The sequence below is a fragment of the Sinohyriopsis cumingii genome, chromosome 9, assembly GCF_028554795.1.
Source record: "Sinohyriopsis cumingii isolate HCF-2022 chromosome 9, ASM2855479v2, whole genome shotgun sequence".
Lineage (NCBI taxonomy): Eukaryota > Metazoa > Mollusca > Bivalvia > Unionida > Unionidae > Sinohyriopsis > Sinohyriopsis cumingii.
Genome location: NC_142969.1, coordinates 86,221,560 through 86,365,444, shown reverse-complemented (window position 1 = coordinate 86,365,444; position 143,885 = coordinate 86,221,560). Strand labels below are relative to the sequence as shown.

Genomic DNA, 143,885 nt, shown 5'->3' with positions numbered 1-143,885 from the left:
GGACTTTTTATAGTCGCTGATGACGCTGTCGAATTTCACCGGGTGATATTCCAACAGTGACATTATAATTATAGCCGTTATTTAATTAAATATTAAAATGATATCAGATAGTATGGGGTTTGGATCGCGTCATGTTCCTCATGACGGGATAAATTGGATTGATCGCAGCAATAATGATTTACCGCCTTATATTCCACCACGGCAATTTCGATATGATAAAACCCGAAAAACAACACCCGATGGTGTCGTTATGGGCTGGCAAATAAATACTATCTGTTTGAATATTTCAAAGAAAATAATTATCGAGTTTGATTCGGCGCCAGAAACCGCTAGGTATTTCAATATTTATCAGGTCCACAATGATGACCTTCCCTATTATCTCGTTGATGACATCGGAGACATTTGGATCATACTCCGCGGGAATATTCCTGATGAAAAATGCGCTTGGTTCGATAACCTCGAAACGTTATTCGATAACGCCGTTGATGATCTTCCGTTGCGTTGTCGCGACGAGGTAGCGCGAATGCTTCGACGGACCATCTCGGTGGGGCGCCTGTGTCACATGTAACTCTACCATTCATCCATCGATGGGGAATCTGTCAGAATTACTATAAATAATTATTATGACACTTTCCCCATTCATCCATTAACCGACTGTACATGAAATCGCAACATTGTTGTGTGTTTATCCATCGCGGTAATACCACCGAGGAGATAGTCTCCGACGTGATGGAAAATCTAACATCCGACCAGAAAAACGCGATGGGGAAACTGTCAGAATTACTATAAATAATTATTATGACACTTTCCCCATTCATCCATTAACCGCCCACACATGGAATCGCAACATCGCGGTGTGTTTACTATCGGTCCGATATGTATCACCGAGGAGGTAATTTCCGACGCGATAAATTTAACACCCAACCAGAGGAACCCCATTGCTCTGACCAGTCTCCATCGATGGTGACACGTTCCCCATTGATGGGGAAACTGTCATGGTTCTTATAAATAATTATTATGACACTTTCCCCATTATCGGGAAAACCATCCATTAACCGCCCACACATGGAATCGTAACGCGCTGGTATGTTCGTCCGTCGCGGTAACATCCCCCCCGGCGAATCCAACATCATCGATGGTTTCGTTGATCCACGCTGGATTATTTACAAAATCAGATTTGGGCCACTCAGGATAATACAGCACGTAGTCGGATCGATCAGCGTGTTTAGTATCATCCGATTGTAATCGACCGCCGAACCCCTTGTAGACCGATTTGATTTTTTCAACGATATTTTTTAGCGTCAATTTACCCCTTCTAAACCTCATGTCCGGAAATATATCGCCGAAATGTTTCAACAGCGCGTTGTACTTGTCAAGTTGATCCGGTTGCGCCAACATCGCTGAGATGCTATTGATTAACCCGGCGCGGCTCACAGGAACGCTTTTCACATCAAGTCGATCCGGAACCACATCGGGGAGGTTCAACGCGCTAAGAACATTTCTAACGATGTTAAGTTGTTGCCGGGGACTGATTTTATCGGACCGACACGGCGTCGTTGCCACAGCGTTACCGTTATTATGCTCGTCAACGAGAACACGCTGATATCGCTGCAGCCGCGAAACGTTTTTATTCAGATGTTCTATTCGGTAGTTATCTAGTTTTCTTACATCGGTCTGGAACACGTAATTGAGATACGTCAACGCCTTTTCATATGGCTCCAGCCGCTGTTCGGGGTCGTATTGGTAGTATTTATCACCAGTGATTTCATCACTGATTTCATCACTGATTTCACTATTAACCGCAGCAATTCTCTCTCCGATGGAGGATTTTAAAAAATCGTCTACACGTGGATCGCTATTGAGTACCGCGTCGCTGACTCGTTTCTGCTTTTGTTGTTTTTTTTCCTTCCATATTTCGTATTCATCTGGTAATTCCCATTCAACTGAATAACCGGTTCGTTTCATCATTTCAACGAGTCTGCACGTGAAATAACGTTTTGAATTGTTCTCGTCAATAATCGTGCTAATAAACATGTATCCGTAACCGGTATGTACGTCACAGCGGTTGGGCGTTCTGAACAGCAACTCCGTCGACGATAAATTCCTTTCATGTGATTCGATTGCGGAAATAATATCATCGCGGGTCAGTGGAAGCTCTGTGCGGTCTCGTTTTGTTGCTGAATAACGTACTTCCGAAATATTTCGGAAACGATGGATAGCTTGTTTGGTTGCCTCCACAGAACCTAATTCCTCGGAAAACACCGTCATGTACTTGAATCGCGGGTCCACAATGGATATCCCGGCCTCGACGGTACAATTATAGATCACCACGTCGATGTTTTCAAACGCCGCAGTGGTATCAGCGAAATCCTGCTGTTTTTCGGCCGGGTCAGTGTACGCATGATAGTACTTCACTCGGTATCCTAGATGCTGTAACAATCTGGTGAGCTTTTCCACAGAATAATTTCCGCGTCGATTGTGCGTGAATACAACTACACGATTTCCTCGTCGTAACATGTCCAACAGTTTACTATAGTTATCCCTGTGAGATTGTTCCACAATAAATTTTTTACCATGATCGGGCCGATATTCGTTGATGATGAATTTCATGTCCGGGCGATTCAAGTATTTCCTGAATAATTCCAAGTCGTCATTGTTAGCGTCCGCGTCAAGTACAATTACCCGTCTCGCGGATGAAATCAGCCATGTCAGTGTTTTCCAAATCTGTTTACCGCGTCTTGATGAGACTAGCTGTCGAAGGATTCCGTGCCACTCATCCAGCAATAGAACATCGGGAATTCCCCCGACCCGTACAATTGATTCTATTTGTGAAATGACTCTACGAGGCGTTTTAACGTTGAATATAATTTCTCCATGTATCGTTTCGTACGATTCGAGATTGTAGTCGATGGCGGTCTTTCTAGTAAAGGTCTTTCTGTACGAGACGCACAACACAGACTGATCATCTCGTATTGATTTCCACGCCGACTCTGACTTGCCGAGTCCACAGTGGGATCCATCCATGTAGTCGTCGTTGAGAATGATTTTGCATCCGCGTCCACCTTCATGAACGGGTGACTCGTGATAAGTATAATCGGGAGTCCTCTTGGGAAACTCGCCACTGTAGTCCTTGCGGCGATAATTAAAACTCCTTACATACCTTTCGTAAAGGGTTTTATCGTCGTCATCACCGGTGATTTTATCACTATCACGCGGTATTATTATTTTTTGCGTGCTTCTGTAACAACCGATCACAAACTGATCAGAGTAAACACGCACAAATGCGTCAATGGCCTTTCCCTCGATGAATCCACCGATCTCATTGTATCCGTGACGTCGCTGACATATGCTGCAAAATGAGCCTGCAACTCTCCCCAGCGATATTATGTTGCCGAGTCGATTTGTAGTCCCGGTGATTTGATCGGGTTGTCCGGACAACAACGTGGAAAATTGTCGAATTTGTTCAGCGGTGATTTTATCACCGGTAATTTCATCACCAGTGATTTCAGGTTCCGGTTCGGGCTCAAGTTGTTCGTAACACGGCTGAATAGAGACCGGACAAGATAGCAGCGTGCTGGTGAATCCAACAGGATAAATTAATCGCTTATCAACGCTATTTGGTCTTGCCGACCTGGTTCCGGACAATTTGATGCTATACAGCCCAGCTTGCGTATCAACATTCCATGTTGGTCTATCCGCGGCGACTTTCTTCAACAGCGATTGATGTTCCTCGAAATCCACCGGGATCGTTCTTAACATAATGTGATAACCGCCGCTGGTTTCAAAAACCAAAACATCGTTGATAGAATCAACTAACTCATGGAAATACGACAACAACTCGGCCAGCGATGGCGTCTTGGAATCCACGTCGATGGTAGGATATCTGCACCGGTGTTTCGGAATAATTTCATTAACAGCGGAATGTCCCTGAAATTCCCTTATATCCGGATCATCTACGAACACGTAAAATCGCCCCATTTGTTGGATGATTACTCCACGAATTTGATAGTCTGCAACGGTGAGAAGGTCAATTGCGGACTTTTTACTGGAAACACTCCAAGATGGACCCAAATGCCTTCGGTAGTATTCTCGCACGTCGTGATACGTTTCCGGGGACGTAAAAAAGTCATCCGGGGACTCCTCATAGTAAGATGTTCCGCGCCCCAATGCGTCGATGAAGGTGTTATTGGAATAATGATTATCCATTATACTGTATGCTTTTTAATATTTAATTGAATGTTTAATAATGGTTAATAATAATGGTTAATCCGGCGCTTGCTGTCAATAAATGCAAATGGCTTCCCCAGGGATCAGGGGTCCCATGCGGAAAAAACTGCTACGGCGAGTTTTGCGGGGTGCATAATAGTAGATCGAAACAAGGGAGCAAGAACGGTCCTCAGCCCTGTCTCAGATGTGGCACGGGTGTCCGAGGAAAGATTAGAATTTGTATCGGCTGTGGAAGCCCCCAGTATCGGTCCGCGGTAGAATACTGCCAACGAAAGAATAAACCGATACCATCCCCGGAAGAATTCTTAAAATCACGAAAGGAAGCAGGGCGGGGTTGAACGGGATTTTTAATACCTATTACAATTGTGGAATGACCCGCCACATGGGGAAAGTGTCATAATTATTATTTATAGGAACCATGACAGTTTCCCCATCAATACTGGTCAAAAGTAAAACCGACCTGCCGCTATATGGGGAAAGTGTCATAATTATTATTTATAGGAACCATGACAGTTTCCCCATCAATACTGGTCAAAAGTAAAACCGACCTGCCGCTATATGGGGAAAGTGTCATAATTATTATTTATAGGAACCATGACAGTTTCCCCATCAATGAAGAAAATGTCAATAGGAATTCATCGATGGAGACTGGTCAGAGTAAAAAAAAAATTATCGTTTTTGTTAATTTTGACCGTTTTTGGCTATTTTTTGACCGTTTTTGGCTATTTTTTGACCGTTTTTGAGGGTAAAAACCCAAGGAAATCATTTAGAGAAAATCGATGTTTTTCTGAAAAATCGAGAAAAAAACGACTATAGGCAACAAAAAACGACCAAAAATGACTAGAAATCAAGAAAAAACCAGAAAAAAACCGGATTTTTATCGAGGGTAAAAACCCAAGGAAATTTTGATAAAATTTATTCCGGTTTTTAACAGGAGAAAATGTCAATAGTTCTCCCATGGCCAGAGTATGTCTGACCCAACCCCCCGCGATGACAGTAACCGTGGAGGACTTATTACGTCGTGAAAATGGCTCTATCATCGATGAATTACTATTGACATTTCCTTCATGGTGGTGACTTGTAAACGCCAGGGTGCGTTCGTAATACCGTCGGCGTTGACGGCACAAAAATAGCGCAGGCATTGCGATGTAGCGTGTTAATGGGAGGTAATGATTCACAAGTAAATTACCTATCGCGGCAATAATTACAATTAATTTTTTTCTCCGCGGTAAAAATATATCAGTTGTTTTTTATTGTTGTTGTTATTGACCCCTAAGCAGTTACTACTAGTAGTGACCTTGCAATAACAACAACAATAAAAAACAACTGATATATTTTTACCGCGGAGAAAAAAATTAATTGTAATTATTGCCGCGATAGGTAATTTACTTGTGAATCATTACCTCCCATTAACACGCTACATCGCAATGCCTCCGCTATTTTTGTGCCGTCAACGCCGACGGTATTACGAACGCACCCTGGCGTTTACAAGTCACCACCATGAAGGAAATGTCAATAGTAATTCATCGATGATAGAGCCATTTTCACGACGTAATAAGTCCTCCACGGTTACTGTCATCGCGGGGGGTTGGGTCAGACATACTCTGGCCATGGGAGAACTATTGACATTTTCTCCTGTTAAAAACCGGAATAAATTTTATCAAAATTTCCTTGGGTTTTTACCCTCGATAAAAATCCGGTTCTTTTTCTGGTTTTTTCTTGATTTCTAGTCATTTTTGGTCGTTTTTTGTTGCCTATAGTCGTTTTTTTCTCGATTTTTCAGAAAAACATCGATTTTCTCTAAATGATTTCCTTGGGTTTTTACCCTCAAAAACGGTCAAAAAATAGCCAAAAACGGTCAAAAAATAGCCAAAAACGGTCAAAATTAACAAAAACGATAATTTTTTTTTTACTCTGACCAGTCTCCATCGATGAATTCCTATTGACATTTTCTTCATTGATGGGGAAACTGTCATGGTTCCTATAAATAATAATTATGACACTTTCCCCATATAGCGGCAGGTCGGTTTTACTTTTGACCAGTATTGATGGGGAAACTGTCATGGTTCCTATAAATAATAATTATGACACTTTCCCCATATAGCGGCAGGTCGGTTTTACTTTTGACCAGTATTGATGGGGAAACTGTCATGGTTCCTATAAATAATAATTATGACACTTTCCCCATGTGGCGGGTCATTCCACAATTGTAATAGGTATTAAAAATCCCGTTCAACCCCGCCCTGCTTCCTTTCGTGATTTTAAGAATTCTTCCGGGGATGGTATCGGTTTATTCTTTCGTTGGCAGTATTCTACCGCGGACCGATACTGGGGGCTTCCACAGCCGATACAAATTCTAATCTTTCCTCGGACACCCGTGCCACATCTGAGACAGGGCTGAGGACCGTTCTTGCTCCCTTGTTTCGATCTACTATTATGCATCCCGCAAAACTCGCCGTAGCAGTTTTTTCCGCATGGGACCCCTGATCCCTGGGGAAGCCATTTGCATTTATTGACAGCAAGCGCCGGATTAACCATTATTATTAACCATTATTAAACATTCAATTAAATATTAAAAAGCATACAGTATAATGGATAATCATTATTCCAATAACACCTTCATCGACGCATTGGGGCGCGGAACATCTTACTATGAGGAGTCCCCGGATGACTTTTTTACGTCCCCGGAAACGTATCACGACGTGCGAGAATACTACCGAAGGCATTTGGGTCCATCTTGGAGTGTTTCCAGTAAAAAGTCCGCAATTGACCTTCTCACCGTTGCAGACTATCAAATTCGTGGAGTAATCATCCAACAAATGGGGCGATTTTACGTGTTCGTAGATGATCCGGATATAAGGGAATTTCAGGGACATTCCGCTGTTAATGAAATTATTCCGAAACACCGGTGCAGATATCCTACCATCGACGTGGATTCCAAGACGCCATCGCTGGCCGAGTTGTTGTCGTATTTCCATGAGTTAGTTGATTCTATCAACGATGTTTTGGTTTTTGAAACCAGCGGCGGTTATCACATTATGTTAAGAACGATCCCGGTGGATTTCGAGGAACATCAATCGCTGTTGAAGAAAGTCGCCGCGGATAGACCAACATGGAATGTTGATACGCAAGCTGGGCTGTATAGCATCAAATTGTCCGGAACCAGGTCGGCAAGACCAAATAGCGTTGATAAGCGATTAATTTATCCTGTTGGATTCACCAGCACGCTGCTATCTTGTCCGGTCTCTATTCAGCCGTGTTACGAACAACTTGAGCCCGAACCGGAACCTGAAATCACTGGTGATGAAATTACCGGTGATAAAATCACCGCTGAACAAATTCGACAATTTTCCACGTTGTTGTCCGGACAACCCGATCAAATCACCGGGACTACAAATCGACTCGGCAACATAATATCGCTGGGGAGAGTTGCAGGCTCATTTTGCAGCATATGTCAGCGACGTCACGGATACAATGAGATCGGTGGATTCATCGAGGGAAAGGCCATTGACGCATTTGTGCGTGTTTACTCTGATCAGTTTGTGATCGGTTGTTACAGAAGCACGCAAAAAATAATAATACCGCGTGATAGTGATAAAATCACCGGTGATGACGACGATAAAACCCTTTACGAAAGGTATGTAAGGAGTTTTAATTATCGCCGCAAGGACTACAGTGGCGAGTTTCCCAAGAGGACTCCCGATTATACTTATCACGAGTCACCCGTTCATGAAGGTGGACGCGGATGCAAAATCATTCTCAACGACGACTACATGGATGGATCCCACTGTGGACTCGGCAAGTCAGAGTCGGCGTGGAAATCAATACGAGATGATCAGTCTGTGTTGTGCGTCTCGTACAGAAAGACCTTTACTAGAAAGACCGCCATCGACTACAATCTCGAATCGTACGAAACGATACATGGAGAAATTATATTCAACGTTAAAACGCCTCGTAGAGTCATTTCACAAATAGAATCAATTGTACGGGTCGGGGGAATTCCCGATGTTCTATTGCTGGATGAGTGGCACGGAATCCTTCGACAGCTAGTCTCATCAAGACGCGGTAAACAGATTTGGGAAACACTGACATGGCTGATTTCATCCGCGAGACGGGTAATTGTACTTGACGCGGACGCTAACAATGACGACTTGGAATTATTCAGGAAATACTTGAATCGCCCGGACATGAAATTCATCATCAACGAATATCGGCCCGATCATGGTAAAAAATTTATTGTGGAACAATCTCACAGGGATAACTATAGTAAACTGTTGGACATGTTACGACGAGGAAATCGTGTAGTTGTATTCACGCACAATCGACGCGGAAATTATTCTGTGGAAAAGCTCACCAGATTGTTACAGCATCTAGGATACCGAGTGAAGTACTATCATGCGTACACTGACCCGGCCGAAAAACAGCAGGATTTCGCTGATACCACTGCGGCGTTTGAAAACATCGACGTGGTGATCTATAATTGTACCGTCGAGGCCGGGATATCCATTGTGGACCCGCGATTCAAGTACATGACGGTGTTTTCCGAGGAATTAGGTTCTGTGGAGGCAACCAAACAAGCTATCCATCGTTTCCGAAATATTTCGGAAGTACGTTATTCAGCAACAAAACGAGACCGCACAGAGCTTCCACTGACCCGCGATGATATTATTTCCGCAATCGAATCACATGAAAGGAATTTATCGTCGACGGAGTTGCTGTTCAGAACGCCCAACCGCTGTGACGTACATACCGGTTACGGATACATGTTTATTAGCACGATTATTGACGAGAACAATTCAAAACGTTATTTCACGTGCAGACTCGTTGAAATGATGAAACGAACCGGTTATTCAGTTGAATGGGAATTACCAGATGAATACGAAATATGGAAGGAAAAAAAACAACAAAAGCAGAAACGAGTCAGCGACGCGGTACTCAATAGCGATCCACGTGTAGACGATTTTTTAAAATCCTCCATCGGAGAGAGAATTGCTGCGGTTAATAGTGAAATCAGTGATGAAATCAGTGATGAAATCACTGGTGATAAATACTACCAATACGACCCCGAACAGCGGCTGGAGCCATATGAAAAGGCGTTGACGTATCTCAATTACGTGTTCCAGACCGATGTAAGAAAACTAGATAACTACCGAATAGAACATCTGAATAAAAACGTTTCGCGGCTGCAGCGATATCAGCGTGTTCTCGTTGACGAGCATAATAACGGTAACGCTGTGGCAACGACGCCGTGTCGGTCCGATAAAATCAGTCCCCGGCAACAACTTAACATCGTTAGAAATGTTCTTAGCGCGTTGAACCTCCCCGATGTGGTTCCGGATCGACTTGATGTGAAAAGCGTTCCTGTGAGCCGCGCCGGGTTAATCAATGGCATCTCAGCGATGTTGGCGCAACCGGATCAACTTGACAAGTACAACGCGCTGTTGAAACATTTCGGCGATATATTTCCGGACATGAGGTTTAGAAGGGGTAAATTGACGCTAAAAAATATCGTTGAAAAATCAAATCGGTCTACAAGGGGTTCGGCGGTCGATTACAATCGGATGATACTAAACACGCTGATCGATCCGACTACGTGCTGTATTATCCTGAGTGGCCCAAATCTGATTTTGTAAATAATCCAGCGTAGATCAACGAAACCATCGATGATGTTGGATTCGCCGGGGGGGGATGTTACCGCGACGGACGAACATACCAGCGCGTTACGATTCCATGTGTGGGCGGTTAATGGATGGTTTTCCCGATAATGGGGAAAGTGTCATAATAATTATTTATAAGAACCATGACAGTTTCCCCATCAATGGGGAACGTGTCACCATCGATGGAGACTGGTCAGAGTAATGGGGTTCCTCTGGTTGGGTGTTAAATTTATCGCGTCGGAAATTACCTCCTCGGTGATACATATCGGACCGATAGTAAACACACCGCGATGTTGCGATTCCATGTGTGGGCGGTTAATGGATGAATGGGGAAAGTGTCATAATAATTATTTATAGTAATTCTGACAGTTTCCCCATCGCGTTTTTCTGGTCGGATGTTAGATTTTCCATCACGTCGGAGACTATCTCCTCGGTGGTATTACCGCGATGGATGACCACACAACAATGTTGCGATTTCATGTACAGTCGGTTAATGGATGAATGGGGAAAGTGTCATAATAATTATTTATAGTAATTCTGACAGTTTCCCCATCGATGGATGAATGGTAGAGTTACATGTGACACAGGCGCCCCACCGAGATGGTCCGTCGAAGCATTCGCGCTACCTCGTCGCGACAACGCAACGGAAGATCATCAACGGCGTTATCGAATAACGTTTCGAGGTTATCGAACCAAGCGCATTTTTCATCAGGAATATTCCCACGGAGTATGATCCAAATGTCTCCGATGTCATCAACGAGATAATAGGGAAGGTCATCATTGTGGACCTGATAAATATTGAAATACCTAGCGGTTTCTGGCGCCGAATCAAACTCGATAATTATTTTCTTTGAAATATTCAAACAGATAGTATTTATTTGCCAGCCCATAACGACACCATCGGGTGTTGTTTTTCGGGTTTTATCATATCGAAATTGCCGTGGTGGAATATAAGGCGGTAAATCATTATTGCTGCGATCAATCCAATTTATCCCGTCATGAGGAACATGACGCGATCCAAACCCCATACTATCTGATATCATTTTAATATTTAATTAAATAACGGCTATAATTATAATGTCATTGTTGGAATATCACCCGGTGAAATTCGACAGCGTCATCAGCGACTATAAAAAGTCCGGCCCGATGATGCCAATCAGCGTGAAATTCAAAAACGGAAAATTTCATGCGGTTCAGAAATTTCCCAGCGGGGATAAATACGATTGTATGGTATTCGAAAGTCGTTCAGCGAAAGCTCGGTTATGTCTCCGCGACAAATATTACCAAAGAACATATGAAAAAATGTTCCCAGACCATGATGTCAAACGATTTGGCACAGTATGGGTAATTACCGAACGAAAGGTCTAGTCGCCATCTTGAAGCACCTTGTCCATGCGGTTCACAAACCTAATATCGCTGCGAGATACCACACCGGGGATTTCGTCGATTACAAATTTATCCTCACGAGGTTTATCCTCACGAGGTTTATTCTTTTTTCTGATTATTTCCGGCTCGCTGGGGGCGGCGGTCATTTCGGTGATTCGCTGAATCAGTAGCGCATTATCGTGTTGTGCTTCATTCAATTCCTTCCGGACATTTTCGAGTTCATACTGAAGCCCACTAATGGTGCGTCGCATGTCATCGTGACGCCGTTGCGCATCATCGTTACGCCGTTGAGTATCATCGTGATGCCGTTGCATATCATCATGTCGCTGTTGTAAATCGTCATAACGCTGTTGTAAATAATCATAACGCCGTTGTATACGATTATAATCGGCTGTGCTTGACACGTGTTTTAACCGTTGTTGCAATGATTTATTCTCGTTGGTCAAATTATTTAACCGCCATTGCAAGTCCTGAATTGTTTGTTTATCCACGATGGCGTCCATGGATGAATTCGCATCACTGGGTGCATCAACAATTTGTTTTATTTCATCGTCGATGCTGAGATCTATCATTCTGATATCATTGTCAGGCTCATTTTTCCAGATTTTATAGATACGCTGGTAACTGATTTTGTATCGATCTGCTATTTCCGATATTGGTGTTTTCCCACGGAGTCTTATTATTTCATTGGTATCCTCGTCGGTTAAAATCCGCCGATGGGGCATTATTTAATAAAAAAAAATTTTATTTTGTAAAACAATGACAATAACAACAACAATGTCCATTGCAAATTATGGAATGACCCATCACACATGGGGAAAGTGTCATAATAATTATTTATAGGAACCATGACAGTTTCCCCAACGATGCTACGAGGTGTTAAAAGATTTTAACGAGAATGCATCAGCGATCGCTGAAAAAAATGTTATTGAGTTTATTACAGATATCAATGATGCACCGGGTATTGATGATATTGATGGCGACGTTAACAATCTAGTCGTGTACGATGATGTTATGTTAGACAATCAAAAAAACCCAGCTAGGATATTTTCCAGAGGCAGGCATAAAAACACTGACGTGATATATGTCACTCAACGATACACTCAGATTCCAAAAGTAATCAGAGACAACTGTAATATTCTTGCCGTATTCAACGGCGTTGATACACACACGCTACGAAATATCTGGCAGACATGGTGCGGCGGTGACATGGACTTTAATGTTTTTCGAAACTTTTTTAGTCATGCTCAGTCGACCCCACATGGATTCGTAACGATAAATTTACATGACCCTCGGACACGATATCGTATCGGACTTGACCAAATATTCGGTTAGTTGTAAGTAGCCACTTAGCAGCAGGGGGGGGGGGCGATGACATCGACGCGGTCGTCGATGTGCTTACCGGACGCTGACGACGCTGGGGATCGGCGCGCAGAAGGTGTTAATTAAACCAAATGACGATTGGACGATCCCTCAACGACGACGTCGTTTTTTTTTTTACCAGGCGCTGACGACACTAGATCGTTGAGTGCAGAAAGTAATAATTAAGCAAAATAACGATTGGACAAAATGTCGGATTCGCCCCCCCCCCCCTGCTGCTTTTCACTTTCACTTTGTGTATGTATTTCAATTCGCCGTTTATCATATATATGTCAAATCAAGTAAAGAATAAATAATTCATATAAATTTAAATTATTTTGCATTTTATTATTATTCAAACATGTATGACTATTCCCCGTTCACCTATTTCCAAGAAGAATACTTTCTTAACATCCTTGCAAACTGTCATATCATCATAACCAGAATATATATGCCAAATATTTGGAAACCTTTTAAACAAAAAATAAATTAAATGTTATTTATTTGTCAAAAACTATATCATTGAAAGTTATAGTAAATATATGATATAATGTCGGCAAATACTTTTGATACTTCGATACTTTTCCCTTTCACTCTGTGTATGTATTACTACGATTCGCCATGTATCAGGTCTGTCGAATCAAGTACAACCGAGTGACATCGTTACATGCTATAAATAGGAAAAAAGTAAATAGTACGTATCAAAATCACATAAATCATATTTTATTTTGCATTATATTATTATTCATACAAAACCAATTAATAATTTGTGTGTGGAAACCGATATATACACAGAGAACATTTAAATACATGTGTATTTCGGTGTGTATTTCTGTGTATTTCGGTTTTTCAGTGTATTTCGGTGTTTCTAGTAACCGGAGTAAAAGTGTTACCTGCGAGAGTTAGTTACCTTGTGTTAATTGGGGAGGGATTTATCATTAGCTTTCTCCTGAATCAAGAGCCAGTGGTATAATCACGTAATGGAACTTCCTGGCGAAAAGCCTTTTAAGTGTGAAATATGCTATGAAAGGTTTAGTCTCTTCGGAACATTGAACGAGCACATGAATACACATGCAGGAGAACGACCATTCAAGTGTGGATTATGTGATAAAATGTTTAGTAATACTACAACTATGACATTGCACATGAGGACACATACTGTTAAATTGTGTGAAATATGTGATAGAAGGTTTAGTCACAGTGAAGACCTGGATAGGCACATGAGGGTACATACAGGTGAAAAGCCATATAAGTGTGAAATATGTAATAAAAGGTTTAGCCAGAGAGGAAACTTGAATACGCACATGAGGATACATACTGGAGACAAACCATTCAAATGTGAAGTATGTGGTAAAAACTTTTGTCGCAGTGACAGTCTAATGCTTCACAATAGAATTCATACTGGAGATAAACCATTCAAGTGTGAAGTATGTCACAAAATGTTTTCTCGCAAAATAGGCATGAAGCAGCACTTGAGGACACATAGTAAAGAAAAACCATTTAAATGTGAAGTATGTAATAAAACGTTTAAGTGGCAAGGAGATTTGAATCAGCACAAGAGGACACATACTGATGAGAAAACATGTAATTGTTAAGTGTGTGATAAAGGTTTAGCCACAGTGCAGTTCTGAACAGCACCTGAGGATACATGCTGGGGAGGAACCAGTTAAGTGTAAAGTAAATGATTGAAGGTTTAGTCACATTTTTTTCTAATAAAGTATATCAGGATTCATAATGGAGAGAAGATTTAAACCTGAAGTATGTGACAAAAAGGTTTAGTTGCAGTGAATGTCTAATGACGCTACATTATACATACTGGAAAAATCATTTAAGTGTGATTTATGTCAAGATGTTCACAGTGGAAGTCTGAATCGGCATTCGAGCCACATAATACAGAAAAACTATTTAAATGTGAATCATATGATACAATCTTTAGGTTGAGTGAGACATCTGAGGATACATACTAATAAAAGCCCATGTACTTGCAAAATATATCATGAAAGGTTCAGTGTCAAAGTAACATTCAGTGAGCACACAAGGACACGTACTGGAGAAAACTATTTAAGTATGAAGAATGTGATAAAAATATTGAGCCTTTGTGGAGTTCAGAATCAGTAAATGAGGACACATCATGGTGAAAGAACAAATAAGTGTGAAGTTTATGGAAAAAAACAGTTAGCCACAGTAGAGGTGTGACTCATGAATGAGCATATGAGGACCCATAGTGGAGAAAAAACATTTAAGTATTAAGTATATGATAAACTATTTAGTCAGAGTTGAAGCCTGAATCAGCGCACGAGAGCACGTGTACTAGAGATAAATCGTTTATGTGTCAAGCATATAATAAATTGTTTCATCTGAATGGACATTTAGTGATTCACATGAAGACACAGGGATGGTCCTGGCTTTTAAAAAGTTGTCGCCATAAAAGTTGCCAACCTCAATATCTTTATAGCCAATTTTCAAAATTTGTCATCAGAACAAGTAGTGAATATTTTTCAAAGTATATTAATGTAATAGGCAATGAAAACTGAAGAAAAAAATGGGATATTTATTACTTTATTGATAACAAGCAATCATCATATTACCAAAAAAATCATGACATTACTACTTCCATGCTCTTTGCATCCTGCATCACCATTAGCGCATCAATATGACTGTTGTCACCTGCAATAAATGCTAATGATTATCAAATATAAAATATCTACTTTCCTGACATCTACGGTGTCTGTGGTTTTTTAAAATAGAAACATCAGGTATTAAGCAAATCTATATTATTTGTCTTATTTTCCAAAAAGGTTGTCACCAAAAAATCACCAGAAGATATATTTTGTCATTGTAAAGGGTCTCGTAGACTACCTTAGGCTGGGGTGGGGTGCTCACAATATTATCATTAATTATTACAGAAGACCCACCCTGGCTCGTTTTTGTTAGAAATTGAAGTAGTGATAGAGATGCAAAGCTCAGAGCCCCCAGTCAGTGATGCCGACAGTTAAATTACTGAATACACAAAAGGTGAAATTCAAATAAACAACAAATTTAATGCCATTCAATTACAGATAGTCCTTCCTCAAATGAAATTCAATATTAAAAACCCTATCACTCATCTTTCACTCGACCAAGTGACGGCCTATTTCATCATCTGACTTAGTGTGATAGATTTTCCTCCTGTCCTGTGTTTCTACTCATCTCTTGATCTGTAGTATTCTTGACTGGTACCCAGTACACCTTCAGTCCAACAACTACATCCTTCAACCTTCCACTTCCTTCACTTCCATTCTCACCTTTTCTTGTCTCCCAGAGACTTGGGACCAACTGTACCAGGGTATTTCCCTTCTCTGTCTCCTACAGCTTCTCCGGTCCTTAAAAGCTTCCTTTCTGAAGCTCCTTTGTAATTCCCAGAATAACAATGTTTCCCACCAATTTCAAATGACATCGGAATAGCTTATAACTTCCTTCTGTAATTCCCGCAAGATGGTTTAGAGACTACTGACGTTCAGTTTCAAAACACTGGATTTAAACTTGCGATTCCAATGGTGACCATGCCTTGCTTAATTCCGAGTGGATGTCGATTCACCCATGGTCTACATAATTAGCAGACATTGCCCCCTCCCCGGCAGTCTGTCAAGGGTGGATTTACAACTCCCACTTGATAGTCCTTTGAGCCAACACCGGCAATTCCTGCCACTTACCTGTGAATCACACTCAGCAGAATAAGGCGCCAGTAACAAGTTCGTATGGCCATGTTATATACAACTGGCTTCCCACCCGTATTTTTGATGTCGTCTTACACTCGCAACATTTATGAAGCGAATAATTAGCCTCAGGGTCTAGCATATACATGTTGCAATCTGGCTATTGTTCCTTACTTATAACGTGACAACCACCCCTCCCCCGCACGCTTGAGAATAAAATCGGGATTTTATTCCCCCAAATTTGCTCCAAATGCAAATGTGCGTTACACACGCAATAAAAGAAAAAATCATAGCGACGCTACACGCTGACTACGAACACGAATATATACACAACATACGGTTATTAACAGAGCGATCTGGGGCCCCGAGTGGTCTAAAGCCCTCACCGTTACGGATCACTGCCATCTCACCTCTGTCTGCGTGGGTTCGAGTCGCGGGTTCGGCTTATGTTGGTATGTGAGAAAGCTTGCCAGTAGTTTCTTGTGGGTCGGTGGTTCTTTCTGGGGGTTTCCCGGGTTCTCCCTCCACCATTAATACTGGCCGCCATGTATAGCCAAATGGCGTTAAACCCTACAACAACAGCGACAGATCGATATATGCCATTTCAGCGCTCCTACTCATGAAATCAGCGCCTACGTTCTCTGTTCGTTTCACGTATCTGATCTGCATCTGGTACTGCTGTAAGAACAGCGACCATCGCATCAAGGGTCCACTAGACAATTTCGCCTGCGTGAGATAGGAGAGGGGTTGGTGGTCAGTTTCCAATATGAACTTGCGTCCATACAAGTACCGTTCAAACCGTGATATTCCGAGGCATTCCCTCTCCGATACGGAGTAGTTGTTCTCGGCAGCAGGCAATTTCCGACAGCCGTACGCGACATGGAAAAGCGTCCCCTCGTGCTCTTGTAACAGTACTGCTCCCAGTCCCGTGTCGCATGCGTCAGTGCGAAGCACGAAGTCTTTGGACAGATCTGGTAGGCGGACAACTGTGTCGGATGTAAGCCTATCCTTTAGCGTTTGGAAAGAGGACTCGCACGCATCCGTCCAAATAACTTTACCCGGGGCCCGTTTCTTGGTCAGGTCAGACAACGGCTTCGCGATCGCACTGAAACTGGCCACATACCTCCGGTAATACCCGGCCAATCCCAGGAATGATCTCACCTCAGTTTTCGTGGTGGGCCGTGCGGTGTTTCCCAGCTGCTCCACCTTTGACTTTTCGGGGGAGAGCTTGCCTTGACTAAGGGTGTGTCCCAAATAGTCCAAGGTTCGGAACTCCAGGTGACATTTGGAATGGTGAGCCGTCAATCCCTCCTGACGCAGCCGCTCAAAAACTTCGGTTAGCAGAGTGAGGTGTTCACCCCATGAAGTCGTTGACAGCCCTATCGCGCAAGGGCTGCAACAACTTCCGCATCATTCTAGTGAAGATGTTGGGCGCATTCTGGACTCCGAATGGCATGACCAACCATTGGTATGTCACATTGGGAGTAGCAAAAGCGAGCTTTGCCCTATCATCCTTTCTCACAGGGATTTGGCAATATCCCTTGGACAAATCCAACTTTGGGAAAAATGTCGCCTTCGAGACAGAAGAGAAAATATGTTCTGGGTCAGGTAGCGTTTCCACTTGAAATGCATCATCTGATTCAGCTTTCGGTAGTCGACACAAAACCGATGTGTGCCATCCTTCTTCTACACTAGGACTACCGGAGAGCTGTACGGAGAGTCGGCGGGATCGATTACTCACTGAGCAATCATCTGCTCGATCTCCTCCCTTACGACGTGTCCTTTTTCGTGGGGCAAGAGTTAGGGTTTCCACTGGACTGGCTGGTCGTCCACCAGTTTTAGCCCGAATTCGACAAGTGACGTTCTCCCGGGTATTTCCGTAAGCACATCGGAATACCCGGCCAGCAACGTCTCTATCTCTTTCCGCTGTACCGTAGTCAACATGGGGTCGCAATCCACGTCCGAGGGGGTCTCAGCCCTCGTTAACGGACAGCTCGGGACAGTATTCGCCCCTTCCGTGTCTCCTTCGGCGTCCTCGGTGACGATCGTAGCGACGACAAAATCACTGGCCGTCTCCCCTTCCCGGTATCGCTTAAAGAGATTGGCATGGTATAGCTTCTCCTTAGTCGGTAGTCGTATCCGATAGGTTTGACCTCCGACTTTCCCGGTTACGACGTACGGTCCCCTCCAAGAAACTTGCAACTTGTTGCGTTCTTGGGGCATCAGCAACAACACCTTGTTGCCAACGTCATACTGGCGTGGTTTCGCACGCATGTTGTAATACTTCGCTTGACGCGCCTTCGCTCGCTTGGGGCTCTCCTGTGCGAGTGAACAAACTTCCTCTAGTTTTTTTTCGCAAATCCGCGACGTACTGATAGGTAGTACGTACCTCTTCGACAGCGTGATCGTCCGTCCACAGCTGTTTCAGGACGGTGATTGGGCCACTTACGGTCCTCCCGTACAAGAGTTCAAAGGGAGAAAATCCTAAACTCGCTTGAGGTACTTCCCGATATGCGAAAAGCATTGCAGGAATGTACCGATCCCAATCCTTCGGGAGGCCTTCGTACAGCTTGTTGAGCGTGTTCTTCAATGTCCATTTAAACCGTTCGACCAGTCCGTTACATTGGAGGTGATACGGTGTAGTCGTGAGGTGTTTAATAGACATCAGTCGCTTTACGTCTGCCATCACGCGACGCATGAATTGTGTCCCTTGATCGGTCAGGATCTCGTCGGGCACTCCGACTCTTGACCAAATCCCAAACAGTGCTTCCACGACGGTTTCCGAATCAATATTACGCAACGCGACGGCCTCCGGATAGCGTGTAGCGTAATCTACGACCGTTAGAATATACCGATTTCCGTGCGACGAAGCGGGTTTTATCGGTCCGATTAAGTCCATCGCGAGGCGTCGAAATGGTTCATTGAAAAGGGAGGTACTCCCCAAGGGGACGGGTAGATCATCAGTTTTCGGTGCCATTCTTTGACACATGTCACAGGAGAGACAGAACCGCTTGACATTTCCCTGGACCCCCAGCCACTAAAATTCTTTGATGAGACGGTCACGCGTCTTGGCATTTCCCATGTGTCCTCCCATGAGACTTTCGTGCGTGAGTTTTAACACTTCCCCTCGCTTCTCTTTCGGCACGACGACTTGCTTAAAGTGTTCGCTGCCTTTCCGGACGTGGCGATACAAGAGCCCCTTCTTGTACGAGAACTTTACCGCGTCATTCGGAGTTTCCTTCTCCGTTATTCTGCAGCGTATTTGTGCAACTGCGCCAGAGTTGCGTCCTACTGTTGAAGCTGCCTCAATTCGGCCGGAAGTACTTTACTGACCGGTGTCGACGTAACTTCCATCGGAGTCGGTTTCGTCTGTCGACTCTTGGACCTGGTTTCCACAGCACTCACTGGCGTCGGTGTGAAGGTTTCGGGGTTCGGTTGTGGCAACACATAACGACATCCCAGTATGACTTTATGTGACAGTCCAGCCAAGCACGCAGCTTCAATTTCCCCTTCACGTACGGTGAATCGAGGTCAATGACAGCCACTGGTAACGAGTCACACGTGCTGTTCGCGTACTGGACTTCAATTACCTCCCCTGTGTAGTTCGCAGGCTTCACGTATTTCTTGTCGACAAGGGCTGGAACGCTACACCCAGTGTCGTACAAGATGGTGACACTTTCTCCGTTGACAGTTGCGGACGCAAGGTGTGCTGGTTTACAGCTTACCTCCGGCTCGCACTCCTTTCTAGCAACGGTATTCACCTGGGTCTTCCTGCCCTTGGTACAACTCCTGGTAAAATTCCCCGGGCGATTGCAGTTGAAGCATGTCGGCGGCCCTCGCCGACCTGCAAGTCCGGTTTTCGTGGGTGAGGCCTGTCCAGGTCTCTGGGTGGCATCCTTACCTGAGGCTCCCTCTCCGACCTTCCAGTCGCCCTGACGGTTACAGACAGCCGGCTCTCCCTCCACCACACGGCGCTACTCAGTGGGTCGGGGTCGGTCCCCGCCCCCGGAACCTCCACTCTTCGAGTGTACCTGCTCGTACCTCTCCGTCATGCTAGAGATTTCTTCGAGCGTCCGGTGTTCTCTCTCTGCTAGAAAGACTGTCAACTCGCTACGGTATGTACTCGGGACATGCTCCTTGAGTATGACCTCGCGTAGCCCGTCGTAAGATCGTTCGATGTCGGCCATCTTCATCCACTTCTCAAATAACCCTCTAACGCGGATGTGGAATTGACAGTTGGACTCCGTTGTCTTTTTCGACGAGTCCCGAAAAAGTTTACGGTATGTTTCGGTAGTCAGCCGATAATGGCAAAAAAGGGTCTTCTTGAGCGAGGGCCGCCGACATGCTTTAGACTTGCAGCCCAGCTACTGCATTGTGTTGTTTTAGTGTACTATTAAAATGCCAATATGCTCATCAAGGGGTTTATCAGCTACCTAATTTTTTCATTGTAAATATCGGCACACTTACCACTGGTCTACAATTTTGTAGAAGTCATCTGCTTCAAAATCCGTAGTAAATAGCACATTTTATCTTTGAAGCAAGTTCAAAGACTTTGACTGGCTCCTCGGTGGGAAATGTGCTGAAAGGTACTGTGTTTGAATTTAGCGGCAGATAAATCCCAGATATCTACATATGGTTATTTATAAGAGTAAATCAAATGAACAACTTTAGCTTTCATTATTTATGTTCATTTCCAAGTGTAGCTGAATAAGTAGTGCATGTGACATCCAAATCACGACATGCTGAGGCTTAGATAAAATGTAATTTGCAAATTTGGATATGTATTTTGGGGGTAAACAGCAAATTGATGAAGATTATAATGATCTGCCACTAAATTCAAACATTGTAAATAACAGCACATTTCCCACCCAGGAGCCAGTCAAAGTCTTTGATGCCTGGATTAGTGTTTGGATGCCTGGATTAGTGTTTGGAATAAGAACTTTTCTTGGATAGACAAATCTGACAAAATTCAGTCACACTCTGTAACAGTGAATTGTCACACATTGGAAAATCTACATTAACTTCTGATTGGAGGGCAATGTGTACCCTGGACTGGAAAAAACAATACCTGCCAAATAGATCCTAATGTAGCTTATTTGCTGTGTGACAAGCGGGAAGCACTGGCAAAGCAACAAAGAAACTAAATGCAAAAGTGGTTAATAATTGATATGTAAAGTATTTAAACAGAGATGCTGCTAGGTGCGTGATTGCATGAATTGAACATACAAGTTTCTTACCAATTTGTGCATTTCGAGACAAGTGACTTGTTAGAACTACTACATATTAGTTTACAGTCACACCTCAGAATAGGCTCGGCGTAGTATAAAAGTTTGATTTCATTGTTCTTTTTTAAAGTACTTGTAGCGACATAAGTCACACGAGTAAAGTCATCATTGCACTTGTCGCGACATCTGTTTTTCAAGTGGGTAACTGTTTATAGTCTTCAGATTGACATGAATGTTGTTAAACTAAATTTGATTTGCACACTGTGCTTTGGAACAAACATATTGTAGTTTGTACCAGAACTAAGGAAGTTTTACATATTCGATTAAAACAATCAAAGATCCGAGGTCACACATTAACGGCAATCAGTGCAATTAAAGGTGACCACTCAGGTGTCCTAACTGGTTAGAACGTCTGCATCGGGTCGCGGGTTCCAACGGAGTCGTACCAAAGACTTATTAAAATGGTACTAGCAGATGCCTCGCTTAGTACTCAACATTAAGATGTCGGCCTGTTGCACATATCAAAATATACTCGGCCTAGTATAGCAGTTTGGTTTAACTGTTCTCCTTTAAAGTACTTGTCGCAACATAAGTCACACGAGTAAATTCATCATAGCACTTGTTGTGACATCGGTTTTTTCAATTAGGCAACTGGCTTTTAGATTGGGACGAATGGTTGTTAAACTAAATTTGATTTGCCCATAGTGCCCTGGAACAACCATTATGTCGTAGTTTGTACCGGAACTAAGGCAGTTTTACAGATTCGATTTGAAACAATCAAAGATCTGAAGCCAAATATTAACAGCTATGAGTGCAGTTAGAGGTGACCGCTAAGGTGGCATAAGTGGTTAAAGCGTCTACCTCGGATACGGAGGAGGTCACGGGCATGAACCGAGTCATATCAAAGAGTCATACCAAAGGTTTATTAAAATGGTACTAGCAGGTGCCTCACTCGGACTCAGCATTAAGAGGTCAGTGTTAGGACTGGTCGGCCCGTTGCCAGGATAAAGTGTTTTGGTGTGATATAATGATACATGTCTGCGGCATGACGTCCCAGTGCTGGACATCATTATACACTGCCACACTGTAGACATCATAGCAACATGACTGCAAATTGTTAAAGCTACATTAGAAAACCAGATCACAACCACACACACACACACACATTCGTGTATACAATGCGGGTTTCCTATTAAAAAAAAAAACTCGAAATGGATGAGTCCCAGCATTGTTCGTCTTCAGATGACGATTTTCCTTAGCAAATACTTGCCGATATTAGTGATAATAATAAGCTTCAAAGGTATGAAGTATATCAAATTAATGGAGCTGGGCAATTGTTAATGGCGATACCAGTTAGTGATTTTGAGCTCGAAGATGGTGTTAAATACAGGTCTAATGTATATGCTGGAAGGGCAAGAATTGACGCATGCCGGTCAATCCACATTTCAGCAATATTTCAAAGTTACATGCAGGAAAGGCAGAATACCTTGATCAATTAGGATATGGACAATTGATAAGTTGCGGCAATTTTCATTTCCTTTTTCAAACAATTTTGTTCAGCGTGATCATGTGCCACAAACCATACATCTCTAGAAGCGTTAACAAAAGCGGAATCAGTCCGAATGAAAAAATGAAATTAAGAAGTAAAGATACTTTTTCAACAAAATACTGAACCAGCAGACTATGGTATTGATGTACTTAAGACCGTACAACAACATCATGGAACGGGTAAGAAATCCGGAATACTAGTGCGTAAACAACTGATTCAAGAAAGTGAAACACTGGCAGAGCTTACTTTAGGGAATAATATTATTTCGAAGCATAAGTAGATTTAAGTTTCTGGGGCAAATACGGATGAAATTCTTCACGGATGCACCGTTGCTCCAAGTGATGCATCCCAGTTAAGCGCATCATATTCCCTTAGGATGTGCCCACTTTTCATATTCTGGCCAGCCATGGCCAATCTGAAGTGTAGAAGAAGGCTAGACTTTCATAACCAGGCATGAAGCCAGTATAAAGAGATAATGAATTAGTGACCGAAGAAGTCAACAGGATAAGTAACATTAGCACAGAATCGGTTATATGGCAGATTTCAAACCGCACGTGTTGTTCCCCTTCCGAAAATTTTAATACTTTTTATATATTGGGAGTGGGTGTTGTAAAGTTTTCCTTCACCAACACAAAAGTACCCGTGGCCATGTCATTTCTTTTTTAGGATGTACAATGTGTAAGATTTTACAAGTATTGATTCCCAATGTGGGGATGTGAGAAAGCTTGCCAGTAGCTTCTCGTGGGTCGGTAGTTATTCCCGGGTTCTTCCTCCACCATTAATACTGGCCGCCATGCATAGCCTATCGTGTGCTGAAAATGGCGTTAAACCCCACAACAAAAACAACAACAACAAGTATTGATTCCTCTCCCAAGCTCGGACTTGCCCAGATTTTCATTGCACGAAGAAATTATATTAATTCTTCTGTATTGAAGATACAACCGAAATGTCTTCAAAGTTAAAGTGAGACATGACATTGTTAATAAGATATTTTCAAAGCATTCATGCAGTGCACAACAAACGGCATTGTGGCAAAAGTGGCTCTTGCATCTGATGAAATAGAGCCTGCCTTAAATGGCGTATAACATTGACAGAAATTGGTGGAGTCCCATCCTAAACTCAAATAATTTAAACTGCATCATGATTTACATGCTGTACCGCAATCCTTATTAGATTGCCTAGAGTGAAACTAAAGCTGTAAGGTTTGAAGCTAGTCCAGACTAGTGAATGAAATAGTTAAGCTCAGATTATGATGTGTAGGTGTGTATGTATATAGGTAGGTAGGTAGGTAGGCATGCAGGCATGTATGTATTCATATATGTATGTATGTATGTATGTATGGATGGATGGATGGAAAGACGGACGGACGGATGTGTGTTTGTGTGTGAGTAACCCATTTTAGCTCCAGACTGATACTCTGTCTACTTTCATACTCCAAAATTAATCTGTATGGGTTACCATTTGCCATATATTAAAAGTATTAGTTGCCCAAATGGGACTCAGACACTGTGGATTGCAGACCTTTAATTCACTAGCATTTAACAGCAAAATGGAATAGCAAACATTTCCACGGATCACGCAGGGTTTCGCCATTGTCACAAATTGCGATTTTGTTTCCTTATTTGCGACAGACTATACCATTGGCGATTTTTTTTCGACCACATTTTTTGGCTGTTTAAACTTTAATATATAATCTTGGGTTTGAAGTGGAGAACTTCTTAGGCCTCAATAAAGGTAGCTGCAGGCTGGGATATAAAATGCACTTTAATCTATTGTTACATAAACATATCCTTTGTTCATATCAAGAAACCATCTTATCAGTGCATTGTCATAGCTTAATCCGCGTATGCTGTCATCTGGCTTGGATGCTGTATGCGGTGATACGCTCATATTGCATTGTTACCAGAACAGCTGCAATCTAGCAACATCTAAAGTCAGGAACAGTAACGAATACAATTGACAAAATGAAGGCTAATTCTCGGTGGTTATGGTTATGGAGTGGTAAACAATAATGACAGCATAACAATGCTCACCTGATGATATGACACGTCTACGAAGAGGATATAGGTTATACAACATGCAGATTTTCAGGCAAATAATAAATATTGAAAAGTTGAAGGAATTCTATACATTTTTGTAGTTTTACACTTCAAAGTTTGTTTTGCTTATTACTTGGGTTGACTGAGCTGAATGTGATGCAAATATTTAGCAGGAGTCCATACAATTGACTGATGCTTTAGGAAAGGGATTTTCAGAAATCCAAGAAAAGACTGATTCTCATTTTTAATGACTGAATGTTGAAACCGTTTATGACACATCTTGGTAATAAAAAGATTTCATTTGGAACCCAATGGGTGTTTGGTTGAATGTGAATGTAAAGTGTCATGGCAATCTTCCAAGCAGTCTAGTGGACGCGATTACAAACAAGTGTTAATGGATGAACAGATGCATGTCTACAAACAATCCCGTAAGTACCTATGATCTAGGAACAGTAGATCGAAATCTAAGAGCTCCCTCTGACAACTATGCCAATTTGCTTTCAGTATGTTACTGTGATCGTCTATATGTGATTGTGAACATTGCGAAAACGAGCCTGTTGTTGTTGTAGTAGTAGGGTTTAACGCCATTTTCAGCACACGATATGCTATATCTGGCAGCCAGTATTAATAGTGGAGGAAGAACCCGGGAAAACCCCGGAAAGAACCACCGACCCACGAGAAGCTACAGGAAGCTTTCTCACATACCCAAATTGGCTGAATCTGAGACTCGAACCACGCAGACAGAGGTGAGATGGCAGTGATCCGTAACGGAGCGCGTTCGACCACTCGGCCACTCGGGGCCCCGAAAACGAGCTTAAACTGCAGTGTATGTGAATGTGGCGGGAAAGGGATGATAAACTAGGTTAACTTTGTAATGCTCAGCATTTTGGTGGCTAAAGTCTGTTCATCAAGTTTTCTATATGAAATAATTCAGCATTCGGAAAGTAAATATCAACTTTTGAGACATAAATGAAGTGCGATTTGCGATAAGGGTAATCGATCTTATAGTGTAACTAACAGAACACGCGTCAAAGTGCACATGACGCTCTTCCCCGATACTTACGAGTTAACATCGCATCCAGGATATTATAAAAGTTGTATCTTAGACCAATTTACACAAATCTACAAAACCACTCTTACGCATTGCATGTTAGTAGATCACGTTTCCTCTAAGAATATTTGCTTAACTATTCAGATATAATTTTAGAAGAAGTGTTTATTTAAATTATCCATTTGAATTACAAAGTGTGTAAGTATCGTTTAGGCTAAATCATTAATTCAGGATTATTGTGATTTCGTTCAAGTACATTCTGGATTATGTCATTGTGTTATATCAAGACTATTAGTACATTAGTACATTTAAGACCATTGGTACATCAACAAATTAATAGTTGAATTCATTCTAAACAATCGGACCTGTGATTAAATATGTATGATGGTCTGTGATTTTCTTCACAGTAATGTAAGTTCAGTTTATATTTTCACTTTGTAACTTAAAGAATTACATTATGTATTAGTTTATTAAATATATTAGCTTCGATCTTTTCTGTTACTTAGTTTTGGTTTACGGATTCGTAATGAATGTAGAATACTCTGATATTATTATTAATTCTTGTAGCGCGGTTTCACCACCGTGATTCTCAATGGCCCTAAGCAAACAAACGCGTCTTATTTCGAACTACATATTTAAACTCACTTAGCCAGGAACCTATCGTACAAAATGTTTTACTTACGGATCTTTGTCTTCTGAACAGGGTTAGCTCGCTTATCATTGATACATTGTTTCACCCGACTAATAATCAATTATTGGTGCTATAGGATATTATCAATTTATAGAGTTACATTACATTCTGTATTTGTATCAAGCACATGTACGCCTCCACATCATTTATTCAGATAAAATGATTTAGAAAGGAATAAACTGTTATCATTGAAGGACAGTTATCAATATAAAAACGAGCTAGAAAAAGATAAACGATATCCAATGCATGCACTCAACCATTACCATACTTTGGTGAAATCTTCTGTCTAACATACGTTCCCTTCGATTTTCCGATGCAATGCTTTCTAAACCATATAAATTGAATTTTACGAGCCAGAGGGATTTGTGTTAAAATGTCATAGTCTTCGCCAATCACATTCCTAAAATGTTCATTGAACGTTCCTTTTAATTTGTCCCGTGTTTCAAAACCTATTGAACAGTCTACGCAAAGGGACAATAATTTGCGATATTTTGTGCAATTTAAACGTACACATGTTTACCTTACTTACAGAATCACCTCATATAATATTATATAACGGTTTAAAAAATAATACGATATTGATAAAGATGATGTAATCAAGCAAACATACGGTATCATTCAAATTGTGTATTTTTTAATTAGCTGTACCATTTTTACTAGTTTCTGCTAATATGGTAATTTTGTCATTGTTGAGATATAAGACATGGTTGTTTCACCTACTGTATAATATGTTCATCAGTTGTCGAGAAGCTGAAGAGAATGTACGAAACAAAGACATAATCAATAATACTAATACATTTAATAATACTAATTTTAATAACATCAGCATTATAATAATCCGTTACCTGTTTTATTCCAGGATGATACAATATTTGTTTAAAATCACATCAAATATCTGCAAGATTTTTATATGAAGCTTAGTTAGTAAACACGCTACAACACAGCATATATGTTCGAAATTACATATCACAGTAATGTAACTGCATAGACCACATCCACATAATGCACTAAGACGTAATTACCAATTTAAGTCCGATCGGCACACTACATGACAAAATTCGGAATACAGACATGTATACTGAGTCAAATCTATTTCTTTACATAACAGAACTGACAATGATACACTATGACGTATAACAGGAATGAGTGCTGCTAATTCCGAACGAATATATTGGACTACAACCCCTCTTGAGGAACAACTTTCTTCCGCTTTCAGGAGGAAAACAATCACAAATAATCTATGACAGATTCAAACGGCTATCATGGTATCATAGTTCATTAACACCAATGCGTGCACGTACTCTTAAATCTTCTTTTCTTGTCGACATTTTCTTATTTGATTATTGCAATGAAGCATGAAACAGATACATTTGAAATTAAAAGATTATCACCAAACTTCGTTTACGATTTGCATTCTTGCTGGCATATAAGATACATACAAATAATTTCTTGCCTCCACGGTTTGAACTCGTTAATTCGTGATTGAAATTTAGTATCAAGAGAAATGTGACCACAATTTGAATAATTGTTTGCGCTACAGACACAGAGAGCATACTGATGTACTGGTGGCATCAAGTAGCGCGAGCAAATGAATTTACCACTTTTTGCTGATAATAGAGGTTTGAGAAACAAATGAATTGGTTTGTAATTATTTTTAGTAATGGGATAAAGCAAGAATGTCAGTGTTTTGTTTAGAAAGATATAGTAATTATGCCAGTCACTGCGGATCATGGATTATCTTAAAGTTTGTAAAAAAAATGTTCACCTCAAATGTTTGAATATTCCCATTTTTCTTCTCCTGCGGATGGAAAATTATTTGTTATTTTCTCTTTAAGACATTAAAAATACTTTTATTATCTTTAGTCTTATCTCTCTCTCTCTCTCTCTCTCTCTCTCTCTCCGACCTAGTATCCAGATCTATAAAAAAAACGCTTTGAGCATGATACCACTGAGAGTATACATTTTGAAGGGCAATACTGAGACATGCTAATGTACAAATAATCCATCGAAACTAACGGTTTGCTCAGTGAATTACTAAAAAGCACAGTTGTAATACTTGTAAAAATATTTTTGAAGTATAAAAACATACTTTATTGAATTTATATTAGGTTCATTTAATGATATGAAATATTAATGAATAGTCCTTGCTTTGTGTGTTTACCCTGTTCAAGAGAGATTAAAACATTAGTTTTCATGCAACATTTCCAGTTAGGTCCTCTGTACAAGTCGATAATTCTTCGAGGACTTGTTTTTGAGGTTCTTTTGATATAGCAAATAGGTCTTGGAACAATACTATTAACTTGCAAGTCATTTAAATTCAAGAGATAGTAGAAATGATCCAATATAGAGATCGAAATGTTTTGTAGGTACATTAAATACTAAATTCAGCGACAGTTATCTCCTTGCTAACCTGAAAGAGAACGAAATAAAAGACGTAAAAGAAGCATTCAAGAAAAATATTATGAAGGAGAAACCGTCATTTTTTTAAAAACAAGATCTATAATTTTCTGAAGTATAGCATACTATTCTTTAAGATGGTTAATAAAGTAAAATGCAATTCACCTTAAGCATCTTGAATAAATTGATGCAACAAATTATCAGTATTTATCTATTCATGTCATAAACTATATAATTTGATAATATAAGGCAAATTAGAACGATTGATTTTAAATCAATAGGAGATGTATATTCGTATGGGTAAGTAGTAGTCCAATCCTGTGGGAGGTTGTAAAATAGAACACATTAACCTGGAAAATATAATTAAAGAATGCATAGTGTTTCTTGTCTCGAAAGTGATAGTTGCAATGTTAAAGGTGGTATTAATTTGTACATAATTATGAATATATAAAGGTAAAAAGTATATAAAACATTTGTGGACAGAATTATCCTTTAAAGGAGACCAGAAACCAATGGAAATATTGGATAATAATAAAGGTACTATATCAGTAAACCTTATTCTGAAGTATCATCTGCGATCGAAATGCCAATATTAAAAGATTGGCCTATCTTCTAGGAGCTGAATTTCCGTGACCTCGTATGCAAAATTTCCGCGCCTATTCGGTTACTTTCGGGATGTGACGTCATAGTAGCGACTCCAGCAGCCCAAGTGGGAGTTGCCAGAGTAAAAGACAATACCGTTTTGCGTTGCATACGGGTGTAATAAAACATTAAGAAAAGCCAGTGGACAACATTTTTTTTTCTTTTCCGAAAGATAAAGGCATACTGAAAGAATGGATACATTATTACAGACGAGTCGATTTCAAAGCAACACCATACAGCCCTATGTGCTCGTTACATTTCTCAAAGAACTGTTACGAGAGGGATTCTGAAAAAATGGTAGCTCAAGGATACGCAAATGCTAGGCTTAGACAAAAAGTTGGCTCTGTTCCAGACATAACGTTGAATATTTTAAATCCTGGGAAAAGTGTTGAACGTGCGAGTTACGAAAATAGGCAGAAGGCCGAGTAAGTGACCACAAAATGCAACAATCAATTCACGGATCTTTTATCTACACCAGCAGTGCTAAAAATAAGTCGGATAGCCCGACACCCTGGGTCCCTCTAGTTTTAGTTCCGGCACATCCTGTACTCAAAATGAGGTGCCCGTCAGGCTTGTCGAAACAAAAATTGTTTGCCTGAGGAAACTTTGATCGCGCTGGTGAAATTAGTAAATGTATTTTCAAGATGTTGACATGCATGCCTTAACACGGCACAATCTAAATCAAATCACTACTGTCCAAGGTGAAATTTAGATTTGATTTTAATCAAATGGAGGCTTTGCCAAAAATAATATTCTAAACCTGTCGTGTTTCGAGAAAACACAATTTTCAGTAATCTTATAAAAATTACAAATTTAAAAAAAAATATCATTGTATACATGTATTATGTATAAACGGTAATCTGTAATGATTGGAACTGATATAAAATTATTCCTTGGGCAGCTTAAATAACAGCGATTAAAAGAAAAGAGGTCAAAGTTTCACATTAAATGGCTGACAATAGAAACTGGGGGGGGGGGGAACTACTGACCCAACCCCTTGCCCCAATGTGCGAGCGCCCATGGGAGGTACCTTTTCTCCATGTGATACGCCTTATTATTCCCCCAGCACAAGCCCATTTTGCATATTCTGGTCAGCTCTGGCTAAATTGCAAAATAGCCAAAGTTTTGATTTAAGTACGCAAACAATAAAGTCGATGTGACCGTTCCGGTGGCCTAGTGGTTAGAGCGTCCGCCTCGGATGCGGGAGGTCGTGGGTTCGATCCCCGGCCGAGTCATACGAAAGACTTTAAAAATGGTACTAACAGCTGCCTCGCTTGGCTCTCAGCATTAAGAGGTTAGTGTTAGGACTGGTCGGCCTGGTGTCAGGATAATGTGACTGGGTGGGACATCATGCTACATGTCTGCATGATGCCCCAGTGCAAGACATCACTATAAACTGCCACATTGCAGACATCGTAGCGATATGACTGAAAAATTGTTAAAGCTACGTTAAAAATCAAAATCACATCACATCACAATAAAGCCGATGTGACTGATGAACATACTCCATCCTTGCATTGATCTTGTGAAAAGGACTGCCCTTCGGACATACTTCAAAGAAACCCTGTTCGACAGTGTGTGTGTGTGTGTGTGTGTGTGTGTGTGTGTGTGTAAGCACCAGCAATTGATTGCCAAAATAAACGATGCCTATTTTGTTGTTACTTACGATGCCATGGACTTCAGGTTTAAGTCTTAATGCATGTAACACTGTTTGCTGAACAAAATATTTATTCAGAATTAGTTCTTTAGGGCCACATATACTGCATGGTATATTTTGTTTTATTCCTTTTAATTTAATTATGGTAATTAAACTTTACATATACGGTCGAGGAATGTCAGGTGTTAACTGGCCGAGTTTATTTGGCGGAAATGGAGATGCGATTTTTGTTTGCAGAGAAAATTTCACAGTGATCATTCATTTAAGCTAATTGGTGACAATTGTATTCTTTTAATTTTGTTTTACTATAGTACTGTTGTAGTTGTTTAAAAACATCTGAAATTTACTTGAATAATGTTTAATTTTCACGTTCTATTTACTGAAGAAGAAAAAAAAAAAGAAAAAAAATGTTGTGTGATATTAATTATTTCGTCCAGTGCCGGATTTAGACGTGTGTGCGTGTGATTTGAATTTTTAACGTAGCTTTAACAATTTTTCAGTCATATCACTACGATGTCTGCAGTGTGGCAGCTTAGACTGTGGATTGCATACGTTACATCTATTTATAAACGGTTTGGGGTTGTTTTTTTCTTCTTCTGACAAATGAAAATTGACAGACATAATGTAATTATCGGGACTTCGCTGCGAAAAATTTAGAGATATTACGAGATCGGGATGTAGATGAGGAAATACCCCCAAAATCAGGAGGTTTTTCTCCCGGCTTGAGAGTTGACAGGTATGAACTGTCCGGGCTTGTGGAATTTCAGTCAGGGCTTGAGTTTATTTAAGTCACCTGCCCGGGGCCTGTGCCTAAAAAAATTCTTTTAACACTGACCAGTACAGTACATAAAGTATTATATCAGACTGCAGATTCAAGTTTTGAATGTGCAACCCAAATGTGGTCTCCTTCCGCCTGCCTCGCTCGCCAATGTTTATGTTCGAGGATTGGCTAGTATTGCGTCACGGTACCACGTGATCTGTCGTCTCATTAAAACTCGGAAAAACTCGGCAATTTACGGAATCGTGGTATCTTCCATGCAATAAATTCACTACCCGCTTACGATATTTAATTTATAAACATGTCAGTCGAATTAAAATCTGTAGAGAATTACATACGTAGAAGGAAAATTTTGATTTCTAGTCTCCTTTAAATAAAATTGTACACAAATATGAGATTTGTTTCATCAACTGTCATCATTTTCTTGTCACTTAGGAGTCAATGTTAGGTTTAAGTTCAGCTTGGTAGCTATGAACAACATAAGAAAATTTATGACAAAACTCTTCGCACCATTTATAATCAATAGCTATTCTTAGGGTTTGTTGATGCAGCACCTTGAACACGTCACTGTTTTTAATATATCTGGGAACAAGAAATAAGGAACGTAACTGGTGTATCTTATGTCTTATGTCTTATGTCTTTCCCCGGAGCAGTGCTATTTATAGACCTGATTTCATACTTGTAGCTACATAATGTAGGAGTATTTTCATATATTGGTGCTCACAAGAAAACAAAACAGGTTAATAAATGGAGAACTGTTTTGTTTCTGTGTTTCTCTTTATATGTAACAAGAGTCATTATACATCCAGTCCGCTTCCTGGAAATAGCATATGTATATCCTTTAAGATTCCTATACGAAACACCTGCACGCTGTTACATAAAAAATATTACACCCTAGACAATATTTGTATTAGTGTAAACATATTCCTTCTTTTTCTATCAGCTAAATATAATCCTTTAGGTATTCTTTGCTACTCTTTAGTTTGTTTAACTTCTTCCATTAAGATATTTTTCATCATATTCCAGTTACGTTAAGTAATTCGTTTTATTTCCTTTGAATCCATTCACGCGATAAAATTTATTAACAGTAGTTACCGTAACATCATTGCGAGTCATACTTAAATACGTAACACTGGAGTTCAGTACCATGAAGATGTAAATAATTGGCAGATGTGATTACGATATATACAAAAGACGCCGACGTTTTGGCCATATACAACAGCTGGCAACTATCCATGGTTACAACTTAACTATCTTCCTGCCAGATCGAACATACTTTTCAACTGATTTACTCTGTTTGAAACGCCTTGCAATTCTGCGAAATATATAAAAGTTACATTCGGCATTTCCAAATCTCAACTCTCATTTACTAAACTGCATAGCAGAAAACACAATTCTCAAATAGTGGTACAAACGATTTATACGCGTGAATAATGTATAGGTGTCATCAAAAATACCATTCGTGAATAGATGGAATTATGAACAAAAACTTGTTATCAACCCTTGTACAACCACTGTTTTTTTTTTTTTTTTCTTTGAGTAATTGCAAAACCAAGTCAACGATATCCAACGAACAAATGGCTACATTCTGCAACATAAGTGAGTACTTGCATTAACTTACTAAATACTCGAAAGGTTAAAATTAACAATTTCATACAACCTATACAAAAGGTAAAATGGAAGCTGTGTATTTTGGAAATAACACAACTGATCCAGGATGACATGTTTATCGTCTTTTATGAAAATAGTGATTAGATATATCAGAAAGAAATTATGCACGTTATATTAATGATCGTACACGCTCTTTCTCAGAAAAGCTGAACAGTGGTGAAATAAATGAACCAAATAATAAATTCTCTATCATACCAATTAACAAAGTGACTAACTTACTAGCCACACACACACACACACACACACACACACACATATATATAATATGACGTGTAAGCATTTGTGAGTTTCATTTTACATGATAAAAATTTAAAGACAATGAGAGACTTTCGCAAAGTAATTTTTAATCTGTACATATGTTTGCAAATTTTTAAACTGACATATATATACCGTTACCCACAACGTATATCCTTTAACAATCTGCAAGCATTGTTCAAGTGTATGCCACAAGAGCAGATGGCCATGCATTTTAATATTCATTCTTCATTTAGTTACTATTATTTAGCAACCAAATTTCAATTATGAAGCATATCAAGCTCATATTATTGCTTGTTTCCATTAGGAAAAAAAACATTTCGATCAGAACCAATATATTTATTAACTATGAAATAGAATAATTTACATTGAAAATAATTACGTTAAATATTCAAAAGATCTTAGAAACAAAAATATGTGTGCTAGCAACAAAACATAATCATCAGTATTTAGAATTAGTGTTGTATCCTGCTTAAATTACTGCCGACCACCTATTGAAAACGGAGGTAAGTCGAGCGAGTGAGAGAAGGGTACTTTTTATTCAAAGGGGTATCGAATAGAGGGATTTTAGAAAGGTCATAGTATTTCTGATATGGGAACAGAAGTGTTAATATTATGAGAAACTAAATTACAAATTCAATTATGTTCATTATGACGAAAAAATAATGTAATATGTAAAAATATTATGTTCATTTAAAACAAAAGAAAACTTAATTTGGAAGGGCTGACAAATATTTAATATCCCGATTAAAAGTAGCACTGATTTCATATAGCAATCAGAACGTTTTTCTTGGGGTATCTTAATTTTTCGTATCAGCTGAAGCTTGTTCTGACCGTTTCCTTTCAATTTCCATTCCTTTTTGTGCTGCTATCATTACCTCTTTGTCTGGGTGTTGTGTCTTCTTCTTTTTCCGTTTGTTCTCTGGAATTTTTGAAAACGATCTTGGGCCTTTTAAGTAAGAGCTAAATACATGCGACCCAAATGCATACAACTAGACAGCAGTAAGAAATACTCAAAACAAAGCAATATTTTACTCTTGCCAGACAATGCAGTTACTGATCCCTTTTACAAAAGAATGATAAGTATGGGTGGGAAATGTAGATTATGTTCAGATACATTTGTTACACAAATATCAGCACAAAGAGGTGATTTACGGTTATCTATTTAGTTCTAAAGAACCCATTCACGTTGGAGGTATTAATTTAACACACATTATCATTATATCAGTCTCACTCAGCATAATCTCCTAATGTGCGGAAGACATCTTCAAATGTTAAAGATATGAAACATTATGATTTCTACCTTCTTTATCCATGTTGGACATGGATGATCCACTTTCTACTCCCTGAGTTGACTGTGCTATTAAAAAGGAATATATATATATATATATATATATATATATATATATATATATATATATATATATATATATATATATATATATATATATGGATTGTTCCTGCTAGTAGTACGTAACCTACTGAAACAGTTTATAATTAGGTCTTTCTTGCACCTAATAATTATATATTAGCACCATTGGCATCGTGTAGCCAGAACAAATAAGCTATTATAAGTGAAAGATCAATGTTTCTTTCCTATTCCGATTCTTCTGTATCTCTTGTGTTCGACCTGATTCTTGAAAATATTTAATTCAAATAAATAACACTGTTTAACCGTTAATATGGATCTTTTTTAAGATTTACACAGGATATCAGCCATGTTTATTTTCATCAATTATGTCTTCAAACGCTTTCACATGATCATCATCTTGCTTCTTACGTGGATATATTCTACTTCCAACGTATTTTCTTGTTTGTGAATAACTAATTTGATGTTATTGTTATGCCAAAGAAATCGTTGTCAATTGTTAATTGTCAACTTCGTAGCACCCTTGTAACACGGAAGAAATAATTAAAAATGCTTCTGATGTTGAAAATATCATAATATCGTGTACGCAAAAATACTTGTGTGCGTGTGCGTGTGCGTGTGTGTGTTAGTGTGTGTGTCCGGTAAAAATCGTACCAAAAGTTTCATGCAGCAGTGTTCAACAGTATGCATTTCCAACAATTATTACATGTTTGCTTGATTGTATACTGAATACAATAGTGTATATTTCCCTTTACAAAACTGAAATACATCTTTGTCACAAAATCCAACATTGTCCAATAGTGATTTGGTTACAAGTTTCTTTCATAAGATTTTAAACCTAAGTTCTTAATTTTTGGTATCTTGACATTCCTTAGCTGATTTCTTATACATTAAGCAATAGTTATTAGGATCGTATCCAAATGAATACAAATACAAACCCTATACCTCAAAACAAATAAAAGATTCTATAAATGAGAGTAGCTAGAACATTAATACTGACAGCGCGCAGAAAACCCGAAATACAAATCAATAACGTCTAGATTTGGATAGAATTACACAATCATGTGTGATCTGTGTTGTCCTCTCCTGCCTTGAACAAGATGATTAAACTACCAGTATCCTAGTATATTTAGTCAAATGTTGAAGACATGCACGCAATAGAAGACTGACATTTCTATAAGAGTCATATAATATATGAATTAAATTTACTTATGTACATAGTAAAGATACTACTTACCGTCTGATCTTCGTTTTATCACCAGATCGTCCTTGTACTTTTCCCTGTCAGTGTTGATAAAAATAGGAAAACATGTAAAGCAGTAGTTTGCTACCTTGCACTGCATTATTGTATATAGCTGATAAACGTCCGTAGGTAACATTAACTGCGCACTTTCAACTCTATTGACATTAAACACCCTGTACATGTTTATATGTAAGGGTTTATCTGGAACTATTCATCCTTATTTGTTTCGATTCAGATTATACGGCACATCCACACTAAGCTTCTAGAAAATTGAACATGTCTGGTAATTAAAGAAAAAATTATAAGACAGACAGAGAGAAAGACAGATATATGGATATATTGTTTGATTGAATGATGATTACTTGATGAATTGATTACTATATTGATTAGTCGCTTTCTTGGTTGAAATTGTGATTGCTGAATTTAGTTGATGGATTGCTTGCTTGTTTTATTGGTTGTTTTATTGATCGGTTAATTAATAGATTCACGTCTGGTTTAAACTATTCTAATGACACATAATTAATTTGATACAAACTCAAATGATTCCAAGACTGAGTTCAGCTCATTTTTCAGATCAGTTTTCTTGTTGTCACTGAACGTATTCTCACTGAACGTTTCGTAAACACGGACATAATGTTCTTGGAAAACATTTGGCAGAACGAAGGACACCTGAAACATAAAAAATGTAACATGTGGATTGAATCTGTGTTCAAATGTGTTCACCATCAACAAGATTGCTCCATAAGTAATGTTGTACATAAATCGGCAAATGAGATCTAATCAATTTTTGTAATATTGTTGAAACATAATACAAAAATAAATGTGCATTAAAAACAAATATTTCCACTGAAGACTGTATATTCGCTTTGCAGTTTGTTAATGATAAAGCTCTGTCTCAGAGATATGAATGTAGATAGTGACGCAATAATAACGAATTCATGAATGTTAGCATTTGCGGCATTCCATTACTTTGTATATATTTTTTCTTTACAAGATGCATGTTTCTTCGAATACATGAAAATAGTCTCCAAACTAATTAATTCATGTCATGAGTTTCCATGACAGTGAACTTTGGGTGAATATATATATATATATATATATATATATATATATATATATATATATATATATATATATATATATATTAAATAAAGGACTTAAAACCTATTTGAAGACCTTAAACCGAATATTATTATAAAATTGTTTTAGCTATTAACAATGATATTATATGAGCATTTATGAGAGCTGGAAGATCAACCGCATGCAACCCAAGGCTTGGAGCAGAGGCTGTGGGAGGTCATTACACATGGGCAGTATGCACAACATAGGACCGGGTTGATATTTGTGGGGAAGTTTTATGGAAGGTGTGAAAGAATAATTCAAGGCTGAGACACCGAAGTAGCACTGCAAGCAAATATTATATGTGACGTAAAACAAAACAGTCATTTTCAGCTATAGCACGTAGTCATATGCTAGACATACGTCAGTTGTCATACGTTTACATTTGTAACAGTTTCATATTAAAGATACAGTCAAATATTTTTCTTGCCCACCACGAGCCGAATAGGAAGAGTGAACAAATTAATGCTCTTAAACTTTAACATACTCATAAAGACATAAGAACACTCATTCCTTTGTATATTTGTAAATGCTTGTTTACAGAACAAGTGCAAAACAGTTGGTAGCTTTCGAAAGGATAATTAGAAGTTATGTGTAAATTTGAGAAGAAGGTTGGATTAACCAAAACATTAATGTGAGCTCACAATGCATTATGCTATTGTTCAATGTTCCGTGAATAAACAGTACGCGATAATAGACTGCTGTTTAGGTGTTACATCTGCTCATAACAGACACGTTTAAGTTATGGACACGTATGGTAAATTTACAATGTTTCTACACGGCGTTCTAATGTTTCATTGCAATGATTACAAGTGAATAATTTAGTGTTGATGTCTTTCCGTACAAATACAAATAATACAGCTTTATTCACACAGATGTCTAATTGGCAGAACATTATACTCTTTTGTAAATAAATCAATTTTGAATATGCTTGTTCTTGTTGAAATGAATCCAAAGGAAATTAAGGCATCATCATTTCAGCATACATATAAAAAAAGAGAGATTCATTTAGAAAAAATATAATTGAGTATAGATTTACAACGGTTTTTTTGACATTAGGTCGATAAAATGAAATTAAGAAGCGTTTACAGAAAATTATTGTTCGAAAACTTCAATAATATAGTTGTGCTAACCAGAACCTGATCAGACTTATGACAACACCAAGCGACCAACCAAGAAACAAAATATATATGTCTACATATTGTGCATTTGAAACATATGAAGGTAATGAACTGATAAACTGATATTGTTAAAGAAAGTTTTATTAATTTTACAAATCACGTATAGGTAGAAACTAAGCGGATGATCAAACTACATAATGAACAAGACTGAATAGTCGATATCACACATAGGTAAATACCAGCCGTTCAGAATAAATTCTTATATAGATTGGCCTGCATGGGATAATAAAGGAAGAAAACCTTATTTCGGTAGCAAATAAAACGATGATAGAAATTTGTTAAATACCTCACTGAGCACGTAGAGATACCATTAAAATGTAGCTTGAAAATATAAAGTTTGTGGTTTAGTATCTATCCAGTGAAAACAGAAAATATCCCGAATTCAATATCTATATAAATATATGTGCAATAATGCAAGGTTGAGACGTAGTCGCTAATTGTCAAGGCGTACTTCCAAAGGATGTGATTGCAAACTTCTAAGTGTAGTCACTCCGTCATAAAGATAATGCCATTGCAGTTGATTGACATCGCAAAGAATCACTCTTTAGCGATCATGGTCACTAATGAACTTGTAAACCAGATATAAATCAATGAAATAATAATCATACCGAATAACAAAGAAAAATAATCAGTTCACCATACCGTATTTTTCAAGCTCAAGAAGTATACATAAACTACAAAAGAAACGTTTACACTTAAAAACGTTTCGTTATACGCTACCAAGATGCCGACTCGTGAATGGCTTTAGGTTTATGTTAAAATGTTCCCATTTTAACGGTTGACTCAAGAACAACTACTTCCTGTGCTGTGTCGCTTATAGTTAGCTTTAAAATAAATTATAACTTTGATTTTTCGAAGCACTGATTGCTAATTCCAATTATTTTAACGAATGCATGTCATAATTTGGTACTAAGAACCTTTCCTTTATTTTTAACTCATATATATATATATATATATATATATATATATATATATATATATATATATATATATATATATATATATATATATATATCTGAAACTGTTGGATCTATAATTTGTATCCATCTATATACTAAACAATGATTCATTGTAGGGTAATTTTTTCAGTGCAATGTAGCGCATTTCGTTTTTTATTAAATACGAGTGGACCAGTACTGTCAGAGACATGTTGAGTAATGATGAAAATATGTTACGAACATGACTGTTATATGTACATTAAAATTACACTTAGGTAAGGTAAAGTTTAGAAAATACTCAACGTGCTTCAAATATAAGATCGTAATAGTTACATTTGTGTCTAATAATGCAGTGTAAAAGTATTAAAGCCAAATTATAACTTCACGAAAGCAGTATGTGATTTATGTATTTAAAATGTACAACACATTTCAACAGAGAAAATATTTAATTACTTTAATAATGTTTGATTACATACCCCACACATTTCAACAGTTCTTTATCATGTAATAAGCTTCAGTTGCAACGTACTAGCATATGGAAGTTTTCCCCATGCATTTCAGCAAGCAAACATACGCGCATACTCACAACACTGTTAGTTTTAAAATGTATTCATGTCAAACAGATTGGAACCTAAGACATAAGAGGGTTTACAAGCAAAAAGTAATGGCATGCTTACCTTTTGATCAATATTCAAAATTTGGACGGCAAAAATATAGAAAGTGATGTGCAGCACTGATTTGCATAGATCTAGAATTCAGAATTAGACCCGTATAATTATTTTCTATCTTCCTGGAGTGGAATTTAGAAAACGATTCTATGCTAAATTAACTCACTCCAAATAGCATGAATTCAATAATAGCTACCACGACCAGTGCGTAATTAATTCTTTTTTACAGCATGTTTGTTTGAACTAAATGTACAACATATAATCTAGGCTACATGTGAAAGGAGGCTACCGGAACTCAAAGGGCACCTTAATATGCGAGTATGCAGAAGGAATTATCTTTTGGAAATTATCATCAGAACTAGACTATTTGATATAGGTGTCCTGTTGAAAATATAAAACCAGGATAAACAACAACAGCGTCTCCTTCTTGGTTATTTTCAACCCGATGCCCCAAACTTACTTCAGGTCATTCGTACGTAGACCTAAATATATCAAGAACCATCTGGCATGTTTCAAGATAACTTCAAACGATACCACAAGCTCAGGCACATACTACTGCATAGCAATTTGAAAACGTATCGTTCAGAAGTTCTACGTCAGCAGTTAGCTTCACTATCACTCAGAAGATACGATGTAGACCCAGAAGTATTATCTATCGTCGACCATGCTAGATACGTAACACTAAATATGTTGGCAAAACCCTTTTTTCATAAAATGGGTGAGTAACCAACCATCATCGCATAAATAGAACTAATTCAGTGTAACATTCCCCAAGAACTACAACTCTTAAAAGGCATTTAGTCATGTCCTTCAATATGCTACCAATTGAATTTAACCTGGGATGTTGGGTGGACCGGCATATTTATTATTGTGTTGGTGGAGGGGGAACTGGTTACGAAAGTGATTGTTTTTCTTAAAATTGAACCAATGTTGCCAACTTGGAATAAGCAGTTAGCAATGCAATTTCAGCATGTTATATTTCAAGTTCTGATATATATGTTTCATAACAATGCCTCATAGTTTCGACTTTCATGTTTGTATTATGTGCGGAAAACTTAGCAATGTTCTGAAAAATGATAATATAAAATGTATACATATAGACAATACAGCCTATTTATTATCACATATTGCAGTTAATATCTGGAGGTTATCTACATAGTCTGAGTAGGTATAAGACAGTGTCATACTAATATTTTTGTATTACCCCAAGGAAACGTAAATTGTCTTTTTGCATATTAGTATGTATTCACACACACGCACGCACGCATATATAAATATATATATATATATATATATATATATATATATATATATATATATATAGAGAGAGAGAGAGAGAGAGAGAGAGAGAGAGAGAGATGGCGGCGAAAATACAAAACAGTTTCTCAACGTTTCGGGCTAAGCAGGTTCTTCGTCGTTGGTGGAAAATATATATACAAAACAAACACTTAACACAAGCTCTACGATACTTTATTGACTCATACACATATTATAATCACTACGGGCAATTTACAACAAGAGATATAACAATATAAATTTGTATAGGAATAATATCCCAGCAGATTCTTGTGTCAAACACATAACGAACCAAGCATTTTATATTCACCTAATTCAAGTTAAGAACAAAGGACGAGACAAAGCGTGGTAAGAGATCGATGCCAGAAATTATATCTCGATAAAGTTATGCTAAAGGGATTTGAAGAAAAGATGTTAAAATTATGTTGTGTCGGGATAATTGACAATAATAATAATAATAATAATAATGATAATAATTGTCACGGAATTGTATAAATCCCTTTAGTTATTAAATACATATAATCGGGCTTCGTTTTTATGTGTACAAGGATATCGAGGGTGATTTATGTATATTGTAAAATATTTCGAAACAGTGCGTTCGATTCATCCTATGCCGTAAGTGCGAAGTGCTTTCGATGGAAATAACCGAATACGTCCAGCGCACATACGATGCATGTTATATTTTAGCCGTGGTTCTAATTTTGGGGTTTGTAGTAGCCAGTATTTGGGGATTGGAAAGAAATTTTGCATGATATATGTCCCTTTGTTTTCACCATTTTACTATTTGAGTAAAATACTTGTTACTATATGAGTCAAGTACCACATTTTTTACTACTTGAGTAAAACACATCATTCTTTTCATAGTACGAAATTACTGTGAATCATTCACATTTGTCCTTGTACTATATAAGGTCATTTAATTGTATTTACATTTGTTGCATTATTAGATTCGTGCAGATTATGTTAATTTGTTCAATATTTTCATCTTCTACACGCACGCATTAATCATAATTATTTTCTCATTCTAACCTTTCATTATTAAACATTGTATTTGTTTCACCATCAAAAGTGTTCTGATATAAATCCGAAATCCAATCCAGTTATCTTGTTACAATAATAATATCATAGAAAATGTAATTACATTTGTAGATAGTAGCATTAATTTGGTTAACTGTGATCAGTTAATGGCTGGCTATAATTTTGACAAGGCTGCAACGTAACCGTTATCTGGCTCTGTCCTGCTGAATGGTATGTGGATTCGAATGCGAAAGGAATGCAGAGTTAGAGATGGGTGTTTAAGCGTTGATAACAGTAAGTATATATATATATATATATATATATATATATATATATATATATATATATATATATATATATATATATATAATTTATGACTAAATAGAGATAAACAGTTTTATCAATATTTGTATTATGTATAATGCACACTTATTAAAGATATAGAAAATAAATAAATGTGAAAAACATATATCTTGATACATTCTTGACAAATGTTAAATAGTTTATCAGAACTCAATTTATATAATAAAACATTATTGTGTGCATGATGCTTACTATCAAGTATTTTATAAATAATTAATCATATTATATTGAGAATTAATTTACAAATGTACTTTCATTTTTAAAGAATTAGTAAACTTATTTGTATGATATTAGATTATACTTTGACCAATTAAGTTTTCCCGCAAAGTAGAATACTAAGAAAATATTCTTATCTAATTGTAAACAGGGGACATAATTCATAAAATAAATAATTAAAAAAATAAAAAAATTAATGAATGTCATATAGTGTTTTTGAATTTAGACCATTTGAATATACCGTATTAAAACGGTGAATCAAATAGGTTTCCTTTAGCAGACGTTCCATTTCAGAATCAGCTTTAACAATAGGTTGGAAGGAGAAATCTTGCAAGGCATGGGAACTTTTGTTAAAATGTGCGGCAACATGAGATGAAAATGATTGTTCGATATAATTTTTTATATCTGATCTATGTTGGTTCATACGTTTAGCTATTTGTTGACTGGTTTGTCCAATATATTGAATGCCACATTTTTTGCATGTTATCAAATAAATAACAATTGATGTTGCACAATTAGTATCACAACGCATACTAAAAGGTTCTTTCGTATTATTAATATTGAAAGAAGTATTTTCATTAATACATGAACAGTGTGAACATCTAGGTCTATTGCATTTAGTTGATGATCCTATTTTATATGATTTTTTTTTCTAATTTAGAATTAGTTAGGAAATCTTTAAGATTTTTAGTCCTATTATAAGCAAGTGTGGGTTTGCTTTCGTGTAGCGATTTAACACGTGCTTTACATGATAAGTTTAATAAATCCCAATATTTATTGATAATCTTACCTATATTAGGCAAACTTGGATTATATTCAATAACAAAAGAAATTATATCTTCATTTCTACTTTTGATTTTACATTGTAAAAATTCAAGTTGTGTAAGAGAAGATACTTTTTGGAAAGCAGTATTAATGATGTCAATAGTGTAATTTCTATTTAAAAAATGCTGACATAACTCTGTCAAAGATGATTTAAAGACAGCGTCATCAGAAATAATTTTTCTATATCGTTTTGCTTGACTATATGGTATCCCAGTTTTACATGATTTAGGATGGCATGAAGAATATTCAACATATTGATGAATATTCGTGTTTTTAACATGAACCATGTTATATATCCGTATTTTAAGTATCAGAGTACAAATACTCTTTTGACTTTGTGAAAAAATACTCGTTTCAGGTATTTTTATTTGTAGCGCATCATTTGCAAATAAGTTGAATTTCTGGTATTATTTATATTTTGCTTGAGGAAAGTTTTTACATTTAGATTCTGAAGTGTTGAAGTAAAGTCTCCACAGACACGGCGTAATAACAGTATGTCGGACTGTTTCTGATTACTTCAAATGTTGGTAATTGCAGATTATTTGAAAAAACTGTTTAATGTGTTCCCTAGAAGCTGGCCATATTCAGTTAAGCAGAGTTTACGTTTCTAGAATGTAAAATGGTGTAATTTGTTATATTTATAGTGGTGTATTGTCATCATACACAAATTTGAGCCCTGCGATATGGTGGTTTAAACAAAGTCTGGTGATATTGTGCTGAGCAGTAATTAGTTTATAAAATTAAATCTCCTCTGTGCCAGAAGTGGTTTCAGTTGAAAGTGATCCATTACTTCTGAACAGCCTTTGTGACTGACACCGTGAAAGTCTTTTCTGTTTTTAGTAATGCGACTCATATATCATACACATCAGCATTAAATGTACAATTTATGAAATACCTCTACGCTATTCTGCCGCGTTAGCTAGTTTATCATGATTGGACAACGTGATTATACGAGAAATCGTGCCAGCAGCTTCTCATTTCCCATGCGTCGGTGGTTTCCCGGGTTCTACCTCCATGTATATCGCATTGTGCGGTGAGAAATGGCGTTAAAGGCAAAACCCAAAGAATATAATTGATTGTTTTCAAAGAGTCGTTTATATTTTAGTATACTTTAATTGAAGGTGTCAATACATAATGGCAGTTTTGCACATTTTTTGTAATCATGAATGGTCACCATAGCACGTTGGTTTCTCTCAAATTTAATCAATGTGTTCAATGTTTTTTTTGTAGAACAAATCGATTTCAGTTTATTTTCTTTTAACATGGCTGCCATATTTGTCTGTTAATCAGCGAATGCTAAACACAGCTCAAAGTTTCGTACCAGCATGGTTTGTGTCCATTATTCTCAATGTCTCTTCAGCGGTTTCGAAGAATAGTTTGGTTGAATTTTTTTTTTTTTAATAATAATTTGATGATGGGTCAATTGTACATGCGGTAGTTTGAAATATCTTATATTAATCTGAAACGTCTTCAACCCCGCATACTTTCAATGGAATTTGGTTAAAGTCTAGTGCGCAGTATTTTAGATAAAGCATCTTAAAGTCATTTACCAACTCAGATCATATTCATGCTGAAGTACGATACATTATACTAAATTGAAAAAGCCAAATGCTAAATTTCAGACAAAGTTTGTCGCATTTTGTTCAGCGGGCTTTCTGGAGAACTATTCAAAATGTTCTCAATTGTTGGTAACCATTTGCACAAACCTGAAAAACCTTTCTTTCAGGGTGTTTTCTTAAGAACCCAGACAACGCATACTCAGCGGTTATGGGGATTTTCATTTATTTGTATTTCGTCATCGCAAACACAGTAACATTTGAAGGTAGATTGATATTAATCTTGCTTTCTTTGATAACGTTTTCATTTTAATGTGATCAAATTTATTTCAGCGATATTATTTGAGCAAATGTGTAGGTCTCTATGGGAAATGATACTATTTGCCAGATGTAATTTTGTTTAATAATAGATCTTAAAAAATAATTGCTGACGGAGGCTTGACGATCGAGAAACAACGGTTGCAGAACCATCCATAGGCTCATACATCCTCAACGTGTGATGAGCTAAGTATGCCTCTTATCGCTTCAGTATTAACACTTAACAGATAAAGATACCTTCAAAAATGGAATCCTGTTTAAATAGTTTTCAGATAAAAACGATTAATTCATGTATTAGCATCCTTGCAATAACTCTGTGTTTCCTTTTTATATTTTCCCTTAATATGTTTCTTAAAAAGAGAAACAGGCTGCAAATTACGGACGAATATTTAAACAACCTAAAATTATTCCTCAAGCAAAATACGCACATATACATTACTACAAAAGGTTTCCACATACCTTCTTAATAAAGACATATGAAATATAGGATCAATATATTTACTTGATGCCTTTGAAGAGTCTCTGGATTATTTGTGTTTCCTTTTCTGTAAAAATACATTTTTTCTACTGGGTCATGTTGCTTCATCCCATAGTCGAATCTCTCCTCCTAAAAAGATTGGGATGCCACCTAATTATTATTCAACTAAGTGAATTCAATGTAATACCTTCGCTGAGATACATAATATACACATTAAATCAAGACATACATTAGTTTGTTTGCTTCATGTTGTTCAGTTTACGTAAATTAGTTCCAAGACAGACATAATTTTTGCAAGATTGACATCATCGATAATGGAATTATTTGTGATCTCATCCATAAGTGTCATAACTACAAGATTTAAATGCTCTGAATTGAGTGAAATAATGTTTTTTATAGGCTGAGGTTTCTGTATAGAATTTGCTGAGTTTCGATTTAAACACTTGTTATGAAATGAAGTCAAAATAATGTGAAATGCTAAGAACAAAGCAATATTGCCGTTGTTGCTACAATCCAGGAAACATATTTAAAGTGGACGATTCTAAATACTTGCAGGTATATAAGCGAACATAAATGGTTTTCTTGCCATCATTAAACTGACTGAATTTATTGCCCACACAGCCACAACATATGAATCCTAGTCGAATAAAATACCAATAAGGACACAACGTTTGCTAAGTTATTAGAGTGACGACTTACTCATATTACAAAAGAGTTTGCAAAAAACGTATTATAATTATCTGGTTTTTATATCAATATTTGCTTCTACTGTGCAGTAAGATAATAAAAACGTACCTTGATTTTAGCATGATCTTTAAGCCCTTTTTTTTCCAACTCGCTGTTTAAGTCTTCTTGTATCTGTAAAGTTTATTATCATTAATTATGAAACCTAGTTAAATTAAAAGCAAGCATATCTCACCAAACTGCTATTTGTACATATGTATATTTTTATCTTGTCAAGATATTTAATCTCTTGATACGCAAAAGAAGTACCTTGTTCATCAACACATGTATACGAATGAGATACGATAAATAATCTGATTTGGATGCAAAAAGTTTTATTTTCCCTTTAATGAAATCAGGTTTTATACCCTTCACTGGTTATATCGCTCACGATTTTAAATTCACAAATGTCAATGTCCTAATTTGTTTTGTGATATATCGAATTTTATCACGTACAAGTTTAGGGATGCAATTTAACCAAAGCATATGTTTAATGATTAGAAGTTTGTGAAATATCTATTGTCTGTTTAGGCTTAGCAGCAGAGAGGGCGAATCCCAGAAACTATTTCGCTTAACAGAGCCTTCTATCGAGAACATTTTAGATAGAGCGGTTCTTTTCACAAAATAAACCCTCCAGTCAGTAAACATGACAAAATAGGCTTTCTCTGCTGACTTGAAGGGTTATCTCACGAAAATATATACCTATACGACTATTTCTGCTAATACAAGTGTCTGTCTTGCGAAAACACTCGGGTTTGTTCAGCCCTCTTTGCTGCTCTGAATTAAAAATTGTCAGTTATTTTGTCGTCGTAATAGTGAGTTTTGTAAAGATAATTGTCGCCGTTGTCGTCGCCCTCTCTGCTGCTCTCTAGTTAAAAATTGTATCTAACCCAACTCGAGGATATAAATTAAAAATTACTTATACCAAATAATGGCACACTCAGAATCTTACACAGCCAGGTTGTCTAGGGAGCGAGCAGAAGCACTTAAAAAATATATACCGGTGAAGGAAAAGTTTAAAAAGGATGTGCAATTACAACAACAAGCACAAGCTGAGTATGCAACTGAAGCAAAGGAATTATTTAAGCCTGTTACTGCAATCACTGAAAAGGTTTTAACTGCTATTGGAGGGTCAGAAGAAGGAAAAAGTCTTATTCAAGTATTGCGAGAAGAATCCGCGCTGCAACCTGCTAGACGAAAAATAATTGATCTGAAATCGAGATTTACCCCTGAGGGTATAAAGCGAATTGAGGAATTTTCCTTGACAGATGCCCATAGTAGTTATGATTTTGGTAGGTTTGCTGCCAAAAATCTTCCGCGACGAGATCAATATTTAAAACCCGAGTATGTTAAAAGTGCAAAAAAGATACTTGGGGTGATTGGTTGTATAAAATAGCTACAAACGACTACACCATAGACAGAACAGACGTTGGTTATCCATTTTTTGATAATGGAATAAGTGACTACAATAAAGAACAGCAAGAACAGCAAAAACAGCAAAAAATAACGCGTCAACATCAACTGGTGTAAAAACGAGAACAGCAAAAAATAATACGAGAGCAAAAACAACAAGAAAAAAAATTAACACAAGCGCAAAAGCAACAAGCAAAACGACGTCAACCTTCCCTTGTGCGACAGCCTGAAATAGACCTTCCACTTCCTGCGCCATTGCAACAGACAGAGAAAAAAAACGAGGAAGACCCAAGAAACAATCACGGTCGATAACAGTGCCACATGCAGATGTGCCCGATCCATCTCCGTCGTCAACATCTGATGTTTCGGGAGTAGCTTTTGCTAATCCTGTACTGGATGAAACTATTGAACAATTACTTGAAGAGCTTGGTAAACAGGAGGAGGAGAGAATTAAAAAATCTCAGCCACCACCCACTAGCAGTGGTTATGGAATTCCTTGCCCTGATAATATCTTCAATGATGTGTCCCGGCTAGAAGTTCTCATCGGGGGAAGACGTGCCGGAAACAACTCACCGGAAATAATTAATGTGGCCTCTGATATTTGCCGGAGATTATTTCAAGGTGGCATCATGGATGCTCATGTGTATCAAGAACTCGTTGATGAGCTTGTTGATAGTGACTAGGGTCACCGTGACTAGGGTTACCGAGATTAGACACATGGCAATAGCATAACATGGTCATATATAACAGTCACACAACCGCGCAAATCCGCGCAGTAAACTCACGATTACCAATCTATAGAGCAACTTACGGAGACATACTTGGCGATACAGCTCAGCGATTATTTGCAGGATTGGCACCAAAGCTGGGTCCTCTTGCAAAACAATTATCTATGAAAGCCATTAATGTTGTTGGTGAAAAAGCTCCTGGTACAATTGTTGGTGCTACTGGCACGGCACTCAAAGAAAGACTAGCGCGACTGATGAGACGCAAACCGGTAAAATTACCAACCACCGAAACCATGCCCGCGAATGTTAGTAAAATAATAAATCAAGCTGCAAATCAAAAATTATCGGCGATGGAATCCGACATGCAGCGAAATATTACAGCAAATTTAATAGCGGGGTCGTCCATTTGAAATCACATGCAGTAGTATAAAATGTTCAAACTGATATCCGATCCAGCATTCAATATAGATGAGCCGGTCGAGCGAGACAAATCGGTGCGTGATCATCAATTTTATTCCTATGATGCACGAGATCCAAATCAAAAGGGGCATATTGAACTTCAAGTTCACGACACAAGCAGATATTTCCTGCCATCTGAGGCGTTTATTGAAGTAGAAGGTAAACTTACAAAGGCGGATGGTACTAACTACGACCCCAATGACCGAGTTGGTTTTGTCAACAATGGAATCATGGCACTGTTTGATAGCGCCGCGTACATGATCGATGAGAAAAATATTGAAATAATTCAAAGCGACCTCGATGTTGCCACAGCAATAATTGGTCTGGCGAGATATTCTGACGACTTTACAAGGTCATCTGGTCCATCAATGATGTTTGCCAAGGATGTCACCGATAACCCCAATCATATTCAGTATATTAAGTTACTTACGCCAGCAGCTACTGGAAATGTTGATCAGGTAGAAGCTGACAACCCCGACCGCGAGAATAGACCAGGTGCTGCCTTTGAAGTTATAAAAAATATCAGCGCGACTTACAATTTGGGATTTGCAACACGCCGAGCAACGCTGTCAGGAGATACCAGAAATTTCTCATGCGCGATTCCACTCAATCACATCTTTGGATTTTGCAGAGATTACCGAAAGGTTATCTTTGGAGCTAAACACACAGTTATGCTTCACAGAAAAGGCCACGATAATGATGCGATCTGGCGAGGAGCTGGTGCTGCTGATGCTGGTATGGTAACGCTAACAAAACTTTCACTGTGGATGCCAGTGCTAACTCCATCGGTTACAGAAGAGCCGCGACTGCTTTCTTTTATGAATCAAGGTGGTAAATCATTGATGTCATGGCTTACAGTAACCACAGACACCGTCTCAAGTAGAGTCAGGGATGTGTTTACTTGGCATATAGCATCACAACAGGGGGTTTCTGCTCCGCGACATATCTTTATTGCGTTTCAGGATGTTTCCCGGACAAATAATCAACTAAAGTCACATATGATATTTGACAAACTTAATGTTACTGAGGTTTTACTGAGAATAAACGGCCAGCAAGAACCATCTGAAGATATATCACTGAGTTACAGAGATAACCATGTGGCGCGCACATATCATCGCTGGTTGACATTTCTGGTGCGTAACCTAAATATAGATGCTGGCACACAAATATCACAGCTTGACTTTACAAGCTTGTATCCGATTTATTACTTTTCGCTGGAGCATCTTGACTTGTCCAAGCAGTCTGTTGTTGATATTCACTTCCGAGCGCGTGTCGGCGAGTTACCAGTTCCTGATCCTGTTGGTGCGGTAGGTGTTCACGGGGATTACAGAGCAATCGCTGTTATACTTTCTGATAAAGCAATGTTGCTTGAAGGTATTAGTGGTCGAATGAGAGTCGTTGATGCATTAGTGGAAAATATGTAATATTTTCCGAAAATATGTCACAATTAGATCAATCTTGTATTAAATAAAATGTCATACAGTCACGTTAATGTCACTCTGACTCCTGGTCAGGCTAAGAAATTACAATCGAAGAACGCGAGCACATGTGGGACAAAAATAACACTAAAACACGATCAAATCGCTAATGGTGGTCCAAACAAGTTATCGTTGACTAAAACCCAACTAAAACATTTCAGTAAAGCAAAGCAGGCGAAAACTGGAACTCAACTTGATTTATCTCCTGCAGCTGTCAAAGATATGGTTAAAACCGGTGACATATTTCCACTTCTCGCAGCAATACCAGCACTGATAGCTGCTGCTGATCGCGCAGTCGCCAAGGCCGCCGCGTTAGGAGCTGTTGGAACCGCACTAAATGGCACTAAAGAAAGACACAGGAAAAGGATACAGAAAAAAGGGACGCGGGTTAAGACTTCCAGGAACTCCACCATCATGGTACCCAAAAAGGTTTTAAAAAATGCTAGCATTTTCACACCGATATCAAATTTTGATTTGCTCGATGCTGTTAAACAACTAAATATAAAAAATTTCAGAAGCGTCTTTATGCGAGATCAATTACCACGACAACCAAATAATCCAGAAACCGGAATTATTAATCTTGATAACAGCGATTATCCAGGAACTCACTGGGTTGCTTAAGCGATCGATCCACGCGGAATTATCTATTTTGATTCGTATGGGTTAGCACCGCCAGTTGAATTTCTCCGATATACAAAAGACGTCCCCGCGTCCCTGACAACGACGAAAGTTTGGTACTCAACTCTACCAACACAAACATTAACCGATCCTCCGATATGTGGCCAGCAATTATTGAATGTTCTTGATGCGATATCAGCGTCAACCAAACCACCTCACAAAATCGTGCACGAGTATACCACGGGTCGATTTAAACAGTTTCCTATCAAATAATGGTTGATATTTCGGAAGATCTCTTATCGAAACAAAGACAAATAACGCGCTGACGTGGATTTATCAAAATATGTGACCAAAGATGAAATCGATAATCTTTTAGGTCTGACCAGGGTAGATCCAGATGAGGTTGTTATTTTTCAGGACCGGCACGGAAAACTAGAAACCAGCGATATCAAATGGCATGAAATAATTCGTAGGGTTATTGAAGCTACTCCAGGTAACCTTCCTGTGTTCACTGATAGCGGAAAAGTCAGAGATTCACTGATATCAATTGCGTCGCTGCGAGATGATATGCAAAAAGCTGCAGGGGAACGTGTAAAAAAGACCGGTGATACAATGACAGGTGAACTCAGCATGAACGGTAACAAAATAGTGGTTTTAAGAGATCGAACATCCCCGGAAGATGCCGCAAACAAACAATATGTTGTCGCAGGCGCTAGCGCCATTGACGGTAAACTAACAACGTTGCGAGCCGAGTATGATTACGCGTTTACAAGACTTCGAAGAAACTTTCAAAAAACCGATGATGCCACGGATAAGTTCTTTGGAACTCCTCCCGTCATCGAAATAAAACTCATTATATCAAGACCAACATTGACACGATCAAACAAACACAGCAAAACATCGTAGCGAGTATTCCTGAGATCGTTAACAAAACCAGTTTGATTAAAATCCCATCTGGAGTTACTCCCGGACATATCACCAACATAGTGTACACGGTATCATTTGGATTTGCAACATGGTCTAAACAAAATAATACGTTCAAATACATCTCAACAGCCGCTGGTGTGTACAGGTTTTCTGTGTTCAGTGCTGCAAAATTTGAGATTTTTACAACAAAATATCCCTGGCGACATTCCACCGATAAGTTTTCCGGGGTTGTGACTATCATATTAAACAAGGGAGTCGAAGAGGAGTTTATGTTGGTAGCAGCTGATGAGACATTAGACGCAACATCTTACTGGTGGTGTTTGGAATTTGTAGCTGAAACTCCTCAATTGGTTACTGCGTAAAATAATAAAATGGCCTCAACGACGAAGTCAACGACGAAGTCGACAGCGCAACAATACAGATATGATCAAGTACGCGAATGGCAGTCAGAGTTAAAAAATACCATCAACAAATACACAGCAAAGGTAAAAAAAATACAAGCGGCGTGTAACCGTGTTCGACACAATAGTATATTCAATGTCAGCGGTAGTTGCATCCACGGGTGTATTATTATCTGCGTTAACACCAGTGACAACTACAATCGCGGTCACAACTACAGTTTCAACATCAAAGATAATTGCAGGAGTTGCTAATATTATCGCGAAAGAAATATCCTCGTGTGCGCTAACAAAATTGCACGAATATGAAAAGTTAAACAGCGAGGCCACAAGCGCCTACTCGAAATTGTCATGGCTGATATCATCCAGTCTTGACGATACAACACTATCAGATTCTGAATTCGCGCAAATGGCAAAGATATACAACGATTATACTCAGAGTACAAAGTACTTCGATTTGAAACGAGAGCAGATAAATAATGTCAACGGAATTACTTCAGCAGATAGTCGCAAATACAAGCCCGGCGCGAACATCTTTGTTAACAGTAACCTCAACTAAGCCAGAATTCAATATTAATTTTCCAACTGCGATTCCAGTAAGCGAGATCGAGTTAGCACAATTACGAGTATATCACAGTTGGCCCAATATCAGATCAAAATCCTTTGGTGGATTACCAGCAAATACTTCGTTTGTTTTTGCATATAAAAATAAACCCGATGGTACACCAGACTGGAACGTCATTGGGTTACCAACCGGGTCTGATCAAATCGAAGAAATCAATGAGGAATTACAACGTCGAATAAAAAACATCACCGGGAAGGAATCCAAAATAGCAATAACTACTCATGAGCCAACGCTGTCTTCCGCGATCGAAATAAACACCCCAGACTACGCCGTGGATATATACAATAGTTCGATCAGAACAGTGTTAGGATGGCCTGAAGTCGCTCCACCGACGCCACCAATACCACCAACGCCTAAAAGATCTAACTATATCACTGACAAGCAATCATATCATGAAATCTCACCGCCATATAAACGGAAACTGGATGTTATAAAAAGTGCAACTGGGAGCAGTTGGTTTGAATTTGGCAGCAAGGACAATATGAAGTGGTCGTTTGCTAATGAACTAAAAGAAAGAGCAGGTGTGTTTACTACCAGTGCTGAGGTTGATTATAATTTTAAAATCATTAAACAAGAACATAAAACACAACTAACGCAGCTACGGCGGCTCTTCCAAGAACATCTTTTTGATGTAACAAGTTCACGCAGCGAAATTATTACGCGGATTGAAATATTAAATCAGCTTGCCGCCGACATGGAATATATAAACCAGCGAATTGTTCAGGCAATAATTTTTTCATCACACTGATACCGACGAATAGCCCTATAAACGAAATTTTCTAACTGCATATTCACTGACAGAAGCCACATTGCCGGATTTTAAACTTCCTGGGTAAAATGTTCCCGAGTTAAGAAGATCCGTCACCGACCTCATCAATGAGTCCTTCGACGACATACTTGCACAATACAAAAAATCACTACCGGAGCCAACTGTCCTCAGACACAACAATAACCCCGAAGAGCAAGGCCGGCATGTATCCCCGGGCATCGTAAACATAAATGAAGTGGTCGCGGTCAATCTTGTGTGTGATGTAATTGATGGCAGTTACAGCACGGACACGACAGTATCAAATCAAGCCCAGCAAGGATTTATTCTTTATTCATTTACTCCGAAATAACCACCTGGATTTCTGATTGTGCAAGAGCCGTTCAATCCAGTCTATCTACGATGTCATAATCCGTGGCTGACCAGAATAAATTTCGCGTTGACAGACCAGCGTGGGAATCCTATTGATTTACGGAATGAAACACTGCATATTAGTCACCTGATAAAATCAGGGTGAAATCCTAAAAATCTTCGATTTTCGGGATTTCCAATTCTAAAAATCTTCGATTTTCGGGATTTTCCAGTAAAAATATTTTATTTTATATATATTTTGTGCAACAGTGACAAATTCACTGAAATTTATAGGGTGTTTACTAGTAAAAATCACAGAAAGCGTCCAATTTGCTAATTTGGAAAGGTAATTTACTAGTAAAAATCATGCGAATTTAGTAAGAGGAAAAAAAACCCACGAAAAATCGCAGAAGATTTCCACAATTAATCAAGCAAGTATTATATAATGTATCATCGCGTGAAATGTTTCATACATGATAAAGAACTTCTTGATAAAGCTGTCAACGGAGGAAAAGTTACCCCGGAAAAAATAATGGTTGATATATACGGTAATGACGATTTTATACTGACTGATGCGCAACTGCAAGTATTGATAAAAGATCATGTTGTGATCGCGCATTGCAGTATACATCAAATCCTCGAATATATACGCGTATTTAGATCTTAGGTTAGATTTATATAAATCTATAAGTCTCAAATATGTACCACCACACAGATGTTTTCGTGTATGACAAACAAACGCTCGAGCAAGCAGTTAGGGCTGCATTTGCACAAGAAGAAATTAACGTTAAATTCATTATTGACGAATACGGAGACGAAGATTTCCTACTAACACAGCAACAGTTAGATAATCTCAGACGCGAGCATATTATTTCAATTGTATGTGACAGAGATCAAATTCTCAATTATGCACATTCCTGCATTAAACCCAACCGACTAAGGAAACTACTATCTTCTTGATTTCATCAAGGACTTTATCACCTTGATTTTATCAAGGAAGTAAAAAAAGTGATATATTTTTTTACTTTCGATTTCACTTCCAAGTAAATCAAGGTGAGATATTTACTTCCTCGCCGTCCTTGATGAAATCAGCGCTGACTTCGTCATTGACTTTGTCAGCGGACATGCAATTTTTTAATTTTCTAACCCGAGTATTTATTATCTTTTTCATTTCATACTCTTGAGCCAATGCCAACCTAATATTTTCAATTGCACGAGACAATGAAACAAATTCATTTATTTGTGCTTCTTCTACTGTAGCCAGCGATTTATACAAATTATTTTGAATTCTTTTTATGCATCGATATTGAGCAGGAAGAATATAACGCCCTGCGCATTTAACTTCATGTAATGATTCAAAATCAGACATAATTGTTTCAGAATTTAGTGATATATTAAATCCACGCTCTTCTAAGTTTTTAATAGCAACAATCGCATTATTGACATTTTCGTAAATCATATATATATATATATATATATATATATATATATATATATATATATATATATATATATATATATATTATATATTTAAAAGAAAAAATGGACACCACATCTCCTTGAGTCTCTAGCTTATCAAATGATAGGCTACCAAACTCAGGAGTGGGAACACGACCCCCATGTGAGCCCCTAACCTGTCCAATAACAGTTTAGAGAGCCCAGAGGGTGTGTTTGCGAGCGACGAGACATTCCCCATGTGAACCCCTAGCTTATCAAATGATAAGCTAACGGGTTTATACAGGGGCAACACAACAGATAGTATTTACATCTGTAAAGCTCCTAAATTGCCACCGCATTTTAGCAAGCTTACAGGACAGCACAACATATAGTATTTACATTTGTAAAGCTCCTAAATTGCCACCGCATTTTAGCAAGCTTACTATAGGACAGCACAACATATAGTATTTATAGTAAGGACAGTACAACATATAGTATTTACAATCCCATGTTCTAACTTATCCTAGGACGGTACAGACACATAGTATTTACACTATTATACATAATATTTACATTTGTAAAGCTCCTAAATTGCCACCGCATTTTAGAAGCTTACAATAGGAAGCACAACATATAGTATTTACACTATTTACAGTAGTAACTAAGGACAGCACAACATATAGTATTTACATTATTTACAGTAGGACGACTTATCCTAGCGGAGTCATTTTCTACATTCAACCATCCCCCCAAAATCAGCGCCTGGATGACGCAAAAAGCATCCGCCATGAGCGGATATGTCGAGATGGTATTGATTACTGTTGAACTTCGAAGACTCCGTCTTCTAATTAGATCGTATCATATATAAACCGACTGATACTTGGAAATTCAAAAATAGCTCACTCGATGGGCGTGACTTGTTTCAAATGTTTTATTTGTTTTTTTCTTAAATTTGATCGTGTGGAAAATACAGATGAACCATAGCCCCGAACAAGTGTAATAAAATAAATATTTTACCTGTGAAAAAGATATTATACATCCGAGGGCGTTGACAAAGTCATCTTGGCGAAGTCACTTTGACGAAGTCACTTTGATTTCATCAAAGGGGAAGTAATTGGAGATCGTGTTACCTGTATACGGAGAACCGTTTACCCACCTGTAGTCGTTACTTTAAATTCTAAGCTGAATTTAAATTCTAAGCCGAATTTGAAAAATACCTGTAAACGCGGAAGTGTTATAGACCAGCTGTAAAAACAAATATACTGCTAAGTCGCGCTGGATAAATTTACTTGTAATGATATCACAAGGAGTATTGCACATTGATAAAGGGGAGATAATTGTATCATTGACTTTTACACAGTCGCTGTAGAGTTATCTACATAAGAAAATATAATCCATTTATTAAACTTATATGAAAAAGACGATTTTATTTTATTTTCTGCAACACGTTGAACCAAATGTGAGTTAATACGGAAATACTTGCCAGCCGCGGTCATCGACTGAAATATTTTCTCTTCACGGGTACTTATATTGAAAGATCTGACAGCTCTTGGAATTTTTACAAATTGACCAGTACCTCCTCATGCAGAATTTTCGCTCTGTGTGATGGCCTGTAAATTTTGAAGAGAGTTATTAAGTTTTTGTCCATCAAGGTGATCAATTACAAGATTATCTTTGATCTTTCCAAAGAAAGACTCGAACACGAACCTGTGATTATAATATTATATTTTCTTCCCAGCAGTAAATCTAAGATAACCAGAATTGCTAACAGCGCCAGCTGGTTTTTTCAACCTGCAATTTCTGACTATTCCCTCGCGATCCGCTTCATAATTTGTAATGGTTGGATGTGGGACAATTTCTTGGCTCATTTATATAATAATATATTTGTCTAATTTATAATTTGTCTGAAAACTTATTTAAATAATCACGCTCGGATTTCAACGCAACGTCGTTATTTTTTTATTGTAATATCGCTTGAGTTCACGGTATCGTTTTCCTTGCACATAACTGTGTTTTACTTCTGACCCCAACACCACATCGCAGACAAGGTATTGGCCCTAAACTTCCTCTTCGGACGCTTTGGGAATGTGTCCCGCAGAATTCACCTCTGCAGGATTTATTAAAATGAGTTGATGATTTTGTACCAAGCCACTTGCATTTATTCATTCATTTAAATATTTGTCTTAAATATAATATGGAGGAATTTGAAAGATTATCTACCATTGGCACCAGGAGATTCGATCTTGACAGACTAACCCCTGACTCGCGGCGACGAGACCTGACTGATCTGTTTGATATTATCAGGAATGCCAAAAAAGAATTCGGCGACGACGGTGCATCTCACGTATGTCGTCATTTAAAATTATCCGCGACGGCTCTGTCAATGTTGACTCTGTCAAGGATGCTACAATGAATGATGCACGGGCGAAAACAATTATAGATTATCTTGATAATCGGAAATATTTTTTCAGAATAAAATTTATTGTGCAAGCAGATTCCGATACGTGGATTATCCGTGACAAACTCGACCCTGTCCTTGCTAGCGGAAAGACTGTTCTGTTAAGTAAAGATTCCAAACCAGGAGCGCTGACCGGGATTGATAAAGCATATTACGCTCGAGCATATCCTGTGACCGCGGTCATTTATGGAATCAATCCGATAAAAAAAACCCAAAAATTGATAAACTCACCCCGATGAGGACTACTTCGTCATTGACAACTTCGTCATTGACGACTTCGTCGTTGGGGCTGAATTCTGTAGCCGAGCGAGTAATGGAACATTTTAAAAATGCGATACGGGGAAAAGGTCTGAGTGCGCAAGACAGTCCAAGATAACAGCGTGGGCTGAGCGGGTCAAACACACAGAAGCATCAATAAACGATGTTGCAGAGCTAGAAAAAGCATCAAGATTTCCCATTACCGTAACAACGATAACAGAGGAAGTGTTATACAAATCGAAATATAATCGATACGGAGCTCCAATAAATATCATTGATCATAACGCTCACGGTTGGACTAACGCAGTTAGTTACGATATTTCCGCGGAATCGTGTTGTAAAATATTATCGCGGAAATATATTTGATTTTATTAAACAGATAAGCAAAAACGACCCTGTGTCGATGCGGTTGTTTAAAAGTTCCGAAGATGGCGAATCTGATCAAATTTGTAAATCCTAACGGCGAATTATACCGGACGGAATCCCTGCAACAACAAATGAAAAAAACTCTCAGAGAAATATGCGAAAATCGAAGAAAACACCGAGCAGTTATTAACTAATTGTTTTACAGTTCCGAGTGTTGTCGCCCACGCTGCAAGAGAAAGAAATTCGTGGAAACCAACCCGAAGTGAATTTCTCTCGCATATACAATTAAGTTGAGTCGAGTATGGACACGGCGGGCTGTGGAATACCTGGTATGACTACCGCGAGATGATTTCCGTGGATATGACTGCGTGTTATCCGGGAAGCTTTCTCGGGATGGGCGAGTGCCGCGAATATTTTAAGCGATTTGGACATCCCACGAACTCGATGACACGAGTTGCTATAAAGGGTCCTTTACCCGATTTTCCCCTGATTGGATTTGCTCGTTTGAATTCGTTTGAATTTGCCGAAAAACTTCATCCGTGCTGTTATGTTTGGTTTGGCAGACACTTTAGTGAAAAGCGTTGGGCGCCAATAGTGTTTTTGCGATATATGCTTGACAGCCGAATACTAGTATTGTTGACGGTCAGTGAAGCAATCATATCATATCGACCGCAGACTTTAGTTTGGTTGCCAACACCGGAGCGTATCAGTCTCGATGATGTCATTGGCGAGTATGCACGAGAGAGTCCAAATACTCCCATGGATGTCATTATTAAAGAAGCTCCTAAAGTTCTCGAGATCAAACTCAGCAATAGTGAAAAAACAGCAAAAGATCTCGGACGAAGAATAATCGGTAAATTTACTCAAGGTGGTGCATATGATCATAAACTACATCACTCGCGGCTGATTATCGATGATGCTGAATTGGATTTTATAATTGCTGATGCCACTGCGAAAAATATATTTTGTAATCGGGAGGACGCGCGCTTGTCCGACGGGGAAAGGTTGGGCACAATTGTAAGTTATATCGACGGAGAATCGCCTCAATACACACATTTAAGATCTTCGATGCTGGCTTATGTTTCTATAAATTTGTTATCAATGATAAATCGATTTCCTGACACCGCAGTTAGAGTTGCAACGGATTCATTTTATATCAGTAGCAGATATTCAGAATCACTAGCTCGTTTTACAAGCACTGATGAATCTTGGAGTTCGTGGAGAATAAAAAAGGAAATGTTACATGGATATTGTGAGTCCGCTGATGTTACGATTAAGAATGATTATTGTAAATCAGAATTATCAGAAATGTCTTCTGCACCATCTGTGTATGATCCAATCACTAGACACAAAACCGTTTATTTAAACGGACCCGGGTCTGGTAAGACAACTAGAGCGATTGAATTATTTCGAAATTCGGAGATGATTGTGCTAACACCTACACACAGACTCGCCAGGGAGATGAAACAACGAGGAGTCAATTATTGCACTTATCAAGGCTTTTTCAAATACAGCGGTGGTGTATGTACTCCAGATCGAATGGGAACAAAATATATTCCCGGGAAAATAATTTGGGATAAGATATGTGCAGTACCGTTAGATACATTAAAAATTGTTCCTGGATTGGCTGCTAACAGCGAATACTGCAGTGATAATGTGCAGCGATCACGGTCAGCCACCTCCATTTGTTGGTCCATCTCCACATGATTTGTTAAAAGATTTTGTTGATTATTATGAAGAAGTGTCTGATGATCATAGAGCACTTGATGCAACGTTGAAGGAATTTAAAACGTTAATCAGATTACAACCGAATAAAATTCAATGTGAAATCATGCGCGAGATGATTCCTGAAACTTCAATGAGCGACTTTTGGAAAACATGGAAATCAAACGATTTGATAGTGGCAAGTAGAAAGATAGTTACAGACACACTTCAACAGCAGTTATTTCAATTACAACGGGAGAACTTTCCAATGTTGCCAGTGCCGTTATGTTATAGACCAGCTGATACGCGGTTACAGAATATAGATGTTGATATTCCTGGGAAAACAGAGAAACAGAATTTAGTATTGAATGATATTGTGCTAGTTGACATTGATGCTGTCAAAGACGCAATAAAAATGAACAAATCCCTGTGGACGCTAGGATACGCAATGACAATTAATTCATCTCAGGGACTAACTATCAGTGATACAACTGTCTGGATCGTTGATGATCGAATCGAATGGTCAAACTTAGTTTACTTAGCTGTGTCCAGAGTTAGAAGAATACCTCAACTGCGAAGAATTGTCTTGGAACAGTCAAACGCGGACAATGAAAACAACAGCGACATAATAAAAAGAAAACTAGCCAGTTACAAACAGAGTGACAAAAACAATAATTGCGATTTCGACCTCGACAATGACTTCGTCATTGCGCTGAAACAACAACAGAATAATCACTGTGCGAGTTGTAATTGCATAATGCTGTGGCAGTATTCGAGTAATAATCCAAGACAATTTACCGTAGATAGAAAAGATAACAGTCGCGGTCATACACGGGATAATGTGATGCTGACCTGTCTTGAGTGTAATCGAAGTCGTGGTGCTAGCTAGTTAAGTGATCTGGGGGGTAATTGTATGTCTTCGGGAATTACTTGTAATTGTTCACGTGTGAAACCACGTTGAGGGGCAGTTGAATCCAGCCTGTAGATTGCTGGCCTACCAGTAGATCTAGTTATGTTAGATATCTTGTGTGTCGTGATGCTCCAGATAGGATTAGTCGCTCTCGCTTTACCACCTTCAAGTTCACCTGGTTCATATAAATATATTACAGTGACATCACCCAGTATTGGTTGTACTGAAAAATCACGTCGTTGTACGGGTATATGCTTTTTGTGATCGCGATGGCAGGTTTCATGTTGGTTGTTCTAGTTATTTCATTATTTAATGCAGCTATCACGCCTGGTAATCTTGCGACCCATTCACGTGATCTTTTATCCTGAATGAATTCCTTCGAGTATTGATATCCAAATAACCGCTCAGCAAGTGTTCGATTAAATCGCTCAACAATTGCCTGATCACAATGAATTTCAGTATGCCCTCGTCTGATGGTAACGTTATGTTGCTTCATCAACGACGATATTGCACCTTGAAATTCTTTGCCAGGATCAACTTGTAGCAGCTGTGGCCATCGCAGACCACCTTGTGGTCCAGGTCCTCGTTGATAAATTCGTTCAAAAGCACTGGCTACTTCAGATGATGTTTTGGTCGTTAACGGTTCCGCATCTTTGTATCTACTTGGAACATCAACTACAGTTAACGCGTACTTGTATGTGTTTTGACGTCTTCGGATTTTAATGGTATCATGTGGCAGAAATAATATATCAGCCTGGTGAACTTCATTTGGCACACTGACATTGAAATGTGCAAAATGAATTTGTTTAGGCGGTGGTAGATAAATTTTCCATATTGCCTGTTTGGATAACCAATTTTTAGCAGTAACTCGCGTAACTTTTGCTGCTTCAGGGAGTTTACTAACTGCTGCGCTACCTCTCCAGTATCCTCTTGGGGAATAATAAATCGATTCCATTATAATTAATTACCAGTACCTAATACAAGTTTAGATTTCATTGCGGATTTTATTAACCAGCTAGCTAACTTTTCTTTGAAAGATTTATCAGTGATGGCATTTAACGCGTGAATTAATTTCACATCCGCGAGATGGTGCTGTTGCAAATCCTTACTTCGGTAAGCTACATCATGCGCATGACACGCCTTATCAATAGCGTTTATCGGATACTCACCTGGATTAGGCTGATCTAAGGCATCAAGTCTGATATCAGGTCGGTTCCAGGACCCCAGTAATTGTATCCCGGAAGATGTTTTTCTCCTGGGTATTTAGCCCACGGAGTTCCGGGTAATTTTCCTAACTTAGCTGCGATATCACCTCCTTTTTTTTCACCTGTCGGAATAAATCTAAACTTGCTTGTGCCGCATCGTTCACACTTGCCTGTAAGCGCTTGTCGATTATTTTTTGTTGTAGTGGTTGTTATGTTCGCAGTTGGGGTACGTGTTCTACATTTCACACAATATAAATCCATATTCTTTTTATAATATATCTAATGGAGATCACTGACTTTTCCGCTACAAAACGACGAGAGCCAATAAAACATAACTCAGTGCTACCAAATTCAATTCGAATGATAATTATAGGCCCATCTGGGAGTGGCAAAACACAGTTGTTACTTAATTTAATAATGAAATGGATGAAGTGGGATAAATTGAATTTGATAGCTCCATCAGTGGACGATCAGTTATGCTACAGCGTGTTAAAAGATTTTAATGAAAGTGTAAAGTCGCTAAACGACGTTGATGATGTTGTCGAATTTATCACTGACATCGATGAAGCACCGATTATTGATGATATTGACGGGAGAATTAACAATTTAGTCGTGTACGATGATGTAATGTTGGATAAGCAATCAAATCCTGCCAGGATATTCTCACGCGGCAGACAAAAAAACACTGATGTGATTAATGTAACTCAACGATATATACAAATCCCGAAAGTGATCAGGGACAACTGTAACATCCTTGCGCTGTTCAACGGCGTTGACACACACACGTAAGGAAACATACATCAAACCTGGTGCAGTGGCGATATGGAGATAAATAAATTTAAACATTTATTTAGTCGTGCTCAGGCAAAACCACATGGATTTGTAACGATAAATTTACATGATCCTCGAACACGGTATAGAGTTGGGTTAGATACAATTTTTAACTAGAGAGCAGCAGAGAGGGCGACGACAACGGCGACAATTATCTTTACAAAACTCACTATTACGACGACAAAATCACTGACAATTTTTAATTCAGAGCAGCAGAGAGGGCTGAACAACACCGAGTGTTTTCGCAAGATAGACCCTTGTATTAGCAGAAATAGTTGTATAGGTAGATATTTTCATGAGATAACCCTTCAAGTCAGCAGAGAAAGCCTATTTTGTCATGTTTACTGACTGGAGGGTTTATTTTGTGAAAAGAACCGCTCTGTCTAAAATGTTCTCGATAGAAGGCTCTGTTAAGCGAAATAGTTTGTGGGATACGCCCTCTCTGCTGCTGGCTTATATAGACGTAACAGTTTGTGATATAATACACTATAAAGGTTTGACGAGGAGGTAAAAATCATTAGATCCTTGCAGAAAAATTCTACCGAAAAAGAATTAAATGATACATGTTTTCCTTTTATAACAAGGTCATTCGCTTAATGTGCATTATTTCTTTGCCGAATATTCGCAGCTATACTGAGGAAGATACCAATGTCATATGAATACATCTGCTACCAAAACTGTCGGATTTAAATGAAGGTGAGTGTTGGAAAACGTTTCTCTTTAGAAAATTCACCCACCCACAGAGGACTGTGAAACAGAACTTCAGTATATGTTATGTTTTTATAGGGGAGTAAAAAGCATGTTAGCAATACAGAGGTTATCTTGCTTCACAATTGTAAACATAATTTGGAGAAAAAATGGATATTGCAAAGATTCCCATGTTGTCGTTACAAGGAATGTTTGGAGAGCTACAGTGTTGGACAAAGAGGAGGACATATTGTTTTCCTTTTAATGAAATCATCTTTTACACCCTTCATTGGTTCTGTTTATCACGATGTTGTGTATCCTTCATTGGTTCTATCTATCACGACATTAGAGTTCACCTCTTACGAACGGAGTGCAGGCATACATTGCCAAGAAATATATAATAAATCAAACACCACTGTAAAAATCGACGAGCCATTTTATCATTGTTAACGAAAAACTACCTCTGAATTTAAAATTCTGATTGATGTGTAAAACTTACATACATATATAAATCAAGGCGGACATACGGTCATCAAGATAAATAGATAGATAGATAGATAGGTAGATAGACAGATATATAGATAGATAGATTGATATATAAATAGATAGATAAATAGATGGATAGATATCATTTCATACCTTGCGCACCTTTTCTTCAGTTTGCTTAGCATCGACATGACAGAGAACCTAAAATATTTTCACCTAAGTGACATAGTGTACATGTTAAATATTATGGCGTATACATTTCCAAGACAGACGTAACTATTTGTGTGAGCTAAATATAGACTGGAAAGTCTTCTCTTGAGTGAAGATAAAAATATGTCTGCGTGATAGCTAAATCTGGAGTGGTACAGCAATAGCGTGATTCGCTTGGCATTGACTCTATCGCACCATTGTGATGTAAAGATTAAACCTTTTCAAAGTATACAATGACAGTGGGTAGCAGTAGAAACTGCAATATAAGATTTTATGTTCGTGACTAATTAAAAAGTTCTGTAAAAACAGATCTGCAGTGCAAGCACGTATTTCATAGAAATTATCTTTTCTGATGTTGGAGAGCAATGCGACATCATACATATGTGGGATAGTACATATGCACTTATTATTATTATTTTTGTCATAAGAAAGTGGAGTCCAGCATGGATAACGTGTGCTAAATAACACTTTTTCATAACACTCAATGACATGTACATTGATTTTGTTCAATCTCTGTTAACTGTATGGATCGTATATAATATTTCTCATAATTTTCAACTCTTATCATTTAAAGTGGACTAGACCATCTTTAAGTTGTCAAAATATCGTTGTTTCATATTAGTGGATTCGGGCGCTTTGGATGTTACCTTCAGTTTCTCTTGCAATATTATTAATATATGTGATGCATGTAGCAGAGAGGAACCTGTCTGTTTTGGTCACTTGCGGCGTACTCTAGAAAATGTCAACACGGTATTAATTTCCAATACAAACTTGAATAAATAATCAAACGTATTATTGTGATGTAATTGTTAAAAATATGTTGTTGTTTTCCTTGGCAGTAGATTTTGCTTTATGATTCAATAACTACAATGCTATTTCGAATTGTATAATCCATTTTCTAAAACACTATTAACATCTAAAGATGAAGTTCCGAAGGAATGTTGATGAATTTGTACCATTACGTTTCGATATAAATGATAATTATGTTCGATGTTACTAGTGGAGAAGGTTTGACTTGCGATCCTCTTCATTGTACGTTTACAGAGACAATATTTGATAATTCTAAATGGCCACTTTTACTTTACGTTCTATGACAGCAGTCTTTGGGATATTTTATCTTAGTGAATATTAATTAAGCAATGATAAATACATTATGAAATTTTGCTCCAGAACTAAATACTCGATACATAACATTCGTATAGCCTCTATTCCTCTGCTCCTTCTAACATAAAAATGTTGAGGCTCTGCATATACTGTCAAATCCTACCGGCAAACTTTATTAAAATAAATTATATGTGCGGTTCAAGATGACAGTTTATATGCCCGAATATATTTTGAGCACCGACGTCTCTCCGTCACTTGACAAATTCACTCATGTCCAGAAACTGATTTTATTTGATACCGTATGGCTTGGTCTGCAGAGCAAAATGCCAATAAAATATAGCGACAAAAATTTAATAGAAAAAAGTATTACGTGTGTTTATGTCAAATTAAAATGTATGTGTTATACTTTCTGCTTCAAGTGTTGCTTGGCATCTTAGCCTGCAATAAGTATCATTTTATTTCAATACGCGGACCAGCAAGGGTTCAGTAAATATGATCCATTGTTATTGAATTAGTTTTATAATTCTAATTTGTGAATCCGTTTTAGTTTAAAGAGTTATGTTATATATATATATATATATATATATATATATATATATATATATATATATATATATATATATAGATATATAGATATATATATATGTGTGTGTGTGTGTGTGTGTGTGTGTGTGCGTGTAAGTTCTTTTTAATTAAAATTGTATCATTTGAAAACATCGATATACAGTTAGGAAACAGCAGATGAAGTATAACGCATGTCATAGCATTAAGGTCTGCTCAAATTGCAATAAAGATAAATGTCTGTGATAGATCTGTAATTCAAGCATAATTCCATAATGCCAGATAAAGCCACTAATTAACTTGCAAGTGGGATTTTAGGAATATAATACAACTTCTACATACATTATAATTTCTGTCACAATATATTTTCAAAAAATGAATATAACTGATACTTTTCAAAAAATATACATTATTTGACATTTTTATATTTCTAAACGTTTGCACATAACCGCATTATATTATACGACAGCTGTGACTAAACAACCTGTCTTAGTAATATAAGGAGGAAATTTGTGCTAAATATTCCGAGTTAAAGTAGAGCCAATAGCTCTTGATAGATTGGTCAACCATCGTACTAGATTTATGTTTGAATATGCCAGTTTAATAATTGTAAAAGAATCTTGTAGAAAGCTGAAAATATATTTTAGTTACCATGATAGTGACAATGAGGTTTGGGTGTCGCAAGAGAGGCTAACATTGTAAAGGTCAATGTATCTCTTGGAATGTCTATTAGCGGACAACACATGCCTTGAAATATCAAAGGCAGATAGGATATATATCTCGTCTTGAGATGTCATTTAAAAATGGGTGGAAATTTGTGGATATTTCTCGAACTTGATTGAAATCAATTCCAGTCTTCATTTAGTTCATTAAAACCAAGGTACGACGCCTGGAATTTGAAGATATTGCAATTAATAAATTATGATCTCCGACTACTCGTTGTATCGTTCAGATATTGCAACTAGGAGAAGACAAAAACGTATGATATTTACTTAAGAAAGGAGATTATTACAACATTATTTGTATACAAAAACTGCACATGTGTGCATTAATGAAACATTGCATCAGACAATACAGAGAGAGAGAGAGAGGGAGAGAGAGATAAGACAAGAGTGAGACAGAAAGAGGAAAGAATCAGACAGAGGCATATATATATATATATATATATATATATATATATATATATATATATATATATATAGAGAGAGAGAGAGAGAGAGAGAGAGAGAGAGAGAGAGAGGGGGAGGGAGATAGAGCATGCCTTCAATTCTTTGAACAATTTGTACAACTTTCTTTTTTGAAGTCTTTGTATTAGCTTCCGTGCTTCTTGGTATCCGTCGACTTTACTGTCTTGTATCTTTAGAAGGACATCGTCTCTAAGCTTTAGATAGTCGTCTATCATCAGGAATTTGTTGTCAGTGTTCGGACCAGTGCTGCATTAAGAACATGAACTGAACGTTTCCACGTTTCAATTAATTATTCAAACATCTTTATCCATGCCGATAGTCTCTCTCTCTCTCTCTCTCTCTCTCTCTCTCTCTCTCTCTCTCTCTCTATATATATATATATATATATATATATATATATATATATATATATAACGAACAGAACGTATGGAACATAATATCACTCTAAAATAGCTAGGAATATTCACATACATACACATAAACATATTCATAGGCATACAAAACTTTCAAACAATTGTGTAAGAGTTTTTCTTAAGCTCCTTTCAGTGGATTTACTGAAACACATGCAGCCTTGGCAGTTGCTAATATGAACGCTGGATGCTGAGCAGCCGCTACATTTCTCGTCAACATACTGAATGAAAATACACGAACTGATGCTCGACTGAAGTCGAATGTTAGTGAGTCCAGAGTGTTACGAACGACATTGTATTAAACAACACCAAAAATAGAAAAGTGCTCGCGTATTTGAGGCATTGTGTCCATCCTGTGTACATTATGTTCATACGACAAAAAATAATCAAACTTTTTTCCAGATGCAAAGTTATGTTGTATTTGTGACGAAGTCGTCGAGTGAGATTTTCAATGGAACTATTACGAGGTGTATATACACGATTTATGTCAGCAATACGATACAGTACTGGTCTCAGTTTATCGGGGTACCTAGAAGACATTCTTTCGAAATATTATTCAAAACAAGGAACCGATCGTCAATACCTCACCACGAACAGAGCCAACATCATTTCTGTGGAAGTGGGACACAGCCAAATTAAAATAGTCCGTTCATCTTTTAACTGCGTCCTTCAATAAAATATCCAAGGTGTTAGGAATAACGTGAGGGGCTATAATGTTTTACACATATTGTTTAGCCAAAAACTCAATATATTCTGCTGCCGAATTTGAATAAGGACCAATAAAACGACCTTGTGTTATCCAAACATTACAATCAGTATATGGCTCTTAACAAGGCAAGTCTTCAGACCATTTTGATTTTTAAGAAGAAAGGTGAAATTAGTGTCGGTATAATGTGAACATGTTACTAATTTGCTGTGGACAAGTCTGAGAGTTGATTCTCGAGTACGGAGTTATCGATCCATTGAAGGAACCTTTTACCATTGCCACGATGTTAGAATTACTATATTGAAAGAACTTCATGTCCGAGAACAAACTAGTCCTCATATCACCTTAGCTAGAACAATCTGTTGGTGAATGTTATGCCAGCCATACGTTGCATTGGTAACATTAGTTATTAAAAAAGCTAATGGCGGAGAAACAATGATAGGATCTATTCAGTGGAGGCTTAGAAAAAACCCACAGTGAACACATTTCAAGATTAGTTTTACTGTCATGGATTTCACACGCGTTATCCTCATCCAGACCGAAACATCTTTTTCAGAGGATTTACAACTGAAAATGGTTATTCACAATTTACCAGTGATGCCATAATTTGGTTAGTGAATGTTAATGAATGGTAAAATATGGGACAAATCTACGATCAATGTATCAAAGCAGATCATGAAATTCGACTCAATGTCGAAGACAATACTGTTTTGAGGAGAGGTACATGCGGCATGCTTGTTGTAGCAAACCGACGACTTCCAGCGAATCCCAATAAAGTATATCGATGTGTGTTGTGTAAATCATCGTGTGCAAACGTCCTGGAGTTTCTATTGTAATTGTGACAGTGGATTCCATATTTTCACTGCAAATGATCCAAACTATCTCGAAGGGAACATATAGCAACGTTTAGTGAGAAAAGAGCATGTCAACGTATGTCAAGGAGACCACGTAGGGTTTTTGAATTTTGGCGTGAATCTCTATGAATGGGATTAATAATATAAATTTATCTTAAACGTTAAAAATATATCAGTACTCTCACTACCCCCATTGGTCTATCATATTATTAGCACCATGGATAATTTAGAAGTAGAGAAGATTCGCAGTTTATGACCCAGCCTCGTGAACGCATTTACATGGACCTTGTATATATTCATACAAAAGGCTCAGAAAGGTTGCATGCACAGCGGCTAAACGCAAATAAACAATGAGATTAATGATTAATATAACTTCTACGTCTTGGTTTAAATAAAATACTCATTTCACTTTGCTTTCGGATTTACCATGAATATGCACATAATAGATACTATATGTAGCATATTAAGTTTCATCAGAACTGTATTTGACATTTACTAAATATTGAAACTGGAAGACACTACTACGTAAATGGAATAAATTACATGTTCCTCTTTTGCAATCTGTTAAACATCGCCTTTTCATGCAGGCGTCATAACAGAATCAGGCAAATTTTGTTCACATACCTATATTTATGTCTAAACTCCCTCTCCTCTGTCTGCCTGTCTGTTTGTATATGTCTGTCTGTCTGTCTGTCTCTGTCTGTATATATATATATATATATATATATATATATATATATATATATATATATATATATATATATATATGAGTGTATGTTGTGTACGTGTGTCTATCTAACCTCTTATCTTGATTCTTGACTTACTTGACACCCAATCTCATATTCGTTTTTTTCTCTTCCTCATCGGTTATGTGTTTTACTGGGAAGAGGTCGATTTTCAACCTTAAAATAAATAACATTATATAAAAGTACAAATTAATCTTGGCCATGATCCTTGGACATCTATATGTTTTTGTGAATGTATTGTTTGCTAATTTATAGTTCGTGTGTGTCTAGATATAGTTTGGAACAAGAATTGTCTTGATAATTCAGTAATTAAAGAATCAGATGTTCCTTCGACAATTGTATAGTGTAAATGGGCTAAAGCTGATTTTAATAACATAATAATTACCTGCTAATATTGTATTGATCTAATTTTCAGGGCTCATAGTCCCTATCAAATATAAATTATTCATTCCTCTAATTAGTGATGGAAAACCAACATTGAAAAGAAGAGTTTCACAGTCTATGTCCTAGCCATAGTCAACATGTGGAATATCATTTTATTTAGACCTGGGCCGAAAGTACAGGGTGTCAGAGTGGAGTGTGGGTGAGGTTGAACTGTTTGTACAAGTAGCAGGTAAATGGTATATAACTAAAATTAGTTTAATACCTTCGTCTGAGCAAAAATACAAAAGCAAGAAAGGAAAAAAGGAATATATTTGAAAAACAGAAATATATCAACTGTTATTACTGGATTGCTGAATTCACCATTGGTGAGAGAGGCTAATAGCCTCCGAAAATCTGGGAAATATATTGCTCTTATCCTTATGTCAGTAACGTTCACTAATGCAAGCTGGTTAAAGGGAGGATGTTGCATGTTGTGATATCACTAAAGGAACAAACAAATGCATGCATTAGTTTCGACGCGCCAAAGATGGAAAGCAATAGGAGGAGAATGAATTGTGAGAAGGCAACTCTCACAACATCAAGCAAAGAGGAGTGATTCAATAGGCACAAAATGTAGCGATAACTCCAAGGGCTTTATAAATTATGACAAATGGTTGCTCTCAGTGAGATTGTACTGCCGAAATATCAATGGAAACCTTAAGAGATCGGACGAAACGTTTCTGAACCTTCCGTTTTACTTTAGCAGTACGACCTTAAATTGCCAAATTAATATATCTCGTTCATCAGATCGAAAACCCGTTTCCACTGACAAGGCGTGAGCTCGATCCTCCTCTTCGTTCACGCTAAGGACATCATGAAGAATTCTTAAATATGACATTCTGGATAGACGCTGATAGAGGGATCATAAGGGGTTGTGACAGTGCGTACAATAAATGGAAACTTTCATTTAAGAATTAGATTCCCCACCATGCGGGTACATTACCTCCTGGCCTGGACAGTAGAGACTGCAATAATGCGCAGAAACTAGTGATGGCTGATTGCAGGCCGATTGCTGGCATGAGAGGAGTCAAGTATTTCGGTGGATAATCGGTGAACTGTTATCTAGGAAAGACGCCGACATCTCTGTGTTAATCCCCTGGGGTCGTCTATCAACAGGTTGAGTTGGTTATAGAGCCACTACTGATATGGCCACCAACGATCTCTCATGATTCCTACTTTAAGAGACAAAATAAACATCTGAAAAGAGATTGATTGCGCTGTGAACATCGAAACTTCCTCACACAACAAGTCGCCCGACAGGTGTGAAATAGCTGGAGACCATAATGGAGGGGAGAGTGTGTTGCCAACGGTTCGTCAGAGTACTCGATTGAGTCAACTGTGATGGAAATGACGTCATCGTCCTAACTATGCTCTTTAGTTTAGTCATGACTATTTCATCAATCATCTTTCTTAGGCAATAAAATTGTCAAAAAGGGATTACCCTAAACACAAAAGCGCTCATGTAGGTACGATTGGACATCCTAACCATATGGGACTGAATATCACTTCTAGATAACATAGGAGTTAAGTGGTGGACCCCTTTGTTGCAGGTGGAGACGTTACTATTTACAGTCAGTTTGTTTGCGCTATAATGAAACCAGGGATGGGCATCCGTGGCACCATAAGGCGAGGTGAAAGGAAAATTAACTTTTGTCATTGGGTGTCCCCATATACAGTAGGATTAATAAATAGACATGGGTAAATGCATTGCCAATCTGATCTACTTCTGCAATCTGGCGATTATGACCCCGATTCCCTATCTCCAAGGTGGTTAAACGGCAACAAAGTAACGAGGAATATAGACACATTTTCAGGCCCCAAAATTATAATGGAGCATCGGTGACTGGAACCTCATTATTCCCTGGATCACCGGTGACCGCCTCTCATAGACCATTGTCCAATTCTCGGTAACGTGTCAAAGGTCAGATACAAAGACCATTCTGTTTTGGTAAATCGGAAAAGTCCACGTGAGGTTTATCCGAAAGTGAACGATGACTTATCCCATCCAAGACGGCAAGATTCGTTTATATCAATCTTTGGGTTGCCAAACTTCAAAAGGCGTTCCATGTGTCCTAGCGGAAGGCGCGACGCCGATTAGACTCCCAATGGAAGACCAATGATTGAATCTTCATCGGCAAAGACGAGGTCATATTGAATTGCATGTGTCCCTGACGCTTAGGTGATCCCCGAACCACTGATGTTACATTACGTTTCATGCCTTAACAAGGGAAGAGACACACTGTCCGATATGAACGAAAATTGATGTCCATTGTAGATGAAAGGAAAGTGAACCTTCGTCCTACGTCTGCATTCGTTGTGACTTTCAGATAGGTGTAAGGCCTGGTCAGACTAATATAAAAACATTTGACCAACATTCGTGGGTACACTCCTTGTGCACACTAAGCATTCCGGGTGATTGTCCCAAGACTTATTATGGTGTCCACATCTGCAACACACCTCGTGACATAAATGCATTAAGCTATGTTGGACAAGTGTATCTTGTATATCGTCTAATGCGAAAAAAGACGATCTTCCATACGTTGACCATGACTAATGGATCACACCAATATCATGTTCTTCCCAGTTCTGGAAATCAGATACTAATTGCAGGAATGAATATAAACTTTGGACGGGGAACTTAGAATTCCGTAAAGATGCAATATATGTATATATATATATACATATATATATATATATATATATATATATATATATATATATATATATATATATATATATATATATGGATCACTGCTCTGCTATTAGATCTGAAATGTAGCAATGCATACATTTAGATCCATGAGAACACATCCAAAAATCCAAAACTTTATTCCTGATAATGGCACTAACATAAAAACATTAAGGTTTTACAACGTTAGTCATTACTATATTTGTTCCTAAACGTAATACAAGAACATTTAGCCATTAATACAATTATTTATTATGTATTAAAATATTTAGATTCATTGGCAAATTTCGCCAATATTTCCCAAAGTTGAATACAATATGCAGTAATACGCTGATCACGATACTTATCATGAATTGTTACAGCAAAGCGCATTCAGTGGCACATGTACGAGAGAACGGTTGCATGCTTTCTGCTGGGATCATAATAGAGTAAGTAATTACCTTTCGTCAGAATCCTCTAAACGTTTATTTGCTTCTCCAACAAGATGAAATACATCTCGAATCCTGAAACAAGATTTAAAAAGCTAAGTTCACAATCTAGTTATTTATTTATTGCTTCTGTTCTCATCCACTCCCTTAAAACACACAAAAAGATCGATAACATCACTCCAATAATATGTGTATGTAAAAAAAGAAAAGGTTCTATGGTCACGTTTGGTCTAATGTTACGAGGCATATTGTCTTTAAAATATTATTAAAATTATCTAATTAAGCGTTTCTAGTTGGTTACTTTGATTAGTAAACCTAAAATGGATGCATATTTAAGGTTTTAAGAAGTTACAATGAACATCTTAATGAAAATGGAGTTAAGTTTAACTAAAGACAACTTATCATTTTAGCATGATGCAAGTATTCCACTGTTCATTGAGCATGTCTTGCTGTTTATAACCACCAGCAATGTTTACTAACTTCAATGTACTTCCAGGACATTTAATTAGTTTTAATTATAAAGATACAATGTTACATATATTCTGATCACGACAATCTTTACATCCATACCCAGGGTGTTGACGGGGTCAATTTTTATTTTCTACGCACTTGAAAAAAATACCAATGTATCTTGTACATTTAATCAACATATAATAATGAAATAAGTTCGTGAAACAGATCCGTTATCGTTATAAGTCCATTCTTTAGTTTTCCGCCTGTATATAGTTTGTTTTAATGTTTAATTTTTAGGATGAACCGCATCGACGAAATACGTCATCTGCCAATCATTTACCAATTATTAATATTATTATAATAACGGTACTACATTTCTAACATCCGCTATGCCAACCATAACATTATCGCATTTAATTTCTTTTCCTTATATGTATTCTGGCTTATATAAGAGTACTCCGTGCATATGAAACCGGTGTGTTTTGCATGCAAATATCAGTAACTACTCTTATTGCCCAGATGCACTAACTTAAGGGATGAACCAAAAGGAATGAGCCAAACTCTAACGTTTTGAGATGAATGTTTCCAATAAATCCTATTTAGTTGAAAAGTGCCTGACACACTTATTATTATCCCGTTACGGGTAGACACGGTTAGAATATAGAATGTATTTTTGTCATAGCCAAACAATGAATCTTCATGAAATAATATTCCAGTCAGCATTGCACATTCTGCTTGAAATCGTATACTTGGCATACTAACATTAACAATGTTCTGCTATCAAAAGGTCATCAATTTGTGTTTGACTTGTGAAACTACTGATATAAAGAATCGAATAGGGGAAACATAATTGTTTTCGATCCTGTTAGAAAGTTGGAGACTGTTCTACAAGGGGCCATCCTGTCCAAAGACGCAATGGGACGACAAGTTTGTTATTCACTCGGAATCCCTGTCTAGTGAAGTGTTATAGCCATCCAACCAAATATTGAACTCACCACCCTCATCCGTAATATCCTTTCTGACTTCAGTTTGGATGATACTATTCATTTTACCTCTGATGAAAAATTTATGTTGGACAACTAATAGAGAAAATGGTCTAGGATTCGACCGATTCTGCAATCTTAGAGACAGTGCGAGGCGGAGATGGTGTTACGGGTAGCAAAAACAACACTTAAACAAACTATTATGCCTTCGCTACCACATACCTGAGCAGAACAGAAATCGGCATTTAAAACAGTGGTGTGTGATTTCGAATCATGTGTCTGTCCAAGGCTGAAGAGCACACCATTATATTTGACATTTTGGAAGGAAGCAATTGAAACACTGGTCATTTAGTGTTTATACATGAATATTTTGCTCTTGAAAATACCACCATCCTGCACGATATATATATATATACACACAATTATATATATATATATATATATATATATATATATATATATATATATATATATATATATATATATATATATATATATATTGCTCCGCATGATGTTTGCTTTAAGCAAACTCATATCCAATATAAAAAGAAAATATAAATTATTAACGTCTTCCGTAAGATAAGTTAGCAGTCATAAAAGATGATTCTGAAGCAAACCTACAAATCTCGTTAAAAACTTTCTCATCCAGTTTCCTACTGGTGTAAATGTACACGGAAAATTGATCGCGTATTCGGGGAGAGTAAGAGCTAGTGAAAATGTAAAGAATATCAAAATTAGTGTACGAAACAGATTGTATGATACATGTCAGAAATATCCTTGCCAGCATAATAATATGAATACACTATTTAGGAAATAGATACACTCATTATATCTTTTCGCCGTATCTGAATAAAATGTATGCAAGAAAACAAAAGAAGAAAACAATTCCACCAGATATTAAAGATTATATGAATTCTTAGTAATGTTTCGGGTCCTCTATTTAGTGGCTTCTCAGGTTTAGTTCAACTGTTTGTAGTCCTGAAGAAGTAAACATAAATTTTTGTATAAATGTACGCCCATCAACACTCTTATGATATAATGCATTGTTGTTTGTTCACGTCGAACGCTTTTTATTATTTTATATTTGGATGCCAAATTAAAAACAATAACATAATTCAGTGTATTCAAGTATTGTTCTGTTTCAATTATATTGGGACTTTTTTATTCACCCTTTTCCTGGTGAAATTTTTCTCAGACAAAAGTTCTAAGTTTTAACCGCGATTTTTTCTGTGATTGTCTTTTCATTTCATTAACAACAATGCTATGCGAAATTAGTAATTTCTTCAACAAGTATTGATTCCATTTGTAAAGTGTAAAATTAATTAGAATTAATGTGGAATTGAATAGCTTGCACCTGATAGTTATGACTGTGTATAATGCTCTAGGTTGTATGACTTTTACTTTATTAGACTGTTCATAGATCATGTACAAAACGATAAATGTATGAGTAGGAATTGATTATTGAAGAGTCAATTTCTACGTAGTTTAGAAGCCTTGTACGCAATAGCTTCTTTCACACTTCCTACTAGCGAACAGCCTATGACAAATAGAACGTGTACCCATATGTATGTCAACAAAGATGTGTTAACAAACGTGTCATAAGCAAATGAACTTCAGATTTTTTATGAGTGTTCCCAGGACAATTGTATCAGAACATTTTAGTTCTCACGACTGTAGTCACTTCCTCTATTTCTGGTGATAAGCGTCTTTAAAATAGCTCTTTCCCTCCGAATTAGATAATATTTTTGGAGGCTATTTCGTTTGGTCGATTTTACTATGATACGTGCTGTGGAGACTACATGAACGTTAGCAGGAACAATGCCCTGAAGGATACACAGTGGATAAATTGATATCGGTAGCATAAAAACTGCTACATTTCAGCCTACCTGCGTGGTAAATGAAAAGGCCCCAATGATAAAAATACATACATACATACATACATACATACATACATACCCGGAGAACTATAGTAAAGAGTGTCTTAAAGGTAGCGATTGTCGAATAAGTAAATCAAGACCTAAACCTTCAAGATTTTATATATGAATATTTATTTTTCTTTGCTACGGATTAAAATATGTATAATTTCCAGTTTAGATTAGATGCTTCTTGGAAACGATCCATCAAGAGACGCCAAGTAGAATCCAGGGAATGCAAGGGGCGTTACTCTGATATTACGGTAATACTAAAACAGATAATTGTAGGGAGACATATTCTTGTCTCACCGTTGTGAACTTAATTTAATTGTTGATTGAACTTGGAAAAGGATGTTACTTCCCATGGAACTCTTTCGGACACCAGTACTCTGTAACAACATAAACTTATCAGAGAGAATTAAACCAATTAATCAGTGACTGCCGGAGACGCGTAGTGGGGCCAGGATTGTCGACGAGAATGGAACAACCATCATGAGAATGAATGTAGATATAGACCACAGACTGTTTAAACATCTCTAAGTTTTCGAAGGAAAAGTAAGAAGTCGTGTGCATGACATGTTTCAAGTCAACACCTGACAATTGCGATAAACAATAGAAAACAACAACATTAACATACTTCACATTTTACACAGATGATCTCTACATTCGATCTTTTGCTTCCTGACAAATATGGTAACCGTGTTGTCTGACTCTAGTATAACATCATCGGACGTTATCAGACGACAAAACTGGTTCACCAATTTGTTAAAGCGATAAGGATATTAGATAATATCTAGATTATATTTGACAACGCGGGGAAGGCCATGTTTGGAAACAGTGACAACCATGGCTGCATATTTAATGTACTTAATTCAAATCACGACATTTTCATGAAATTAACTGGTGATGCAGAACGTGTAACTTATGGTCATTTAGTGTGTATAAATAAGCAGACGCTACGCTAAGTTACACAGATATCTAGCGAAAACTTCGAATACCGCGATACCATTGAATGTCTACTTACATGCATACCGCGATACCATACAATACATACATACATACATACATACATACATACACACACACATACATACATACATACATACATACAAGCATACATACATACATCCATGCAGGCAGACAGACAAACAGACAGACATATTCATCCATGCATCCATTTAGCATTCATACATACATACATACATACATGCACAAGGTCTTGTGCCACAACAATAAAAACAAAAACGTACTAATAAACAAACTTACATGAGTTCCACGGCAACTACAACTTTGTGCCTATACACCTTCCGATACAATGTGAATCTTGTATTATACATGCTGTAGAAACTAAAAGCATCCTGGGGAAAACAAGAAAAAACGATGGGTGAGTTAGACTGTTAATGGTTCCAATAGTACAAGAATAAATGCTTTCTACAACAGCATAGTTTTGATCATATCTCACAAGCACACACAAAATAATATCTTATCATACAAATTTGTGAATTATTAATTCCACTTGTCAAAGCCCTCCAGGCTGTAAAGACATATCCTCAGACAGTGTAGTTCCATTATAGGTCTGGAGAAAGTCGAATTGTGGACGGGATGCTACAACGTGCTTGCATGATGCATCCAATCGTCAGTCTAGTTACTTTGCACTGACTTGAAAATTCTTTGGATTAACTCAATAGTTACCTTGAAGAGTACATGGATCAACTGAAGGATAATTCAAATATCGCTAATAAAACTAAACTATTGCTTAACAATAATGTAAGCTGGTTAAGAAAAGCGGACTAAATTCTAAGGTTCCGAAAACAACTGGCATACAAGCTGCAGAAAAGATCCTTGTGGTGTTTAAATTGCTAGACATTTTGAGACAACATTCAAACGATCTTTTGAAAATCAACATAGAGAAAATGAAAGGCAGCATAATTATTAAAGTACTCAATTGCAGATAATAATACGTATAACTTGATTGCTGATATAATTGTTGTTTTAACAATTTTTATTGTATAATTCCAAGAATATGTGAACTTGCAGCCAATTACCTATACGGTTAATCATAGCAGCTCAGTTCCATATAACATATACTAACAAGTGGCAAATGAGGTAAATACCTTTCCAAACCTGGTCTAGTGCACAAAGACCAAATCTAAAGAATCTCTCCGAATAAACTAACAATATAGTTGAAATCATTTACTATGCAGTACTAAACATAACGTATCATAGTGATGTACATGCTGATTTTAACAGGATATTCTATTTTAAAACTGACGATCCAACCAACATTAGAATGCAAAAATTAATAAATCGGTGATTAAGATGTCTCTAAGTCAGTTTGATATTGGCTTTCTAGACTCCTGAATAAAAAAACACACATACATACATACATACATACATACACACATACACACACACATACATACATACATACATACATACATACATACATACATACATACATCCATGCATACATACATCCATCCATCCATCCATCCATACATACATACATACATACATACATACTTACATACATACTTACATACATATATATATACATATGTTGATACATTAATAACTACATTCAATAAGATATAAGTAATGAAATGTGAGAGTTGGCACGCTATACTATTGCTATTGTATTAGACTTACATAGTCCCGATATCCCAGCTCATATACTCCATTCACGTTTACGACTCGAGCAACGTGGAGAGCTCTGTCAAATTGGAATCTTTCAGGAACACCACAAGCCATGGCATCCCTGTTGAAGTAATCCCATTTATCCACGTCCATGCCACTGTTCTTGTTGGAAACAATCTGCATTTTTATTATTACTTTTATTTTTTAAATTATTTTTATTATTATTATTATCATCATTATTATTATCATTATTATTATTATTATTATTCGTATTATTAGTATTAGTAGTAGTAGTAGTAGAAGTAATAGTAGTAGTAGTAGTAATACTGCTACTACTACTAATAATAATAATAATAGTGATAGTAGTAGTTGTAGCAGTAACAGGAGTAGGAGTAGCATTAATTAGTAGCTACAATTCAGTTTTGTTTAGTTGTTTTCTTTGGAATTATTTTATGCCTGTTTGTTCAAGATTCTCACCGGTGTTCAGCATCATAACCTTTAAGTTGTTTTAAGCACATTATTTCCAAAATGACCACACATAAATAAGCCAATCTGAAGGATTTGACACGTGCTGTTTGCAACTAACAAGTTCTGTTTCATTTTACACTTCGTTAACTAATTGATAAGCGTGCACGCAAGTGTAGTGGAGACAACGTTAAGACAGGTGAAGTAGAGACATACAATGAAATAAAATGAATAGTTTAAAAATAGAGATTCTGAATCGATATTGAATGATATTGTTCGAGTCTCTTAGAATATAAGTTCATGCGTCTGGTGAATTTAGGGAGAGAATTGCGGATACTGATTGTTGATAATTCTGTAATGACATACATATTCAGAGATTTGTCCGAGCTTTACACGTCTACCAGTTTCAATATGCATTGCTTCTGTTTGTAAATTTTAGTTTTCGTGCAACACGTCTGGCTACTTCAAGTTGTAACTTGTATGATTGCTTAGTTAGTTCATGAAGACCAAATTATAAAATCATCTAACGTGGTTTGGCGAATCTGGGATAAATCTATCTAGAACACATTTTTAAACTTCTTGTCCAATGTAAATAGATGCATATTAAATATTAAAACATCTTACTGATTAAATAATTTATAGATGTAATGTAAGAAACCATATGTCTGCAACCAACCATTAAAGTTATTGCTTGTATCAAAGTTCCCTTCTGACTCAAAACCGCTTTCTGTTTAGGTCTGATTGAATTAAAGTGTGTTAAGACTATGTTCATAAATAAAGTGGTTAAAAGCGTTAAAACCAACCACTTTTGCAAAACTGAGCGAATACTTTAATTCCCTGATATAAAATAAAAAATATGAAACGTTCAACGTAAGTATGTATCCCCAATTAGAGAATCTTTATTAAGATCATTTGATATGTCACATAAAATAATGTGCGAAATGTTTCTTCAATGCATTTCGTATCTTTCGATAGATAACCACCAGGTGATTTGTGGTTAAATAACCGGCTGACATTTGTAGAGAAAACATTTTTGTAGACAAAATTAGACATATGTCCAAAAGCAGCAATCCTTAAAAGATTTGCTAAAGTTACTCAAAAGGAATTCGGGTATATAGCTCGATGGAATCGATTTCTCCTCGCTATATCATATTGTCACTACATTCGCTATCTTCCATTCATTCAGAGATTATCCGGAAGTGATTGACTTATTAGAAGGTTGTGCTCGTGCTGTTCAAATTGAAAAGTTAGTTTCGTTGTGCGGAATTTGTATGCCTATAATCTCGCTTTGTACCGCTTCGGTGGCCTAATGGTTAGTGCGTCCGCCTCGGAAGCGGGAGGTCGTGGGTTCAAACCCCGGTCGAGTCATATCAAAGACTTACAAAAATAGTACGAACAGCTGCCTTACTAGGCGCTCAGTATTAAGAGGCTAGTGTTAGGACTGGTCGGCCTGGGGACAGGATACTGTGACGGGGTGGGACATCATGCTATAAGTCAGTGGCATGATGCCCGAGTGCTAGTCATCACTATAAACTGCCACACTGCAGACATCGTGGTGATATGACTGAAAAATTGTTAAAGCTACGTTAAAAATTATAATCGCACTAATCTTTTTAATGTTTAATGTGTGTCCGGTTTTAATTTCCACGAAAGGCAGAGCTTTGTGTGAAAGATTGTGAAGATCGAGCAAAAATAGATAATAAGTTTGCTTTTTAAAAACTTGAATGGACTAGTTCTGAATCATTAATACAGAATGGATAAATTCCCGACGATCCATTACTTTCTTTCGTGATAAATTGCATTATATTCCAGTAATAGCCTGGATTAATGTTTTGTTGTTTCTGATATATTGTCAGGAGATGGGATGGCAATACGATGTCTCCAGTCACTATCTTGTTCTGATTGAACGTCTTAAATCTGAGAGGCAAACATTATTTGTCTTCTTTTCTAATTGTAAGCTATTTGAGAGGAAATGCGCCATTGAGAAAATGAATTTATCACTTCTTATTACAAATCGCACATTTCTTGGAGAAAAAAAAATAAAGCATTCATTACAGCAGTAATTTACGATTAGTCTATTGCATAGCTGCTTTTCATAGAGTCAGGCGAGTCTCTTAATTTCAGGAAAATCTAGTTGAACGACGCCAAATTTGACTTTCTGATTACTATTATGTTCTTCAACAGGCAGCATACCTGCATATCATTATGTGTCATAATAAAACAAAGAACAAAATGAGAATCTGGAGGCCCCACGAGTCGTATATATATATATATATATATATATATAATACACAGATGTATACAAAGCACCATCGAAATAAAGACTTCAACACAAAATAGCTAATATAAATACCACATCTAAATTAATGGACACTAAATCTTCCCACGCGTAAAACCAAACGTTCGGAATGTCCGCCATTTTGTTATATGTCTGGTGTGCCTTTATGATATATGAACCGGTTCGTTCTAAATATCAATATATAACAATTTAGGACGTTTCAGTGAAGGCAACAATACTTCCCCATTTTATCGCATACAAGATTAAGTTTGAGAATAATAAATACCAGTGTTACCTGAAACATATACTTTTTCGCCTTCTTGTCCGTATCTACGTACTTCCCGTAGTTGCCCTAAGTAAAGACAAGCGAAATAGAGTAATCTAAACTGACCATAAGATATAACATGAGTAGTCCTTATTCACACTTGTCAAACGCAATGTTCTTTTTTATCAGTTCAACATCAGCATTTGCGCTCTATATTAGCAGGCCTGAATCCTGACTCAGTTGGAATATCATGACTTATACAAACGGATAGTATCACTTAGAAAATCAATGATATCGGTATCAACATAAAATGTATATCTGTTAGGAAGTTTGGAATGGATAAAAACAAGTCATATAGATTTGTGCTGCAAAATAACATGCATAAGTATATAAACAAACTGATTTGGAGATTAGATGTTTTAATCATTATACACAACAATACTTTGAAAGTAATTGATGTATTACATCAAACGACTATAACACGGAATTAAACAGCAACACTTTGTAAACAATACAGAGTGAAGAGTGAATATATTTTGTATATCCTGCGGATAAATAACCTACTTTGTATTCATCTCAGCTTTAAAACTATATTCATGTTCATATTCAGACTCAGCAGACACGGATTGAATATAAAAACAAAATATTATATTTTAAACGCTACATTGATATTTAGTACATGCTCGTTCACATTCATGTGATGAGATACACATTTCTATAACAGATTGAACATTATTACTATCACTGAAAGAAACGTTGCAAATGTTTGAAAATGAACGTAATAGCTGCAGAAGGATATAATGCAGGCTTGACCATATTACTAAGACAATGTATCAAAAAGGAAATTGTTCATATGTAGTTTTAAATGATATTGTGGGAGTACACCACATCAGACGAAAAAAGCAGTTTGGTAATATATTTAAAACGTAAAATAGACCCAAAAGAAAGGTTTGTAAAAGTAAAATACAGCTACATTTTACTAATCAAGTGTCCAAGCGACATCTCCAAATGAGAGTTTGTCAGTTACGTGGATGACCAGTGGATGAGAAGAATAATGGAAATATTCTGATTGTACATTAGATGGTTCGGTAGTTTAAGAAACGAAAGGATGAAAAGGGAAGATGTCCAGACATGTCGCATGAGCAAAGAATATTTGTATACGAAGATGTAGATGTCATATAGAAAATGATATCATCCAATATATATATATATATATATATATATATATATATATATATATATATATATATATATATATATATATATACATACATACATTGAAAAAGGGCGCGTTTGTAACATATTCCCAAATCAGGAGACTCCGATTTACAAATGTATAAGCATAATAAGCAGCAGAGGGGGCGAATCGGACATTTTGTCCAATCGTTATTTTGCTTAATTATTACTTTCTGCACTCAACGATCTAGTGTCGTCAGCGCCTGGTAAAAAAAAAACGACGACGTCGTTGGGGGATCGTCCAAACGTCATTTGGTTTAATTAACACCTTCTGCGCGTCGATCCCCAGCGTCGTCAGCGTCCGGTAAGCACGTCGACGACCGCGTCGATGTCATCGCCCCCTCTGCTGCTAAGTGGTTATTTACAATGATCTTACAAACAGAGTGATCACTAACTCCTCCTCCTGTAGATCAATTAGGTTATTTGACTGATCGGTAATTCTAAAATTAATTCTCGTTAAAAACCGATTATGGCATCTCATATAGACTGGATTAATCGGACTCTCAACGATTAAAAATCCGGGAGGGGCTGTTGGTGAAAACGAATAAAGGATATACCCCTGTTGAGCTTGATTTGATTGCTTGGTATTTACCTGGTAACTCCCTTCGATAACATCACACACTAGATTAATCGCTATCACCGATGCGATATTTACGTTGTACGGGGCGATATGCCTACCACCATCTCCGTTATCGTGTTTGAGGATATTAGTTGATGGACCGAGAAAATCATTAAGAGATTTTCTTAGTTCTGGTGCGTTGTATCCTGAAAACTTTAAATCGGGTAAATCGGCTTCTGTGATATTATACTCGGTTAGGAGTTTTTGTTTATTACTATCGCTGTTATCGGATATTGTTTTAACGATTCGTTCATTGATATATTCCATGTCTGATATGAGTTGATTTAGCACCTCAACGTGTTTTCGTGCTTTTGTTTGCCGTAGCTGTTCTAGTTGTGAATGGTAAATATAATTAATCTCGGCAAACGCATTAGTGATATCATCTAAATTAACTGTTAATACGACGATCGATTCAGGGGTTTTGTCATACTGAAAATACCACTGCATGGTGTCCATGTCTTGAAATATAAACCTGCTGGGTAATGACGTGTTTTTCATAATAGACAAATTATCTCGATACCCGGGATTAATCTCATGATACGATTTCTCATTCGTGTGCAAGTCCGCGGGTGGATTCTCAGGCCAACCTAGTATGGTTCTTATTGAACTGTTATAAATATCAACCATATACCCCGGTGTGTTTATTTCAATCGTTGACGATAACGTCGGTTCATGAACCGTAATAGCGATTTTTGATTCTTTTCCTGTGATCGATTTTATCCTGCGTTGAAATTCTTTATTGATTTGTTCTATTTGGTATGACCCAGTTGGTATTGTAACCTCATTCCAGTCTGGGGTCCCATCGGGCTTATTTGTCCATGCAAAAACCAGCGAGTTATTAGGTTGTTGTCCGTTAAATGCGTCTGCTCGAATATTAGGCCAACTGTGATATACTCGCAATTTTGCCAGCGCTATTTCCTTTACTGGAACCGGCGATGGGAAGTTCACACTGAATTCGGGTTTCGTTGATGTTATCGATATCATATTTGTTTGTACCGGAGTGGTGTTCTCCGCGATCCGCTGAAGTAATTGAGACCCTTCGGGGTTCAGCGACATTATTATTATTCGTTTTCTTTAGTGTCTAATTTCAACAACCAGGTGGTTTCGGCTTCCAGTTGAAAATCCTCGATTTTTGACATCGCGGAGCTATACAACTGGACCATCGTGGAGAATTCAACATCGGATACGAACAAGTTATCAATCGATAACGAGATCAACCCGGATAATTTCGAGTACGCGTCGGATACTATTTGATGTTTTACTGTATACTCGTTGAGTTTTTTCTGAAAACACGATGATATCTTCCTAGTGATTGCGTTGGCAACTCCAGCAACTGTTGTCATCGCGGAGACAGCGATTGGAACAGCGATCGGGGCTATCGTGGTCACCGTGGATAAAATAACACCGGCGCCAGCTACTATACCCGACACCGAGTACACGACCGCGTCGATGGCGGTTATTTTACGACGGTATTTTTTTATTTTTGCACGGTATTGTTCGGAAAGCGTTTTCAAATTCGCGGAAAATTCTTTTGCGGTATCGAATCGATATTGATGTGACGTCGGTGATACCTCTGATTCAATTTCCTTGGTGGTCATTTTTATTTTAAAAGAGCTAGTGTTTTTAATTACTTAGATTCGCTACAAATTCCACATACCATGTAATGTCTGCCCTAAATATACTGCTATCAACGGCCTTAATCACAAACCGTTCAGTTGCGTCCTTGTCTATAATTGTTGATATTGTATTGTTAAACCCGGATGAACTCGACGATGATATACTAAACTGCATCGCCGAAATCAATGTCAATCGATAAATACCCTTAACAGTTGCGGTGATATCTACTGTATTCTGTGTAGGAGTCCAATCGAATGATCCATGCTGAATTGTGTATACTGTGTTGATGATATTCTCATGAGGGATTTTTATTTTTTCGTATTGATCTGTTTTCAATAGTGATTGTCTAAACGCTTCAACAATAATTTTGATTTTTTCTATTTCCTGTCTATACGCAGTGATATCATTTATAGTTATTGTGATTTCATCCGGTTTGATATTTTTTTTACCAAAGAATTTATCAACGGCGCTATCAATCTTGTTAACATTTTTTCGTAACGAGGATAAATTGGCCGACATCGCCGTAAACTCCAAAATAGCATTTCTTATTGTTTCAAGATTTGGTTCGGTTATCGTCGTGGTTCCAAAAAAACTATTGATAATGAATTGCATATCGGTGACAGATACTTGTACCCCCTCGAACTGAATTGCTTGTATGTTAAATTTATTATACAAATTTTTTAACGAATCCGACATGGTTATATAATTGTCGCCAAGTGTACTTATTTTTCCATTTATCGTCAAGATGGATTCACCCGGTTTGAGTCGTCCGTCGCTGGTATACAGCGCGATAGTGTCCTCGGCGGCATCACGCTGTCGTATTAAAACGTCATTCAGTGACACATTACTGGATTTCAATTTACCCTGGCGGTCTTGAAATACAACTATTTCGCCCGGGTCAACACTGGTTAAATTCAACGTATCAGCGATTTCATCCTCAATTAGTTTTTTTATGTCATCGGTGGCGGGCGTTTCCGTGGGTTTTTTCAGCGCCGAAACCGGTCGTCCCCAAATATCAATCATTATTATTGTAAATGTTATTCTCTAAAATCCGTTGAGCTTCTACGACCCCACTAGTGTATTCGTTTACAACCATATGAGGTGGTTTTCGCGATGATGAAATCGCCGCAAGTACGTTCAATACCTCACGGCCACATATCGGTGGGTCGCTTAATCGCTGTGTTGGCAGCGTGGAATAAAAAACCCGGGCTGAACACGCCCCGGCTGAACACTCCCGGATATACCGCATGAACTCTTTCGGCGGGGCTAACCCGTATGAATCAAAATAGACGATCGCACGCGGATCAATCGCGTACGCAACCCAATGAGTTCCCGCTCCGGAGGACCCATCGAGGTTAATTATACCGGTTTCAATATTCCTTGGTGCCGCCGGTAATTGATCCCTCATAAAAACACCTCTGAAGTTTTTTATCGCTAACGCGTTTGCGGCGTCTATTAAATCAAAATTAGACATTGGAGTCATTAAACGGTTCCCGGTAGTCTTAGACCCTTTCCCGAGTACCATGAATACGGGGTTCCCGGTAGTCTTAGACCCTTTCCGGCCACGGGTCGTTTTTTTTTGTAGCCTTTCCCGGTTGCCTTCTTTAATGCCATTCCCGCCGCGTTACCAACGGCTCCTAACGCCGCCGCCTTAGCCACTGCTGGTGCGGCCGCGGCAATCAACGCTGGAATCGCGGCTAACAGCGGAAATATCCCACCGGTCTTTTCCATGTCTTTGATCGCTGCGGCCGAGAAATCTACCTGAACACCCTTTCTGTTCTTCATCGCATTATTGAAATGTTTTATTTGACGCGCCGTCAACGATATCTTATGATTACCACCTGCCATCTGTGACGGCTTCAGCGTTATTGTGGTTCCGCATTGTTTAGCCGACTTTGATCGTAATTTCTTGACTTGACCATCAGTCAACTCTACACTGACGACACTATACGACATTTTATTGTAAACGCGTTTTGTGCTTTCAATTACATGTTTTCCACTGGCGCATCAACGATTCTCATTCGTCCGCCAGCACCTTCTAGCAGCATTGATTTATCGCTGAGGATGACAGCAATAGCTCTATAATTAGCAATAACGCCGCGAGTTACATTAGCTCGGAAGTGTATATCAACGACGGACTGTCTTGTTAAATCAAGATGTTCCAGCGAAAAGTAATAGATCGGATATAGTTCTTTGAAATCATATTGTGATATTTGCAAACCAGTGTCGACGTTTTGATCACGACTCATATATGACAGCAACCGATGGTACACACGTGCGACATGGTTTTGACCGTAATTAAGTTGTATATCCTCGGATGGTTCCTGCTGACCGTTTATTCTCAGCGAGACGTCAGTAACGCCTAATCGATCAAATATCATATGGCTGAATAATTGATTATCAACTCTCGTCATATCCTGCAACGCAACAAATATATGACGCGGAGCCGAAATGCCTTGTTGTGATGCCAGGTTCCATGTGAATATACCATTGATATTTGATTGCTTAGTATCTGTTGTTGTTGTTAGCCAACTTAGTAATGATTTTCCTCCCTGCTCCATGAAGGATAGCAATCGTGCCTCTGTGGTAATGGATGGAGTCATTACTGGCATCCACAATAATATTTTAGTTAAAACGACTTTACCAGGGTCATTATTTGGATTTGCAGGATCCGCTGGAATTCTCCAAATTGCATTTCTATCATCACCTTTTCGCACAAGCACCACGGTATGCTTTGCTCCGTAGATAACTTTTCGCACGTTCCTACAAAATCCAAATATATGATGCAGTGGAATCGCGCATGAGAAAGATCTACGCGCCCCTGTTAACATTGATATGCGTGTTGCAGCTCCGATGTTAAAATTAGGATCGCTGTTTATAATCATATTCTCAACATCAACATCATTGTTATTAGCATTATTTCTTGGTCGTCTTACCACAAATTGCGAGTTTCCAGCAGTGTTTCTAGTATCCTTTGCAAACATCATAGATGGACCCGCTGATCTTGTATAATCGTCTGAATATCTTGCTAGCCCGATTATTGTTGTAGCAACATCAACATCGCGTTCTATAGACTCGATCTCTCGCCCGTCAATGAGATATTTTGCGCTCTCAAACAGCGCCATTACGCCGTTATTGACTAAGCCAACTTTGGTACCATCTGGATACGGTGCTGGTACAGCAGGAGTATCGGCCTCTGTTACAAGTTCTCCTTCGATTTCAATAAACGCTTCACACGGTAAAAAATATTTACTGGTATCATGGACTTGAAGTTCAATTCGCGATCGTATGTCGGGTTGTACTGCATGATAGGAATAAAATTGATAATTACGGACAGAATCATCCTTGTGCACTGGTGCGTCCATATCAAACGCCGGGTCAGCTGTTCGTTTAAACATTTTATTTAATAATACGCTGATGCATCTAAATCATCGTCGTGGTTTTAAACCACTTCCCGCTATTATGTTTGCGATGTCATCTTGATTATTGTTTACCAACGACGCTAGTTTTTCTTCCACGGCGTTATTTATTACTTTACTGACATTCGCAGGCATCACTGTCGTTGATGGCATCTGTTTTTTTCTCCTGGATTTCACCAACGACATTAGTTTGTCCCGCGCGGCTGAAAGCGCCTTTCCGGCAACGTCTCCAATAGCGCTGATTCCCTTATCACGAATAACATCAATAGCCTTCATTCCTAATTGTTTGGCTAACGGCGCTACTTTTGGAGCCATTCTTGTAAATAACCCCGCAATGGTGCTACCGAGACCATCTCCATAGTACGCGCGGTAAACAGGCAATCGCGAGTTTACCACGTAGACGAGTACTGGTTTATTGTGGTTGTAGTGTATGATCATCCTTATTAAAACACCAGTTTTCCAATTAATCATCCACGAGTTCGTCTATGAGCGTTCGATATGCATTAATGTCCATAATACCGCCTGCAAATAACCGCTTGCAAATATCAGCGGCCTCATTGATTATTTCCGGAGAGTTATTTCCGGCTCGTTTTCCTCCGATTAGTACTTCCAGCCGTGATATATCACTGAGAACACTACCAGGACAGGTAACGCCGTAGGATTCTTTACCAACAGAGTATCCTTTTCCTTTTTTTGGTGTTATACTCTTAACTTCCTTGTGGAATTCATCGTAATCGGATTTACTACGATGTGGTAATGCTTCTTTATGTTTACTCGCTAAATACACTATTCTTGCCCAGTCTTTTAACGACTTTATATTTTTCTCGTAACCGCTATTGATATGCTTCTTATCTCGTATGCTCTTAGCAAAATTGTTGGCAGCAAAATTAATTAATTCTTCCCTGTTGCTGAAGCCCCTAATTTGATCTATTGTGCTCTTCTTGAGTACAATACGGGGTATATTCCCCTCTTTTTCTTCCGGTATTTCTTCTTCCGGTATTTCTTCTTCTGGTATTTCTTCTTCTGGTTCTTTCGCAGTAGCGCCTGGTTCTTCTTCATCGGCCATTGTAACATAGGGTTCTTGTGGTTCGGTTATAGCGAGTGGTGGTGGCCTCCGTGTTGTAGCAGCCGCTATTTTCGCAGGGAGTGTTTCTAAAGACCTTTTTGTTTGTTTTGTCTCTGCCGCTATCTTTTCAAGCGCATCGAGGACGGGTACAGTTGCCGCCGTAACATCTTTGGTCGCTTTAGTTACCGGGGCAAAGAGTTGTTCGCTTCCAACAGTAAAATCGGTTTGTAGTTGCTGCCGCGTTTGAAGTTGTTCTCGGACCCTGTCTCGTAACGGTATAAACTTTTTAAGCGCTGCTAGCCGCTCTCTGGCTAGCCGAGTAGTAAGTGATTCGCCTACCATTATTGCAATTGCGAAGCAATTTCTAATTTCTCGCCGGAGTTTTCGTCTATAATCCTTCTAATGTTTTTGATCTTACTAGAAATCTCCCGGCGTCGTTCATAAACACGTCCAAGTTTTTTTCGTATTATTTCAACGGCAGTGAATAGTCCAATGAATGCATTTGCGTCATTGTGGTACAAGTTTTCATTGATCGTATGTTGTAATCGTTTTATGAAAAAATACTCGCGGGCCAGGGTAAAACGCCCCCGTTTCGACTGTTCGTTAATAATCTCATAATCGGATAATATTTTTTCACTGTCGAGACCATCAGATAATTCAATTCCTTGATTTTTTAATTTTGAAATCTCGGCTAATATATTATTGATGTCTTCGATATTCATTATTCTTATAAAACATCTTGTTTTTAAATAAAAAGAAAAATGAAACCCCGTGTATCAATTCCGAAGGTGTTTAATAATTCGTTAGACGTGACCTCGTCAGCGCCATAGGCGCCGGTGACTTCGTCACGGTGACCTTGTCACTCGCTGATTTCTGTCATATATGAAAATCGAATTCTATGCCCGGTCTTTTTTGAGATCGCTGAATTCTGTATTCCTTCTGCAACAAATCGTATTGAGGCGATATAAATGTCAAAATATTTTCCTGCCTCATTCATCGACTGAAATATTTTTTCCTCGTGAGTTGTTGTATCAAATGACTTTACGGGTTTTGCTTTCTTTGGGTATTTACCGGTTTGGCCTTTTTTGGTATTTTGACTCTGCGAGACAGCTTGCAAGTTTATAAGAGAATTATCAGTCTTATTATTATTAATATGATCAATCACAAGTCCATTTTCGATTAATCCGTTGAATACCTCAAATACAATCCTGTGAACATAATACTTCTTTTTTCCGGCACCAAACATCAAATACCCCTGATTACTTACGGTACCAACCGGCTTCTTCAGTCTACGATTTCTAACAATGCCGTCGCGAGATTCCTCGTAATTGACGACCAGGGGATGCGGCTGAAATTCTTGGTCCATTTGTATAATAATACTATTTGTCTAATTTATTATTTGGTTTAATTATAAATCTTTCAACGTAGTCTTGGGGGGTTTTGATGACGAAGTCTGCGGTGGGATCAATGACGGCGTTTTTAATTCGCTTGTCATAATAGCGTTTTAGTTCCCTGTATCGCTTTCCGCCACAATTAATACACAACTGCGATTTTCCTCTTACACCGACGTGACAAACCAAGCACGGGAGGGGGCCAAGAGAACCATTACGAACGCTTTGTAAATGATACCCGCAGAATTCTCCTCTACATGATTTATTGCACGGGGTTGTCGACCCAATCATCAACCATTTGCAGTGATTCATTATACTATATTCTTTCATTTAAATACTTGTTTTAATTATATGGATGAGTTTGAGAGATTAGCAGTAATTAAGCCCTGGAAAAATATTAAGTTCAATCTCGATAGAGTCCTCAAGGACACACCAAAAGCGTTAATAAACGATAAAACCCTGTTGAATAAAATACGCGATTGTATCAATGAATTCAAGCGTGATGGCGCATCTCACAGTTGGTCAACATTTCGAATTGATGGCATTGTTGATGCTACCATGAACGACAACCGCGCAGCAATGATAATATCACAACTTGACAGTAAAAGGTATTTCTTCAGAGTAAAATTCATTGTCCGGGTGGAATCAGGCGATTGGATCATACGTGATAAATTTGAACCAGTTCTCAGCGACAAGAAAACAGTCATTGTCAGCCGCGACTCCAAGCCGGGGTTGTTAACCGGAATTGACAGACCATACTATGAACGAGCGTATCCTGAAACAGCAGTTGTTTATGGAATATACCCGTTAAATAAGAAACCTGATATCGGAAAACTGAAACCGATGAAACAGTCAACTGGGATAAATTGTGTAGCAGAACGAATAATAGAGCATTTTACAAATGCGTGTCGAGGAAACAAATTGACTGATTTACGACGTAGCAAAATCAACCAGTGGGAACTAACCGTAAAAGAGCGTGGAGCGACCATCAGCGACATAGCGAGATTAGAAACATCGCTGAGATTTCCAATAACCGTTACAACGATAACCGGTGAAGTATTATACGAATCGAAGTATAAATCGAAGGGAGCCCCAATCAAAATTATTGATCATAACGAACACGCATGGACGCCCGCGATCACAATATTTCCACGGGATAGAACAGTAAAGTATATACCCGAAGAATTCCTGGGAGAACAATTCTCCAAGGACGGTTTTCTCGCGGAGAGGAAACTATTTGATGCTATTGCTTGTTTGTGTAAAAACGACCCTGTATCAATGTGGTTACTTCGCAGCGCTGAAAACGATGCGGATACCTTTGATCAGTTTGTAAGACCAAACGGCGAATTATATCGCACTGAAGCATTTCACAACAGGATGAAAAAAACCGCCATAGAATTTGAAGAGCATGATGAACAACTGCTAACAAATTGTTTTACGATTCCATCGGTTGTAGCTCATGTTGCAGCAAGGAAAAATGCGTGGAGACCAACGCGCAAGGAATTTCTACCGGATGTACAATCCAGTTGTTTGGAATACTATCACGGTGGACTATGGAACACTGAATACAACCGCGACGCTATGATCTCGGTTGATATGGTTGCCTGTTATCCAGCGAGTTTTCTCGGGTATGGATCCGCCGCTGAGTACTTTAGACGATTTGGACACCCCAGACATGAAATGACTCGTGTTGCTATTAATGGACCACTGCCTGATTTTGATTTAACCGGATTCGCTCGCATAGTATCATTTGAATTCGCGGCAGGACTCCATCGCTGTTGCTATATTTGGATCGGTAGACACATAGCTGAAAAGAAGTGGCTGCCAATAGCGCTGCTACGGTATATGATTGATTGTAGCATGCTAGTTTCGTTGATTGTCAGTGACGCGATTATATCATACCGGGCACAGACTGAAGTCTGGTTACCAGAACCGGAGCGTCTAGATAGCATAATTGACGAGTCCAGAAAAAACATTGATGCCGACGAGGAATATATCATCGAATGGTCCAGGAGGATATTTAACCAACGAAACCGCGAGGCAAAAGATCTCGGTAGAAGAATAATTGGTAAGTTCACACAAGGTGGAAAAAACCACGACTACAAACGATATTGCTCACGGCTGATTATAGATGACGCAGAATATGATTTCGTAATCAAGGACGCAGTGGCAAAAAATAGATACGTGAACTGCAAAACAGCTTTCTTGTCCAATGGAACGAGGTTGGGTACAGTTGTTACCTACAGCGATGGAGACAGCCCGGCGTATCCACATTTGAGGGCGTCTATGCTGGGTTATGCCGCTATCAATTTATTCTCGATGATAAATAGATTCCCCGATACCGCGGTTAGAGTAGCCGTTGATTCGTTTTATGTTGACGTAGCGTATAAGGGAAACGTAGCCGAGTTTACTAGTCCGGACGAGAGTTGGGGTACATGGAGAATTAAAAATGAAATACGACGCGATTATTCCCCGTCAGCAGATGTCACCGTTGAAAACAACTACTTACGCGGTGATAAATTGTCAGAATGGTCTAATGCACCATCGTGTTCTGATCCAATTTGTAGACACAAGACGGTTTATTTAAGCGGCTGTGGCGGGTCAGGAAAGACGACTCGGGCAATTGAATTATTTCGAACGCGGGCAAGTATAATCGTGCTTACACCGACCCATAGACTAGCGCGAGAGATAAAACAACGAAATGTTGACGCCGTTACTTATCACAGCTTTTCTCGATACAGCGGCGGTGAGTGGACTCCTGATCGAATGGGTGAAAAATTTATTCCCGACATTATCATCTGGGATGAGATATGTACTGTTTCGTTAGATACTTTACAAATGTTTCTTGAGTGGTTGCTGCGCGCGAATACAGCGGTAATCATGTGTGGGGACCATGGCCAACCACCACCATTTGTCGGCGAGGGTCCACATGATTGGTTGAGCGGGTTCGTGGACTATTATGAAGAAACCGATACTGATTACCGAGCACTTGATGAACAACTGCGCGAGGTTAAGAAATTAATCAGATTGCAGCCGGATAGAGTTCAATGTGAAATAATCCGCGAGGTGATTCCGGAAACGCCGTTGAATGAATTCTGGGAAACATGGAGACCAAACGATTTGATTGTAGCGAGTAGAAAGATAGTCAGAGACACACTTCAGCGGAAGTTGTTTACGTTGCATAAGGAAAAGTTTCCAACGCGTCCAGTGCCGTTATGTTATAGACCCGCGGACACACGGCGGCAGAACATTGAAGTTGAAATTCCAGCCCCGACAGCGTCGGGAACAAAAAAACAAATTCTCGTGCTGAATGATATCGTGCTCGTTGATATCGGTGTCGTCGAGGACGCGCTACGTGCTGATAAATCCCCGTGGACGCTAGGATACGCAACAACAATACATTCCTCGCAGGGACTAACCATCACGGACACAATTGTTTGGATAGTTGATAATCGCATCGAATGGTCGAATCTAGTCTATCTTGCAGTGTCCAGAGTACGAAGGATAAATCAGCTTCGAAGAATTGTTGTTGACGGAGTCAGTGACGGAGTCACCAACGACAAAGTCACCATCGATGCAAGCGTCATTGATAGAAAACTCTCGGGTTACCGCCAACAGGATAAAAAAAAAACAGCGGCGTTTTGATATTGATGCCGAATTAATAATCTCGCTACGACAACAACAGAATAATCACTGCGCGAGTTGCAATTGTATAATGAGTTGGCGTTATTCGGATAAAGACACTCGCCAATTTACCGTGGATAGGATCGATAACAGTCTCGGTCATGTCAAAAACAATGTGAGGTTGACCTGTCTTGAGTGCAATAGACGCAACGGCGCTAGTTAAGACCACGTGGGGGCAATTGAGTATCGTTAGGTATCACTTGTAGTTGCTCGCGTGTAAATCCGCGCTGAGGAGCAGTTGAATCCAGTCTATAGATCGGTGGTCTACCAGTTGATCGTGTTATCGTTGATATGTTATGTGTGGTAACACTCCAAATAGGATCAGTAGCTCTTTTTTTACCGCCTTCAAGCTCTCCTGGTTCATATAGATATCTGACAGTGACATCGCCAGGAATCGGCTTGGAAACGCTATTTATTTTTGATTTTCCGGGTATATACTCGTATTTAATCGCGTCGCTGGGCTTCATGTTGATTGCTCGGGTAATCTCGTTATTTAACGCTGCAATTACACCTGGCAACCTTTTAACCCATTCACGAGATCGTTTTTCTTGGATGAATTCCTTCGCGTATTGATATCCAAATAACCGTTCAGCAAGAGTCCGATTGAATCGTTCAACAATTGCCTGATCACGATGTAGCGCAGTATGACCTCGTCGTATCGCGACGCTATGATGTTTCAGCGTTGATAAAACAGCGCCGCGAAATTCACTACCGGGATCAACTTGTAATAGATTTGGCCAGCGCAGAGGGCCTCTTCGATAAATTCTTTCAAACGCAGCGGCTACTTCAGTTGCCGACTTTGTTTTTAACGGCTCCGCTTGTTTGTATCGACTCGCAACATCAACTACGGTTAGCGCGTATTTGTAACCGTTGTCATGCGGCAAAAATAGTATATCGGCCTGATGAACTTCATTAGGTACGCTGACATCAAAGCGCGAGAAGTTGATTTGTTTAGGCGGTGGTAGATAGATTTGCCATATAGCCTGTTTGGATAACCAATTAGCCGCAGTGGTCTTTGTTACCTTTGCAGCGCTTGCAAGCTTACCAATTGCGGCCTTCCCCTTCCAGTATCCTCTCGGAGAATAATAGATGGATTCCATGTTGTTATTATAAACGCTATCGTTTTCAATTACCAGCGCCAGAAGCTCCGCTTCCAATCATTAATTTACCTTTCATAGCCGATTTTACCAACCATGAGGCCAATTTTTCTTTGACGGATTTATCAGGAATAGCATTTAACGCGTGAATTAATTTTACATCCGCGATATGACGCTGTTGCAGATCGCTACTTTTGTAGTAAGCAACATCATGAGCATGACACGCCTTATCGATAGCGTTTATTGGATACTCACCGGGTTTGGGCTGATTTTGATCATCGAGTCTAATATCTAATCGTGTTCCGGGGCCACAGTAGTTATATCCTGGGAGGTGTTTTTCTCCTGGATACTTTGCCCACGGTGTTCCGGGGAGTTTTGCCAATTTGGCTGCGATGTCACCTCCTCGCTTTTTTTTAAAACATCTCCGGGTCTAATAGAAATAAATCTAAATTTCTTTGTACCGCATTGTACACACTTGCCAGTAAGGGCCGATCTGTTATTTCTTGTTGTAGCGGTTGTCATATCATTTGTGCCAGTACGTACTCTACACTTCACACAATATAGATCCATAATTTATGTATAGAGATATGAATATAATTGATTTTTCGGCGACTAAAACAAGAGAACCAGTTAAGCATGTTGCAGCGTTACCAAACTCGATCCGGATGATTATCATCGGACCATCTGGATCCGGCAAGACGCAATTGTTACTCAATTTAATAATGAGATGGATGAAGTGGGATAAGTTGTATTTGGTTGCTCCTAGCGTAGATGATCAACGATGCTACGAGGTGTTGAAAGATTTCAACGAGAATGCATCAGCGATCGCTAAAAAAAATGTTATTGAGTTTATTACGGATATCAATGATGCACCGGGTATTGATGATATTGATGGCGACGTTAACAATCTAGTCGTGTACGATGATGTTATGTTAGACAATCAAAAAAACCCAGCTAGGATATTTTCCAGAGGCAGGCATAAAAACACTGACGTGATATATGTCACTCAACGATACACTCAGATTCCAAAAGTAATTAGAGACAACTGTAATATTCTTGCTGTGTTCAACGGTGTTGATACACACACGCTACGAAATATTTGGCAGACATGGTGCGGCGGTGACATGGACTTTAATGTTTTTCGAAACTTTTTTAGTCATGCTCAGTCGACCCCACATGGATTTGTAACGATAAATTTACATGATCCTCGGACACGATATCGTATCGGACTTGACCAAATATTCGGTTAGTTGTAAATAATTTTCATTGTAAATAACCACTTAGCAGCAGAGGGGGCAATGACATCGACGCGGTCGTCGACGTGCTTACCGGACGCTGACGACGCTGGGGATCGACGCGCAGAAGGTGTTAATTAAACCAAATGACGTTTGGACGATCCCCCAACGACGTCGTCGTTTTTTTTTTACCAGGCGCTGACGACACTAGATCGTTGAGTGCAGAAAGTAATAATTAAGCAAAATAACGATTGGACAAAATGTCCGATTCGCCCCCTCTGCTGCTTAATACGTGAAGAAGGGACACCAAACAAGAGAAAATAGCACATTCGAAAAAAAGAGTAAACTAGCATGCATAGCTAAACAAATTTGTGTAGATCATACAAAATATACCACACATGTACAACAAAAACATCATTTAACTACATAATGGAACACTTAAAGAAACTCGATAAGGTGAGAGAAAATAATATTACAGAAGAATGGACGCAAATGAATACCAAAGAAAATTAGACATATACAGGGTAACACTAGCTAGAGATGTAAAGGCCTTGTACAATGCACGAGATTAAATTTATATAGGTGCAGAGAAAATTAAAACTGCAGTGTAAAAGCTAGGCAGAAAATTAGAGATAACTGTGGACATATACCAAATAGAGACTCATTGCACTTACACGAGAAAATCCAATTTGTACTTTCCAAATAATAGGTTAGCAGAAACTAAAACGTTATTATATACAAATGTACGTACTTCAAATTTCAAAAGACATTAAACAAGAACATGATATTAGTGGTGGCCAACACTTTAATTAGCGCAACACATTAGTTTACTGACATCAATCACACTAATATACAAATTGCATTTCCCTAGATAACAACTTTTAAAGTGATCACAATTGTTTCGCATAAATGCCAGCCAAACAACTTTACAGCTGGATTTTAATGATTCACCGAACACATACATAACACACAGTACGGAGATATTCTAACAGAATTACTTCATCCGGGCGATATGGTTGTCAACATCCACGGTGTGTGACAAAGGGTGAAAACGTCGTTAAGAATAAATTTGTTTTAGGCACATATATATGCTATTAGTTTCAAAATAATACTGTAATTGTCCCCTTTTTATATTAACAATCTGAAAATATCATTTGGATGAAACTATAGATAATTTGATTTTGTTGATAACGTCTAGTGGCTTTTATTACTGTGTACATTATATAAAACTTATATTATGTATTATCTTTGTATCTTCACAGTCATTAAGTTATGGCGTATATATATATATATATATATATATATATATATATATATATATATATATATATATATATATATATAGTATACAAAGAATATAAAACGTGCAAAACCTGCCAACATATTTAGAAACCAGGACATTTTCCAGCACAGTGACTAGAAAAAAACTGAACATACATGGATCAAGCAAAACGTGCACAACAGAGAACGTAATTTATCACATGTAAGACCTGTAGCATCTATTATGTCGGAGAAACTGAAAAAACTATACAAAAGGATCAACCTTCATAGATCTGATTGGATGGCAAAGAGGCTATACAGAAGCCCAGTCGCAGAACACTTCTCCTCCCATGGCCACACTTTCAGTGATGTAACACTTATAGCAATTGCTCACAACCCCAAATGGAGTTCCGAAAACAGGTAAGAAAATGAATCTTTCTGGATACACCGCCTTAGAACATTGTAACCAAGCGGTTTAAACCAAGAAGACTAGAAAAATACAGCCATTCACAAATAAAATTTTCTTTTGGCAGCCTGCATGTTTTATTTTCAAGGATTCTCTAAATTTGCTTATTAGTCACCCAAAAAATATATAATTACAACTATAACAATGAAATATCCGGGATATATTTTGCGCGTACATAAATTTACATACAATAACAGCTGAAGCTATGGTTCATAGATTTCTAGGCCAATATAAAATATCTTTCAGTATCCGCAACAAGTCATAGTCATGGAAAGGCTTTAAAAGACAACGGTTTGTTTTATTTTTTTGTCTTGTCTCTGTTTTGTATTTGCCTTTGAAAAAGACTCATTAAGAGTCGAAAGCGCATAGGCTAGCTAGATATTAGTTTTGCACTGTTCGTAGTCAGTTTATTATATATATATATATATATATATATATATATATATATATATATATACTCTGCATCATTGCTATACCACGAGATGTATGCATTTTTCATTAAAAAGAAACGAGACTTGTACTGCATAAAATGTAGTTCTTTTTCTTCTAACCAGTAATCGAGATTTCTTTTGCAAAGGACTAGTTGCTTCATTTAATTTGTGAACTTTTATATTTATACATATTTATTAAATAAATATTAGAGACAGTTATGATTCGAACATAAAAGATGGTTTAAATGAAGAAAGTAGAGCATTATAAACACATCATAGTTAAGTAATTGAACTGTGAATGCGAAGCCTATTTAAACAAGTGTGAAATAGACTAAATGAAATGAGCAACCAGCAATCGGTAATTCAAACATTTCAATGCAGTACGGTTGATCGAAGTCATTATTATGATTCAATGAACATTACTACCGTACATACGGTTGATTTTATCCTCCATTTATTCATAACCCGTACCAATGTTTATTGTTCAATTACTATCCTACCTTATTAAATAATCGGTTTTCAGACCAATATTAATATATGTTATAAAATAGGGGAAGGAAAAAAAAGTTGTTATGAAATAACGGTATTTGTATTCCTCCTAACCAAATATGTACCTTATGATCTTGACAGAATATTGCAATTGTGCATCATTGCTAACACTACCAATACTCCATAGAACGTGTGCAGCTAACTGTGACGAAGTCCTGGTTTATTGCAGGCTAGTTGGTGCAAATTCGGTTCTCTCTCTCTCCCTCTCTCTCTCTCTCTCTCCAAAGACGTCCAATTATTATCTTCATTATGCATGCGTGAATGAGAGAGATCAAAGGGAAAGCACAGAGGAAATTGTGTCCCATGTTTAATTCACTTAGAAGACAGGGATTATTAATATTTGCATTGCTATTTTATTACATTGCTAATGATTAATCAGTGGAAATGTATCACAGATTTAACGAATATAGAAGCGTTTGCGACTGTTGAAACAACGTAATATCGAAACTATATATATATATATATATATATATATATATATATATATATAGTTCGGACCGCTTCGGTAGCCTAGTGGTTAGAGCAGGAGGTCGTGGGTCAGAACCCAGGCCGAGTCATACCAAAGACTTACAAAGATGGTACTAACAGCTGCCTCGCTAGGCGCTCAGCATTAAGAGGTCAGTGTTAGTACTGGTCGGTCTGGTGTCAGGATAATGTGATTGGGTGGAGCATCATGCTACATGTCTGCGGCATGATGCCTCAATGCTAGACATCACTATAAACTACGACACTGTAGTTCGAATTAATGCGGCATGGGCCAATCACAATTTGACATAACAATAGCACTGACATATCACATTGCTTTATGCCAAAACTTTAAAATTTCATGCTTACGGTGTGCTTTCTTCTTTCCTTGAGTATAAATACAATACCTTCAGTTACCTACTTTTTTGCAAATAAGAAGTTAATATTCCCGCCACCAATTAGTTTCCAAAATAGTTTCTGTTAAATGTTTGAATTCGGTAATTGTGAATTTAATGCAAGACCACACTAGGTATATGAATATTTTTCGATCTCAATCTTGTGTCAGAAATGTGTACATACCTGAATCAGATCTTTAATGAGTTGAATATCAACACCATCATCTACCAGTTTGTAACTGCTGTCCTCGAACATCTTTTCCAACAAGAATTCCGAAATGGCCTCATGCTAAAAGGTATAATTAAACACGTGAAACCAATGCGACACAATCCTATACGAATGCAACGAAAAGTGTTTGTTTTGGTTTGGCCTGGCTCTTTAAGGAAAAGCACCACACACACACGTATGAAATGTCGAGTCGAGTTGGATAAAGTGTCTTAATCAAGGACACACCAATGAAGCTGCCTAGGCTGGTTTGATGGTAGGATTCGAACCAGCATCTGTTTTGTAGGCTTTGGGCGCTAAGCAATATATCTATAAAAGGAATGAACAAAATCGTGTTGTGAGACGTTCTGCTGAAAGCGACCCTAGCCAACAAAACCATTTATATCCAGTAATGTCTTCTAATCCAACACATTCAGACAAAAGGTCGTGTGAATATGAAAATCATTCGCTCTCCTCTGAAGATTATTTTAGGTTGAGTCTAGTAACAAACTGACTACAAACAAACTTAGAAATACCTATTACAGCTGCATTGTGAAATTAAAAGACATGAATTCCAGGTTCCGGTAAAAAAAAAAAAAAAAGCTGCTACATTTATTCCAGGTTTATCGGAATGTAAGCCTTTTCCAGTTTCGAGTTAAATAGCAAATAACTCCTAAAATGTTTGTCAACAGATAATTCACTTACATAAATGACTACCAGTCTCGCAATTTGCTTTTAAATCAACAATGTTCTTAGCATTTAAAATTTTATTAGAAATGTGACGTGAATTATCCACATGCAGAGAAAAACTGAGTAGACGTAAGTTCTTGCTTTTTCGGACTTGCAGTAATTTGGGAATTATTTAAAACGATAAATTGTCACATTTCAGTTTGTCAACATTTCCAAAATGCGCGTTTTTCTACTTCTATATGCGATGACTTTTTAAACAAATCACAAATGGATATACAACAGGTTTATTAAATTTGCAAGAACACATTACGATACAAAGATTGAACATGTAGAAAAAATGCACTAACCATTACGAGACTTCAACCACACAAGAATGAGAATATTTGCATATATTATTATTGTTCACACGTAATCATAGCATCACTCGCTCCCTGGTACTTATTGATAGAAAAGTTGAAGTTGAAAGGGAATGTTCAAACACACACAAACGTACAACAAGTACTAATATACTATCATAAATTAAAAGTGTATATATCGAAAATGGTCAGAGTAATGGATAGATTATCCTATGGGTATATATGTCAACTGTATTATGTTTGGAAGACAGGAATCACTTATTCTTATTTAAACCCGTAGACTACATATTATGACGAGCTCGACCATTATGTTGTCATTCTCACAACAAATACGTTGACTAGCGTTTAATCCACCAATTTTCCAGTATTTGGTTTACTGTATAATCTAATGTTCCCAACGTATCGGAAGTTATTAAGGGTTTTCAGCACAATTAGAGACAAAGCTATTAGACAAAAAAGTGTGTATTGAAAATGCAAAGTTACCACAATTGGTTAGTATGCAAGGACGTGTGTGGTTATAATATATCTAAACACTCCTTCTCACCAAACGAAAAACAGTATTACAAGTTATAAGCCCACTTATTGGATTGTAAACGAAGCCAAACCAATGCCCGTCCCTTAGCCTTGATTTGTTTGCTTCCATTTTGTTTAATGTTTATACAAATCTGGATTTGTGTAAGAACTCCAAAATGTTTATCAGCTTTCACGGAAAGGATGATAGTGTATAAGAATGTATTTGTATCTGTCAAAATTTCTTTCTTTCACTGCATTTACCATAGTATATAGGCATGTCTGCTTATGTGTGTGCATATTCCTACCATATCCTCTATCTTTGCACTTTACTGTTGTAGTTATAATGGTAGGCTGTGCTAGTTGTGTCTGTAAGGCGATGGTAGGGAAATTATAGAGCAAAAGGACTTGACTCCATAGGAATGAAAGTAAATGAGTCTTACTTGATGCAATTTGTGCTACATGTAATGGATACCAAAGATAATACAGAAGACAAACCACATGCAGGAAAAATGATCTTTTATTTCGTTACGAGCAGTATCTGGTAAAAGTGACACAATTTTAAAAAGAGCGAAACAGGTATTTAGTAGTATTTGCATGCGTTTCAATGGTGTTTTAACAACCAATAAAGCCTTATCACTCAACGATCACTTATATCGTGACGTAAATTGAAATCATAAATAAACATAAACGACCCGCTAAATATCAATGTGACTGAGCGTGAAATAAGTTGCTAGTGAGCTTACCAATACTATTTCACTTTTAGGCACAGTTTAAATGCAGTGAAAGAATTATAATGAAATCAAATATAAGTTTATAAAATGAATTTGTATGCTTACAAATGATCATTTAAAAACTGGCTTAAAGATTGGAAGAAAATGGTAAGTGAGGGATTTTGCATATATAAGTTATTGCTATCAAGCTATTGTATTATGATATTGTGTTATGCTATTGTATTATGCTGAGTAATGTATACATTACAATCATAATTATTCATCGCACTTTTGGAAATAATTTGCCAGAACTCCTCTTCAGCGCTCACGTTACTTATTTTGTTTTCAAACATATAAATAACATCATCTCGCCATCACGATTTAAATTACTGTAGCAAATCACGTTTTAAAAACACATTATACTGAATGTAGAACAACTCTTTGTGTATAAATTAATTTATAATGACGGGTACAAGGCATCACGCTTTTATTTTGGTTTCGCTGTTAGAAAGGAATGAATATGAAATGAGTCATGTAGTAATATTTGTTACAATATAATTGTACTAAAACGGCAGGATATATTGGATATACGGTCAAACGTTTGGGCTAAACGAAACGGAGACCACTTTTTGACTTTTATATGTATATATTGTGATAGTAAAAGCTTGAGAGGTAAAATATAGATATTGGAAAGTTGTTAGTCAAAACTCTACAATGACATTGTAGGTGCTTCTTAATGATAACATGCTAAATAATGCAATGTTGACAATGTAGCAAACGTTGTGCAAGAATATCTCTAGATTATTGCCAGATATAATCTATGGCTTTGAGTGTGGTGAGCTGGACGAAATCATATAAACTCCGAAAAATCACCGATCTTGGATGGATGATCACGCACCTACAAACGTGCAATTGTTACAACGTAGTAGGAAAAATGACTACCGTGTTTTTTGTTGTTTTTTTTTTTTTTTGTATATTTTTTGCATTCACAAAGGCAACTATTTGCTCTTGGGTAAAGTTTCACCGCGTCAAATACGTTCTCTATGCGCTATTGCTACTTACAAAAAAACCCATCAAACCATCGTTGTTTTGCTCGTGAGCAAGAGACTTGTTAAAGATCAGTTAAAGTACCAATTTGCCACCCAATAAAAATCATAATCTATAGACATTAGATGATTGAAACATTACAGTTCACCTCTTATTCTGTGAAATGTTTCACATCAATAAATGTTTAAAAAGTAGATTCTCTTCTAGGGTAAAATCAATTATACCCGCTACAACATATCCAAAACATAACTTCTCATAAGGTTAATGTCAGTGAAATTAAAAAGAAAGCGGTATTAGATCTACATTAAAAGATGTGAACACACGTGTGACGGATGGATGTACGATAAGTCGATTTGAACAATGAAGCGCGCGTTCTATATCTTCTCTTTCCCAAAACACCTGTGGTAAAATCCAACTTAGAGAATGCAAATGTCTCCTCTGTTTTCTTAATCTGTGCAAGATTATGTATATTATCTTCTATGTACAGAGTATGTTTTGAAGCATGAATAGTTCCCTAAAATACATAATAATAATAATAATAATAATAATAATAACAACAACAACAACAATAACAGTATCATTAGATATTGCATTGGATACAAGACTCTGAAGCCATATTCCAGGTGAGTTGGAAAGAACGCTACGCCGGTGCCTGCCATCAATCGTGGGGTTATATTACTAGCATATTACCATATCGTTGTACATTGAATTTCATCTATATCACAAAACATATTATATAAATCACTTCGTCTTACCTTCACATCTTGTAATTCTTCCTTGCCTATATGCTCATAAGCATGAGAAAATGGACCATGACCTTGCAAACAAAAACAAACAATATTTCTGTAATGTTTCTGTCTACAAGTATTTTCGGTTCAGATCTCGATATTCGCTTATAATATCGAAAGGTTCCTATTATTGAATCTTGTCATGTCCAATTTATATTATGTCCTGAATTAAGGTCACATTTATGTAAACCAAAAATACATAAACCATTGTATCAATAATAATAATAATAATAATAATAATTATAACTAGTATTATAATTTATTGAAGTTAATTTTAAGTGACTCAGCATAGGCATTCTGCTATCATAATGGGAAAAAAAGAAATATAGTATTGATTCTAATTAACAATGGACACATAAGACTGAACAAAAGAGATGTTTGTTATTTTCAACAGATAATAACATTAAGTTATATTTACCTATGTCATGGCACAAAGCTGCTACGCGAATACATGTTTCCTCCATCTCAGATAAGCCGACATCTTTACCGAGTCCTTGTAACCCAATCACCTTAATCATTTCACATGCTAAGTGGTATACTCTGTAATCGTGATCAACAGTTTTATATCATGCAACATATCATCAGAATGTAGACTGTTTCACTTGAAGTAAAAGGAAAAACAGATGATAACAATACGATTCCGAGAACACACAAACTTCTGTCAATAGTATGTACAGAATATATTAGTTTTTGTTTGTACACCAAAATGGAATAGAATTAACAAGTCAACCTGCATCGCTGATATTTAAGATGTTCTTTATAATCTTTGTGTCAATTTTTACACTGACCATCAACGATCTAAGATAATGTTAATTTATTTACAATCGATTTTCGTAAACCATCTATCCAGCACATGAAAGATGTCTCTGATTATAACTCCTTGTCTATATATGGATGATAAAAATACCTTTTGTATTTACTATACTACATTTTAAAATAAAGCACTGCTGAATTGTATAACTGAACAACTCTTCTACGATGTCACGCTGAAGTCATTCTGCAAAAGATGTATGAAGTTATCGAGGTTTAAAGTTCATCATAAAAATATTTTGTTTACTGTGATCTGTATATTTGAATTGTTTTCGTGGAAGTCAATGCCGTATTACAAGCAAACGCTATTCATGTGTATGCCTTATAGACGATATTGGCTTTTCTCCGAATTGTTAGTCTAACGATTTGCTTTTGTGATACGTGTATATTTAATTATTGATAACAATCTTGCAGAGCATCAAAATCAAAGAATAATGTCAAACTAAGTTTGAATATTGACAAGGGATTCGACCGCTAATAAAGCTGAGACATGATCCAAATGAAGAGAATTTTATGCGGGGTATTTTCTAAGTTTGAAGTCAGATGTAAATAAAGATGTTACCTACCTAGCCTGTGTGTGAACGTGCGAATAGCAAACGTGTATCTACTATTGGGATTAAGTAACAACAATTACTTCCCTTGTGTAACACTCTATGTTTTCTTAATACATTATACACTATGTTGTACAGTATAGCTTATGCACATCCGATATTTTCACGAAGTGTACAATACATAATTATGATAATTATTCCAATGGTATTGATAATAAGACGGATTGATTATCCTATCGTAAGAGTAAATTATGTAAATGTTACATACCCGATGCTGTGAGCAAACCGTGTATGCGTGGCCCCGGGATAGACGTAGTCTGCAAAAGATAGTTGTTTAATGTACCGCAACCGATGGAAGTAGTGCGTGTCGATAATCCTCACAGCCAATGGATCAAGGCGTATGATCCCATAGATAGGGTCGAGTATTATCTGCAAAATAAAAGCTAAAGATCTGGATCAATACATCCGGAAACGGGCAGAGACCTCTATTTCAATAATACTCTTAAATGTTTATATCCTAGACTTTGTACGTTAATTACCTGCATTGAAATTAGTTTTAGGTGCTTTTAATATTAAAAAACAATGCATTATAAGTATAAAACTGTTATTTATTAAACTCATACTGAGGTGTAATAATTAGAGATGCTTTAACATCTTGTGGAAATTAATATGTTCTACATTTGCACAATAAATGGAAAATTTAGAGTTAACAAAAATTACAACACAAAGTCTGAAGATGAGATGCAAGAGCTCATTCGACTCCAAACATGGTGTGTTTTCATGATAAGATAAAAAAAGCCATTCCTGAATGTTTTTATTACCACCAATCTCATTTCAACGTTTCTTTATATATATATATATATATATATATATATATATATATATATATATATATATATATATATATATATATATATGTATGTGTGTGTGTGTGTGTCTGTGTGTGTGTGTGTGTGTGAGTGTGTGTGTGTGTCTATGCGACAAAAAGGCTACTTGAGCACAAGTTTACAAACATTAGACATATATAGATATTACCCTGTTTCACGCGAGTACATATTTTACGTTTAGCAACTTTACAAATACTCTTGCAACCGAAGGAATATTATCAAAGCATAAAGCAACCATGTTGAAGCTTTTGTAGTGGAGACTGAAACATCAAACATATGTGTCCAAACTGTAGACATACAGTTATATCATATATTTGAGATTAATATAGTATGTAGTAATTATATTACGTTGCAAAAGTATAATACTGGAATTGACTATAATTGTCACTGTTGACAATGTTACCGCTGCTGCTGTTGCGACCGAATATCTCTCTGTGTGTGTATATATATATATATATATATATATATATATATATATATATATATATATATATATATATATTGAGAGTAACTGTTACATTAAAATTATATCTAGTTCTGCTTGACACATTTATAACCGGTTTAATATACACTTCTATCTTCAGAATCTATACACCTGATAGGTTTTTGTTTTTGGGGATAGGCTTTGGGGGTTGCTCCTCTTCTTTGTGATATTTTAACTATCATCCAGATGATTTTGTTTGCTTTTTGGCTTGAAGCAACTCAGTTCATCCCTTTGAGCCGTCGTCATCAACCGTATACAAAAGGATACCTTGCATTTAATCAATAGTATATCGTAACAAAATTGCAAACCGAATAGTGAAGCTGACAGCTATGGAATGATTAAACTACCCGGACGTACAACTATCTTACCGCCGAATACGAACTACTGAGCAGTCGAACCACTGCTTTTAGCGAGCTTGGGATCTTCCATTTCAACTGAATATAAACCTGTACCCTGTAGTGGGTTAGTGTTGTACCACATGGCTGGTGTAAAGCATCTGCCTTAGTATCTGTGTGGTTTTGAAGATTTTGTGTCTTCGATTAGAGATTTTACTTACTGGACGGTCTTTAGCAATCTCGTACTTAATGATACATTGGAACGAATCAATAATATAATTTAAAACAATCTCTGAATTGAAAGGTGCAGCTGATAGTTATACAACGATAAATCTACCCTGGCCAGCAATAACTGGAATTATTTAGCTCTGAAGTTCTTACCAGTGAAAGCGAGCAGCTGAGCATGCTGAACACTTCATTTTAAGTGCTGAGCAATATCATTTCAACTGCATATAAAACTCTACCCGGAAATTATATCGTGTTAGTAACGTGCCTCGGCGCTGGTGAAAAGTGTCTACGTTAGCATCTTTAATTGCTAACGCTGACTTGCTTATCGTGAAAGAAAGCCGAATGTGTGAGTTGCTTTTGTTAGTACCTAACCTCTACACACTCATTACACCTCCAGTGTATACTTCCTGAAACACACGGAAACATCATTTCAGCAGCCGGTGATACATTTCAGCGGAATCCCAAAAGTGCCAACTCCTGCAATATGCATCAAATCCGCCTTCTCAAGCATCAGCCAAGTTCAACCTATTGGTAAAATTGCACCCACTCTCTTGTTGGTAAGATTCCGGAAAGTCAGAGATTAAAGGAATGTACGTGTGTGCATTTTAACGTAGTTTTGACAATTTTTCAATCATATCGCTACGATGCCTGCAGTTTATAGTAATGTCTAGCACTGGGGCATCATGTTGCAGACGTGTAGAATTATGTCAAACCCAGACACATTATGCTAACACCAGGCCGTCCAGTCTTAACAATAATGTCCTAAAGCTGGGCGCCTAGTGAGGCAGCCGTTAGTACAATTTTTTCTAAGTCTTTGGTACAACTCAGCCATGGTTCGAACCCGCGAACTTCCGCATCCAAGGCGTATGCTCTAACCACTAGGCAATCGGAGCGGTCTAACGATAAAAGTAGCTCACCCTTACATAAATAACTAGTGAAAAGATGCAAAGGGCGCTTGGTGGATACATAATATGTCGTCTGCATACTCCTGCAATCATATCAATACCACTCACTTGGACCATTAGCAGGCGAGTTCCTCATTCAAAAACGAAAGCGTTAACTGTAACTATCAATCTTGACTTGATACGTGGCGAGGCGTGTTTGCGATCCACGTCTCTAAAGGAACGTCAAGTTCCGGCTTTAAAACTGATTCCGTTTGGCTATCACCACCACCAACCGCATTAATACTGTTATTGGGTGCCAGGAAACTGGAACTCTTCTATTTTCCTAAGTTTAAACTATATGCTGTTAAGAATATATTCTAATAACCTCGGTGAGAAGAAAAATTGTGGCTGAAAGTAACCAACCTCTAGAAAAATGTAATCATATTCAGATGATATTTGTTCAATTTCCTGGTAAGATTCAGCATGATTATACCTCAGTGCACAATTTTGAAATAAAATTACTGGTATCAATATATCACGAATTGACTCCTGATTTGAAGATGTGTACACAATACGTATACAACCATACACTTTGCCCTATCATATATTTAAAATACATATAAAGAAATGTAGTCATCGTCAAAATGAGTTGTCCTTACAGTTAATACTTATAATGCCAATTTTGTATTTGTGGACTTAAAACTGGCAATTAATAGTAGTGCTCCCTGTTCTAGTGCGTCTTTATATGAATGCATCGTGATAAACGTGTGCTTTTGAGCGATACATAAGTTCAGTAGAATACAATAATCCATACTTGTAATGCGTGAAACAATGGTAATACATCATGCAGCAACTGACAGCAATTAATTTCTAAGTTAGAAGGATTATCGGATATCTCATCAAACTCTGCTCGCAACTGTTTGTAACTGCATTTAGATGGTACATTTTAGTACTAACTAGAATACTTGCAAACAATTGCACCTCTTGTTGCTTCACGTGATTCGCCACATTGTTACCTATTTTTAAACTGGAAAGCATCTTAAACTAATGTATAATATATATTTTTTTAAACACTGGGAGTTAAGTTATTTATCAAATATAGTCATAATCTCACGGTAACTAAAATCAATAAGACAGCACCCGAGTCTGATTTAAGTATTGTGATACAGGCGATAATAAATAAAGAGATTACTGCTTTAATATCATTCATGGGAAGAAACCTATGTATTTTCAAAAATAGTCACTCCAGTACGTTAAAGAACCTCTTTTGAAGTGTTGATTTTAATTGTCTAAAGGGTTTCTGTATAGAAAAGTTTAACACCACATAACGTTCCTGAAATCAATTGTCGTTCTTTTCATTTATCATCTTTCCTATACTACTAAATATCAGCATGGACGGTATACGTGGAGCACAACAGTTTGTAAATTAGTAATCTATTACCAGACAAATAAGTTTCAAAAAGGATTCACAAGAGCTAGGTTGTGTAGGATACTTTAAGGATGCTTGAAACTCTTTCCTTACCGTGGGGTTCAGACTACCGCCATATCATTGTCTTTCTTACATCTGGTAGTCAATAACCATTTCCAAATAGCAAATGTTACGCCATATGATATGGGTCCTGTCCCATGTAGTGGTACATATTTGCAATCTCTTTGAAGTAAACAATGATGGGTATCGCTGATACGATCATATATCACATAAACGTAGTGTTCTTGTACCAATTATCTTACAGTGACCCATTTTATGGCATATCTGGTGTGTAATCTCTACGAGAATGTAATTACACTTTATTAATCTTTAGTCATGTGGTATCTCACTATGCTGTATCGTTAATCGTTAAATCTGGTCAAACAAAGCAGCTTCTTTTAAACTAATATTAAATATTTGCTTCTCATCAAATAATTTTTTTTTCATACGGCAATTTGTTTCACAATACTGTTAGGTTTGATATCTTTCAGGAAGTGTTATAGTGCCTTGAACAAGTATATCAAGATCTCCACTGTCTTTTCAACACATATCCTCTTCAGTTTTTATCCGCTGATGAAAACGTCATCACTTTGCCAAATTATATTCAGTAAAGGATATATACTCTTCAAAAATACACATATGGAGAATCCAATAGTTTATACAACACTGGTCACAAAATATGAATGCGCATCTATTTGTCAATAGGAATCATTAGGTTTTCCAGTTCAGCACCTTTCTATGGACACAGTTATAATGCTGTATTTCGGAGCAAAATACTACTTCTGAGTATTCACTATATTTTGTTGGTATTTGTCAGATTGATACACATGGTTTTTCTCTTCGTAATTTAGCAAATTATTATTATTACAAAGATGTAGGTCACACCTATATGAAACAGTTCTGGTATACGCATTATGCACGGAGTATGACGCTTAGATAACATATAATCTGGTGACTGGTAACACATACTATGCACAAAATTCGAGGCAGAGCTGCATATTATTAAAATATGTTTTGTGACGTTTTGTTCTTAATTCAAAATTATGACCCCACTACATTCTTTACCTCTTTCAGGATATGACTTAATATGACTTAAAAATGAAATGTTCATTAGAATATTTTCATATGAAGAGGATTACCAAATGAATAGGAACTTCACAAACGTGCATTATGACCCTGTTTATCTCCAATGTGCTTTAGGTACAATACATTATATAATTATGTATAAATGGAACAATGAAGCCGTTGCATGGAAATTCGTTGAATATTTCATAGCATGCTATTTCCACTTAGTGGTACACCCCATTTAGATATACTTTACTGATTTTGTTGAAAATTAAAAACAGAGGAAGAAAAAAACATTTCATTATATAAATCAGATAATGTTCTCAAGTTACCCAAATATATGTGAACATCCATTGTTGTATCTTCTTGTTCACGGTTACAAATACATCACCGCACTGTCAACTATTGTACTGAGTGAATGGGATCCTGTTACGTTGAGTTTTTTTGCCATCGATCATCAGGATAGTGTATGACAAAGATAGCTAAGGTGTTCATTAGGATGAACAGAGAGAATGTGCAAGTTACAAAATAATTTCCTACAATAATGTGGAACTGCATGCATTTCCTTTATATTGCAACACAGGTGCCATTATGGAAATTGCTTGATATACTGATGCTTAATCAGCTTGTTTGACAATGGCATTAGTATTTCATGCTTTGTTTAACTAATCAAGGGGCATAGTTCTATGTAACGAATTTAGTTTGCTGCCCATGGTTGGAAAGAATTGTGTTGATAGATGATAGACATTCAGATGAACTTTTTTCCCCTTGCACACGTTAGAATGTTTGATGACTCACGGTTGACATTGACGTTTTGCATGAGTGTTCGCGTTTGGTACCTATCAGAAAGAGAAAGTTATAAGGCTTATCTGTTCATAGAAATGCAAATAAAGGTTACCTTTATTTATTGATCACATAGTTGATTTAAGACATTCCGCACATGATCATATCAAGGAACATCAAGCAGACTTTGGTAACCGTAACTCCCAATGGATTGCAAATTAGGCACAATGTTTTAGTTTTAAATTTGAATTTCGATCCTGAACAAATTGTTTGTGAAGATTTGATCTCAGAATGAGACAGAGAAGCATGTTGTATATCACGTTATCTGTCGCTGTCTGCATCATGGATGGTAATGTTAAAACATGTTATAAAAACTTATGATTTCATTCCAAATGTACCTATGGGACACAAATTCCATTCCTCATTTCTTCATCATGATTTAATATGCTCGACTTCAGACATTTGGGAACATGCATAATATGATACGTTTCGAAAAACCTTTTAATACACATGACTATATACAAAGATATGACTGTTTGAAGCAGGTGACTAGTTTTTGATTGTTGTAATACAAAGCATGACATTATGGTGTAGTATTTGAAACTATCAGTCCAAACAATCAATTAAATTGGAAAACCTCACATTGTTTTCGATCACTACCTGCACTCATCAACGAATCCCCATTTGCAAAATTACAACATTGTTTCTTCAAAGATTTTGTGGGTCATTTCTCACTTAGATATTTACATCTAGAATAAGTGGGTATTTTAATACATAACAATGCAGAATGATGCAGATATACTTATACAACTGTCACTGATTAAATGCAATAACAACAACCCCACTCTGATTTTGTCGTCATAATATAATGTGTCTTCTGGGAGTCTTGCTTATTTATTTACGCCTTTTCAAACTTAAATGATGAAATACACATGATACATCTGAGCACTAAATGTTTCGCAAATTTCAATTCGTGAAGCTTATTTAAATTATATACTGTACAAGTTACACTGAACATCGAAATTTTCTGCTACAATATAACTGGAAAGCATCAGACCATGATAAACAGTGTCGTTCACAAATGAATCGTCCAGATGCGTCTGAAGTTTGCAAAAAAGACATATCAATGAGAATATTCAACGTTTAATATTGCTCCTCAAAAGTGTCCTAAAAACGTATCCAATCTTGAGTTTTATGAAATTTCCTTTAGCCAACATAATTAAGGGATGCATAGCTGGATAATGTTCCAGAAGGTAGAGACCTTAGACTTCTAAATGACTCATTCTAATCAACGGACACGTCAGCAGAGGCAATGTCAAGTCGTGTGTAATAATAAGTCAAGCATAATACATTACAGCATTAAAAACCTTTACTTCATGTTTATACACGCTCATCATTCTACTGCTCTGATGCACTCTTGTCTTCAAAATAATAACATTATATTGGCTCTGTTTTCACATCTTTCAACCGTTACAGGAAACTAAAGGACATTATACATTTCATTTTAACATATAAATTTGCAAAGGTCCCTTGTCACATGGAACATTTGAGGTGTTGATGTATATTCATTTTATATACAGACGACAGCCTCTTAATCACATACTATGTTGCAAATTCCAATATTCGATTTTATATAATGTGTGTAATATATATTTTTCATTGCCTCGCATAAAGGGATCGATACAGTTTCCTAAAATGTTTCGTGTTTTAAAAGCACTTCAACACCTTTCACATTATAGAGTGATTTTAAAGATGCAAAACGTAACAGTGTAATAAATTGTTGGCATATATATGAACGATATCATGCACTTTGTAATTTTCATCACATATGATTTCAGTTAAAAATACCCTTACCCCTTGTGTATAAGTCAAACGGCGATTTCAACAGCCGATACTTAAGTACACCGTTGTCTAATGTGCTGACAGATTAGGACAATTATATTTCTTACAATGAATCGGCGAAAAATACAAACACTAAAATACAAAGGATGTTAGGCTGGCAAAGCACACATATGTGTTCATTAGTACTTTCAAGACTGGACGATTGTAACTCAATTATGTCTGGTTCATCTCAATATCTGCTCCAGAAACTTCAAACAGTTCAAAACAAAGCTGCTCGGATCATACGTAGGGTACCACGATCGGAGCACACCTTCCCGCTGCTCTGTACCCTACACTGGCTATCCATTCGATCCAGAATCAAACACAAAATTTGTTCTCTGCTTTACGTTTCGCTGACAGACTGTAGTCCAACATACCTATCTGACCTCACCTATGTGTATATACCAGCAAGATACTTACGCTCCTCTTCTGGCAATCGTATACTCATTATTCCAAGTATGAAAACAAAGTCATATGGACAGCGTTCTTTTGCATACCAGGGCCCAGCAACGTGGAATGAATTGCTCACTGAACTTAGACACAAAGACAGTGATCCCATTCAAGAGTGCTCTCAAAACTCACTTATTTCAGCTGCAAGAACAAACTTAAAGAAATACTGGTTCCTACCTTAAATATTCTCATCATGTTTATTATGTTTTCTAATTTCATGGTGTTTGATTTTGCAATCATATCATTATATATGTTTTGTATCTTATAAGTGTTGTCTACTGTTGTATAGGGCTTAGAGCTTCTACAGATTAGGCGCTATACAAAGTCCTCATTATTATTATTATTATTATTATTATATATTACCAGATCAGCCTAAGTTCAAAACGTTTGTCCGGAATAAATTATATATTACTAAATCCATGTATATAAATAGATCAATCTCAATGAAACTATCATCTAATTATTCTATATAGAACATTTTGCCGACGTTTTGTATCTAATCAAAGTAGTGAGTTTTTGATGTCATAAATCAAACTGAACCGCATATATATACCAATTCAGAATACATATATTATCATTGAGAGAGAGAGAGAGAGAGAGATTATACAAAACGTATTGTTTTCCATACAAATGTGTTTATATATTCTCGTTTATCCTGTGGAAACATCGCCAAAAGAGCCATCAATGAGTTGCGTTAGCCCGAAAGATAAATCCGGTTTAGTAAATGTGACTTTATTTGAGCAGGTCGCTACAGCGAGTTGAAGAGAGGGTGAAATAGTAAACATGTAACTGATACCGAAAGGTGCTTACCCAACCAGGCCTTGGAACTTATGTGAATACTATTTCTCCATTCTGCAACAATGTGCATTAACGTATGACTTGTTTCATCCAATCGATTTGACAACTAGTATATTAGAGCGAGGTGAGTTATTATGCATACATATATAATACGAAATTAATTTTGCACCTATTCTTTTTCTCTCTGATATATATATATATATATATATATATATATATATATATATATATATATATATTCAGTTATTCTTGCGACATTGTAAAATCAAATCTATTATTAATATAAGGACTTTATGTTAGGCTACATAGCCCATGTATAAAATGTACATGTACTTCTAAATCTGCAATCCTAAAAGAGTTTTTTGAAATTATCATGTACATATTAGCTACCAATAGCGGTTTATGCATTTTATTTTGACTTGAATAAACAAGTTATCACATCGGATGACCTGTGGTTATTCGACATTTCTGATGATTTCCTCTCAAGCATGACTGACCCTGAACAGTTTGTGATCTATACATGCTGATAAGTTCATTGCTGTGACGTACATGACATGGTGTGCAAGCACAATCTTCTGCTTTCGTTACCATGAAATCTTCACAGTGCCTGCAGATCAGTACATCAAAGTCAATATGTGTACAATATTGCAGTCATTAATTTAGTTTTGGTCACGTTTCCCCTAAAGACAAATTTCACTGTTTAGTACTTAATAATAGTAATAACACATCAAGTCTAATATCACACTAACAGCGAGTACATCATGTTCGCTTACATACAGGAATTAGTATTCAGGATCATATGCACATTTTGTTAACTACAGAGTACAAACTAGAAAATTTATATCTGTAACAAATCAAGTCAGCTTAGGTTATAACGTAAATCAGATTGGCATGTGTCCTGATAAGTGTTGATTGACAAAAAATTAATGCCAAGCATAATTGATAACTATTCCAGCTCATTCATTACTTTCGAATTATACATTATACATTGAAGGGATTCAAAATGGTACACCCAAGTAGTTTCCTCTATAGTCACACATAGTAGGTCAATAAGTAATTATAAAAAAAATATTATCTTGCATCACAAACTTAGTGTAGGTTGCAGAAAAGTTTAAAATTAGGACTAACGTCTTTTCTTTGGCCCTAACACAAAATCGTCAACAGATACTTGAGGCGAATATTTATTGGAGAACGAGGGAACTGTGCATTTTGTATATCTAAGTTTCTCTTATTTATACCATTTTATATTACATAATAGACGAACGTGGTATTCCAGATACATTTAGAAAAATAGAACATTAAATAGTGTGAGATTGTTTTTTGTGGATATAAATCATCAATTTTGATATGGTTTTGGTGCATGAATGTTGGAGTTTCTGCTTTCCTTGTTATCTGTCATTTTAAGCGATCAATGTTTATATTGAACACTAATCTGCAGAAAGTTGGTCACAAAGGATTTTCTGCAGTTATACTGCAAATTCGTTACTCAGTGTGCCATTTTGTTTGTGATATTTGATTATAATCATATTTTCTGTTGTATAATAAATGATCTCCTCCAGTCTAAGTACTTTGATTTAGTTCCTATCTTGTACGCTAAAAGAGGGTTTCACATATGCTAACACGTGCTGCAGTAGTAAATAAATTTACTGATTCTATGTCAAAGCACTACGTTCTTATGCTCTGTTCCAAAACATAACATTGTTAATAATTTCAGTCGAATATTACACTCTTTGCATATTTATTTCAACAACATTATCATTAAATCTCAAATACCGTTATAGCTGCACACTATATATATTTCCTGTGCCAATTTGTCTTGAAAGAGTTCTCTCGTCATAACATGTGCTATGTGACTGAAATTCTAAATTGCGAAATTTTAGCGTTATACCGATTTTATTTATTGTGTAATAGCTTAAGTTTGCATGCATGCATGCATCTTTCAACCTTCGCTTTGCATTGTGGATGCGAATATTAGCAAATGTGCTAATTAAAGTTCGTAAATTTTGCCTGATACCTGTCCGGTGGCCTAGTGGTTAGAGCGTCCGTCTTGGATGCGGGAAGTCGCACAATCGTATCCCGGCCGAGTCATACTAAAGATTTAAAACATGGTACTAACAGCTGCCTCGCTAGGAGCTCAGCATTAGGAGGTGAGTGTTATGGCCGGTCGGCCTGGTGTCAGGATAATGTGACTTGGTGGGACAAGATGCAAAATGTATACGGCATGATGCCCGAGTTCTAGACAATACTACAAACTGAGACTGCAGACATCGTAACGATATGATTGAAAAATTGCATGAGCTACGTTTAAAATCACACACACACACACACACACACACACACACACACACACGGACACACACACTTGAACCTCCCACTGTAGCATGATTACGTTAACTATCATATTATGGCTATGTTCACAGGAATGGGAAGGTATATTTCATGCGTATTTATATCTCACAAAGATTTTACGACACAAACAACTCTTATCATGAATTGGAACTTACCTTGCCATTCTCGACAGCCATACCAATCGTCGCAAATCACTTACACTTTTCGAAAGTCCTGATTATCAGTCACATTACCCGCCACAAATCTTTAAGACTTTACTTATTAGGACTGTACTTGAATATCAACCTGAAAAAAAAACGATCTTATAAATAATGCACGAGTGTTTATGTGGAAATATATCTTGTTCAATGTATACATACATGCACACATACATACATACATACATACATACAGACATACATACATACAAATACTGCAATCAGTCGCTTTGTAAGAACTTTAGTAAATGTTTAGCTGCCAATAGGTGCGACGGAAGTGGTTAATAAAAACCTTTTGAAATTAAGATATTAGTATGTCCATAAGATGGACTGATGGACTAGTTATTCCACATTCCGTTAGCCTGTCATTGACCCACTTCTCGAAAGTATATTGATTTATGAGATCATCACAATGGCTTTCACACGTTCTCCCTTAAATGGAGCAGATTTTGCACGAAGAGTTCGCAAGGGTAATTTATGTAGTTCATACTTATTAGATCTTTACAAGGCGCTGGCCTGTTGGCTGATAAACAAAAATAGGTTTTATCCTCTAGAATGTCCGATAAATGACTAATGTTTTGAAATCGTTGCACTATTTTTACTCTTCGAAAAGAAATTTCCTATTTTAAAACAAACGAACACACGCACATCTCTCTCTCTGTTTCTCTCTCTGTCTGCCTGTTGGTCTGTCTGTCTGCCTCTTTCTCAATATATATATATATATATATATATATATATATATATATATATATATATATATATATATAGAAAGAGAGAGAGAGAGAGAGTGATATATAGATAGATAGATAGGTAGATAGATAGATATATAGATAGACAGAAGGTGAGATAGAAAGAAAAATCCACACCAAAGAAGTAGAAAGTGCTATTCCGTTATCCAATATGCGAATGCTTGATAGAACTAACATAAGTTTATAATGCAAATATTATTTTCCGCAGGTTATAATGTTAAATTATTGCTCAACGGATATGTAAACACGGGTCAAAGGCTGCGACACCCTACGATATGCATGCAAGGAATAATCGACAATGCATTTTGACCATGCACACATAAAAACACGTTACTATAAAGTCGCCGCTATTGGCCTTCGCATCCGCATATCGATGAAGTACTTAATTCTGTTCTAAGTTCACTAACGCCCCAGACTCATACGACAGAAATTAGAGTATATAGAGAATTATAATAAGAAAATACAAGTATATACTTAACAGGTCTAAAAATTAGTCATCCCTGGCGTTTAAAATAGGATTTGTTATGACATGAACCCAATTTGCTATTACGAATATATACTAATATTTCTATTTTTACGAATCAGTCTTAAATAAAGTAACATAACTAAAATGTATTTTTCTGCAATACCAATTGAAAATTAAAGAGACACTTCCAGTATTACGAATTAAATGCCTTATCAGAAGTATAAAAGTATGGAATATTTCGAAATGAATCCAATGGTCTTAAATACCCTGATTTACCACAATGATGCAATCTAGAATATCATTGAATATCATAATTACAACTAAATATGTGAATACAAAGAAAATGAGCATTGGTACATTCAATGAATATTTAAATAAATAATCATTATATATATATATATATATATATATATATATATATATATATATATATATATATATATATATATATATATATATACATGCATACCTACCTACCTACATACATACATACATACATACATACTTGTCGCAAAGTAGTTTCGTTTCCATACTAGACTTTCAAATAATATGGTAGCTGTTCCTCAGTGCAGAATGAAAAGTATAGCAAATTTATTTAATACGATATTTATCTTCAGACAAGAGAATCTAATATAACTTCTGTCATACATTATACACGAACTATTAAAAGGATTGGGCACGGAGAGATTAATAGACATTGACTGCATACATTATTTATTCATATTAGTTTTTCTGCAAGATAAATATACGTTAGTATTCGAGTATTGATACAAGGGGTGATTTAAATATTATTTGTATATATATTTCGTTAGAAAAACGTTTCAGGGGCTAACCAATTTGTAGGTGACAAATGATAGAACATACATTAGTGTGGTTGTGGGACTTTCGCGTTTATGTTATCAATCTGGGCGAGTTCCATGCCTATCCAATGACGTTATCCTTCTCACAGTACGAACGTATTCCAGAACGTTTACATTTTCGGCAATTCATTTTTGTACTACGTTGTGGAAATGCTTTTATCTTCATTGGTCGCCTAGTATACTTTACTAATTGTATTGTGCTTGCATTGGGCTGCCAATAGAATTGGCCAATGACGTCTAAATTTTTTTCTTGTGTAACGTGGTTTTCGTCTTAATATCACATCAGACCTCTTGTTTTGCTTAGATTAGTTTCGATTATTTTTTCGTGTCGATGGGTACATAACGAATCTTTTATTAATAATGACTTTGCGAAGTACACTTATAAAAAGGCAAACCTTGCCCTGATGCACTGTTCTTTACTAGTTCAACTACCATGCAATCATATAAACTATCTTCCTGTGGAATATTTATGTTTCTGGTGACTTTTTGCTCTCTTCTGTGTTAACCTACAAATACATGGATAAACCCTCTGCTTTGGATCCTCAACGAGCGTCTACGTTTTTCAGCAAGAAATCTTACACGGACAAGGGATTACCAGTTGAATTTTATTTTGCCGGTCGACTTAATGTCAGTTGTTCAATATATTTGATAGAGAATTGCATAGATAAGGGTGTTGTACATAATATGATGCAGTCATTGACCAGAAGTTTAACGTCTTCTCTAGCTCCTACGGGGGAAAATACCGAGATGTGCCATGCAATTCTAATCCTATTCGTTGCTCTCCAATGGACAGAAAAGCTCGGTATGAGTAGTACTGAAATGTTTTATGCATTCATGTCGCAAGAAAACCGCGTGTATCTCTAACGCGGGATCAGATACATTTTCAATCGGGACATTGTCCACAGTTTCTTAGTTTGCTGCTGTCGGCGACTCACGTTACAATTTTTTTATTGATCATTGTCATGCAAGGTCATACCTGTTAGCACCTCTGACAGATCCCGTATCAACATCTCATAGATCATTTCCTCAATATTGAACTGAAACGTGTTTCCTCTCGTTAGAAACTGACATGTGTCTCACACGTGCACATAAGACTCTTATTCTATTAAATATGACATTCATCTCTAATATACAATTGTATTATCAAATTTCTCCGCAAGCGGGTCTATCGCGTGCCAATTAAGGTCCACAAAGGAAATTGTACGTGCGCGAGTCGAGTATTGTTACATGGAGAACACATCGGCCCCACATGATTAGTTGAGAGCAAATCGCCTGGGGGTGCATCTGGGGAGAACCAATACACAAAAGATTACTCTTGATAAACCTGAAAGGACCCTTTGGTAACCATCGCTGATGGCATCACAGGTTATATTAACCTGAATCGTCGGGTTGATCCTGACATTGGCTAGAGGGATTCTATAACTTGTATTGTTGGGTACTTCACACAAAATTCGTTTGTTCACGGGAATCTCACTAAAATATGGGCCCAACCAAGAAGCGTTAACAGCAAAAACAGTCCGATATCAGTCGTTTACCGTGAGATTCACTCGCTTGTGTTCAAGCCCGATCATTTGTAAGTCATTGGAGCCAGAAACCAATCCATTTCTTCATCGGATTTCATCTTCAGTTACTTAAAACTATTGTAGGTGCTAGTGGGAAGTTTAGCAGCCATCTTAATCATGAATGATATAGACCTGAACACAGATGTGTTATTTGATAATTCTTCAAATGGTTCAAGAATATGCATATGTTTGCGTTTACAGGTGCAATAAAACGTAATCTTAATGGTGTTGAAACTAGGCGAAATAATGTTCACTGACAAGTGAGAATATGCGTGAAAAAAAAAAAAAAAACCAAACATGACACTTAGCAGGAAGAGTACTTTGATATATGGGCAAGAGAGCTAAACATATATAAATAGACTGAAAAGTCCTTTCCGTTTTATTTATGACATACCTTAATCTAATTTTTGACCTGGTCTTAGGTAATGGAACGACACAATATGCCATTATTCTGCTAAATCTTCATCCAATGCAAGAATAGGTTGCAGATGTGCCTTAATTACAATTTAGGTAGTGTGACATGATCTACTGTGTTTACAAACATTACATTTTGGCCACCAACCCTTAAAAGACCATCCAAAATTGTTTCATGGATGGACTAGACTAAGATGTTTCTCTCTGCACGACGTAGAAACAACAATTCGATAGCTTACTACTCGCTCTTCTTCAGCGGGTACCTCAAGTTTTCTGCATTTTCTCATAATGACCCTATTTAAAACAAAATTACAAACATACACTTGTTTGGCTTCATTCGCGCTAATAGTCCCCTAAACACATATGATTTTGTTCCTTTTCTACCATAAATGATTATCATTTGTCCCCCGGATGAGAATAAAGAAAACGATTAGTAAAAAGATGATTACTGTTAATGATACCTCTTGACTGAACAATGTGATGAACAAAAGTGGCCTCATCAAACGGCTGACTAATACATGCGTTGACTAAAGGAATAGTTTCAGACCAACATCATTCTCGAAAGCTTTCTGTACCATATTCGTAGTAGCTGCACAAGCTGGGTATAAATCAGGGATATCAGTTTCAATAGGATCGAATTTCTGATCCAAACAAGGATTGTAAGATACAATTAGATTATCCACAGCCTTTTCTCCTGGTAAGTCATCGACTGGTAATAAATGAATGCCCTCGATGTCAACTACAATACTATTCCCACTGTCACTTCTCCTGTGACTAAGTCTGGCATCAACATTACATGCAGAGGAACATTAAGAAAGACGCACTCTGCTGCATGAATAAGAACACTTTCGCTAGAGGAAGACTTCTTATAAAAGGTAAATTACCTGATAATAAATGACACTGAAAAGATCACATGTCCTTCAAAATTTGTATAATAATTGGATAGGCAGAATCACTCTAAAGTGATATAGAAACTTTTGGAAATAAATTGTTCATACTTCTCCTAAATAAAACAAGAGTGGAGTTTGTCTGACCTAACGAATGTATTGCATTATAGAAATAAGAGCATTTTGAATAGCTCATTCATGATCCGTTTGCTTCTTGTTAATTCTGTAGAAATTAGATGTAGTGTTATTTTTCTTCTTGAATTAGGAGCACGTACAAAGTGCTAGGAATTTCTGATTCGTCTGATTAGAAACTTGATTCGTAAATGTTGTGCCAGATTACGATATGGAAGTGATGGCTTTAGAAACAAACGGAATTTTACCAAAAAAAAACTGCTGGGTGGAATACTAATTGACAAAAAAAAACTTTGGGAAGTAATACTCATCAGCTATACTAACGTTTCGACCTTATGCTCATGAAGTTAATTCCTAACGTCAATGTAGATGCAGTTTTGAAATTTTAAATTAGTATAAGTTGCTGGAGGTTATCGTTGACCTGACCAACTTTCTTGGCTGAGAACGAACTATGAAATAATCGTAATATTCTTTCGCAAGTTCGACAAAGGTCTGTCAAGCTTAGTTGTTTTAGTTCCAAAACCTTTTGCTAGATATATAGCAGTCACAAACCCATTACCACCCCATCAAGATTCATTCCATAAACACATCGTAGTCAACGCATTTTTGTAGCGACAGTGGATCATAGACTTCAATAACATTGTCAATAAGTACAATTTGTAACAATAAAGTACAATACACTGTCGGCGAATTGAAACTTTCGGCATTTGTTTTAAATGACGAAACTATTTATATACTTCTTTTCCATTAAAAAGGCGTACTAACCTAACATTTGTGGTAACATCGAAACCAGAAATTGAATTTAAAGGGTGGAGTGATTTTCGCTTTCCAGCTCTAATTCTTTTATTATAAATGGAAACTTTCCTCCTTGTCTCTGTCGCTCTGTTCATGTATATTCCTATCTAATTTTTTTCTCTATAGTTCTCTTTCTTTTTTTTCACATTGCATTTGCATGTACATTACCATATCTTAACCTTTTATACTCGTTCTCTTTCCTCGTCCTGCAGATTTGGTTCTCTTAATTATTTATGCAGCTTTATTTGCATATCTCCATAATTTCTTTCTGCAACTGGAATTTTCTTTCTTCATTCTGTAGCTGCATTAGTTTCTCTTTCTCTTTCTGAAGCTGAAGCTTTCCGGAATCGCTATATATTGTGTTTAATTTCAGTTCTCTTGCTTTTACGTCACAGAACGTTATATATATGCTATTCAAGCGCAAAGCACTTTGCCCCAAAAAAGATTTGTCACCAAATATTGGACCAAAATATATTTTAATCCTTGCTTAATTAACAACATGTTCGCCTCAGAAAGATACTTGTTTTTCAAGGATCTAACCTTTCCTGTGGAGGATTTAAAAATAAAGGTCTCCACTTTAGATGGCATTTATGGATTTCTCAAATATGTGAAACTAAAATACTCGGGAATTAGAAAGTCCGAAGCAAAGCGAATTTAAATTAATACAAACAATGTTTTCTGAAATATGTTAGAGTAATTTGTTTCCTTGTGCGAGCTTCAATTTTTTGTTACGAATCTATGGTATTAATTTAGTTCAGAACAAACAAGTTTGTAAAATGCAGCAAATAATTTATTTCCTAGAATAAAACTAGAAATTGTTTTTACTGTTTTACAGAATTAAGACATAAGTCCAATATGTTCGTAGAAGAGCTAACATAAGTCAAAATCTATGTAGCTCCAACTGAAATCATTTGGTATTCAAAGGATCCGCTGCAAATAATCCCGTTGTGATAGATGCCTACGCAGACTGATAGTTAATATTATATTCATAGAATTGATTTAATATTATCGTATTAATTTGGATAGGTATCTAAGGGATAAAAGTCCCTAAACCGCCAATCATCGCAGGTCTGGGGCTGAATTCTCGTCCAAATATGAATTTTAACCAAATGCGATGCTGTGTTCTGTTTTACAAAAGTGCCTTATAATGACACACACAGACAGACACAGACAGACATACAGACAGACAGAAACACACACACACACACACACACACACACACACACACACACACACACACATATATATATATATATATATATATATATATATATATATATATATATATATATATATATATTTGTATTTATAATACAGATGACCTGCCACTCCTGGACTTCTAGGATAATGGTTCCGTGCTAAATCAGATCATGCTAATGTGGTCTAGGTCAGATTTACACACATATACGTTTAATCACGAAGGATATATATACTTCCTGCCTGTCACATTTTGTAATATTTAATTTGCATCGGCTTCCCTTGGTTGATTAGGCATCCCCAACAGATTCTTTGTCAATGATCGTTATAGCCAAAACATTAATATGAATAGTATCATAAAAAGTGTCAATTGTTGTCGTTCAAGAAATCTATATCGGTGAAGTCATGCAGCTTTGTCCACCACACTTTGCTCGCATATATCAAGTCATTGCTCTAAGAACTAAATGTAACAAGTACAAAACACATACATGCGTAAACATCTACATATATAGCGAAATATATGTACATATATATGCATATCTCTGTGTGGGTTAGTGTCACGGTGGAATGGATGAGGAATTCCTATAAAGTGCAATTTATGTGATTTTAGTTTATATTTATATAATTTAAATGAAGATGATGATCGTTAGAAAAGCTTGCATAGTGTAATTCAAAACTGGATACATTTAATACATTCTATCATTAGTAGACGTTTATTATTGTAGCCCAAAGTGGATATCTTTATTAGAGATTAAAATTGTTCGTATATAGTGCAGCATTTATACATTACAAAAAATATTACTGTGTTTGTATATTCCAATAAAGAAAGGTAGCAATACAGTATATCCATAAGAATAACTATTTACTCCAGCAACATTCACAGCCGCTGACGTCCAAAAGGCATAATAGGAGGAATGAAAACAGACTATATTTTGCAATGTAGGCCATTTTTGACGAGGCAAATTATTCTTCGAAGCGGAATGAAGAATGGTGAACCCTTCGAAGGCTATCGAAAATATGAACAGTTTTCAGATCTCAATCAGTATCAACCGCATGAACCTGTATGTGGAGCAAAGCAGTTTATGTTCATCACTACCTCCCGTTGTGGTTCTTCTTCGTTTAAAAACACATAACATTGCTGTCGCTGTTGCATTAATGAAACTACCGGGATCACGGTGGAATAAATATACTGGTGACAAATATCCGTGTACACAAGTACTGCGGGCCACGAACTCTGTAATCAATAGTACCTGATTCCAGCTCTGATGCTGGATGTTACCGATATGATCTTACTCAACATCAGGGACATGATTCATTACTTGGATGCAATTGCAGTACCAGGTCTCGGAACAAGGGTCGCCGGATTAATTGTCATATGAGTCTTGAAGGCCAAGAATGCACTAGGCGAATCTTACAACCATCCCAGGTCCACCAGCTCGTCTTTTGAAGGTACAGCTTGTATAAAAATAAAATAAACGGACAGGAGCAGCTGGCCACACTACACTATAGTCCTTGCGTTTATTAGAAGCATTTGTCTATTAGTTGTTTTCAATACATTCCTGTTGGTATTTCAGAATAGTCCTACGGCTATACGCTGCTGTCATATTCGCACGAAAGCGATATACGACTCATAACTGTGCACGCATTCATTGTAATGTGCAACAGCAGCAAATCTCTATACGCTGTCGGCACTTTAATGATGTCTGTATCACGGCTTCATCGAGTTTACAATAACTCTTCAATGTTCAAACTGATTAGATTCAGCACAGACGCACAAATGAAGAATTATTTTCGTCAGTTTCAGCTCGAATTTCAGAGATCCAACAATGAGTGGCCGCGAAATAAAAACTGATTTGATCTTGGGTAAAACTTATCAGTGTTGGCAAGAAAGGCTCTTGTCCAATTCATTTTGCTCTACCCACAATCTATTTAATATAACCTCAACAACAACCAAGTTCTTGTCTCAATATCATATCATCCGACCAGTTTGTTCTTCCTACCTGACAACCTTACAGCAAGACCATTATGAGACTTGTTCCGCATCATGTACTCTAATTGATTATGCAACTGCAGAAGTTTCCATAAGAATATTTCGGCATCTAAGTTCAACAAAATGACATATGAGACTGAAAGATCTTGCCTTGTTATGACATAATTGATCGCTGAAGATTATATTGTCTCGTCCGCAGTTAGATCTATGGTCAGCTAACAACTCTTCGGCATAATAAATATTCAGGTGGTGAATAAATAAAAACCTGTAATTTTCTTGGCGGTAAGTGTCATTTTAATCCGCACGAAGGGTGATGCTCGTTTTGGACCCGGAGGTAACTACTTGCTGCAATGTTGTCATTATTCATGGATGCAGGACGTAAAATGTTTAATCAATGAGCCCGATCGACAGTAGTAGCTTCGATACGGCGGAGGCGGATATTCTCATCAGCGACCACAGGTGTGACACAATCTTAATATGTAATTGTAATGCTGTTGTACAAACTTGCCTCCTAGTATCAGAATTGTTTTATCACAGTTGACGTCACCATACATAACAGTCACATTATATAATCTCTTATGAGGTAATGGAACTTTTCTAGAATCATTGTGTAGTATCAGGATCAGAATCAGATGTCTTCTCAATATATATATATATATATATATATATATATATATATATATATATATATATATATATATATATATATAATATTGTAATCATATATATTAGTTTAATCATGGACTCAATCGTCGGCCTTTTCGACATTAGTGCTCTACATTATCGCCTCGTCTTGACCCATCTACAACCTTAAAGGTTCGATCAATCATGATTCCAACACGTAATGGAATCAAAAATGGGATTTCAATATTAAAAATATGTTCTGTTGCAAAGTTCTGTTTTCTCAAGCCATACGTCATTTAATATATTGCGTCTCAATGTCATCGAACTTCCTATATACATGCGGGCTATATTCATTAACAAACAAGTCAGTTGCCTCCCAATGGATGGTGTGTATAACCTCATGCGATTCGACGCTTTATTGTTTTATATTGATTTATTTGGTTAATTGTCGCTTGGGATGAAAACGCCGATGTTATATATATATATATATATATATATATATATATATATATATATATATATATATATATATATTGGATTGTAGCCAAACAAATAGAGCTGAATAGTAAATCCATATGTGGGAATGTATTATAAAATTGTGCTCTGGAAAGGTATTGTGCGTCGTGGGACTGTAACCGAAAACTATGTGCTGGGAAATATGATTATGTTTGGATTTGTAATCAAAATGCGAGTGCTGAAATGTGATGCGGGTGATTGTATTATATATGAGGGATTATAATCAAAATCTACGTCCTGGATAACATTTGTATGAGTCAGATTGTAAATACATGATGGGTACTGGCAATATTTCGAATTATTTATGGCTTCGTTTTATTTTACTTTGCATTATCTGTGAGTGCACACTTTACATGTTAATACAGGAATATGATTAGTTAAATCAATATGTATACTTGATAAATTATATGTTATACAATGTAGTATAATTAGTACATAATCTGAATATAGCGTTTATGAACATATCAGTAGAATATAAGGACTAAAGTGAAATTATTTCTAAATATGTATGTGGACTTCAGTGTACGTGGATATACTAGCTATTTAAATAATGCATCGACCTTGTTTATTAAAAAAGTGTTAGCTTGATCTAAAATACTAACATTTTTAAATGGTTCGAGAGGATCTTGTAGGCGTATTATTCTGTTAATAGTATTATGTATAGCTATGCACTGTGTGTAACCTTTATCCATGGCTGTAGGATGTAAATGAATGCAATGTCTTTCGTAAATAGAATGTTTTAATAGATAACCTGTGTCCATGACTGCAAGTTGTAAATAAGATGTTTGCATAGCATTTGAAATTGGAACAGTCAAGGCTAAGTCCTGTTTTCAATTAGACTAAAATATTTCCAGTGGAATGATTCACGTTTATTAAAGTGCTTATTCAATTTTGGTTTAACACATTACTTTGGGACCATTGCGAAATCATGCAACGACATTCCAGAATACATAATTGTCTTATCAGGACATTAAAAAATATTGAATTAGTATTTATAATAGGACTTTTGCGATTATTTTGAAATTAATTCCCAATACGCTAAGTGCCTATTGAATTCTTAATTTGTCTTGCAGAGGAATGCATAACTTAAACTGTTGTTTTAATTTTTGTTTCTAGTTCGTATTTTAAGACACTGATTCGTAGCACTGGTTCAAATGCATCTTTTTAATATGACCGTGATGATGTTGTAAATCTATGTCGTTAATATGGCGTTTTGTTAAATGCTTATCAACATGCTCTCCCTTTTGAAATGAATGTTGCAACACACGTAATTCTGTACCAATACAAACGACCGGTTGCAATTGCCCGAAAAGTATACTTACCACATATGTGTAAATGATATGACACAAATGCAATCATGTGAACACTGTCCACGTAGATCTACTGTCTCATGCGTTACCAGATAATATAACTAATCTGGTAACATGTATCAACGACATATGTAACAGTTTCTTATTATAGATGTAACAATTATCAAAGGCATTCTTTTACCGGGTGATTTACGAAAAGAGAAACATTGTGTGATTTATGAACATTGACCTTTAGTCAGCCAGAAAAATATCTCATGAATCACCCTAAAGCCACGTAAGCGATATCCAGACGGTTTGGTAACTGTATATGGTGAACAACTTGAGTTATAGTGTAGAAACTAAACGTGTTAGAGATAGAAGCACGGATTAGTCAGACAACTTCATATTACAAAATTTGAGTTTATATTATTATGAAAAATTTAGAAACATAAATATCTAGCTGGTAATGACTGTTTGCTTTCACTTTGATATTTACTTGTAAGTTAAAAATATACCATACTATTTAAAGTATATTTGTTTTTCACTTATTATAATAGAAAAAATATACATCGTGTTGTGATTATACGTTTAAGAATGCTCTTGACTCAGTAGTCATGAATTGGTATTCAAATATATCATGGACAAGCTTGCATTGTTCTTTGAGCCATAGTCTATTTTAAAGTTCCGAAGATGTTAGAAAGGAAACATGGTTTCAAAAGGATACACATTATAATCAGCTGTCGTTCGGTTCGTATGAAAATTAACTTCGTGTAGGCGATCATAAAACGAAATATAAAATTTATTTTATAAAAATTAGGGCTCAAGTATATCCATATTCCCACCTTCTTTGCCATGTGTACCAAAGAGCAGATGCTGCAAAACTTTGTAACTTAATAAACCAAGTATGGACATGTCAAACATTTGCTTCCTGATATTATCTGTATATATCACAATATATATAATATTAGTTGTGTGGATGCTCATACCAGGGATAGTTCAAGTTCGTATTGCAAGTGAATCTAATAATTACCAACAGTGTTCTAATATCCAATTTATGATGCACAAATTAAACACGCATGCTGTGGAAGTAATTTGAAGTATGCATCACGAACGAAACGTAAAGTCGATATCCAAGCTTTCTTGCTTGATTACAGTTCTGAATAAATTAAAAAAATATGACAAATTCGTGCAAAGGGAGAACATAATAAACTGTAACCAGCTTTACTTTTTTTCCAAATAACGTGCATTCAGAATTTGTTACCAAATTTTTCACCCACCCTTACAAAGTATGACCAAATGTTCCATAGTTAGAAAATCACATGGATAATTGTTTGAACTGTTTCCATCTAAAAGGACGATACTATTATATGGATTAATCCTATAACCTTTTGAGTTTTATATAATTCCAAATTAATACAAATGCACAGATCTGCATTTTATTTAACAAATATAGTGATTGGAACCGTCATTATGATAAAATAAAATATGGTTTTGGAAGTAGCGAGAAACCAAAATAGCAAGTTCAACAAAAAATCAATGACATTTCCAGATATCAGGCAATTCGAAGTCAAATGAAATACTTAAACTGCACAATGCTCAGAAAGTGTCAGTTCTGATTTAAAAACACATACATACATGCAAATGAAATTGATAGATGATAAATGTCATAACAGGTAGAAAAACATGTTAATACATGAATATAATTAGTTAAACCAATAAGTATACTTGGTAAATTATAGCAATGTGTTATACAATGTAGCATAATGGGTATATATTCTGAATATGGCGAGAATGACACGAACGAATAAAGAGGTACATAATCTGAATATAGCAAGAATGACACGAACGGATAAAGAGTGAACACGATCAGACATGGATAAATTTGCATATAAGTATGTAGATATGCAGGCTGTATGTAGGTAACTTTGTGCATTCGAGTGTACATGTGTAAAAATGTCGATACAATTAGAATGTGCTAGCCAACGTTTTATGCAACTTTTGAAGCTGTTCAACTTAAAAGATGTTCTGACGCATATTGTGGGCATTCTGATCAAACACAAAGACTTTCTCATTCACATCCTTTACCTCAAACAATAAATATCAGCAACACCAACATTAAATTCACACAATCAGTACGAAACCTAGGTGTTACTCTAGACAGTACTCTCACATTGCACCAACATGTCATGAACATATATGCAAGGCTGCATATCTTGAGCTGAGACGCATCTGCTCCATTCGCAAATATCTTTCAGTTGATGCCACTAAAACACTCATGCGTTCATTAGTACTTTCAAGACTGAACTATTGTAACTCAATTCTGTCTGTTTCATCTCAATATCTACTCCAGAAACTTCAAAAAGTCCAAACCGCAGCTGTTCGGATCATACTTAGAGTACCACGATCAGAGCACACTTCCCCGCTGCTCTGTACCATACCCTGGATATCCATTCAATCCAGAATCAAACACAAAATTTGTTCTCTGCTACGTTTCACTGACGGACTCTTATATTTCTTACAGTGTATCAGCGAAAAATAAAACACTAAAATGCAAACGATGTTAGGCTGGCAAAGCACACATGTGTTCATTAGTACTTTCAAGACTGGACTATTGTAACTCAGTTATGTCTGGTTCATCTCAATATCTGCTCCAGAAACTTCAAACAGTTCAAAACACAGCTGTTCCAGTCCAACATACCTATCCGACCTCACTCATGTGTACACATCAGCAAGATACTTACGCTCCTCTTCTAACAATTGTATACTCATTATTCCCACTATGAAAACAAAGTCATGTGGACAGCGTTCTTTTGCATTCCAGGGCCTAGCAGTGTGGAATGAATTGCCCACTGAATTTAGACACAAAGACACAGTGATCTCATTCAAGAGTGCTCTCAAAACTCACTTATTTCTACTGCAAGAACAAACTTAAAAACCTAATAATGTTTCCTATCTTAAATATTTTCAGCATGTTTATTACGTTTTCTAATTTCATGGTGTTTGTTTTTGTAATCATATCATTATACATGTTTTTTATCTTATAGGTGTTGTCTAATTTTGTAACGCGCTTAGAGCTTCTGAAGATTAGGCGCTATACAAAGTCATTATTATTATTATTATTATTATTATATAAAACAGTGGACTATCAATTGATAATCATATGAAAGCAATGAAAACTATTCTTAGACCAAAATTCAAAGATAGATCAAACATAATCTCAAAATGTATATACTTATCTATACTCTTTTCTCGTGACACGCATATATGTGTAATAATGCTTTCTCCTAACCAGGCGTGCCGACGTTGGGTGCTCTGATGTGATAGAAATAGAGATAAGAGGCAGATAGCAGAAGTTCAATATTAGCATCTTATCCAGTCCTACCGCGTTCTGTGGTATATATTGTATGTAAATGTAGTAAAGTGAAGAATATGAATAAACTTGTGCAAAACCGTTATAACGCTAAATGGGTTATCGATAAACAATTAAATGCTAAGTTGAAGATGGCACTATAGATAATACGATAGGGTGGGACTTGTCGCAGAGCATTCTAACTCAGTTAGCCCATAAGATTAAGGAAAATTTTTGAGAGGTGTCCTAAGGTAGAAGAAGTTAAAATTATGATTCAAATTTAAATCATCCTATATAAAAATCAAGTATGTGTCACTGTTTCTCTGTCAATACTACAAACCATGCCATACATTCTGTCAGACAAGGATAGTTAGCTGCTTGAAAATTTTAAAGAGAGACATAAAATTACATCGAAGACGGTTTATGATTTATGAGAGAGAGTAAAAGAACTATTATTATTATTAGTAGTAGTAGAAGTAGTAGTAGTAGTAGTAGTAGTAGTATTAGATAATTTACTAATCACATTCATTACATGCGAGAGTTGAAACAAAGGAACAGTAAAATGGTCGATTTGCTTGTGTGAGAACGAGAGACAGATATATTTTAATTAGTGATTAACAGGGTTCAATTCTCTGACAGTAGCTGTTCTGCTTTATCATTATTTGTTGACCCAGCCAATGAGGTCTGAACAGAGTTTGCTATATTTTTGTCTTGCCTTTGATGAGGCATTAGATAGGAATTAATGTTTTCGGCAGTAATGTGGTGTGAATTGATAAATCTGTCTTGGCGAGCCGGCATTTGTTTCCATGTTTTAATGTGTTGATCAATGTTTATGTTTAGGTGAAATTATTTTCATTGCGGCAGGATGAATTCATCGAGTGGCCATCAGTTTTACAATGGGTGCGACCGTAAAAAATCAGATGTTAACATATCTCTTAAACTATGGACTTGTTATCGAACTACTCCTAGCTACACAGCATACGCCAGGCAAGGCTACCGCCGTTGTATTTGTTACTGTTGGTATATTTAAAGGATGGATCCGAAAGAATATGGCCAACACAAGTAATGAATATAATACTCCATGGCTGCATATATTTTTTTTTTTTCAGCAAGAGTACCACTGACCAAATACGCCACAAAAATTTGACTGGAAAAGACGACTTGACTTTTAGCGACACGTTACACACGCATCGGATGCCTTAGTGGTTCTTGCAGAGATGAACTATAAGAATGTGATGTAGCTGTGCTTATCGGTATTTGGTAACTTTATCTTCTTTTAATAGGTGATGGCTTGTAAAGCAGCAATGAAAGGATAAGCATATGGATGCATATCCTTTCAAAATGAACTTTCACTTTCTCGAGTCCTTGCTTTTCCACTGTACGTGATATATCGTCCAGTATGATATATAACTTTGGGCACAAAGTACGTTCTGTTTTCTCCAATGTGAACCAAAAGTTTCTTCATAGACGTCGACGTTCCAAACAATCTAACAAAATTAAAAAAAAAAATCGTTTTCTCCTGTCACTTCTTCTGTAACACGTTTCATGATACGATGTTGCGATTGGTTGTTAACTTTAGCTAGACCTGGAGCCACGTCAATGCATTTCCTCACTCGGAATTTTTTATCAGAATTTTTAGTGGTGAAATAAATATATGTAGATGTTCTCATTGATTCTTAAAGGCTTTGCGAAGAAAGTTGATGCTTTTGTCCATTTTAAAACTCCCAATTCATTTTAAAAAAAACATATTTCAAAATTATAACTTGTATAAATCAAGGGAAGTATCCTAACACATTCTGAACACGCGTCAATGTCAGAAAACAAATATTTCTATCCTTGATTTAGGAATCACCTACATATATGTGCCATTGATGATTGATGGCAGATATCTTAAGTTAACGTCTTGAAAATTTCGTTAAATTGGTTTGTGTGATGCACACGCTAATTTGTCTTAGTAATTTCAGTACTGTCTCCTAACGTAAAATGTATATGTTAGTGGACACTAATCGACTCAAATTATTTTTGACAGTCTGCTAATTGTATCGATCTATCAAAGTAGATGTGTTCCATGGTTGTGGTTCATTATAAGCTTCTGTCCAACGTTGGGTCCTCTAACGTTTAAGATTATTTTAGACTCAAAGCGTATTTTCCCAAATTGTTTCGGTAGCGATATGTTTCATTTTTTGGGGAAATATTATTTATTTCAGATGCGAATTTATTTTCACAAGTTTTATGTTGGTGGTTTTAAGTACTGTGGTGGTTCTTATTCAATACAAAAAGAAATATATGTGATCTCTGTTTGATATACATACCTTCCCTAAGCACAAATAATAGTATATTATGTAAACAATTAATAATAGCAAAATATAATAAGTTGATTCAATTTGGGTCTTTTATTTACACTTTTTGGGATTTAATTTGATTTGAACGAAAGCAATGCTACTTTAGCAAATTATACATGCATTATTGAATCAATTAAGAATATAAGTGTTAATTGAATTGGTATTTTATAAACATGTTCATCATAGGAACAATCCCGATGATTAAAGTTTTAACTACGCTATTGATTGATCTCTGTTTTAAGATACGTCCTGTCACTCCAAACGAACGCATTCAATATACCAAAAGAGTCTTTTCAACTTCCTTTGTTGTGGGAAAAATGACAAAAGTTTAGAATATATAATTAATTCAATAACTAAAACGATTATGGGTTGAAGATGCCATACATAAAATCTAAATGGCATACGCTTAATATATTGTGGATTAAAGGTGTTAAATTATCCAATCAGCTATTCACCAATTGAGTTTTGTCATCGACAGACTTACTTGAAAAGATGGGAAAAGGCAATATATTGACAGAAAGACAGACTGTATAACATTTATAAGAAGTTTACAGTTTTGGGAAATGCGTTTTTATGCTTTGTCTGAATTGGATGACTATGCAAACGCATCCGATGGACAATTTATATCAATACGTTTCTCGTGTAATACAATTATTAAGCTACAAGAAAACACACTTTTCTGCCAAAAAGGAGTAAATATTCTACATATGTTTAATAAATTACTGAAAGGACTCCTTTCGTCATTCTTTTGTAAAGTCATTTAGTCAAAAGAGTCTTTACAAACGTTTTATCCAGCTCTAGAGATAAATGAGTTAGATATAACAGGGATACCGAACATGTACAATCCTAGACGTCATGTGAAATAACCAAATCCAATTAGTTACTATCCAACACTATGCATGAATTTGTAATATCACCAATACACCATTAGTTCACATAGAGTATCCAACTCTGCGTCTTTAATGAAAAATGCACAACAGATGTTATCCATCACACCGTGTGTAGAGAACGATATCCTACATGTACTATTCAGCAAACCATTTGTAGTGACTAGAAATCCCAAACAGTACAATGTGATGCAAGATGTATTGTGACCAACATCAAGTAATATACTATTGCACACTCAAAATTATTACATCAATACGACTTGGGTAGTGACCAACACCAAGTCATCCCCTATTATATCACCCCAATTTAAACTGTCAATACATCTCATTCAGTGATCTGCTGCATTGTAACTATATGCAGATCCCTCGCGATCTGTTTTCAAATCATTACTTATATTTTATAACGAAGCATCGTAAATTTGCATGTATTTTATGCATATATTGCGCATGTATTATAAATGACTATAACCAAATGGACCAAACTCACAGCACGAAAATGGACGATACAAGATGTAGAACAAAACATCTAAACCGTTTTAGGAGTCACCGATAGCTGTCGTGTAAGCTTTCCTGACATAATGCACATTCAACTCCATAGCTGATCCGTGAAGCGCCAACATTCTTAACATAATTTTACACAGATTCGATATATATGGATCTAATAATGGATAGTTCAAGCAACTATGGTTTGTAAAGTGTGACTTATAATAATATATTTATATACTGAAAAGGCTAGCTCCACAGCAAGCAACGAGTAGTATAGATGTATATATACATTATATATTGTGCTGTGTACATTAATACCTATCAACACGGAAGTTGTAAATGCAATATAATTCCAATTTTAAAAACAGTATCCACTACTCTTTAGATTTGGAGTACATGATAATTGACAGCACTGACTCACGTGAAGATTTATATTGCTGAGGTAGCTACTTTGGATCATGCTTGTGTCGTAATCAGCATTATCTTCGTTTTCTTTATAAACAATTACAAGATGTAATAATTTAAATTCAATGAATAGTTTTAATAAAATTTGAATCAAATGAAATCAAACGACTTAAGATAAAACAAAAAAATAAGGACACGAGCATAACATTTTTGAACGATGAGTCAAGAGCCAATTTAAAGCCATTTTGTCACAATCTCATATGTGGATAAGGAAATATTTCCAGGCCACAAATAATATTATTACAATATCATATTATTCAGCGACATGTGAAGATATATGTGCCAATTGTACATTGTAAAACTATACCATATCATATGTAGGAATTAATATAGTACCATCCTCATGAAAATACTATCACACATGGTACATATTTATATACTATACCAGAGATGGTGTGGAAAGATAACGACCTGTAGAGTGTGGGACCATTAACATCAGTATACCTTAGGTTGACAAAGAATTCATAGTGTTTTAAAAGTGGTTGGACATAATCTCATAACTAGTGTTCGAATATTTAGAACATAAAACGTTATAATGTACGATATTCAGATATACAGACGATAAACATTTCATCTAATTGAAGAGGGATCTGTTCTAAATTAAGTTTGTCGTTAAGAGAACTTACATCAGGAACTCCCCCTAACTCCGCTGGAATCCATAAAGTCCTGCTACCTAAAACGTCGAGCGATTCAACAAAATATAGATTTTATAGAAAGCACAGCTTCATATTAGGAAACACATTTACCTATATGAATACACTGATAGCGATGACCGATTTAACGATGTTGCTGTACCACTCAGGGTAACGCTTGACTCGACACAAAATGACGCAAAGATATATATATATATATATATATATATATATATATATATATATATATATATATATGTCGCATCATACGTTAAGCACAAGGTTTACCGATTTTCCTTTTAATGAAACATTTATCCAAGGTGTGCTGTAGCAAAGATGTATACGATAAATAATAAATATTAATTTGGTTCTTTGTTACAACTTCAAGCAAAACTGGACATATGCTGTTCCTATTTATGCTTGACTTACACATGTGAATCCTTAAATAACTCGTTTGGCTTATTCCCATTAGATTCTAAATAATTTGCATATCAAAACATGATGTCATAAAAAGAAGTTATTATTGTTATCAATGTAAGCGGGTTATATATACGTAAGCAACAATATATTACTCAAGAATTGATAAATACTTGACCTAAAAATAACAAAATATCACATACATACATACATACATACATACATGCATTCATACAAACATACATGCATACATACATACTTACATAGATACATACATACATACATACATACATACCTGATCGAAAATCAAGATCACACTCTGCATGTGTCTACATAAATTTGATATATGTAATTCCGCTTGCTTAATCTTATATACACCGACAACGAAACAAGAATGCACATGTCTGTGAGATATTACTTTACGTGTCAATATACGAATACGATCTGTAGGCCAATAACGTATACAAGAAATATATTTCAACGGCATTGTAAGGAGGAGGCTGCGTAGAAGATAATACATCGTTTATGAAACATCAGATAATGATAAGGACGAAATATTAAGCTAATAATTCTCATGGCACAATACTCCATCCTGGCAGAGGCCTAAGAAATATCAAATTAAAGCTTATCACTACTGCACAATCACGGCGATATTCTCACTAAAACTGAGATACGGGCGTATCATACATTCTTTCTTCAGAAGATCTCATCATGAAACACGACAGGGAATATAACAGACCAATAAAAATGTTCTTTCATCGTGTCGTGCAGCGCTACGATACAAACAATCTGGATATATTTATCAGAAACAATAACATTTATTGAATAAATTCTGCTAACCATACAGAAGATAAAATATGTATATTTTTAGTTGAGGGGTCCTACTAGATGTTATAAGCAACAATTAGTCATCTGCCTATAACATGACTTTCACTAATGCACACGTACGTGAATACACATATCCATTTCAAGAAGCATCCATTGCTAAATTGTCTAGATCCTGAAGGAGATAGGATTGTAACAATTGGGTATGTACATAACGACTAATTGTATATTTTTCAAAAAGATACATTAATGCATAAATACCGACGGGCACGCAAATATTTATTTCTATAAAGTCTAATAATCTCATAAGAAACAAGCTGAAATCCATAAATTTGTTTTTCCATTTTGAGCATTGATACCCCCCGGCATATCCGCAATACCCCTTAAGCAACGATCCAGCAACTCTACAACAGCCTGTTTCATTAACTTAGGTGCATTATAGTGCACACCTATCAACAGAATGAACCCAGTCCATGTAAAAATACACTGATGTGATGCAAATATGTTATTATAGTTGCTGAGTGTTTGTATGATTTGGATTTTTAACGTAGTCTTACACAGTTTTCTGTCATATCCCTGAGATGTATGCAGTAGCACAGTTTGTAGTTATGTCTAGCAGTAGACCATCATGTCACTAATATCTACCATCATTTCCCACTTAGTCACATTGTCCTGACACAAGATCGACCAAGCCTAGCACAAGCTTCTCACTGACGAGAGTAGTTGCTAGTTTAATTTTTATTCATGTTTGGTATGACTAGGTTAGGGCTTTGAACCCGCGAGCTCCCATTTTTTAAACGGTTTAACCACTAAGCCAACGGAGCGGTTTGTTAAAATTAGTAATGTATCCGGTTGACAGATAATTAACTAACAATTGATTAGTAAAATAAAATAGATATTTGATCTAAATAGGAACAAAAAATGCATACATACATACATACATACATACCTTGATTAACAATCAAGCCAACCCTCTGCATGTGTCTTCAGAAGTAAAATGTACGCAATTCCGCTTACTTAATCTTTCTTAGACCGACAAAGAAAGAAGAATGCACATATCTGCCCATGGATATTATTTGCGTAGTATGAGCTATGTGAGATATTAGTTTACGTGTCAATTCACGAATACGATCTGTAGGCCAATAATGTATACAAGAAACATCTTTCAACGACATTGTAAGGAGGAGCCTGCGTAGAAGATAATACATCGTTTATGAAACATCAGATAATGATAAGGACGAAATATTAAGCTAATAATTCTCATTACATGGTTACTTGTAATGTGCATATACTGGCATGCATGCATATAACGCAAATACTTTCTGAATATGGTATAGACTCATTTAACCTAGTCAAAGATGCTTGGAGTTTGTTTTGAAGATCTTTCAGAATTATGATTTGTTTCTGAATCATGTTAATTGTTGGTTGACATAGCTATTATTGTCGGCACGTGCCCAACGAATACTACACCAATATGTAGGACCGAATGTGTGAGTGACTTGTTTCCTCAAACGGAGATCTCAGGTTCGAGACATATTCAATACAAGCTTTCACCCTATTCAGATCGCCCCCCCCCCCCTCCGGGTACAGGCCTCAGAAATATCAAATTTAAGCTTACCCCTATTGCACAATCACGGCGATATTCTCACTAAGATCGTGATACGGGCGTAACATAAATTCTTTCTTCAGAAGATCTCATTTTTATCATGAAATACGTCAGGAAATATAACGGACCAATATACAGGTTATTTCATCTTGTGGTGCAGCGCTAAGATACAAACAATCTGGATATCTTTATCAGAAACAATAACATTTATTGAATAAATTCTGATAACCATCCAGAAGATAAAAAATTAATATTTTTAATTGAGGGGTTCTACTAGATGCTATAGGCAACAATTAGTCTTCTGCCTATAACATGACTTTCACACATGCACACGCACGTGAATACACCAATCCCCTTCAAGAAGTATCCATTGATAAATTGTCTAGACCCTGAAGGAGATAGTATTGTAAATATTGGGTATTTTCTTAAAGACTAATTGTATATTTTTCAAAAAGATACATTAATGCATAAATACCGACGGGCACGAAAATATTTATTTCTATAAAGTCTAATAAAACGATTTATCTTAATGGCAACATGCAACAATGTACAATCTCATAGGAACAAAAGCTGAAAGCTATAAATTTATTTTTCCATTTTGGACATTGATACCCCCAGCCATATGCGCAATACTCACTTTAAGCAGCGATCCAACAACTCGAATGACTTCTACAAGAGCCTGTTTCATTAACATAGGTGCATTTTGGTGTACATATGACAACAGAATGAACCAATCCACGTAAAAATACACTGATGTGATGCAGATGTTATTATAGTGGGTGAGTGTGTGTATGATTAGGATTTGTAACGTAGTTTTGCACATTTTTGAGTCAAATCGCTAAGATTTATGCAGTGTGACAACTTATAGTGATGTCTAGCAGTAGATCATCGTGCCTCTAATATATGGCATCATTTCCCACTTAGTCACATTGTCCTGACACAAGATCGACCAGGCCTAGCCAAAGCTTCTTACTGATGAG

At 36.8% G+C, this 143,885-nt stretch overlaps 2 protein-coding genes across 6 annotated transcripts; both read right to left on the bottom strand.

Annotated features, from left to right (window-relative positions):
* Positions 1 to 27,659: 27,659 nt before the first annotated feature.
* On the bottom strand, positions 27,660 to 67,543 carry LOC149792170 (uncharacterized). 4 transcript variants are annotated; one of them, XM_089970674.1, is made up of 8 exons: positions 65,848 to 67,534; positions 47,662 to 47,724; positions 46,891 to 46,995; positions 37,427 to 37,560; positions 36,886 to 36,929; positions 35,583 to 35,639; positions 35,158 to 35,201; positions 27,660 to 29,289 (listed from the first exon to the last, which is right to left on the bottom strand). In XM_089970674.1, the coding sequence occupies exons 3-8, from the start codon at positions 46,972 to 46,974 to the stop codon at positions 29,251 to 29,253; spliced, it is 402 nt and encodes a 133-aa protein (XP_089826800.1). In that variant the 5' UTR covers positions 46,975 to 46,995; positions 47,662 to 47,724; positions 65,848 to 67,534; the 3' UTR covers positions 27,660 to 29,250. The 4 variants fall into 4 exon arrangements, with proteins under 4 accessions (XP_089826800.1, XP_089826801.1, XP_089826802.1 ...); XM_089970675.1 differs by lacking the exon at positions 35,583 to 35,639 and having other exon boundaries at positions 65,848 to 67,543; XM_089970676.1 differs by lacking the exon at positions 35,158 to 35,201 and having other exon boundaries at positions 65,848 to 67,519.
* Positions 67,544 to 67,673: 130 nt separating this feature from the next.
* Positions 67,674 to 120,505, bottom strand: LOC149792169 (deoxynucleoside triphosphate triphosphohydrolase SAMHD1-like). 2 transcript variants are annotated; one of them, XM_089969362.1, is made up of 11 exons: positions 120,374 to 120,505; positions 108,875 to 109,035; positions 107,664 to 107,785; positions 107,213 to 107,274; positions 103,121 to 103,225; positions 84,037 to 84,093; positions 81,011 to 81,175; positions 79,628 to 79,719; positions 75,025 to 75,087; positions 71,551 to 71,628; positions 67,674 to 69,002 (listed from the first exon to the last, which is right to left on the bottom strand). In XM_089969362.1, exons 1-11 carry the CDS (start codon positions 120,392 to 120,394, stop codon positions 68,618 to 68,620), a joined length of 1,311 nt encoding a protein of 436 aa, XP_089825488.1. In that variant the 5' UTR covers positions 120,395 to 120,505; the 3' UTR covers positions 67,674 to 68,617. The 2 variants fall into 2 exon arrangements, with proteins under 2 accessions (XP_089825488.1, XP_089825489.1); XM_089969363.1 differs by lacking the exon at positions 120,374 to 120,505 and having other exon boundaries at positions 107,664 to 107,846; positions 108,875 to 109,013.
* Between the last annotated feature and the right edge of the window lie 23,380 nt (positions 120,506 to 143,885).

Excerpts from the sequence above, each read along its gene's own strand:
- LOC149792170 (XM_089970674.1), bottom strand. The coding sequence starts at position 46,974 with ATGAAGCAACATGACCCAGTAGAAAAAATGTATTTTTACAGAAAAGGA. Across the intron at positions 35,640-36,885 it reads GATAAAACGAAGATCAGACG|CACAGTCAACTCAGGGAGTA; the intron begins GTAAGTAGTATC and ends CCTTTTTAATAG. Across the intron at positions 29,290-35,157 it reads CACAACACCCAGACAAAGAG|GTTAGCAAGGAGATAACTGT; the intron begins GTAATGATAGCA and ends GTTCTCTTTCAG.
- LOC149792169 (XM_089969362.1), bottom strand. The coding sequence starts at position 120,394 with ATGGCTGTCGAGAATGGCAAG. Across the intron at positions 109,036-120,373 it reads TGGCTGTCGAGAATGGCAAG|ATAATACTCGACCCTATCTA; the intron begins GTAAGTTCCAAT and ends TTTATTTTGCAG. Across the intron at positions 107,275-107,663 it reads AGCTTTGTGCCATGACATAG|GTCATGGTCCATTTTCTCAT; the intron begins GTAAATATAACT and ends TTTGTTTGCAAG.